This window comes from Telopea speciosissima, chromosome 6 (genome assembly GCF_018873765.1).
Source record: "Telopea speciosissima isolate NSW1024214 ecotype Mountain lineage chromosome 6, Tspe_v1, whole genome shotgun sequence".
Lineage (NCBI taxonomy): Eukaryota > Viridiplantae > Streptophyta > Magnoliopsida > Proteales > Proteaceae > Telopea > Telopea speciosissima.
This window is the reverse complement of record NC_057921.1, coordinates 57,628,509-57,771,132: the sequence shown is the minus strand read 5'-3', so window position 1 is coordinate 57,771,132 and position 142,624 is coordinate 57,628,509. Positions and strand designations below refer to the sequence as shown.

The 142,624-nt window shown below is 39.9% G+C and overlaps 8 protein-coding genes and 1 long non-coding RNA gene across 23 annotated transcripts; 5 read left to right on the top strand and 4 right to left on the bottom strand.

Annotated features, from left to right (window-relative positions):
* The first annotated feature begins 33,542 nt into the window (after positions 1 to 33,542).
* On the top strand, positions 33,543 to 47,904 carry LOC122665154 (O-fucosyltransferase 29-like). The gene is made up of 9 exons (XM_043861228.1): positions 33,543 to 34,076; positions 36,249 to 36,339; positions 36,828 to 36,904; positions 38,978 to 39,066; positions 39,186 to 39,375; positions 39,962 to 40,143; positions 40,944 to 41,046; positions 41,285 to 41,613; positions 47,160 to 47,904. Exons 1-9 carry the CDS (start codon positions 33,834 to 33,836, stop codon positions 47,554 to 47,556), a joined length of 1,701 nt encoding a protein of 566 aa, XP_043717163.1. The 5' UTR covers positions 33,543 to 33,833; the 3' UTR covers positions 47,557 to 47,904.
* Positions 47,905 to 49,791: 1,887 nt separating this feature from the next.
* On the bottom strand, positions 49,792 to 55,136 carry LOC122663721 (malate dehydrogenase-like). 4 transcript variants are annotated; one of them, XM_043859354.1, is made up of 8 exons: positions 55,126 to 55,136; positions 51,750 to 51,890; positions 51,423 to 51,581; positions 51,142 to 51,317; positions 50,633 to 50,910; positions 50,408 to 50,543; positions 50,196 to 50,307; positions 49,792 to 49,951 (listed from the first exon to the last, which is right to left on the bottom strand). In XM_043859354.1, exons 2-8 carry the CDS (start codon positions 51,886 to 51,888, stop codon positions 49,857 to 49,859), a joined length of 1,095 nt encoding a protein of 364 aa, XP_043715289.1. In that variant the 5' UTR covers positions 51,889 to 51,890; positions 55,126 to 55,136; the 3' UTR covers positions 49,792 to 49,856. The 4 variants fall into 4 exon arrangements, with proteins under 4 accessions (XP_043715289.1, XP_043715288.1, XP_043715290.1 ...); XM_043859353.1 differs by lacking the exon at positions 55,126 to 55,136 and having other exon boundaries at positions 51,750 to 51,918; XM_043859355.1 differs by lacking the exons at positions 51,750 to 51,890; positions 55,126 to 55,136 and adding an exon at positions 52,296 to 52,420 and having other exon boundaries at positions 49,793 to 49,951.
* A 914-nt stretch (positions 55,137 to 56,050) lies between these two features.
* On the bottom strand, positions 56,051 to 57,751 carry LOC122665984 (PLAT domain-containing protein 3-like). The gene is made up of 2 exons (XM_043862101.1): positions 57,656 to 57,751; positions 56,051 to 56,564 (listed from the first exon to the last, which is right to left on the bottom strand). The coding sequence occupies exons 1-2, from the start codon at positions 57,749 to 57,751 to the stop codon at positions 56,052 to 56,054; spliced, it is 609 nt and encodes a 202-aa protein (XP_043718036.1). The 3' UTR covers position 56,051.
* A 1,116-nt stretch (positions 57,752 to 58,867) lies between these two features.
* On the top strand, positions 58,868 to 81,055 carry LOC122665006. Of its 8 annotated transcripts, none has more exons than XM_043861062.1 (12): positions 58,945 to 59,080; positions 59,476 to 59,563; positions 60,416 to 60,487; positions 60,618 to 60,732; positions 62,997 to 63,113; positions 65,293 to 65,655; positions 69,430 to 69,752; positions 70,224 to 70,323; positions 70,402 to 70,461; positions 70,643 to 70,729; positions 76,912 to 77,049; positions 80,503 to 81,055. In XM_043861062.1, exons 4-12 carry the CDS (start codon positions 60,688 to 60,690, stop codon positions 80,824 to 80,826), a joined length of 1,557 nt encoding a protein of 518 aa, XP_043716997.1. In that variant the 5' UTR covers positions 58,945 to 59,080; positions 59,476 to 59,563; positions 60,416 to 60,487; positions 60,618 to 60,687; the 3' UTR covers positions 80,827 to 81,055. The 8 variants fall into 8 exon arrangements, with proteins under 8 accessions (XP_043716995.1, XP_043716997.1, XP_043716992.1 ...); XM_043861058.1 differs by lacking the exons at positions 58,945 to 59,080; positions 59,476 to 59,563 and adding an exon at positions 59,978 to 60,213 and having other exon boundaries at positions 60,251 to 60,487; positions 65,293 to 65,454; positions 65,548 to 65,655; XM_043861057.1 differs by lacking the exon at positions 58,945 to 59,080 and having other exon boundaries at positions 59,388 to 59,563; positions 60,416 to 60,491; positions 60,622 to 60,732.
* LOC122665008 lies at positions 66,757 to 68,593 on the bottom strand. Its single transcript, XR_006333413.1, has 3 exons — positions 68,273 to 68,593; positions 68,179 to 68,182; positions 66,757 to 66,769 (listed from the first exon to the last, which is right to left on the bottom strand). It is a non-coding gene; the product is annotated as an uncharacterized LOC122665008 (long non-coding RNA).
* Positions 81,056 to 84,262: 3,207 nt separating the features above from the next.
* LOC122666316 lies at positions 84,263 to 86,917 on the bottom strand. The gene is made up of 3 exons (XM_043862515.1): positions 86,707 to 86,917; positions 84,739 to 85,003; positions 84,263 to 84,620 (listed from the first exon to the last, which is right to left on the bottom strand). Exons 1-3 carry the CDS (start codon positions 86,915 to 86,917, stop codon positions 84,272 to 84,274), a joined length of 825 nt encoding a protein of 274 aa, XP_043718450.1. The 3' UTR covers positions 84,263 to 84,271.
* A 6,729-nt stretch (positions 86,918 to 93,646) lies between these two features.
* LOC122665983 lies at positions 93,647 to 94,357 on the top strand. Its single transcript, XM_043862100.1, has one exon. It carries the CDS (start codon positions 93,647 to 93,649, stop codon positions 94,355 to 94,357), a length of 711 nt encoding a protein of 236 aa, XP_043718035.1.
* A 6,765-nt stretch (positions 94,358 to 101,122) lies between these two features.
* Positions 101,123 to 133,697, top strand: LOC122665370. Of its 5 annotated transcripts, none has more exons than XM_043861502.1 (16): positions 101,123 to 101,534; positions 114,010 to 115,958; positions 116,036 to 116,509; positions 116,599 to 116,754; positions 117,843 to 118,231; positions 118,326 to 118,810; positions 119,276 to 119,334; positions 119,426 to 119,533; positions 119,618 to 121,470; positions 121,703 to 121,811; positions 121,998 to 122,178; positions 128,496 to 128,563; positions 128,836 to 128,951; positions 129,030 to 129,896; positions 132,712 to 132,817; positions 133,420 to 133,697. In XM_043861502.1, exons 2-16 carry the CDS (start codon positions 114,020 to 114,022, stop codon positions 133,431 to 133,433), a joined length of 6,924 nt encoding a protein of 2,307 aa, XP_043717437.1. In that variant the 5' UTR covers positions 101,123 to 101,534; positions 114,010 to 114,019; the 3' UTR covers positions 133,434 to 133,697. The 5 variants fall into 5 exon arrangements, with proteins under 5 accessions (XP_043717437.1, XP_043717435.1, XP_043717439.1 ...); XM_043861500.1 differs by lacking the exon at positions 133,420 to 133,697 and adding an exon at positions 133,020 to 133,238 and having other exon boundaries at positions 101,123 to 101,508; XM_043861504.1 differs by lacking the exon at positions 133,420 to 133,697 and adding an exon at positions 133,020 to 133,238 and having other exon boundaries at positions 116,599 to 116,700.
* A 5,489-nt stretch (positions 133,698 to 139,186) lies between these two features.
* On the top strand, positions 139,187 to 141,326 carry LOC122664992 (probable aquaporin TIP2-1). The gene is made up of 3 exons (XM_043861038.1): positions 139,187 to 139,322; positions 139,421 to 139,671; positions 140,891 to 141,326. The coding sequence occupies exons 1-3, from the start codon at positions 139,196 to 139,198 to the stop codon at positions 141,260 to 141,262; spliced, it is 750 nt and encodes a 249-aa protein (XP_043716973.1). The 5' UTR covers positions 139,187 to 139,195; the 3' UTR covers positions 141,263 to 141,326.
* Positions 141,327 to 142,624: the final 1,298 nt, after the last annotated feature.

Sequence of the window (142,624 nt, the reverse complement as noted above, 5' to 3'; positions counted from 1 at the left end):
GACCCGGTACCATGAACCACATAAATTGATAAACCCTAAGGCCCCCTTTGGTTGTTTGACGGTGACTTAAGTAGGACTGGAGAATTGCGATGGAAAAATGCTGCCGTGTTCCACACTAATCTTATTTGCTTAATTTTGGGTGAAGAATTTACAAAAGATCAGGGAATAACATTAAATGTCTTATCTATTGATGTGGCATTTGAAAATCTTATCTATTTTTTTCAATTCCTTACATTGTGGGATTTAGTCTCACAAAATTCTCATTCCATTTTTACCATCAAACAAACGATTCTTAATATTTTAGGTTCCGTTTGGTTGCAAAGGGAATTAAAGGGAAGGGAAGGAAAATTTTTCAAATTTAAAAAAAAAACTTTTGTAATTATTATCCCATGTGATTGTATAAAATACTTTAATTTTTTACCATATATAGTAAATATACATTTTACATGTAATATTTATTTTATATTTTAAACCAAAGGAAATTTGATGCAAAGTAAAGTGGAATTTAATAACCAAATATGGAATGATTTGGAGTTATTAATATTGTCACATGATGTCACATGGGATAATGATTATAAAAATTCTTTTTTTAAGTATGAAAATTTCTCTTCCCTTTCCTTTAATTCTCCTTGCAACCAAACAGAACCTTAAGGAAAACCTCAAGGTCTTGTGTAGTAATTTCGTAGACTTGGTTTATCCATAAAAAATTTATTAGCCCACATCAGGCAAAAACTGGAAAAAAAAAAAATTATTATTAAAAACAAAAAACTTAAGAAGATCCTTAGGAATGAGAACTCCTAAAGACCCGAATGAGGCATGAGGGTAACTCACTGCCCATTTATTAATAGAATGGGTCATAAAGATCCTTGATCGATGTACATGAATGAAGGAATAGTAGTCAAGGCAAGTCTGAAGGAGAAAGGATTTAGGAATTGGCATCGGATAATGTATCGCTATCGACTAATATCGATCTTGGTCACCTCATATCGGACAGATTTTCCCCTAGGTTCATTTAAAAACTACATGCATTTTTTTCTTTTCCAAATTTTGCATACAATAATTGCATAAGTAGTGCTTTACCAAAAAAAAAAAAGGGATAAGTAGTAAACATCTTGTGTTGCTCCACTTTTGTCAAGTTGGGGTTCTTCCCCATTTTTAAGAATCCACTCAAAGAAAGATGTACTCAGTGTTGCGTGTGAAAACCTCCGGTGCTTGGTTCGCCCGTGGATGAACCTGCAAAAACCAAGCAATGAGCGCAAGAGGGCCGGTGTGGCTCCGGCCTAGGACTCTCCGATGCTCAAGTCAGGTCTCCAACGCGACAGCGTAACTGCGTAGTAGAAAGCAAGATGCGGAATAGTGCTCCATACCTGGGTATTTATAGGGTAAGGAGGAGATGAGACGGTTTGGAAGAGTCCTAGTATGGTAGGAGTCCTTCTTTCGGAAAGTTCTCTCGCGTAGAGCGGAGTGGAGAGTTATTTTCGGGGTCGGACTCTTATTAAGGTAAGAGTCCATGTGTGGTGCGATTCCGTGTCGTGCTGGGATCGTGGCTCGGTCCTTATCCCGTGATTCTCGGGATGTGCTGACGTGGCCCGGAGATCCCCGGTGGGGGGCTATGAGAGCTTCAATGGAGGAGGGCTCGGCCTACGAGGTCGGCCCATGGGGTCGGCAATGGAGGTCGAGCTCGGGAGGTTGGTCTCGGCCATGAGCTCGGCTAGGTGTCTATGGCTGACCCGTATAATCTCGGCCTCAGCCACCGGCTAGCTCGCTCAAAATAGGCTTTGTCAGGTGACTTATTGGATATGGGGTCGGCCCAATTTCCTGCTAGGCCCAACTCGGTTCTCGGACTGAGGTCGGGTCGGCCACGTGATAGCCTCTGATAGGTGGGGTGTTTTATGCCTCATCACAGGCCCCCACTCATCGTGTCGGCTCGGCGTTGATGAGTGAAGTTTCTGGCGCTTTTACGGAAGATTCTTGCGGTTGGGCCGAGATTATTTATTGCTTTGCGATTTGGCGTTGCACGATCCGGCGGTTGGGTGTCGTGCCGCCGCCGCAGAGTCATTATGGCGGGCTCGGGAATTCAAAACGCCCTTTGATCCGGGCCGTTGGATCATGTTGATCTCGTCGGCCGTTGGATCGATAAAACCCAAGGATTATAAATAGGCGACTCCTAACTATTCATTCTTCAACGCTCTAAGTTATTGACTTCTCGGCAAGTTTGGAACCGTCAACTCGGTAGATCTCATCGTTTGCTTGCTCGTGATAGACTCGGCCGAAGCTTCGTTCGTGATCGACTCGGCCGTCGTTTCGTTCCCAGCTCAGCTCTTCTTCAACCAGCAAGTCTTCTCCGCCCGCTTGATGTCGCTTGGTAGTAGTCCTATGGGCGAACGCTCACCGGGGCGCAGAGGGCGCGAGTCCGAGCCGAGAACTCCCCGTCCGCTCTCCCACCATAGACTTGTTGGGCTCGACCTCGAGCACGAGCCCGATGTAGTGGAGCTTCGTCGGCCGAGGTGGCCGAGCCCTTACCCATGGAGTTTGACCACGCGGCCCAATCCACGCCGTAGACCAGGCCGAGAACTCCGGTCGTCCTCATCCGATGAGGAATCAAGCGAGGAGATTCGTCCGAGATGGGGTTGGCTCGAAGCTCGCTCTACCGCGCCCGAGCCCGAGGAAGGCGTGTCGGCACCGTTCCGAGCACAATCACGGAGGCCGACCTCGACTATCCGAGGACGACCTACGCCATCCCCGAGGACATTCACTCAGAGTTCCTAACCCCGGGAGATGGCCTCGCTTCATTAGGCCCCGCGAGGTGGCTCGACTGAGACACCCTTCAAGTATGCGTTCGGCTCCCCGTTCTCGGCTGGTGGACCGGATCTTGGACCACTTCCATTTGTCTCCTGGTCACCGGTGCCGAACTCTTGGCTGGCCGTGTATGGCTTCTACGCTTTATTCTGCGAGATGGGCCGAGGTGCGAGCGTGGCGCTTTTCTCTCGGCTCTTCTTCCTGAAGAAGTCTCCCGAGAAGGGGTGGTATTACTTCTGCCACCGATCAGGGAAGAGTGCGGCTCTAGGCGGCCACAAATTTACGGTCGGCACGCCGACCTTCAACAAGTATTGGAAGCCCGTTTTTCTTTGCTTCTATTCCCAACAGCCCTCTCCGAACCGAGTGGAAGGAGATGAACCTGAACTATGTAAATAGGGTACTACCCCTGACCGAGAACGAGATGACCTCGCTCGACCTGATCCCCAAAGATCCGCCCTTCGATGTCCTCCACCTTCAGGACGAGGGGTTTCTTCGAGTTGGCATATGACCCCTGGTAGGAACCCTTGCCGAGCTTGTCTCTGTTGTCCGAGCCGACCCCTTTACTTAGTTTTCTTTTCTTTTTCTGACTCGTTTTTTTTATGTTTTCGGTTTCTCTTGCTTGTGGTCGGTCACATTCCTCCAATGGACACAGCTCGGCTAAGGGCCGAGACCATCGCAGATAGGAAAAAGAAAAATGCCAAGAAGAAACCCCGGGGAGAGTCCTCCAAGGCCTCCAAGGGCAAGGCCATGATGCCGGGACCGTCGGACGCGGTGGTCGGTCTGGAGGCCGAGAAGAACACGGGTCCAGCCGGGTCTCCGAGGAAAGGGAAAGGCCGAAAAGGCGAGAGGAGCCCGCCGAGAGATATCAAGCGTCAAAAGCTCTCGGTAAACCTGACGAGTGGCGGCCTTCCGCCCGTGGCCTCTCCCACCAACATCTCCCGATACATCCTGGGGAGGGCTTCGGCCAATAATGTCCCCGTGAGGCCGACCTGGCGCCTCTTTCCGGGGAGTCGGCCTGACGCGGCCGCTCACGCCAAGGAATGGCTTGATGCGGTCGGCTTCACTGACAAGGAGAAGCTCGAGGCGCTGTCCGACCCCGAGCTCCTCTCCACCCTATTCCAAGATTTTAACATGGTAAGTTTTCTTGTCGGCTTTCGTAATTAGATATGATCTGGGTAATTTGTCTTGAATTTTGTTCTCATGTTTTTTTGTAGGGGTTCGCCAAAGCAGTGGAGACCATGCCCCGCTTCGAGCGGCTCCTGACCGAGAACTATTCTTTGGACGTCCAGTGCAAGAAGGCTTATCAGGACGCCCAGGATGCCGTTCAGAGGCATCGGGAGACCCAAGAGAAGCTCACCGCTGCTGAGGCCGAAGTGGAGAGCTCTCAGGCCGAGGTGGCTAGGCAGAGAGAGAAGGTCCGGGCTCTGCAGGCTCGGCTCGCCGAGGTGAAGGAGAAGGCCAAGGAAGATCTGGCCACGGCTCAGAGCGCGGCAGTCAGCGACTATCTCCAATCGGAGGAGTATGCCGATATCTGCCATGAGATCAAGAAGCCTCCCTTCGCCGAGGGTTTTGAGGCAGGCCGAGCTGAACTTTTGGCCGAGATCAAGGCGGCGTACCTAGATCTCAATCTCTCCCGTTTTGATGATGATGCGACTACCTTCGCAAGGGAGATGGGAGATGAGGAGGGAGCCGAGGTCACCCAAGCTCTGCCCCTTGAGGCACCTACTCCGGCCGACGTCCTCCCTCGGGGAGCTGGACCCCAAGACCCTGTTGCCGAGCCCAGTACCGTGGACGCTTCCGAGGTCGCCTCCAAGTCCCACGCCGAGGAGACGGAGATGTAAAAATATTTTTTTTTTTTTTTTTTTTGGTGGGACCGAACTGCCCAATTTTGTAACCGTGCCGATCAGTCGGCTTACAATGAATAAAACAACTTATTTTTGCCAGAATTTGTCTAAGTATTTGAACTTGGCGCCCTCAGTATTCTTTTCCTTGCGTATTCTGTTTTGTTTGTGGCCAAGCTGCCGAGTCGTTTCACTAGCCGTGCTTAGGAACTCGTCTCTTTTTTATCCATGCCTCATGTGGTCGGCGGTTTCGGTCATACAACGCCCGAGGTCAATGTGATCCTCGCTTTGGTTGGTTAACTCGTCTTTCCCTTCGGTCCGATTGGAGAGGCTATCATATAAGCGGACTCGTGTCCGAGTATCCTTCCTGGCCGAGCCTAATGCCTTAGCTTAATTTTGTACTTTGTTAGGTTCGGCCAAACAGGGATGTCAGCCCTTGAGAGGTCGGCCAGGTCAATGAGGACCGGTCTTACGACTCGGCTACCGACCTACGAGGGTCAGTCTTTGAGGTTGGCCTGGCCTATGAGGACCGGTCTTACGACTTGGCTGTTGACCTATGATGGTCGATCATTGATGTTGGCCTGGTCTATGAGGACCGGTCTTATGACTTGGCTGCCGACCTATGAGGGTCGGTCTTTGAGGTCGGCCAGGTCTATGAGGATCGATCTTACGACTTGGCTGCCGACCTATGAGGGTCGGTCTTTGAGGTCGGCCAGGTCTATGAGGACCGGTCTTACGACTTGGCTGCCGACCTACGAGGGTCGATCATTGATGTCGGTCTGGTCTATGAGGACCAGTCTTATGACTTGGTTGCCGACCTATGAGGGTCGATCATTGATGTCGGCCTGGTCTATGAGGACCGGTCTTACGACTTCAACTTGGGAGCTTGCCAATACGTTAAGTGTTGGAGAAAAAGACTTTATTGAATCAAATGTCGGAACTGAAGCCGAATACAAGCATGCTCAATTATTGAAAAAACTTCTTCAAATTTTCCGAGTTCCAAGGTCTCGGTACCTTCTTGCCCCTGAGTCCGTAAGCTATACGTGCCAGGGCGAATTTGCTTGGAGACTATGTACGGGCCTTCCCAATTTGGTGCTAATTTTCCTTGTTGCTTCGGGCGGATGCGCTGAGTTTTCGAGAACAAGGTCCCCTTGACGAAAATGCCGCTCTTTGACTCTTGAATCATAGTAGCTTGCCGTCTTCTGTTTGTACGTCGCGTTCCGGAGTAGGGCATTTTCTCGGACTTCATCGAGGAAGTCAAGATTTGCTCTCAGCCCATCTTCATAGGTCTTCTCATCGAAGTTGAGCACTCGGTACGATGAGGCCATAACTTCAACCGGTGCGAGGGCTTCGGTCCCATAAGCGAGGCGAAATGGACTCTCCCCGGTTGGAGTTCTTACAGTCGTCCGATATGCCCATAGGACGCTTGGGAGTTCTTCCACCCATCTCCCCTTTGCCTCATCCAACCTTCTCTTAATGCCGGCGAGTAATGTTCGGTTGGACACTTCTACTTGTCCATTTGCTTGCTGATGAGCTACCGAGATGGGTCAGAAGTCAATGTGGAAGTGCTCGTAGAACTCTCGGAAGGCCGGGTTATTGAATTGCGCGCCATTATCAGTGATGAGAACTTTCGGTAGCCCGAACCGGTAGATGACCTTATCTCGGAAAAATTTCTCCATGTTCTTCTCAGTGATGGTGGCAAGGGGCTCGGCCTCGACCCACTTGGTGAAGTAATCGATCGCTACTACTACGTATTTTCTGTTTCCCGATGCCGGGGTGAAATCTCCGAGAATGTCCATTCCCCACATAGCGAATGGGATTGGGCTCAGCATTGAGGTTAACTTTGTTGCTGGTCGGCTTGGGATTGGCGCGAACAGTTGGCACTTCTCACACGTCTTCACGTATCTCATGGCCTCTTCTTGCATTCTTGGCCAATAGAATCCTTGCCGAAGTATCTTGTATGCAAGAGCTCGGCCGCCCATGTGACTCCCGCATATTCCCTCATGCACCTCGGCTAGTGCATACTCGGCCCCCTTGGGTCCCAGACATCGGAGAAGAGGGGCCGAGATTGCCCTTTTGTAGAGTACTCCGTCGATCATCAAGTACTTGGAAGCTCAGATCTTGACCTTCCTTGCTTCGTCTCGGTTCCCCGGGAGCAGGTCATTCTCCAAGTAGTTGACAATGGGGTCCAACCAGGTTGGCCCGTCCTCTTCAATGTGCTTTACGCTTTCTTCTTGTAAGGATGGCTTCTCCAATATTTCTATGTATACCTGACCGCTCGGTATTGGAGGTCGGCCTCGGCCAACCTGGATAAGGAGTCCGCCGCGGCATTCTCTTTTCTCGGTATTCGAGTCATCTCAAAGTGCTCGAACTCGGAGATCAGATCTTGGGCTCGGCCCAGGTATGCTATCATCCTTTCGTCTTTCGCCTCGTAGTCTCCGTTGACCTGGCTGACCACAAGTTGGGAGTCTCCTCGCACCTTCAACCGCTTTATGCCCATAGCTTTGCTGACTCAAAGTCCAGCTAGAAGGGCTTCATACTCAGCCTCGTTGTTCGAGGCGGGAAACTTGAACCTTAGGGCATATTGGACCAGAAAGCCTTCGGGGCTTACAAGTATTAGGCCGGCCCCGCTTCCTCCGGAGTTGCTTGAGCCATGGACATTCATGGTCCAAATGGGGTCGGCCGTAGCCCCGACCTCCTCGACTGTCTTTTCTTCTCCGGCCTCATGTTCGGAACCCGTGCATTCGGCGATGAAGTCGGCAAGGGCTTGTCCTTTTATCGCCGTCCTCGGTCGATAGCTTATATCGTATTCACTTAGCTCAACCGCCCAGGAAATCAGCCGTCCCGAAACGTCAGGTTTTTGCAATATCTTCTTGAGTGGCTGGTCGGTCAGTACCGCGATCGGATGAGCTTGGAAGTATAGCCTTAGTTTCCTTGCAGCCATGACTAGAGCTAATGCTACCTTCTCGAACCCGGAATACCTTGTCTCGGCATCAACAAGAGCGTGGCTGATATAGTATATCGGCCTTTGAGTTCGACTCTCTTCTCTGATCAACACCGCACTGACCGCTACGGGAGTGGCGGCTAAGTAGATTTGAAGCTCCTCTTTTGGTTCAGGTCGGCTGAGAAGAGGCGGGTTCTCCAAATATTTCTTCAGCTCTTCAAAAGCTTCCTGGCATTCGGACGACCAGATAAAGTCTTTTGGGTTCCGGATATTCTTTAGGGCCTTAAAGAACGGTAGGCACTTGTCGCCCGATCTCGACATGAATCGCGCCAACGCCGCCACACGTCCGTTTAGGCTCTGTACTTCTCGGATCGTCCTTGGAGGACTCATCTCTTGGATGGCTCTGATTTTTGCCGGATTGGCTTCGATGCCTCTGATAGAGACCATGAAGCCGAGGAATTTTCCCGAGATTACGCCGAATGCACACTTGGCGGGATTCAGCTTCATCTGGTTCTTTCTCAATACGCCGAAGGCTTCTTCCAGGTCGGCCAAGTGGTGCTCGGCCTTCAAACTTTTCACCAACATGTCGTCCACGTAGACTTCCATGTTCTTTCCGATCTGCCCGCGGAATATATAGTTCACGAGGCGCTGGTATGTCGCTCCGGCGTTCTTCAGTCCAAACGGCATGACCTTGTAGCAGAAATTCTCTTGGTCAGTTCGGAAGGCCGTGTACAACTCGTCCTCCTCATGCATCATGATTTGGTTGTAGCCGGAGTGCGCGTCCATGAAGCTCGCAAGATCTCGTAACTGCCGTGGCGCGATCAAGAGGTCGATCCGAGGTAATGGGTATTCATCTTTTGGGCAAGCCTTGTTGAGGTCGGTGTAGTCAACACACATTCTCCACTTCCCGTTCGGTTTAGGGACCATGACGACGTTAGCCAACCAGGTCGGGAATTTCTCCTCTCGGATGAATCCTGATCGGCGAAGCTTCTCCACCTCTTCTTTGATTGCAGTTTGTCGATCAAGTGCGTAGTTCCTTCTCTTCTGCCGGATTGGTTTTCGACCCGGATCCACATGGAGTCGGTGCTCGGCTATATGTCTGGGTATGCCTGACATGTCAGCGGCTGACCAGGCGAAGACATCGGCGTTCGCTTTTAAGAAAACTCCGAGCCGCCTCCTTTGATCTTCATTTAGTAGTGATCCGAGCTGGACCACCTTTGCTGGGTCATCTTCGCTGAGATGAAGTGGGGTCAGGTCTTCCACGGGTCGTCCTCTTCTCTCGATAAGCTCATCCCGCTGATCTTCTGGGAGATGCTCGACGCACATGGCCATTCCTCGAACATTACCCTTGTTTTGCTTGACGAAAGTAGCGTAGCACTCTCGTGCCTTCTTCTGATCGCCTCGGACCTCGCCGACACCGTTCTCGGTGGGGAACTTCATTTTCAAGTGAGTCGGGGAGATGATGGCTTGGAGGGCGGTCAATGAAGGACGGCCGAGTATGGCATTGAAAGCCACTACCGACCGTACCACCATGAATTTGACTTGGATCGTCGCCTGGCATGGAGCTTGCCCAATTGTGACTAGTAGATCGATCGAGCCCTTGATGGTCGCGGCCGCTCCCGAGAACCCGTGAAGCGAGGTGCCTTTGGGCTTGAGCGCATCGTCGCCGAAGCCAAATTGCCGATACGCTTCTAGTGACATAAGGTCCACGGATGCGCCGGTATCGACCAATACACGGTGGACGGGCCTATTCGCAATTTCTACCTGCACCACTAAAGCATCGTCATGAGGTAAACTTATACCTTCGAGGTCGGCTTCGGTGAAGGAGATCGTCACCGCCGGATTGAGTTTCTTGGCGGGCATCTCGGCTACTCCGATGAAGCGAGCGTTTGCCTTAGCCTTTCGAGTACTCTCTTGCCCGGGCCCTCCGAGGATAGTGTATATGGGGGCTCCCTTGTCATTGCTCGGCCCGGATCCGTCCTCCTTCTTCTCGGCTCGGACCTTGTCATCGTCTCTTTCAACTCGCCTGTTTTCGGCCCTAGGCTCGGCTCTTCTTTGATCTCGGTCATCAGGCCGCCGACCTCCACGATCTTCTCGGCCTCCTTTGACATATCGCTTCAAGTGGCCCGCTTTTATCAGGTCTTCGATTTCTCTTTTCAGCTGATAACAATCTTCGATGTCGTCACCGGTGTCCTTGTGGAATTGGCAATATTTGTTGGGATTTCGAGATGACCCCGCTTGCATCGGTCGGGGTCGGCGGATGTACCCCCCATCTTGTATTTGCATCAGGATCTCCTTGCGAGATGCATTCAGTGGCATGTAGTCGGGGCTCCGTGCTCGATCCGACCTGTCAGCTCGGTGATCCGTCCTTGGCCTTTTGTCTTCCCTTCTATCGTCTGTTGTCGGCCTTTTCTTGTCGATACGACCTTCATTGCCCTTCCGGGCTTGGAGGACCTCGGCCATATTTGCAAACTCGTTGCACCTCTCCAAGAGCTCGGCCAGGTTTTTTGTCGGCTTCCGGGCCAAGTCCTTGATAAGGTCCATGTCGGCCAATCCGTTGCTCATAGCCGTATGGGCCGTGGCCTCATCCAAATCCTTGATGTCCAAGGATTCCTTGTTGAAGCGGGAGACGAATGCTCGGATCGACTCGTCGGGCCTTTGCTTCACGCTGAGGAGGTTGACCGTGGTCTTCTTATGTTTCATACTACTCTGAAAGCGCGTGACAAAGGCTCGACAGAGTTGAGCGAAGCTTTTTATGGAATTCGACGGCAACCAGGAGAACCATGAGGTCGCCGCGCCCTTGAGGGATGCAGGGAAGGCTCGGCAAGAGACGATCTCGGTTCCCCCGTACATGGTCATCATCGCATTAAAGTAGTTGATATGATCTGTTGGGTCGGTCGTCCCGTCGTATCGGTCGAACGGGGGAGGTTTGAAACCTTTGGGTAGCGGCGCGGTCATGATCTCAGGAGGATACGGGTGACACCCGACCAAAGAGTAGGCATCCGGAGTCGCTTGTTTCTTCAACCCCTCCACTTGCTCGGCCAAATCTCGTAGCCGATTCTCCAGCTCGGTTTCAGGTGCTCGGCCAACCGGCTCCTCGGCCCGGGGTCGATAGGGTCGGTCGTCCCGCTGTAGTCGGCCATTCTGGTCAGCTCGGTCCTCACCATCCTTCCTTGTTCTTTTTTCTTCTTGGAAGTTGGACCCTCGGGGGCTCCCCTGTTGTTCTTCTCGGGGAGGTGAGCTCTGACGCCGGGGAGTATGACGCGATCCTTCTCCGTGTCTCGGCGCGCGCCTTTCAACCGGGTCTTTCCTTTGTTCTCGGAATCTCCTCGGCGGTTCGTCCTCTCCGATCCGTCCAGAAAATACCGACCTCCTTGCTACAGAGCCGGCCGGTTCAATTTCCTGCCCTGTTCGCGGGCTTTGGCGATGTTCTTGTTCACCCCGTCGAGCGCCTCTACTGGGGCGCGGAGGTGGAGTCTTCTGACGAGACGGGTGCGAGGACGCAGCCCGACTCGGCTCGGCCCTACGCCGGCCACCATTTTGCTGCAAGTTTCTTTCAGCGCGGACCGGAGCTGGAGGGAGCGCGGCCGGCGGCTGGCCCATCAGCCCGCCTCGGGCCATCTGGTTCATGAAGGCGCGCAGCATCTCGTTGGTGTGGAGCATCTGCAGCTGCAAATCCATAACCTGTCGATTATTTACCGGGGCTTCGGGTCCAAACTCTCCGGCAAGGGTGGCGGTGCTGGTAGGCCATTCCCGTCCAAACTTGGCTCGGCTCACTCGCCTAGCCGCGGCCGTGGTTAGCGCACCTCCCCATTCCCGCTCTCGGAGGGGGAATGGTGCCCGTGATGGGCTGCGCACCACCTGCCCTAGGGGGTCTTCTGTTTATCCCCTGCCGAGAGGCTTCGGGGGGCGGTGATCGCCTCGTCTGCACAACGGGTTGCGGCTCCTCCGTACGGGAAGTAGAACCATGCTGTCCTGACCTTGTGTGCACCATTATTGTTGCTCTGGGAATTGGCAGAAACGACGATGCTTGCTGATGTCGTTCCCACAGACGGCGCCAAATCTGTTGCGTGTGAAAACCTCCGGTGCTTGGTTCGCCCGTGGATGAACCTGCAAAAACCAAGCAATGAGCGCAAGAGGGCCGGTGTGGCTCCGGCCTAGGACTCTTCGATGCTCAAGTCAGTCTCCAACGCGACACAGAATCGCGTAGTAAAAAGCAAGATGCGGAATAGTGCTCCATACCGGGTATTTATAGGGTAAGGAGGAGATGAGACGGTTTGGAAGAGTCCTAGTATGGTAGGAGTCCTTCTTTCGGAAGGTTCTCTCGCGTAGAGCGGAGTGGAGAGTTATTTTTGGGGTCGGACTCTTATTAAGGTAAGAGTCCATGTGTGGTGCGATTCCGTGTCGCGCTGGGATCGTGGCTCGGTCCTTATCCCGTGATTCTCGGGATGTGCTGACGTGGCCCGGAGATCCCCGGTGGGGGGCTATGAGAGCTTCAATGGAGGAGGGCTCGGCCTACGAGGTCGGCCCATGGGGTCGGCAATGGAGGTCGAGCTCGGGAGGTTGGTCTCGGCCATGAGCTCGGCTAGGTGTCTATGGCTGACCCGTATAATCTCGGCCTCAGCCACCGGCTAGCTCGCTCAAAACAGGCTTTGTCAGGTGACTTATTGGATATGGGGTCGGCCCAATTTCCTGCTCGGCCCAACTCGGTTCTCGGACTGAGGTCGGGTCGGCCACGTGGTAGCCTCTGATAGGTGGGGTGTTTTATGCCTCATCACTCAGGCTAAGAATAGAACTCATAGTAACACATGATGCAAACCAAGCCTATTGTCTCAATACCATGCCCACAACAATCGAAGAGATCAGACTAAACAATCTTGATATACTTGAGATTAGCTTGAACACCAATAGCCTTTATACAAGCTTTCCAGTGGAAAACTTCGATTTTGGGAGGGAATTTTGAACTCCACAAAATTTTCCATACACTTTGGAATGAGGCTAATTTTTTCAAATATCCTTAACTGAGGTGGAACTAAGGAGGAACTAGAAGGAATATGAGGGCAATTTGATTTTTCTTGGAAAATTGATATAAATGCCTTCAGACTAATTATTACTTTTTTTTTATTCGTAAGTTTACTATTACAGAGAGCCTTGGTTTGAGTTTAAAAACAGTCTCTTTATAAAAGCATGACTAAGATTGTGCATATTATGACCTTCTAAGTCGTCTTTTTCAAAACCTGATAAGGTTGGCTTGTCAAATCTGCTTAATTAGAGTGAATTATTATTATTATTTTTTAAGTTTATTTTTCAATAAAGAAGAAAAAAAAAAAAAAAAAAAAAGGCTAAAAGTGAAAAAGACATTTTTTTTGTTTTTTTTTTTTTTTTGAGTTGATATCTAAGATTATTTAGTTGTAGACTAAACTTATGATCTATAAATAATATACAGTCCAATAAAAAAATCATACTCGTAAATGCATTCCACATGATTCGGGCAAATATGTAAAACCAAGTTTTCCAAATATGGATCGGATACGATTTAATCGTTTTCCGATTTCGTATTTTTACACCCCTACAGGGTGCAGTGAAGTAAAGGTGCCGGTGGAACAACTACTTGAATGCAATTGGTACCTAATTTCATTGCTCTTTTGTATTCCGAAAATACCCTCTATTAAGTTTTAAAAATTCGTAGAAAGCTAGAGTTGATCATTTGAAGCAAAGCCGTCGTACAAGAAAGGATCACACCCACCGTGGAGAGCGGGTCCCTCGCTGACTTTATGTACGACGCATCAATATTGGGTTGGGAGATAGGGAACACACCATGAGTGCCTTTCTGACAACATAAAAGATGCTTTTATTCCTAATTATTTAGTTTTTTTACACCCAACTCTAACTTAGAGAGCCAACCGGTTCGGTTCTCTAACCCCCAACCGGTTCTTTGGTTCAGTTTGAATACAATGAGTATATATCAAAATTGAATTTGTACATGTTTTAATTGGATTTAAGTGAATTAATTTATTGAAAGAAATAACATTAGTAAGAAAATTACAATCTCACAAAGATAAAGTCCCACAATATCAAATCAACTACATTTCATCTATTTTTATATAACTCAATAAAGAAACTCATAGGAGATAATTTCACATTGTATAACAAAGACACATGATTTTAAGGTTTAGTATGATTTAGTTTTGATTTGATGCGATTTAAATAGATGTTTTTCAGTCCAAAAAACGAAAGTGAATCGAATGATATTTTGACTTTTCAAAATTATAATCAAATTGAATTTTTTCAATTTGATTAGGTTTGATTTAAATAACGGTTTTTGGTTTGGTTTTCGATTTCGAATCTAAATTGATATCTTTATGCCATACATATAAATGCCCTTTCTTTCCACTTCCACTTGGGCATTGCTTGGAGCATGAACCATAATAGTTTCTATTTGTAACCATAGGGTTGCAAAATATGAGACTGATCGAGTGAAATTGATTCGACTTAATTGGAATTAATCAATCAATATTTTTGTTGATTTGTTATTAGTTTGTTGGAGACTTAAATCAACTAGACCAATCGATAAAATCGACTGAAATCAATCATTTGAATAAAAAATCAGAAAGAAACCGATAAAATTCAATATCTTTTACATTTTTGTTTCTTTTTTATGTTTGAAAAACTGAGACCGAACAGATAATAGATCAATAAGGAACCGTTTAAAAAAACTGATAGTTATTGGTTTTGGTTTGGATTTTGTAGACTGAACATCTTATTGGTTCATTTTTCAGTTTCAACTAATATATGTAAAAAACTAAAAAAAAAAATTGACTATAATCGGACCAAATCAAACGTTTTAACACCCCTATGTAATCAAAATGGTTATAAGTTAGATAATAACTATGGTCTTGATTATGTTATGTGGCAGTTGAAATAAGGATAAAATTATGTAGACATATAAATCCTAAGGTCCTTATTCACATGTCAAATTTCAACCTACCTGAATTTTCCATGTGGCAAAATAGATTCAGGACTACAATAGGAATATACAAGGGAGAGTATAGAATCAAATGGAAAGGTAAATAATCAAATTTAACAAAATCAGGTTATGGTTAAAAAACTAATTATAACCAATGTAGTTACAATTCTATTTTCCATTAATTGAAAGGTTAATCTAACGTTCACAATTACTTTCCACATTTTCCCCCATTTAACCCCCCAAAAAAAAAAAAAAAAAAAAAAATTTAACACATGAAATAATTATGGGAAGAAAATAATCAGAAAATTATTGACTTTGATACCATGTTAAAATATCAAATTAAAAAACTTAAACTACTCCGCAAAGGAACCCGAATATATAAAGGCATCTAAAATCCCAAAATTTTCCAGTATGGGATATTTGCACCCGACCATTGGTTTGATCGGCTTGATACATCTAATTTTTAGAACTAATTCATTGCAAATTAACTTTTAAGCTGGTCAAAAGCATTCCACATTTAGATTATGGTCAATTTGGCAAAAGGACCAATACCACTCTCGGGTGGCTTGAGGGATAAATTAAAGGACAGTACGGTTGCTACTCATTATTTACCTGGGTTTCCAAAATAAGTTACAGCTATTATTTTAGGATTAAAGTTTTGGGAGAATGTTCACGTGCCGGAACATTCCGGGGGCACAGGCTGCACCCAGACACATGGGGGTGTGTACAATAACCACCTGCCCCCTGAGTGACAGGCCCATGTGTCTGGACATAGCCTGCGTTGCGACACAGAGAACTTGAGCCCTAAAGTTTTTCTCCACATGCAAGCAAGGTTTTAGTAATTGTTATCAACCGATACCAATCCGAATTGGTCCGTATAGGTCATGTTTATCCTTTTTAAAAACTAAAAAATAAATTTGTTTATATTTTTACTCATGTTTGTACCGATCCACCGATACAATATTGATCAGGTATCGGTTTCCACCGATACGAATTAGACGGATTCTGCTAACCATACACACAAGAGAATCTCCTCTTTATTGGTGATGTGATCCTGTGCCAATAATCTCCTTTCCCTGCTCATCAAAGGTTTCATATCTCCTCTGTGAGTATGGTTTAAGGGATCAGTATCGTATAAGTCAATCCAAATTGGTACCAGCTTCATCGATTTTGATTCTTGGCCGATCCTGTATCGATGTAAAAATACAAATCAACGGTAAAAAGTAAATAAATAAAAGTGATTTTTAAGGAAAAACATGGGAAAACCATCATATTAATACTGAGAAAGGCGAGAAATTAAACAATGACTCTTGAGGAGAGTCTCTCTATCGAAACTAATTTTTTTGTCATTATTATCTAATTTATTAGCTTATTTGGATTAGGGATTATATTTACAAGTCTAATCGGACCAAACCAAACTAACAATGCTTGGGTTTGTGAACCAACCATAGACCGGGTTAGTTGTTCATGGGGATACTGGGGGCAATACCCAAATCATCCCACCATTAGGTAGCCTTTAAGTATTTGTTAAAGTGGACATTGCATATTTGACATCAAGAATCCCTTGTTTTAAAAATTGGAACTAGATCAGTCGAACCGATTGATTCGAATCAGAATTGGTCGAATCACATCCCTTTTCATGACAATCCAATTTGTCAAATCTCTACTGGATTTATAGGGTTCGGACCGATTCCAATATAATTCGAATCAAAATCGACTAAGGTCTATCATGAATTAATAATGCCTTCGGAACATGAAAAATTGGTGGCAATGGGTTGGTCGAGGGATCATTATCCTCTTAGGTTCCATGTCCAGTACGGTTGTCTAGTTCCTCTCATAGGGGGTGGAAATGACGACCTAACCCCCTACCTGAACACACTGCCCGTGTAGGATTAAGTCATCATTTTTGCCTCTCATAAGAGGAATTGGACAACCGTATCGGCAGGGAACTTGAGAGTAAAAAATTCATCGATCGGGCGAACGATTGAGGACCAAACTGTTTGGTGGGTTCTTTCCTTAATATCCAGGTTGGACCGGGTTTGTTTGGGAAAAGTCTCAACTCAACCTGGAGCCGGGTTTAAAGAGAAAATGTCTGGTCTTTCTATTTTTTCTTTCCTCTTTTTGTTTTTGGGTGGACCGGGAAATGGATGTTAGATGTAGAAGATAATCAGGGTACTACACATACGGCCTTTTCAGGGTACAGTGCAGACAGCACAGCACAAAAAAGACCGGATTCGGGATGAGTTAGCGAATAGCGATCGTATATTCTACATCGTACGTTGTATTTTATTTGATTTGAGAGAGAGAGAGAGGGTTTCTTTTTGTTAGTGAAGGTGGGGAGCAGAAAGTGTGTGGGGGGTTTCTGTGGCGTTGTGGCAGTTTTGAGGAAGGAAAAGATCGAAAAAAGGCTGACACGGATGTTGACTTACTCGTACGGAATGTTTCCCACTTTATAATTAGGAGAGAGAAAAAATGCATCCATATGGACACGGACCTGACTGGAAGAAGATCCATATCACATTATCACGTTCCAGTCTTCCACCCAATATTTCTGCGGTCCTTTAATTGTGATTCTCTCCCTTTCCCGGTCTCCCACCCCCCCCCCTCCACAACAGTACTCTCTCTCTCTCTCTCTCTCTCTCTCGAACCATGGTTTTAAGAATCGGATGGGAATGGATTGGTATCGTGTCGATTTGAATTGGTATCGACCAACATCGATCCTGAGATGGAATGGTTTAGACTAGGGGTAAAATAATAAAAAAAATCCAATGTTTATGGAATATCAAGGGCAAAACCGTTTGTACTGGCCAATCGGTGCAATTTGTATTGATATTGTATATGTATTCAGGATGGCTGATACATGCATCCAAAGGGCATCCAACGATTGGGCTGTATCATACATATTTCGATAGTTGATTGGCGTGCATCGGGATGTGTGTGGCATAATCCAGTCGTTGGATGCCCCGCTAGACATTTCCTTGATGCTGGGCTTCCTAGAGAGGAGTCGAAGCCATATCTTGTTGAGCTTGAGTTTTCTGTCCTGTTGCATAGTGTATGCTAACGTTTTTCTGTCTATTTCTATCCTCCCACAATAAGGGGTAGATATGTTATTTCACCCCATCCAATATTTTTGGAGTCCTTTATCATGAGTGTAGCATAGTACGCAACAACGATATTGTCAGGGGCAGTTATGCCTTCCAAAAATGGCGCTCGAGTAGATGGGTCTCATGTAGCTGTTCCCATTGTGGATCCTCATTTGACTGTAGATGAGGATGATGGAAATCAATATAAAGACTTTAATGCTGTTGGGTAATTGTATTACAATTTCTTACAAATAATTGAAACAACATGAATTGCAATACAATAGATTAAGCAGTAGAAACTAGGTTTGACCTTTGGCTGAAATGAGAAGATCAAAGCTTAAATTTGATGTAGAACCACACCCGCAATAACTTGAACAAGCTTGAGGTTGAGTCACATTTGTGGTGCTGCATTTAAGGTAATTGATGCCTCCTACTGCCAAGGAGTGTTCTGCACCACTACCCCAAGATAAAACAACCTCCAACTAGAAGATGAAGCAGTCCTTCTAGTCCCTTGAATGAGCTAAGATCTTCAACACAGCAATCATCTAACACATTTAGAAGAAAAGAGAGAGAGAGAGAGATAATACTCTTAGTGATTGCTAAGTATGGGCATGAACATGTATCTAAAAGATGTCTCTTATAAAGCAATTTGTTGGGTTTATATAGGCCCAAGACCAATCCTTGCACTCCCTTGGAATTTCCAAGAATAACCATCCACTTGTGATCAAATTGAAGAATAAGATTTATGGACATGAATGTGGACATGAATTGGAGGTTAATTCCAAATTCATGGTCATTCCCCACTAAGGGTTATGAATGACCTTAAAATTCATTCATTCTCCACTAAAACCATAAAGACCTTAAAACCCCATAAATGGTCATTATCCACTAAGGACCATAAAGGTCTTAATACCCCATAAAGGGAGAAACATCACCTATGACCATGAATTGAGAAATCAATCTCATTCAATATCCTTGACCCACCTTCCCATTCATGATAGTGACCATGAATAGACTTTAGGGTACCCAGAGAATGTTACAACCTTTTGAATTACTTATTTGATCACATGGGTCCCACACCATAACAAAGCAATCAAAACATTTTGAAACTTAAAATAAAATAAAATATATATTAAATATATTTTAAATCTAACAAATGCAACAAGGACTCTGAGTGTTAAAAGTAATGATGAGGTGAAGATTGAGTTGGGTAAGGAGTCTTCATATTTAAATAAGGCGGGATCTTCTCACGTAGGTGGGTCGGATGGAGTAGATTCGGGCATAAATATGGGTATAGGTTCTGCTTGTGCATTTGGATCAGATGTGGGTCGGATCATGACCAATTTGATCAAGAGGAAATGCAAGGTGGGTGGACTCAGGTGTTGGGTCGAAAGAATCGTGATGGCCATAGGAAACTCCCTCGAGGTGGTCATGGGGGTTGCCATATGGCAACTCCAGTTATTGGTAGAACTCGACGTCATAAGAAGGCAAAGCCTAGTGTTAAAGCAGTGAACACGACAGTAGAAAAATCTCTGATTGAAAAGGAAACTTCATCTCCCTTTTCACCAGAGGAGGAGGCTTTTTTGGCTCGTGTGGCTTTTGATCGGCCTGGTGTATATGCTGAGATCCCCCGACGATCAAATAGGACAAGGACCCCGTCGGTGCGCCTGGTAGATCCCCCGTAGCCTTGTTTTATTATTTTTCTCGGGTAAGCGAGTGGCTTGAAGCCCTCGCTATTATGGTTTAGGACTGAGTTCTCTCTTTTTATAATTTAGCTTTCTTTACTAGTATTCTGTCATAGGCTTGTTTGCTTCATTTTATTCAATAAAAATTTTCTTTAAAAAAAAAAAAAAAACCCAATATTGTCCAGTGTAACCATATTTCAGCTCAACCGATTTGTTCTTAAGTCCCATTTTCAAACTCAAAACACGTCATATCATGTGAAGGTTGACCGCCGCTTATATAGACATTTCATAACCTAAGAACCACTGATGTTGAACTAAATTTCGTGACACAATATGTCAAATGTCTGAAATATCCTTTTTTTAATTTAATCAAAAGGGTCAAATCCCATGGATTAACAGGTCCTCTCTTCACCATGGATGAAGGAAAACTCTCCCTTAAAAAGACCTTTTAAAAATCTCTTTATCGAAAGAATGAAAAAGATGCAAATTCTTTTACACACGCGGGTGTCAACCGGTCGGTATCGGTCGGTTTCGGTCGGACCTAATCGGGCACCCCTTATTTTAAGTCTCACACCGTTTCCGACTGATTATACATACGGGCCTTCCCAAGTCAGGCACGGACACGGTAGCATTCGGTCGGTCGGTTACCGGGCCACAAACGGGCTAGCCTTTATACATGTTTGTCAATCTTCGGCAGCAATGGTGGGTCATAAATCATCACCATCTTCAAGCGAGTTACAGTAGCAGTAATTGATTAAAACCACAACCCAATCACAAACTCAAACGAAAGTAAAACAGAAATCAATTCTTTCATAGAGTAGACAGAATTAGAAGAACTTTAACTCAATCAAAACACATTAATGATGAAACAAAAAACCCATTCAGAGAGGGGAATATCATATAACAAAAACACTATGTTGAGTGAACTACAAATAAGGGACAATCCGTTCTCACTCCCCCGATGACTTGCCAATCCTTTCTCATATTAAGATCAAACAGAGAGAGAGAGAGGTCTCAGATGCCATGGACTCTGGCATTCTATGTCTCTTGGTCCATCACTAGCCTAGAATAACATTCCTAGCGATGTGATTCAAGTCGTCCTCTTGCTGTACAGTGTAAACCCAGATACTATTGGAGATTCTGGTGTCTTGCTATGGCGATGCCGTTGCTGCTGCTGCAAGTTAATTCCGTCTTGAGGGTTTCAGATTGCGCTTTGTGAAATTTGAAAGGGCAAAGAGAGAATAAAGAGGGAGAGAGGAAAGTAGATCGATGTAGTGGTTGTGGATAAAATTTTTATTTTGATATTAAAAAGTAAGGAGTGACGTGATGGGGGTTGGAATCTTGTCTACTAAATAATATGATATAGAATATATTAATGTATATATTACATAGTCACAAGGAGGAGATTTAGACTTTTTGCCAACTATTGTCCACTTTTTATCAATAGAAATACATTTTGGTCGGTGCAGTCGGTCGCATACCAAGGACTGGGAACGATCGGATAATATTTGGTCCGATCCAAGGCCCGACATGTTTATTATTCGTTCGTATCGATATTGGGTTTTGATCGATTGATACAGATCGATCCTAACGATGCGGGTTTGCAATTGACACCCCTGTGACACGCCTACTCACATTCCACTCGTAGCACCCAGACGGCCAGACCGTCTCGATCTCCCCACACAGTAACTGTCCTTATTGATCAATTCGTCACCCACGACGCCTATTGGCTGTTATTGACTTATTGCAAACAATTTATCAAAAGTAAACAAGAAAGCGTGACTCAGCCAAACAGAAGAATAAATCACTCCCTCTAATTCTGAAACAAATCGTGATATGGAATAGATGTTTTTCCATAGGAAGCAGAAATGTGTTTCTTCTTTTCCATGAGAAAATGGAATTTTCCTCAAAACTCACTAAAGCCCAAATGGAACTGAGAGAGGTCACATTATATATATAATCTGTATAAAAGCATCTTCTTTGATGGTGACAGATAACTCACTTGAAGGCTTCACAGACCATATACAGTGAACCTTAACCATATAAAACCAATTCTCACTCTCTTTAGCAATATTGATTTGATGGGATGTGGCCTTAAAGATTTCTTCATAGCAAATCCCTATTAAAACAAACTTAAAAAAACCATAAATATCTTTAAATAAGACCTTACAATCAAATTAAAATCATATGGCTCCCCAACCAAACCATGTTTTATATCATAGGTCAGGTCACAGTCAGTATCTTTGTACACATTTTCAGATCTTAAATCGGTCTTTATTAATGTATGATGTGACTATGGATTTCAAAATCAAATCGAAACTGTTTATTAAATGGTTTAAGTTTCGTTTTATTGAAATTGTTTAGTTAAATGGTTTGGTTTAGATTTTTAGCTCTGAGCATGGTGAATTGAATCGAACTTAATCATTTAACACCCTTAGACATGATTTTTAGATATTTGATCGATACACTAGAAGCTTTAGAACTAATGGAACACGTTAAATCAAATCCATTAACCTATCCCATACTAGGTTAATCTAGGAGTGTCAAAACTTAGTCCGAATCGTTAAGACCGATTGAAAAAACCTGAGATCGGACTGAACCGAACCGATCCGTATTGGATTGGTTTTGGAATAGAGTATGACGGGACCGGTTGAAACCGAACCGCATTTGATCGACCGATAACAAATCGAAAACCGAACCGAATGAAACCGATAAGAAAATAATGAGTATAAGGTTATGAATCATTGAATTAATTTCAATATTAGTGAGCAAATTTATGGTTGTAAGATAAATTGTTACAAATCAATGAGTATGAGGTTATGAACATAGGAAAATTGATTTGTAACAATATTTGTTCCACTGATCTCCTTTTTAAGTGTGGGGCTAATGAAATATTTTATGTAGTTGAAAAGAGAAAGAGAAGAAAATAGGCACAAACCGAGCCCAACTTGTTTAAAAAAATCTGGTACTGAACCGAATCCAAACCAATATCAACTCGTTATCATAAATCAAAATCGACACGAAACCAAACTGCTCTGAAACCGAAACCGAAACCAAAATCGAAACCGAAAAGTTCTTATTGGATTGGTCTCGGTTTCTTTAAAAGCCACACCGAAACCGAAAAAACCAAATCGAAACCAGACCAAATCGACCCATTGACACCCCTAGGCTGACCCAATCTAGCGTCCATACACTAGAATGGACCCCATTTGACACATAACGATGACATTGTAACTCAATATTTTGGTATTAGAAAGACAAAAGGGATAAAAAAATTTAATAATACATATCGTAACAAAGGCAGGTGTTATAAGATATGGAAGCACAAAAACTAGTAACAGAAGAACGAATTAAGATTTTCTTTGCCCTAGGTGAACAGATAATATAGGAAAGAACTATAGAAACTTTTAATTTTTTATGGTGATAAGACAGGAACGTAATTTCATAAAAATCTGTTAAAACTCAACAAATTTATGTAAGGGGAAAAGAACACTACCGGATCGCATGGCTCCTGTGCCGAGACACAGTACTGCTTTGCCCCCATGAAAAGGCGAAAATCCCTTTCAGATCGATACTTGTGCATGCCCTCCCATTGGGTAGCACACGTCTGCATGCACTAGAGGCCCAAGTAGCGTTCTCTTGCCCAATATGTAATTACCCTTAAAATGCATTCAAAAACTATAATTCTATAAAATATATGGGCGAGAAAACGCTGCCTGGGATGACACATGCTGGCCAATGGGATAGCGCGCAAAAGCATCGACCTTGGTGGGTTTCCATCTTTCCATAGGAGCAGAGAGGTACTTTCCATGGGGGTAGTGCGGTTCTGTGTTTAGGCATAGGAACCACGCTAGCCACGCGACCAAGTAGTGTTCTTTTTGCCTAAAATGTATATATATATATATTTTTTTGGTTGAACCTAAAATGTATATTTGAAAGAAAGAAAAAAAAGGGTACCGGATGTGAACGAGATTTTATGTCATTGCTGAAATGATAAGACATAAGAAAGAGGCCCATTGAATTAAGGGGTCTTATTGGTCTTTGCAGTTTTTATTTGAAAAATAATTGAAGCCCAGATTAAGGGTAATGAGTTATGTGTGTGTGTTCCTCTACCCATAGATGGTAGCAATTATCTCTTCCACTTGCCTAAAAAAAAATTAATCACCACATTGCCTGAATTACCTTTGGCGACCAAAAGTAAAAGAATAAAGGAACTAATGAAATTCAATCTAACCTGAATTAAAAGAGTTTATTTCAATGTGATTTCACTCGACTGGATCTGGCCGACGGCAACCAAACTGAATAGAAGTGAATCGTTATCCCCTCCAATTCGCTACCCGTTCCAATTTTTTCCAATTCCTCACATAGGAACATAAATGACCATTCTAGCCCCTGCCCGAACACACTGCCCAAGGTGGGGTAGGATGGTCATTTCTGCTCCTATGTGTGGCATTGGAGGAAATTGGAACGGACGATGAATTGGAGGTGATAATTATTCGAGTGGATATGAGTGATGAGAACCACAGGTTAAGTCGCAATTACCGGCAAAGGGTGTCAGTGACATTTCCAAGCTAATATTAAGGCCCAGTCTTGGCTGCCTGATTTTCATATCCATAGGCCTTTCAAATATATTGACTTTCTTATCAATCAGAATGATGACTTGACAAGTTGGTCATTGGATAGATTTGAGACCCTCGTGACAAGCCACTTGTCAAATATATTGACTTATATCACGACACAAAGCCTTCCTTGGGGCCAAGAAACATAATTGGATGGATTTTGGACCCAAAGGAGTGTCTAATCACGGGCTTAGAAGCAGTGAATTGCGCGAGAAAAGAAAAGAGAGACCAACTTTTGGCAAAAACCCAGAATTCGACATCGGATGGGCTCTGTTCAACATCTAAAACATGAACTTCGACATCGAACGTATGTTGATGAATGCACACTTGACATCAATGTGGGAGTGTTTGACATCAAACATAGACCAATATATGTCAATACAGCTCTGAGACTGTCAACTTCTAATGGGCTTTGTTCGATGTGGGGGAGTTTCATCGACATTGAGCAGGAATCGGTGAAGACATGCTCGGCGTCAATTGGAATTCATTGCACATCGATAATAGTCTATTCAGAATTGAATTGAAATTTTGTTGTGAGGGCCTTTGGTCTTTCTGGTTCTATTTTGGACCGGACTGGCCTGGTCCAGTCCAAATTCATTGAAACTTTAAAAGCTCACTGATTTGGCTCTAAATTCCTAATTTTAATGATTCAACATTCATTTTAAAGCATTTTTTCAAATGATATGAAATTTGGGGAGTATTTGGGTTGAAGAAAATTTCCTTCAAAGTATGTCCCACATGATTAAAATAGAATCTTTTTCAAATTATGGGTGTGAATAAACTCATTTCCAAATCAAATTTAAGTATAATTAAATAAAATGACGTACTCAATGCACGAGGTTCCTGCTATTGCAAGGTTTAGGAAGGGGCATATGTAAAAAGCTTTAGCCCCGTTTTGGGGAGAGGCTATTTCCTGACTCTAACCCGCAACCCCCAAGTTGTAATAGAACAACTTTACCATTGCATTGAGGCCCTCCCACACATCTATGTATAATTAAATAAAGTGTGAAAATCATTTTATTTCAAAATTCAGATGTTTAAGATTAGTTAACCACATTTTAACCTTATTAACCCTATAGGGGCATTTGGTCATTTTATCTGGTGATCTCTAACGTCTTTGAGATTATGAATTTTTTTTTTAATTTTCAAAGAGAACATTCTCATGGTCCTTAAACAAAGGCCCATTTAAGACGCTAATGTGTCTACAGTCTCTTGATATTATTGAATAATATAAGGCCCTGAGTCAAGGTCGGATTGAGTTTGGGCCTAGCTAAGGGGACTCAGTGATGAGCTGGGATTTTAAAAAGCCCAGCCCAATCTAATCCTATTACAACCCTAATGTCACCAGCTTTCGATAAGTTACCGGTAGACACCAATCACAAGATTGGACGTTGGAAGGTAAAAGAATCTTTTCCAAAGAGGGAGGTAAGAGGACAACACATGTTGAGAACCCTATCCTCGTGCCCAGCTTTTTCCCATTGGAAAAATAGTTCCCATGCCTCCCTTATAAGGGGCTAGCTAGTAGGTAAGAAAGGACTAAAGAGAATGGGAAAGGGACCTGTCTCCAACTAAACTGTTGGAGAGATTCTTTGTTGGGTCAGCATTGATACGAGGCATTGGACGGATACATATATATGGTTACCTGTCAAGTTTAAATTAATTATCCAATAATTCATGACTCATGATGTTAAATAATGCACCAATTAGGTTGAAGATTTTGACGGGTCGGACCTGTCACTTTGTAATCATGGGATTATTATCTTAACTTCTTCCCTCCAAAAAGGACATACCTGGTGCATGAAGCTCCTGCCTGTGTGAGTCTGAGGAGGATCATAATGTATGTAGTTTTACCCCCACTTTATAGAGATGTTGTTTCACGATTTGAACCCACGACCACAGTGATCGCAATAGAGCAATTTTACCATTGCACAGAAGCCCACCTTCTTAGCCTCTTCTAAGAGAGAGTGAAAGAGAGAACTTCCTTTAGCATCCACCAATTCCAAGTCTTATAATATCGATTTTTTTTTGTTAATGGAGTGCCTTATAGTATAGCTGTAATTAGTTATGTCCTCTCATCGGACACCTTGAGATGACGCCTCTACCCTTGGGTAGATAACCAAGCCTGCTCACCCATTGGCCCAGGCGCTTGTGTAGAAACCAAGCGAACAAGTAGAGATCTCTTATCCTGTAGATATTTCCAAATATCCCCCTGAAAATAGTCAAACTTATAGTTGTCCCCCTAAATTTTTACTAATTCCACATGCACCACTGTTTTCTAAACTAAGTACTACTATAGTCCCTGCCGTTAGACAGAAACGTTATAACATAACGGATCTCAGTTTTTAAATTTCGATGGACCATTCTGCCCCTGGATAAGGTAAAATGACCAAAATGACCTTACCTGAAGAAAAAAAAACCTACAACTCATCTTCCCCAAATCGTTTAGGGTTTGGGGAAGATGAGTTTTTGAATCAAGAGCAGGAATGTTTTTTATTTGCTTCACCTATATTGTGCTTTCAGGCAACAATGATCAGAAAACTACCAATGAATCAGTATGATGTGCAGTGGAACCATTGATCGCCGGCTCCATCTCTCTCCCCTCCAAATCTGGCCCAAAAACTCCCTCTCCGACCTCTGCCCTCCAATTTTATTTTTTTTTTGAAACCCACTACCTATCGTCTGCAACCTACAGCCTAGCCCTTCCATTTCTGAAACCCCAAAAGAAAACCCATTATCCTATTAACCCATTACCACAAGCCTCCATCTCTTCTCCTCCATTTTCCACTTATACCCTATGATTTTTTTTTTTTTGGATTTCATGTTGCAAATGTGATTTTTTCCTATAGTAAACATCAAATTACTTGTTTTGAATTACGGATCTGAGCGAATTCAACATCTATATGACTCAAAACGATTGAAAAGCATCCATATGAAGACAGAATTTCAAATTTACCAAGCAGCTAGGGATCTTCGATTCAGAGGAATCGAAGGTTGAGGTTTCACGTTGGGCTTCTTCAGTCCTGGCATTTTCAGTTACAGTGACATTCCACATTTCCACTCACCAGTTCATCTTTTTTATCACAACCCCTCTCCTACCCCCAAATGGGTTCTTTCTGCGTTTGAAAAAGGACAGAGATAGGGAAATTTGTCGATTTGAAAACTTCTCATTCTTTCTGCGTTTTTTTCTATGATGTATTCAAATGTAAAATCTTTGCACACAGAAAGTTGGTGTGGTGTAACCTCTGCAGCTCTAATGGTGGGAAGAAGATGAACTGAGAGATGCAATGAGAAAGGGTTTCCTTCTCTCTTCTCTCTGCGTTTTAGGGTTTGCATTCTAACTATCAAATCATCCTGCTCTTGATTCAAAAGCTCATCTTCCCCAAACCCTAAACGATTTGGGGAAGATGAGTTGCAGGTTTTTTTTTTCTTTCTGGTAAGGTCATTTTGGTCATTTTATCCTATCTAGGGGTAGAATGGTCCATCAAAGTTAAAAAATTGGGATCCATTATGTTATAACGTCTCTATCTAATGGCAGGGGCTATAGTGGTATTTAGTTTGAAAAATAAGGATGCACATGGAATTAATGAAAATTCAAGGAGGTAACTGTAAGTTTGGCCATTTTCAGGGGACATTTGGAAATAACCCTATGTATTATACTATTATGACAAAGAACTCGATTAGATACCTAGAAGAGTGTGTCGTAACTCTTAACTTTTGCGATTCATAGCTTTCAATGAGGTTACATTTATTATAATCGATTGGACTTTTCAACTTCTGGCTGAAGATATTCTTTTGTTAGCGACTATCACAGGTTTACTCCTCGATCTTCCTCTTTGATCTACCTCCTTGTCTCTTTCTCATCAACCCTCTTATCCATTGCTTTAATATATATATTAAAGCTGTGTCTGGTTTGCATTCTTGGAATGCAGTTTATATTGATTTCGGATTCTCAAAGCGATAAAAACAACTATTGTTATCATCCAAGAATGCATACCAAACATTGCCTAAAAGTATAAAAAAAGAATTGGGGTTGTTCTATTTTAAGTCCAAACAATCAGTTTCAATTGATCGGCCCATCAATTTCGATTTGTTCTGATCAATTTTGGCTGGATCATTTGAATCGATTTGCTTTTTTACACCCTGTAGATATAAAGGACCATGGTTCGTGATCTCGGTATCGGCTGGATTGGATCAGATCGGGATCGTCTAAACTTGGGCAAATATGACACTGTTGTCCCCATTTTCTTATTGTGTTTCACCATTAATTGGCACACGTAGAGAATAATTTGTTTCTCAACAAATACATAGTGTTATGATATTATTGAATAATATAAATGTTTTCTAATAGAACCACACGCAACACATGAGGTCCAGTAGTTCTACTATTTTTTTGTACTCGCAATAGAAAAATATGTATATAGAAGTAGGGATAAATAAAAATTTTAAGATGTGCAAATAATTTTATGCATGTCACTTCATTAATCATATCTAATACATTAAAATTGCATTCAAATTTTATTTTAGTTTATAGATTAATTTATAGATTATTTTAAATTATTAATAGTTCAAATTTGATGCTTTTTCAATACTTTCAAATACTCGTAAGAAAATGAATGTAGATCACAAAATTGTGGCAATCATCTCTAATGATTGCATGGTTCATTAATCCAAAACAAAGGGAATTGGGGTGGAGGGGTAAGAAATGTAATGGACAACTTCGAGCTTTTGAGTGTTACTAGATAATATAAGGTTTTTTCCATTTTGGTCTCCAAATTATTGACTTTTTGGACAACAGATAAAAAAAAAAAAAAGTGATTGTCTTAATTTGGATTATAGAATAAAAAAAAAAAAAAATCAATTCCACCCAGAATCAAGGAATTAAGAGCGAAATTGTTATCAGTCTGGGCCTTATTAGGGTGATTATCAAAGAGTAGTGGAAATTTTAGAGGGTACCGAATAATACTGATACTATATGGTCCATTTTTTTGTAACGAATTGTGAGTATTGTATATCCATAACTAGAAACTGTAACGTGCAAATGATCAGGGGGCAGTTCCAAATTCCATGGGACGCAATTGACCTTGTGGAAGACATTTGTGACTTGCGAAAAAGCTTTAGAAACTGTGTCTTTATGTATCACGTGTGTGAGACAAATGCCTGTGCTAACTTCTTGATGGGGGCATCTCAACACCTGTCAGGAAGCCCACTTATGTATAGATAGTCTCCCCATGACACTCTTCGATTTAATCCTGGAAGATGCTAAGGGGAAAAAATTTTATAGGCTGTAAATACTTTTTGGTCTCTTATTATATATAATCTCCCATTTATCTAAAAAAAAAAAACCAACATAATTCTAAGGGACCAGTTTTCATGCAAAGTCAGTTTATACAATGTGATCAACATTTTAAACTACTTGCTAAAGTTTTTGTATTATAACAAGGTAGGGACCGTATTGGACTAATGCATTGTATGGTTATAATAGAAAAACTGAAGTCATATGCAGTGGATAATGCTTATTCTATATTTGTGTTCCACAAAAAAAAATGTGGTCAACATTTCCAACAACTGAAATGTTGAAATAGAAATGTATGAAAGTTAGTTCTCACCTAATTCTTTATTAAGAAGCTCATAAATATTATTAATGTTCCCTAAGTCATCCTTTCAAGGAGACAATGCACCTTTCTTTTAATAAAGAGAGGCTTAAAACTTGGGAAGATGTTTTCAAATAATACTTTTTGATTTTTAAAAGATTATGCAAAGAGGCCCTACCAATTCTTACATTACAATTCAAAAAGTTGGAAAAGTGATTGGTGAAGTAAGGACGAGGAGCGTCGTTCATGAATCCTTCATTGATGAATAGACAATGAAACTTGATATGTGATTAAGGGAACCCTGATATCTATTTTTCAACAAAATGTGAATCTCATTTGATCTATCACATAGCACTTGTTGGTTTTTAAAGTGTGATTGTTGGAAGGGGGTTCCTACAATGGGTGTAAGGCCCCCGTTTCAACAAAATAATAGTAATGAAAAATGTAAGGATTAAAGTTTCCTCCATGGACATTGTGTATGTGACATCATTTCCACATGGAAAGTTTTTTCTTATCTTTAGGTCAGTACAATTTTTTTTTGGGGGGGAAGAGGGGGGGGGGGGGGGAAGTTTCCCACGCAGCTGATATATCTTATGCCTTCTCACATGGGTTTTATTTATTATTTTCTTTCTCCTCTCCTAATCATCTAGACCCCATGGGGATGATACCGATCTGGGTGTCACCATTGGTGTGGCATGGGAGATCCCCCCCCCCATACACACTGGTGGAGTTGGGAACTACCTCCCTCTTTTGTTGGGGTGGGGGGAAGGGGACAGTGTCCTCTGTGGGAGGAATGCAGCCTGCCAAAACCCTCATTGTTTGTCTGTCTCCTCTACCCATATGGGTCATTTCCCGTACATGGGGAGGAGAAAGCTAGAACGCACGGGGTACGTTGTTGAGGTTACATTATTCTTTTTTTAGCAATTAAGTTTAAAAATGTGTTTAAAACATTCCTCTTTTACACGTTTATATTGTATGTTCTTTGCATTCAAGGGTTGAACACTTGAAAACCCATGGTTTGCTTTAATAAAGCGAAAGGTAGGAAAAACTCTTCCGATCACGATCTTTTGAGGAGTTGGATGAGACACATTTATAAGTTTTGGGGTATTTCGAATACTTCTATTACACATTCAGGGGAGATTATTCCATTTACATGATATATTGCTCCGAATCACATGCTCCCTAGTTGGTCGTTGAAGTTCAAACTTGAACCAAATTTATTTTCTACAAACATATTTTAAAGTCAAATTGATTTGGATTGGGTTCCAAAAACCTAATACCATAAGCTATCCATGTGCAAAGGGTTTGCACACTGTTTATGTGAAAAACCCACCCCTCAAAATATAATCATATGTAAGAATGGAGAAAATGGACCAACATTTGGTTGGAATTCTAACAGTAAAGTGTAAGTGTCCAAATTTTACTCTCATGTCCTCACTAATTGCTTTAAGGCATCCCTATTACTCCCCATTCTTCCCCTCTTGTATCTTTATAGATGTAATCATAGTCGTTGTGGCACTACAATGTAGGATTTTCATGGGGATGGGGAATACCAAATCAAAATTTGGCCATCGGGGTACATCCTTGCATGCGTTAGGGTATTTGCCAAAGTAATAAGGGTTTCAATCTTCTAGATTACCTTCGTAGTGTCACAAACACAACAACTCTGAAGGCTCTCAACGTTTATTACAAGAACTAGTCGGAGAGGAGGAGAAGGATAAAAAAGAATTCAAAATTTAAAACTCTAAATTACGAATTCATATCAAAATGATTTCTCTCCTCCTCTTAGCCTCATTATAAATAAGGGGAAACCTAGTATGAGTGAGATTCACTAGACAAGTGATGGGATCTTATAGGATGATCCGACTAGGGTTGCTGTTCTCAACTTCTTATTCACCAAAATGTATAACCTTAAGTGAAAAAACAAACTATTTACTGACAATCGTATCCTAAGCGAGCAATAATTAAGAACCCATATATTGGCTAAATAAATTTCCTATTGGTCTCTCCACTTAACAATATCACCTAACTAATTATCAGGCATGAAAAATTAACACTGTAAAAAAACCCTAATATGCCCAATACTTTTAATAGAAAAATCTTGATCATGGAGGGAACGTAAATTTTTTTATAAAGTATAAATATAAATAATAATAATAATATTTAAATTCAATTTGTAAACACTTTACATAACGCCATTGAGCTCAAACTTTGTTCAATTATATAGTCAACGAATTCCAACTTGATATTCTCCTTGTTCGGGAAGTGGTTTTATATTGAGAATCTCTCTTATTCACATATGAATGTCGAGAATCCAGTGCACCTGTAATTAGCCAATAATAGCATTAATGTTTGGTACATCAAAATGCACGCCTACCAACAATGATGAGGACCTCTCAAATTAGAGACCATAGTACCAATGATAAGAGTCTTGTGCAAATATAGAACATACGGTCTACCATACAACAAGATTCCCATAAAGATCCAGTTTGAATAAGGGATGCAAGTTTAGCCCTGTCGGCCCAAACGGGGCCTGAGCTGAGATATTTGGCCTTGAGGGTGGGTCAGGGCTGGAAATTTCTGGCCCTAAGTCAAGGTCGGGTCGGGTTAGGGTTGATGCCTCGAGCTAAGGTTGGAGATGCATGGGCTAGCCAAGCTTGGAAAGGGAGATGAATGGGCTGGTCAGGTTGGGAAAGGGAGATGCATGGGTTGGATAAGCTGGGAGAGGGAGATGAATGGGCTGGTCAGGTTGGAAAAGGGAGTTGCATGGGCTGGTCAGCCTGAGAAGAAGAATAAAAAGAAGAAAGAAGAGGAAGAACAAGAAGAGCAAAAAAAAAAAAAAAAAACAAAGAAGAAAGAATAGGAAGAAGAAGACAGGGTCGGGTTGGGCAAGATTGAACTTAGCCTGATGCCTCAACCCTGACCCGACCTGACTCGACCCGCCCTTAGGGCCAAAAATTCCCAATCCTGACCCACCCTCAGGGCCAAGGTATCTCAACCCAGGCCCTGTTCGGGCTCAGGGCGAGTCAAGGTTGGCTCAGGCGGGCTCGGGCGTTAGGACCAAACTTGCACCTCTAATTGTGAGGATAGAATCTCATTAGTCCAAAATTCATTTTTCTTTTTAATGCATTCCTTCATGTATCTCTTTTAAGTTTATGTTTTTTCTTTCTCTTTCAAAAAAAAAATATGACAAAAAAAAAATTTCATCATGAACGAGAGATTGTTCTTCGTGGAAAGAGTGTGCCTCGTGGAAAGCCTAGGCTTCCCCAATGGCCCCTACGTCTCTCTGATTGTGGGAAAATATGTTATTCCACAAGGGAAGGAGATCCTACGGCGTTGGGTACGTTTTGATGCGACCCACACAGGCACACAGTCCTGTACGCTCAGTAGTCCAGTGCCGTTGGATGCCTCCCTAGGCACCCTCTCTGCAGGCACCCCCTCAGCGCTGGGCGCGCAGGAGAGGAGCCGAATTCAATAGACACCCTCAAAAAGCCCTGGTCTATAATGTCAATTCTGTCCCCATCTAGTCCCTAATGTTAATTGTCTGGTCCAACCAAACCTATTTGAATTTGGAAATACTGATTCCCACCGGTCCGACACATATGGCCATATGGGGGACCCTTACTTCTTAGGAACCTTATCTTTTTTTTGGCCCGAAACGGCGAAACGTTCCTTCTCCTTCACGGCCTCACTCGTGTGGTCGTGGTCCTGATGCGTGAAATGCGCTTCTATTCTTTGGGTGCGCACTGTACCCAATAACTACCATTTTGTCTCGTTACCATTTTTACCCTCCTCTTTACTGTATATTTCCAAAAAGCTGATTCACAGTCTGTGCAACGCTGCCGTTACGTTAGAAATCCTCGGTCCTTACGATCCGAGAAATATCTCATCCATTTTCTCTGCAACAAAAAACCTCTACATTTTTCTGATAATGGAATTAACTTTGGAAAAAGTTGGAATCATCACAGCTTTCTTTTTCTCTCTAAAAGCTTCGATATCAGTAACTTTTTAGTACTATCGCGACCTCTTCTGCAGCTTTGCTTATCTGTGGTCCTCATGAAGTGATCGTCTTTTAGGGTTTCAGAATTGGAATCTGTGTTCAGTTGCTACTTATAAGTGTCTATTTCGCAGAGATATCTATTGTACTACTTGAATGGAATCTCTGAATCAGATGTCTGAGCTTATTTTCTGGTTCAGCGGAGGAAGGATTTAAGAACTGCGTAACTGAAAGGGGGGTGTCTAATGCGGTTGAGGATTTAATGTGGTTTTTATGCCGTTATTATGTGAAGTGAGGTTTGAGCTCAATGGGGGTGGAAAAGGTTAGGAAATTTAGTCTTCCCAGATTGAGCCTTTCTGAAGGTAACCTAACCGTATTACACTCGGAGAAGCAGTTCTGCTGGAGATCATCGAAGAAGCCGATCTCTTGGTCATGTGTGTGCGGGCTGTTGCTTTTCGCCTTGGGTTTAGTTTCGCTCTTCACTGGACATGTTGCCTCCGATCTCGAGTGGTATTCTCAGCGTTTAATTAATCGACGGTACTCAAAACTGGTAAGATGTGAGCGAAAATTGCATCTTATCAAATTCTGTCCGCTTTCCTTTTTCTTATTTCGTGTGAATCATGAATTACATCTGCGTACGTGCATCTTGGTCTTCAATTTGATGAATTGGGTGATGGCATTTTTTTCTTACGAGCAGTGAGCTGTAGAAATTCTCTTCAATTTGGTTTTAAAGTAGCTTGTTTGGGAAATTAACATAGGAAAGAGCTGTTTTCCAAGTTTGGCCGTATATATGCGACTCTAGGCATTGATACTACAAAATTATTTTGGATACTTGGAAATTTTTTATTTCACAGTTTGAGCAGACAATTATTTAGAATTCATAAACATGTAGAGCACCCAAAAGATAAAGTGCGAAGGACATGGTTCTGGACATCGATAGGAAACTCTTCTCATACATCAATGGGGAAATACGGTGGGCACTTGGCTATAGGTGGTAATTGGTGACTACTGTTTCTCGACATCATTCAGGGATCTTCGCTGGAGATTTGTTATTGTTCAAACAATGGACATAGAAGGCTGGTTTCTGTGTTCATTCATTTTTCTTTTGTTTTAGAATGCGAAGCCTATTTGCATGATTGATTTCTCCAGAGTGAAATTTGTACTAGGGGATCCAAGTTGACATTCTTCTCCTTTTTGCTTTTATATTTCGTTTTCTGTTTGGTAATTTCCCTGGTATATTGGTAGGGCAACCTCAAAATTTAGTTCTTATATCCCAATGAACAGTATAACCAAACGTGCGCTTTTTAATTAAGTTTACAAGGGCAAAATTTTTGGATGGAAGCTTCACGAGTAATATGTGGCTGCAGATATCCAAAGGATAAAATAGACATCTGGATCCAGAGAAAAATGAAGATTGGAAACCCTGGAAATGAGATCCGAAAGCTTCTTCATTGTTCACTCCCATGAAGCACCACCATCATCCGATATGCCCCATTACTTAGCAAAGTTTATAGAATCTAAGTAGCATTTTTTTCTTTCTATGGGCTGCTTTTCTCTGAAAATGCTTTGCAGTGGTAAACTCATAGAGAGCAAGATAATGGTTGGCCTTTGTATTATGTGCCTGCAATCTGCTTTCAAATATTTTATTTTTCCTATTTAAGTTATCATTAGCTATTTGGTAGCACTTTTTTACCATTTTTTTTAGGTTTATAAGGTTTTATCAAATGCTGTCAAAGACCCGGAGGGGGGGGGGGGGGAGCTGTGCATATTCCAAGGAGAAGCTTTTCTGGAGGGTGGCTCCATTTGTTATTTTGAAATTATTGGGAAGGAGTGGAAATAAGTGAATATTTTATGGTAAAGAGGCATATATGGAATTCTGTTTTGGAGAACTTGGATATTATGGCATGACATGTTATGCATTGTTTATGTGCGGTTGTTCTCATCCTCGCTTTATCCATTATTGAACTTGTGAAAAATGATCTTTAAAAAAAAAAAATGGATTTGTTGACCTGTTCTAGTGGACTTACTAGAAATCTAGATATTAAAATGGATTTGTAGACAATGACTGGAATAGGTAGATTATATGAATCACTGCTCAACTCAACTCTACTGTCTTATCCCAACTAAATTGGGATGGCTACGTGAATCTTCTTTTGCCATTCAGCTGTATTAATTATTAAATGTGATATATGTTGTTAACCTTAACACCCCTCTCCAAAAAAATGTTGTTAACCTGAAGCCATCCAGGTCTTTCGTCACACTAGAAAAGAAATAGAGAAAGATTGAGTCGATAAACGTGCTTTGAAGTTTAAAACTGCAATCTATTAGCCTTATGTTTGAGATTTGGATCATTTGTCAAGTGCAACAGTTTTACCGAAGTATGCATGACTACAAAATTTTATATCTTTAACGTACCCATACCGATAACAATCTGAAGTTAACATACTGTTCTGTGTTTACATCTCTCAGAGTTATGTTGTATATATCACTTATTATCCATCTCGTATGCGCGCTGCCTTGAGGACCAAATATGTGGATGAGAATTAATGTCCATTTATTCGTTTTTTTTTTTAATCCTTTCTAGCTTTTTTGTTTTATCATTCTTTTTGGTGGATCAAATCTGCATTTTCTGCTAATATTGATAATGAAAATTTGAATTTACTCCTTCATTTGTTGAGCCAATGAACTATAATATAATATCACTGATTTGAAAGTATTTCAGGATGGGAGTGATGGTGCAGCAATCAGTATCTGGAAATCAAGATCATCAAATTTCTACTATGGATGTAGTAATAGAGGCCATCATTTCCCTCGTAAGTTTTTCTCTTGATATTTCTATTTACTTCAGAAATACTTTATATGCCTCTTAATAAGCATGAAATATAGTACACCTTCTTTTTACTTCTTTTTAATTCCCCTTTGGCTAGTTCATTTATCTTGACTTCTACTTGCATAAAGTAAAAGTGAAATGTGATATACTAGCACTGCTTGCATTTTTGACCGTCTATAAATGTGCATGAGATTTTTTTGTGCGCTAGCGCACCCTTCTGCTTCGCTGGAGTGCGCTCAAGAGAAAACTCCGGAACGAAAACCCCTGCTTTATTGTATGAGTTATTGAGGAACTTTGTATGATTGTAAGAAGTAGTTTATTTTAATTAATCATATTGCCGGCTGTTTATTGGTAGACAAAAGAAATATTTGTAGGCTTCTGTTTTCAGGAAGAAAATGACACATGTTTAGACTTTTGATATAGCTTTAATTTGTACTACTAATTTCTCTATTTGCTATACTCTAATGATAGGTGCTGTACGTGAGCGTGCGTCCAATGGCTATTTGCTAATTGCAACAAGTGGAGGGCTAAACCAACAAAGAACAGGGGTAAGTGGAAACTTTGTATCATGTGGAACTGTGGAAGGATAATGAAGTTTCATCCAACTGTGTCAGCATAATCAAATTTTTTCTCAGATTTGGTTGGATTCGTCTGATGCTAGAAAGGACAATGAATTTCTCTATAGAACCATTAAGAGGATATTAAGCCTAACATCCTCATCTTGCGAGAAATTTTTCTGCCTACGCTACTAATTCTAATTTTGAATCTGATATCTGCTATAAATGCCTGAACAACCCTTATGGGGAATGAGTGTCTAAAATAGCTTCTGTGATGCATAACATAATGAAAATCCTCTATGCATTATGAAGCTGATTTAGTGTACTAAGGTTTTGGGTGCTGCTTTGTCATGCTCAAAATAGATAATATACTTATGTGTTGTCAATTGTCATCAAGGAGGAAAGCATAATACTTATTTTTTGTGGATCCCCAGAAAAAAAGAAACAGTTTGGTTGTTCTTGGTGATTGGGTGTTGTGGGGAACACATAACTTCGATGTAGATTCATCTTCAACAGTGATCCACGCAAGGGGGAAACAATCAGCAACATACATGGAAGAAAACCTAGTTTATTTTCATGTAAGTTACCAACTAGGGTTCCGTAGAATAGATATGGCAGCATAGGTTGCTGCAAACCACAAAGGGAAAGCCCGAAGGGACTATTAAAACAGAGATTGAAGAATAGGGGTTGATTAAAAGAGCTGATACCATGAAACAATTAGAACCAGGAAAACCGTCCCCGACGAGAGAGAGAGAGAGAGAGAGACTAGGTTCACCGTAGGATTCAGAATAGGCTCACTGTAGGATTCAGAATACCTTTATCGTTACCATACACTACACTGTTAAATAAAATCTTTTGGTTTGTCCCAAAGAAAAAAGAGGGGGGTGGGGGAGGTTCTGCTTAATAAAATCTTTGGCCCTGAGTAGTTAATTCACTTACTGTATTTGAAGTTTTTCAGTATAAATCATGAAACGTATTAAAAAGGGTGTACTGAGTGCACGAGGCTCCCGCCACCATGGGATCTGGAGAGGGTCATAATATACCAGCCTTACCCCCACTTTGTGGAGAGGGTGTTTCCCGACTTGAACCCACGACCACTAGCAATGGAGCAACCTTACGGTTGCTGCGAGGTGCGCCCTCTAATCATGAGACATATTATTCATCTTATAATTTGATAGTCCTGAAAAAAAAAAAAAAAACATATCCTTTTGACTGAAATCATATTATACAAAAATTTTGCTACCTTGTTTATATTTGATGGATACTTTATTGGAAAAATCTGTTCAAGATGGCTATCTTGATAGATACGGCAAGATGGGCTGCTTGATTTTAGCTGCATGGAGGGATGTCATGGCCAATCCAGCTGTGGATACATAGGGTATACCCTGTGTGTTGGCCGCATGATAAAATTTGGTCCATATATTTGACTCCTCTCGTACTTGTTCTTGATTCTTAATTTTTTTTCTTCAAAACATCATCTTTTCAACCATTTGTTAAAGCTTTATTCTACCATGTGCTGAAGTCTTTTTAGAGTGAAATTGGATACAAGTAGCAGAGTTTGAGCCTTTTGCACGAAATATGAGCACCACTAAGCTGCAGGTTGCATATATCCATTTTGTTTGTTCTCATGTGTTCTAAATGCTTGTTTTTGCTTAGGTTTGAATGAATTGTTTAACAAAAATTTACCTCATGAACTGAAACACACACACAAATCTTTGTGTGTTAAATATTTGCTGATGCAAAATTACTTATTCAACAAAGCATCAAATTTGTATGTTTCTTATTGAAAAACTTTCCCTATGTATGATGATTTTGGTCACCTGATATTTTCCTCACTGAACAATAACAGGAAATGTATTTGCTAATGAAAACTTGAATTCTTTTGGCCGATGTATCATATATTCGTCTCAGTACCATTATTTGTGCAACATTCCAATTTTATCATCCACTGTACTGTTGCAACATTCCATTATTACCATTACATTTAGAAGCACGATAATTTAATTTCTTACATGTTATTCATTTCTTTGTTCTCTTATTTGCTTGGAACATTCCTATACTCAGATAACAGACGCAGTAGTCGTTGCACGCATTTTGAATGCTACACTAGTTGTACCAGAGCTGGATCATAATTCCTTCTGGAAAGATGACAGGTGAGTTTCCCTGACTTTATTGTAGTAAAATTTATTAGTTTTCAGTTTGTTCTTTGTCTTAATCATTATAGTCGCCATTTACTATCACGTTATGATAGATAATACCCCCTTGCATGCAGTGACTTTATCAGCATTTTCGATGTTGACTGGTTCATCTCTTCTCTAGCAAAGGATGCCACCATTATAAAACGAATCCCTGATAAAGTAATGAGATCAATGGAAAAACCTCCATATACAATGCGTGTTCCAAGGAAGTCACCTCCTGAATATTATCTGGATCAAGTGCTGCCTACACTCTTGAGGAGGCGTGTAAGAAGTCCATGAACTTGTCCTGGCAACTTATTCATTACTCATATTCTATCTATTATTTTATAAGTCTTATACGTTCAGTGAAATTATCTATTTTCAATTGTAAACATATGCCCTTTGAAGTTCCTAGACCTTAATTTGGTTTGTGGGAGTAATCATGACATTTCTGTTGGTTTCTCTTCCTTCATGAGGCTTGTGTGTGATAGTGGAGTTGGCTAGTGTTTAATGTTCTTGGAACTGCAGCCCATGATGTTTGTGTAATTATTTGCCTCTCTTCTTACAGAGTACCCTTCCCTCCAATGATACCCATCACCATTTATGATGTTTTGATCTGGAAATCATTCCCTAACAGTTCTGTAAGTCCTAAAAAAATAAATGAGATACTCTCTTTTAGCAGTCTGTGCAAACTATCTTCTTGTATTGTTAAAGGTTTGCTATGGATCTGTTAGGCTGCCATGAACATGTCTGATATTACTGGATTGTCATGCCAGGATGAGAGTACCTTTGAACTTTGATTATGCTTTGTTTTAATAGTAAATGCCATTGTGAAGTTCATTGAACCAATTTGCACTTTGAATATCTGCAGGCTGTTCAGTTGACAAAATTTGATTACAGGCTTTCAAACAGCCTTGACTATGAACTGCAAAAGCTGCGCTGCCGAGTGAATTATCATGCTTTGAGATTTACAAAGCCTATACGGGAACTTGGTCAATCACTTGTGATAAAAATGTGGAAGATGGCTAAACGTTTCATTGCAGTTCACTTGAGGTATGTGCTTATAAACTAATGGCTGTTGGAATGTTGTGAAAGAATTTATGGAGAGTGAAAATTGATTGCAATCCATGTCAATAATGGTTCCAAAGATTGGGCTTGGAGATTGAACTGCTGCCCTATAAGAGCGGTGTGACTATAATGGTCAGTTGATGAAAATATTATGCTGTAAATGTTGTTTGTTCATTGTTATGCCTTGTAAAGTATCAATTTTTTTTGTTCACTGTTATGCCATTGTTAAGGTTCAATTTGTTGACATGGTAAATTTGAGTAAATAAGTCAACCCAAAAAAATGAGAAGAGAAACTATGTGCTGCTTCTTATGAATGTCTCACCTCAAGGATGATCCCCTTTTAATTACCTTCAGGCTGACCTATTTCATTTAATTTTTTGATGCCCCCACCCCCCTTTTTTTTGTATCGTTGTAAATATTTTTAAATCTTAGTTTTTAATGATGCATTTGACAAATAGATTGGCTTCTAATTTGTAGGGGAAAAAAAATGTTATTTGAAACTCTTAAGGGTGTTCCATAAATAGAAAGAACCTCTGATTTCACAATCTTGGATGTATACTTCACCTTTCCTGTGTGTGTTTCCCCCCTTCTTTTTCTTAATGAAATCCTTTAATTTTTTAAATAAAGACTGTTCTGGAAATAATTGTTGCTACTTTGAATAATGATCTAGACGTATCAGGTCACCTAGGAAACCATGATATCTTGACCTTTCGATATTAGTATTTTTTTTTTAATCTTTCTACTCTTCTTACTGATATGCAATTTCCCCTTTGCCTTATTGGCAGGTTTGAACCTGATATGCTGGCATTTTCTGGTTGTTACTATGGTGGAGGTGACAAGGAACGAAATGAACTAAGCCAAATCAGGCAGCAGTGGCCAACACTCCCTGTAAGACCCTTTTAGGGAAGATATTTTAGGTCACCTGTTTGTTGGGCATTGAAGGAGGATAGTTTTATCATTTTGGCTAGGTTCAAAGTGATTACAGATCTTTTGATGGTGGAATTTTTTCCCTGATGCTTGTACATCATTTTATTTTATTTTAATTTGATTTTTTATTGCCGTTTATCAAAGAATTTCTTTCTACCAATTATAAAAAGTATAATTATGTTTCCCTTTAATTCCTCAGACTTTGAGCCCTGAGGAAGAGCGCAAACGAGGAAAATGTCCACTTACTCCTCACGAAGTGGGTCTCATGCTGAGGGCACTAGGTTTTGGAAATGATACCTATCTCTATGTTGCATCTGGAGAAATATATGGTGGAGAAGAGACTCTGCAGCCCCTCAGAGACCTCTTCCCAAATTTCTACACCAAGGAGATGCTTGCTGGTGAAAAGTTGAAACCCTTCCTTCCCTACTCGTCTCGCCTTGCTGCCATTGACTACATTGTATGTGACGAGAGTGATGTATTTGTCACCAATAACAACGGTAATATGGCCAAGATTCTTGCTGGTCGACGGTGAGGAACTGAAATCCATGATCATAGTTGCTTCTGTTTTTTTGTGGTGCTACTTTTTATGAGTTGGCGAAATTTTATTTTCTAAAAAGTAGAATATTTGGCTAAATTTAGTTTGAACTTTCATTAGGTATGCTGATTCGCCATGGCCTACTTTGATAGCTAAATGCATCGGAATGATGTACAAGATGTTGAGACAGCATGAAGCACAACCATGATTATGGTCTGTGAAGAATTAGTTTTCTGAGGCTAATGAAGCGATTAATTTATAACCTTAAAACACCAGAAAATGGTAATGTAGAGATGTTGGAATAGAGTTGTAAGCGTATGTGTAATAGGTTCATGTGGGCATATACGTTAGGATGTAAGGGTACTCTTGTAATTTGGCTCTCTAAGTACCAATAATATCATTGAATGGATATACTAGAGAGGTCGTATGGTGTAGCCTAGGAGGCTATCACGCCTGGACCAATTCTGATAGAAAATATTATCCAGATCTAAAATAAAATACCTGCAATGGTGATGAAAATGAATGATGGAGATGATGGTTGAAGATAAAGATAGATAGGTGGCAGCCTAGAGTCCTGCTAGTTGCCCAGCCGCAGGAGTCTCACCTAAGCCCACTCGAGTCACACAAGAAAATACTCAGATAGTATGCTGTGAAAATTCAATTGGGTGCCTTTGAGAGCAGCCAGGATTTGTATTATTTAGAGATGGAAGTCTTGAGTACAGCAAGGTAACAATAAAGAAACTCTTAGAATTCCAAAACCCCTTTGGAATTCCCCAAACATAGATAACAATTCCTAGACATGGAAATCTGTCCCCAAGACATTGAAAACTGATAATGGGAAGGTTAATGCTGCCTTGGAATATGAAAAGGCCCAAAAAGAATCTGCTGGCCACAATTTGGACTGCTCCAGGAGTCAAAGATTTGGCTGGGAATGGCTGGATCTGAACCAGGCCAGGCTAGGCAGTGGGTCTGGTCTTGGACTTGGGCTGGCCTCCCTTTCTAGAGTACTTCTTGGAGAAGTACTGATCAGGCATTTTTGAGGGGCCGGCTGCTGGATCAGATGGATGCTCATCGTTAACTCTCTAACCCATTCTTGCAATCCCTTCTCTCCTCTTGTTTCTTTCTGGTTCAACTCATAAACTGTGTAATAAGGTCATGTGGGCATGTATGTTAAAATGTAAGTGTACTCTTGTAATTTGGCTTTCTAAGTACCAATATCATTGAGCGCAGAGAGGTTGTAACTCTGTAACTCATTCTTGCAGTCTCTCCCCTCCTCTCCTCTCTTCTTCTTCTTCTTCTCCTCTTGTCTCTTTCTGGTTCAACTCATATGTGCAATTTGGTATCAGAGCATGAGCTTCACAGGTTTGAGAGTCAGTTAAGGAAGTCAACTCACCTTGGTACCCTACAGTAATAAAGGGTTCCAAAGAAGAGAACAGCATGTGAGGGTCTGAATCAAGACCCAAAGCATGACATTTGAAGAGTTGTTGGTGGATCTGATATAGTCAAAGTTCAAATCGAAGAAGATCTTGGCCAGAATAGCACTACCGCCAGCTTTGAGAACCAGTTTTCTTTTCTCTCTGATCTGGTATCGGTGGGATATGAACCAGGACCATTTGAGTCGCCTAGGGTCCCATCTCAAGAACTTCTAACCTCAGCCTTGGCAGATATTTCTTACTCAGGTCATCCTTCATCTCTGCCTAACTAATAGGTGCATTGCCTTCATATTCCATATCCCTTTCAGTAGTTCTACATCACTCATGGGCAGAACCCACTAGTTTGGTACGTGCTAGTTTCATCTTTCTAGACTTAGGTAAATCATACCAATCAAAATTATCATCTAATGCAGCTAACCAATCATAAAATACATGTGGATCATGTCTGCCATCGTATTCCTTCAGATCGAGCTTGACCTTTTGTGTATCACCATAGTGTCGATGAGGAGTATCATTATCAGCATTAAAATAGATCTCACATGGTCTTCAAAGCTAAGTCGAGCCTCTGGAGTTCTCTGATGTTCCCTTCCCTTCCCTGTCTTCCCTGTGCCTTTGATTAGGTCGATGAACTTGAGACTGTACTTGATATCTGTCCTGGTGCAGTACCTATAAGGCTGCTGCCAAGATCGAATCTGGTTCAATGGAGAGTAAAGAAAAGGACCATGAATATAGGCTGCCAAAGAGAGAGAAAATGAAAGAGAAGTTGAGAAGTGAGATGGATAATTCGTAGGCTGACTCACTTGGAAATTTTAATTGATGTTGATGGGCTGAAGAGATTAACTTTAATAAAAAGGTAAGAAGAGATGATGAGGATAGTTATATGGAAACTAGAGATCCACTAGTGCCCTGGCTCATGGAGATCCACCAATGCCACCACCAAGGAGATCCACCTTGGATGTAATTTGCTGATTCCACAGCCCATCTGATATCCACAGGATATAGTCTTTCAAAGAAAGATTTCTTTTTTTTTTTTGGTTAAAATTCTGGTGTGGCTAGGCAGCCTCAACAATTTACATTTATAGGGGTGGAAAAGGTTCAAATGAACTCTTGGTTACATGCACCCAAATATAAATGGACTGTTGGAATTCCAACACCTAGGAACTATCCCCCATACATAGAAACTATCCCAGATAAAATTTAGAAACTTGTCCCAAGACCTACAATAAACAAGAAAAATATTAAATCTACCTAGGAATACGGAAAGTCAGCTAAGTACCAAGATTAAAAATGTCCTCTTCCATTGTTATCTTACTATCCCTTACCGGAGTAACTTGACGTTGCTCAATTTGCTGCAACTTTTTATTTATAGCTCTCTGATGAGCTTGTAGCTGTTGAAACATCTCGATAACTCTTGCCATAGGGTCGGGTGCTGCTGGAAGCACTGGTTGACCAAGTTCATCCATGCTCTGATACCACTTAATGTAGTCCTAGGTTTGAATAGTCAAACTAGGAGCCAAATAACCAGGATCTGATCTGAACAGTAGTTCGGCTAGGTCAAAATAGGTGATTTTGGTCAAATTAGGGTTAAGGTTTAGTGGAGTCTAGGGTTTGATGGTAAGGTTAGGGTTACTTGATGATGGGGAGTCTTATAGTGAAGGTCTTGTTAAAGTTTAATAGGTCTAGGCCTGTTAACTAGAATCAGCAGCAAGGGAATATCTAGGGTTTGGGGTTTTTGGAAAGAGATGTGAGTGGGGTTTATAGGGTTAGAGTGGATAGTTAGGGCTGCAACTTGGATCGAATTCTCCAAGGGGGCAGTGGAGCATTCGGTCCAAAGATGGGGCTGTTTTGATGGCTGGAACATAGTTGTCAAGGCGTCCAGGTGCCTTGGTCGCCTGGGCGGGCGCCTTGAACCCCTTGGTCGCCTAATTGGTGTCGCCTTGCTTTTGATCCCTCTTCAACGCCTTGGGTCGCCTAGATGCCGTGACAACTATGGGCTGGAATGGTCTGGTGACTTTAGGGTTGTGGGAAAACAGTAAAACAAAGGGGGAAGTAGGGTTGGGATGTTTAGAGGATTAGAAGAATGGATGGGATTTGGGATTATTCAAACTCACAGTTGAAGAATTTCTTGGACAGCAGCTTGCTTGAATGAAGATCCTTGAAGAAAAATCAAAACTAGGACTAAAACTTGAATGTAGAGCTTCAAAAGAACCACCCGGGCTTCACACCGCAAGGTGTCGATTGGATCAAACACCAATCCCACCAGCCTTGATCACAGACAAGACAATCTTCAGCAGTGAAGAATAAGTTGCAGAGCAGCAGCTTGATAAGTATTTTTCAAAATTCAAAGGTGAGAAACCCCCCCTCCCCCACCGAATCTGTCTCTATTTATAATGGCCAAAGGCCTTTTCCTAACCAGCCTTGGAGAAGGAAATATTCCCCCCCAGCCGAGCTCTATTACATAGCCACTAAAAGGTCATGTGACTAACTTAAGTTGGTCACATGACTACTAAAACACTTAAATAAAAGACTAATTAAATTGAACCACTGGTTCAACCAGTTTTGGTCTGGTTCAATTTATTACATCAAAATAAAAAACCAACTACTAACACTAACACTAACACTACTTGGACAACTTTGACTTCTTCTTTCGAACATTAGTCTTCAAACCTTCATCAACCTATCAACCGGATGTATTCCAAGCTGCCAAAATTCGGCTTTGAGATCGAACTTAGAAAATATCCGAGCATTATGAAGCCAAGCAAATAGTGTAGTTCTGTCCCCTTATGGCTTAGCTTGCTTTCCTATGAATTCTTACCCTTATTTCTCACTGCTACTCGAACCAATCCCATAGAGAAAAGGACTGTGCCTGTTCCCATTTCGGTAACAGTTTGCACCACTCACAAAGTGCCCTCGCTTTCTCAATCTTCCGACCATCTTTTTTCCCCTTCTTGTCCTGTCCTGTTCTCAACGTTTGCTAGGCTGTTTTCAATAAGTGGCGCGTTAGCGCTTTACTAGTAACATAGAAAGGGCTTTTCTTTCCTGGCTGAGACCATTTAAGGCTTTCTTCAATCGGCAAACAGGGGATGGATCAGGGCAAAGGGAACTTATCTGTGGCCAAAAATTTGTGCTGAATTCTGAAGGATATCAAAGCCAATGAGGTCTTTTCGGGCAAGGTCAAGCCATAAAATTTGTGCTGGATTACCAGAGATGGGAACAAGCGGACTAGAATAGGTTTGCTGATTTGAGTGATGGCAAACCTTTCTCCGTTTGCAGCACGGAAATTTTCCAGACAGGGCTTCCAATATGAGTCGGTCAATAGATTGGGATTGATGAGGGAAGCAGCCACGCCTGTATCAAAAAGTGCAATGACTGGAATGGGCTGAGCATACTAGTCATTATGGCCACCTTGGCCAGAGGTAAGGATCCTTGTAGACAATACGTAGGTCCGAACATGAAGATGTCATCAAAACTGTCTGAGGAAGTGTTAGATGCATAAGATGAGTAATTGATTATACACGAAGAATTTCAGTGGGCTCATCTTGAAGATATGTCATTCTGGTCTCTGAGGTCTCACAAAGAAACTGAGCTATCTTCTTTTTAATGGATTGTGAAGAGGAAATGCTGTATCTTCTAATATTCTGAGTCTTGGAGCAGACATATCATACTGGCTGGGGAGAGTGATAAGGGGGTGGTAGTGGGATGTTGGAGGTCTCATTTAATGAAACTCATCTACACTACAAGTTTTTGGATCTTACAAATATGGCATCATGTCTACTAGTAAAACAATTGCAATTTTCAGTGCTTGAAAGAAAGGAAGCCTAAATGTGGACCCTGTAGTGAATAAAATTCTTGGAACTGACCATGTAGAGCTCCTTTGAATTTTTTGCATTTATAATGCATTTTATGGTTATAGCTTCTTTTTTTGTTGTTTTTTTTTTAAACATAGGTTCACTGGATTTGACATCATTTTAAGGATATTTCTATTTTGCCAATGACTGGTAGATATGTACTAATTTCCAAGTCCTCTTTTGCTCGTGTTCAATTTCTTGATTTACTTCTGTCAGTTAAATTGCGTAATCCTTTTGATTTCACATTGTGAACCGAAGGAGGTACATGGGCCACAAAAGGACGATCAGGCCAAATGCGAAGAAGCTGAGTGCATTGTTCATGGAACGGGAGCAGATGGATTGGGATACATTTTCCAGGAAAGTGCGATCATGCCAAAAAGGCTTCATGGGAGAGCCAGACGAGGTGAGGCCAGGACGAGGTGAATTCCATGAATTCCCATCATCTTGTATCTGCCGGAAACCATACGGAAAGAATATTGCTGATAACAGCAGTGCTCTGGAGCCACCAGGACTGTATGTCTTGGGTTCAGATGAGGAGGTTGAGTTAGATAACAATAGAGAGAACAGAGGCAATCAGCAGCTATTGGACAGATTTAGCAAGGAAATTGTAGGCGAAACCCGAGATATTGAAGAGGAGGAGTTCTTACCAGATTAGAAATAAACTAGAGTAGATGAGATGAGAAGGTCTACGCATATGTTGAGGGCAGGGATGGCTTCAACAACTCATGACCCAGATGCCAGCTTTCCTTTTCTGCACAACCAATTTGAGTTTAGCATGGACCTCAAGCAGACGTATCAGGTCATACAATCTGGACCAGAGGCGACCAAGTTTTTCCTTCTATAGCTCTGGCTTAAGTTGTAATGTGTACAGGGAAAAAAAAAATGAAGTGCTACTCCGCTTCTAATTGTAACATAAAATTGAGTTCTTCAGTTATATACAACTGTATCATTGTTGGCCGGTTGGGAAGATTTGGCAGCCACAGAAAAAGGTTGGCAAACAAGAGAAAATCTAAGTTAAAATCAAATCCATTTTTCTTCAATCTCAACCTATCAGGTTGAATTGTTGTACCTTTGCTTGCTGCTTCTTTTACTTCAATTTATTCCAATGAAACGATATAGGCTCGGTGTCTGGTGTTTGATGTTTGATCTTTCAATCCACCGTAGAAATTCCAGCCCTACAGGTGCTAGCAGGAGCAGTCAGCGAGGTGGGGCTGGGTGTGGACCAGGTCTAGCACGGGTATAATTGTTGAACCGTTGCTTGCTGCTTCTTTTACTTCAATTTATTCCAATGAAACGATATAGGCTCGGTGTCTGGTGTTTGATGTTTGATCTTTCAATCCACGGTAGAAATTCCAGCCCTACAGGTGCTAGCAGAGCAGTCAGCTAGGTGGGGCTGGGTGTGGACCAGGTCTAGCACGGGTATATGGGCCATATGCCAGGCACTGGCCAGGGACGGCGGCCCCAATAATTTGGGGTTTTTTTTTTTTTTTGGCCCCGATAATTTGATGATGTTCTCTTCTAGTACAACTTGGGTTTCTCCCAGGACTGTCAGTTGTTTGGGGTTCCATATGTATTCTATTTATAGATATTTTTTCTCTCTAAAAAAGTGGCATAGGGGAGCGCCATGGTTTTAGTGCATCGTATTGGATTGGATTTCGGTCACTTTAAAAAACGATACAATATTGTTGTGGAATGCTTGTATCAGACAAGTTTGCATTAGACCTTTATCTGCTCCATTTCCTGGGCAGCTTCATTTCTCAAAGTTCCTCCAATAGAGGACACGGGGGGCGGAATCACCACCCTACCTCTGCCCAAACAGATTGGCCGGTTGGGGTCTAGCCCCCTCTATTAGAGGAACTTGGGGGAATGGAGCAGATAAAAATACGTTTGCATTTGGTTTTCCTAAAAAATCGGGTTTTTTGACTAATTTACTCCTGGTCTGTATCGTTTCACCAATATGGTATTGGGACTGGTGGCTAACGATTAGGATATGGCCGCATGCAATCCGATAGACTGATACTGATACCTCAAACCATGGAGAGTGCACCTTATAAGGAATGGTTTAGTACATAGGAGGTAGCAAGTCATTCCATGTGAGAGAGAGGGTGCCAGTGTACCTTCCAATCAGCTCAAAGGAACTTGGAATAAAGTTTTCTGCACTGGGGGCGTAGGATATGCCCAAACAAATGGGGGGTGGGCGAAATGATTAGCCCCCCAATCCCTCCCCCCCCAATGACGCAAACTCACCCCTGTCCCGGCTCATGGGCTGCGCCTAGATGCGCTCTCGGACAGAAAACGTGCATCCAAGTAACTTTTATATTTGAGAGAGAAAGAGGGGGTTCTAGCGTCTCCTCCGGTCAGCTCAAAGGAACCTTTCTCGTGTTTTGGTTTGGGAGAGGGTTTCTCAGGCGGATGATGTGGTGAATTTTCTACCATACACCAATCACGGCACAAGAAAAAGTTTTGTTTTGTTCAGTAGGATTCATTGCTTATATGGTCAAGGAGGAGAGATTGTTAGTCTAGGACTAACATAATCGGGATGTGGGAAAATATCCTACATTGTTATTTGTTAGCATGGAGATCTTTTTTCCCAATTTATTTTTGAGTGAATCTACTGTTGCTGGCGAGGTCTCCTGCCAGCTGAGCTGTTCTTAGCTTGTTAGGTTATTGAATTGCATTTGCACAAAAAAGGGCAAAAAGAGCAAGAAGGAAAGAGGTCAAAATAAAATGGTTTAATTTATCGACTGTACTTTGAACAGTTGGTCAAAGTTTGACATTACAACCATCTCGTGAACCTTCGAAATAGCAAGCCGGTGCAATGCAACTTATTGGTCACACTTGTTGACTAAAACCGAAGGACTTAATATTCCATATGTCCATGGATTTATTTGATGTTCCTCTGTTCTCTTTCTTCTTTCATCTTTTCTATTTGATGGAAGTGAAGCGTACATTATATCAATTAACGCATGAATGAGCTAAAGATTTCTCTTCAATGAGCTCGTTTGCTGTGGCATCCATCTTTTCCCTTGAAAACTCATCGATTTTGAGACCTGCCATATCAATCAATTAGTCTTGATCATAGAACATGAACAACATAAAAACAATAAATGTTACAAACCTTGATAACAAACAAAACCTCACCATTTTCTTAAAACAAACCTCCTGAAAGGGAAACTGAGAACCCAGTCCAACTTAAGATGAGTTGATATTAGGTCCTCTCTGTATCTTTTCATGGTTTGCAAGACAAAAGGAGATGCAAGTATGAAATTCTTGTATGGGTTCAGAGTAACGTACCCTTCACAATTGACCATTCTCCTTTCTCACAAGTAACAGGGAAGGAGTAGATAAGGCCTGATGGGATCCCATAAGACCCATCTGAGTACACTCCCATAGATACCCATGTCCCCTAAATGACGGATAAAAGACACAATTAAAGGAATGGAAAGCTGATAATGGATTAAAAAACAAAGACAACCAAATTGCTACTGCAGTTGAAGGGAGTTAACCTTAGGAGTGCCAAGAACCCAATCGCGTATATGATCACAGGCAGCACTGGCAGCAGACAATGCACTTGACAGCTTTCGGGCTTTGATGATGGCTGCACCTCGTTGCTGAACAGTGGTGATGAACTCAGTCTTCAGCCTTACAAAAATTAGAAACACAGAAGATCTTCAGTGAAACAGATAAAGGTTTATATGGTTGGATGGAAAAGAAGATTGAAGTTGAGTTACCATTGATCATCGGCAACAAGTTCTTTGACGGATTTCTCCCCACTGCCAGTAATGACAGTCGCATGATTCACGTCAGGATATTGAGTTGAAGAGTGGTTACCCCATATGATGACATTTTTCACATAACTGACATCTACGTTTAGCCTCTCTGAGATTTGGCCAAGAGCCCTATTATGATCAAGTCGCGTAAGGCATGAGATATTTTTCTCGGGGATTGAAGGAGCAAATTCTTTCAGGATGAGTGCATTTGTGTTGGCTGGATTGGCAACAACTAGCACCTGTGAGGAAAAACAGAAAATATAAATTTGCTCCATCATTTCCTTGTACAAACTCTAAATTTTGAACATAGTTTTTTTTTGGGTAAAGAATTTTGAACATAGTAACATGGGACATCATTCTGATGAAATTGAAATTTGAATTGGCTTACCACACAAGACTCCCTGCCTACCACAACCTAAGAATGAAATGCATGATAGCAATGGAAGATATAGTCATGAAATCCATTTCACCTTGCAGTTTGGAGCTGCATGCTTCTCCAGAGCCGAAGCTTGAGCTTTGTAGATGGATACATTTTTAGACATCACATCTTTCCTTTCCATTCCCTCTTTCCTAGGAAACCCACCAACCATAATTGCTATGTCAACATCTTTACAAGCCTCAACAGCATCTGTGGTGGCAACAACACCTGTTGAACCAGACAATTCATAAAAGAGAAGAGTTGTACAAATGAAAAACAACATATTAGCTGTTAAAAATTCTTATGGGCATCCCTCAAATAATAGAGACAAACCTTTGAGGAGGGGAAACGCAGCATCGATCAACTCCATTTTTACCCCATTTAAGGCCTCCATAGCAGGTTCAATATCAAGCATATGCAGAATAACAGGCTGATCTGGCCCCAACATCACTCCCCTGGCAATCATAGGGACAAGAGCATAGCCTATTTGCCCTGTAAAACAAGAAATTCCTATTTAAAACAGGGCCATTGGTACTAAATAATCAAGGGGAAGGAGATAAATTCTATGTGAAGATTGATACAGCAAACACACACTGTTACACAAATCAACTTTCTTATCAGGAAATATCTGTATTTGGTAATTAGATTGAAAGAACATGCCTGCAGCACCAGTTACTAGAACCCTCAAAGGTTCCTTTTCTACAATCATGAAACTCGCCATATGTTTGATGATCTTCCGAAAGAGATAAAGAGAAACCAAAACCACCAGAATTTTTTGAATCAATTGGAGGTAATCCATTTCTTCCATTTCGAACAAATTGCAATTTCAACCGTGTCCAGATTAATAAGCAGAATTAATCTCCTCCTATTTCTAGATACATTTATAATATGAAATCAATCTGAACTGAGAATCAATAAAAGAAAAAAAAAAAAAAAAGGCCTACACGCCAAGACATCAAAATTCCAAGACAAAATCTGTAGGAAACGAACATATCTAAGATTTCTTCATTCTAAGGAAAAGAACCTAAAACTGAACTAATCCATAAAACCAAAAAGAAACTTAAAACTTCTAAACAACAAACAGAACTACTTCCCCTGATCATGAGAACAATATGCAATTGCATGATTCGCAACATCATCGACTACGTAACGTAAATCGAGACACTAGAAAACTTCAAAACCAGGTCATCATTTTCTCTATAATACCAATTAGTAAGAAATATGATATGAGAGTGATTAGAGAGAATGAATTACCAGCGGCCCCGGTGACGAGAATCCTGATTGGATCTTTCGCCATTGTTGCTGTAGTTGATTAGCTGACTCAAGCAAGAAACTAACTAAGAAGGCTTTTAACAAACTCGGAGCTTTCGATATGTAAATGCGAGCGAGCGAGAGAGAGATTTATAGTTTTTAGCAGTTGGAGTTTTTTTTTTTTTTTTTTGGGTCAATTTTAGCAGTTGGAGTTGGAGAAACAGTAAAGGAGAGGGAGCTTGCTCGTGAGTATTCACGAGACAGTTCAGTTAGTAGTTAGTGGAAAAAATTAAGAAAATGGAATAATTCATTTCTCCTTTGGGTTCATAAATACCCTCTTAAGTTTTAGTATTTTCTAAAATGACTTTACAAACTGTGAGCTTTGGTCCAACCTATATGAACCGGTCCAGAAACAGAAGAAACCGGGTGACACTTAATCTAGGGGTTCTGGGTTGGTGCATGTGCCGCGTTTGGCATCCACCAACTAGCAAGGGATAACAGGATAGGATTGGCTAGTCCAGAATTCTCGGGAACTGTGAAACCAAAACAATTGCGGCCTGCGGCCTATTGCTTGATGACAATGAGACCATGTAGCTGACTTGTCACTTTTAAGTGATGACAAATGGCACACATTTTAACACCACCAGTGCTTGGCTTGATGCGCAGGATCTTACCTAACTACCTGATTTAGTGCAGATCCAGCCACTCTGGAACTAGGATTAACGGTTGGGGGGAGCGATTATCCTCTCCAATTCCTAAATCTCGGCAGTACGGTAGTACGGCAATTCGGCAGTGCGGCAGTGCTAGGTAAAATGTCTGACACATGATAGTTTGGACATATAACGGTTTGAGTTCACTGACTCTGTTGAGTTCGGACCGTTGAATGTCCGAGCTATCACGTGTCGGCATCTCCATCTAGCATTGCCAAACTGCCGAGCTTTAGGAAATTGAAGGATAATTTTCTAGGGTTGTTCTCCCTATTCGTCTCTCAAAACCATACAAGAAGAGTAATTGTTGTCCACGTACCAGGAGATGATCTAGACTCCCGTACATGAACGCTTAACGTATGATCTCAGCGTGATACATATGACATATCCCTTTGCTTCCATAAATGCCCCTTGATGTTGCCATTAAGAGTGGTTAGAGAGGCATTTGTGGAAGCAAAAAAGATACGTATCATCACAAAACCATACATGAAGCGTTCACATATTGAGTAGGTGATCCAAACTCTCAAAAGAGTTGGGGGAACAGGATAAGGTGATTTTAATCTTATCCTTACTTTATACATAGGGGTGTAACATGGGCCTGGTAGCCAATCACAACATTTGGCCTGAAAAACCCTAGCCATAGATAAGGCCCGTACATAATTGTGCATTGCGCTTAGGGTCACCTGAGCCGACTAAGCCTAATGTATATGTAATAATTTAGTGGGAAATAGAAGGCTGCCATGCGCTGTAGCATTTACGCCCAGTCACAAGAAGGGCACAATGATTGTCCTATCCCCATGAAATGAAAAATTGAACCCCTGTTGGATTCCCCGTACATGCCTTCATTGGCCCTCAGTTGGTGCAAGGGCTACACAACCTAGCAGCAATTCCCTATCCCTAACTTATTATATAATTATATATATAATTCTATAATTTCCTTACCAATTTATTGAGTGTTATATTCTTTTTTTTTTTTTGGTAAAGGTGTTATATTCATCTATTAGACTATTATGGTGTATGTTAAGAGATAAATGCTATTGTAAATCTAATACTTTTGATTTTATGTTTTTTTAATAGCTCAGCCTATAACCTTAGGGTAGTGAGTTCCTTTAAGCATGCTTTCAATACTCCATCCATGATGATGCTTACTTTTAACCCTTGTTCAATTCTTTTGGGTTGCACCCACTAATGTAAAAAGGATTGATGTCATCAACTAATGGTATCTGCAATTTATTGAGATATTAGAAGTTAAAAGAGTTATATAGTTCCACATCAGATTATTGTTTTTTTTTATGAAATAGAAATTATATTAAACAAAGGAACTAGTTACAGGTGTCCATACAGGACGGCAAGTGAGGAGCCGTAAGGAAAAAACTTCTAAACCAATCACCAAAAGGAACATCAGGGTTAATTCTATAACTAATATCAACAGACCTATCGGCTATCATTAGACAATAATCCAACACCTCAAGCGGCCACGGAGAAAGGGATGGAATTGGAAGAAGTTCTGGCAAAGTTCCACATCGGCTATTAATTCTTGTCGTTGGTGTCTTCCTATACTTTAGGAACTCTCTCTCTCTCTCTCTACCTATAATGCCTTAAAGTTTTGTGTTAGACCCTTCAACATGGTATGAAAGTTTACTTCTTCAATCCTAAAGCTACATATGAAGGAAATGTTGAGATGTTGGGAATAGAGACACAAGTCGTGTTTTCGCACAATCAAAAGTGTTCGTGAAAATGAAAAACAAATTTTTTGCTCCATCAAATGTGCTCACAATGAGCATTTTTTGAACCACAATGTTAAATGCTATTTTGTGCACAATCTACTCCCGATGAACAAGAAATCAATGAAATCACTTTCAGAGAGCATTATCAAACGCAGCAAGTTTTGGGTTGGATCCTCAAATCAATGATAACAAGAAGAAAGTTGAGAATTACACTATCCAAACTTTGCCAGTTCCAGCCTTCAATCTCTTTGGCTTTTCTTCCCTATCATGAAGCCATACAACCCAACCTTACGTTTGTTAAACTAATTGTGACTTTCTTTTGGAATTTGATGCTTCTCAGTTGGGTTTTACACTCCATGGATGGAGATCATGTACACGACACAAAATTATTTAAAGAAGACTGCACTAGGGGTGAAAGTTTGGCTCCTAAGCCCTAATAGGGCTTGGACTGGATTTTTCAAACCTAAGGGCGGGTTAGGATTGAAATTTTCAGGCCCTGGGTTAGGGTCGAGCTGGGCCAGGGTTGAGGCCTGGGGCTAAGCCCAGCCCAGCCCTGTGTTAGGTTATACTTTACAATTTATTGTTTACATTTTGGAATTTTTGTTTAATATATAATTATCTATTTTGTTTACCCAAAAAAAATGGCTAATTATCTATTGAATGAAAATATTAACAATTTTAAGATTGGGCCAAGTTTTTTAATCCAAAGAACAGTCTAATAGTTAATTGAATATGAAACAAACCAATACCCAATCACATGTGTCTCATTTTTTAATGCATAGAACGACATAAATAGCAAAAAAGTAGAGCAAGGAAGGGACAACCAGACCCTAACAAAAATCAGGATCAATCAAGGTCAACCTAACCCTTGACAAAAAGCAAGTTCAATCAGGGCCAAACCTGGTCCAACCCGGACTGATCAGGGTCAATCAGGGCCGGGCTGGGCTGGGATGAGCCTGACAGGGTTGTGCCTGGGCTGAAATATCTGGGCTAGGGTTTTAAAAAACCTGACCCAACCCGGCCCTGTTTCACCCCTAGACTGCACCATTGCTGACCCGAAGACTGCAACATTGCTGACCCAACAATATTCATCTTCTGACGAAGAATTTAAATTTACAAATGCCATAGAATTTGGAAGAAGGAAAGTTCTATGGATATGAGTTTGCACGAACAGTAGCAAAAGATGGATATATATAGATTAATTATTAAAACATCTGTAACAAAACAGAAAAATTATGGTGAATAAAAAAGACAGATATACCCTAGCCAATGATATTTTATAAAGAAGCATCAGATCCACCAGGCATTTGATGATCGTTCATCTCGAAATCATTCTTGTGATCGTTCTTAACAGCAACAATCGTCTGATCAGTAGCTTTTCCAAGCTTCTGTAGCCCACAACCATCCAGGATGGCTGAGAGACTATAAGGTGGAGCGTCAGTTGCGAGCCACTGCTCCACTTCAAAGATGGTCTTGCTGCAAGTCTGGTGGGGCCCAGTCGAGGTGACTTCCACGTAATTACAGTACCAGCCGTGATGTTGTCCAGTACCGTCGGATGTGAGGTTGAGACGGCAGAGTTGGGACCCCACACAAGGACCTCTGCCGCTGAAGATGTCAAGGTTACCCCACTCGAAGTACTCGTGGTGGGGCTCCATCAACCCCCATTCTTCCAGGTCATTCACCCGAACCGAATCCCCAAACTCATCTTCGAGCTCCACGCTGATCTTCGAGTCTGTCCCTGACTTTATGATGGATCCTGTCCTCACATACAGCGTGTACACGCACTCATCCTGTACACGTGCATCCACAGAATCATAAAAAATCAGATCTATCTTCTTGTCTTCTTGTTGTAATCAAAATGGTGAATTACGAAAGGAAAAGGGTGAGAGGGTTGCTGATAGGCTGCGTGGAAGCACGCATAGGTGGGATTTTCGTTAAAAATAGGAGGTAGGGTGATCATTTAATTCCCCTATGTTTCTAGGTGTATGGGCTACGTTGCCTTTCTAGGTTCTTTTTCCCGTTAAGATATGAGAAAAAGATTCCTACGATGTAATTATGGGAAATCCTTCTCATGCCCTATCGCATGCCTATTAATGGCGTGACATCGCACCCTTTGGGAAATGGAAAACCTCTACACTTGAGAAATTGTAACTTTCTTTTGATTACCCTTTGTTTTCTTCATAAAAGTTTTTTAATTGGGACGATAAAAAAGAAAATTTTCAAAATGATAAAATGACTTGTGCCATTTTTAAAAATTGTCATTATCTTACAAACTTAGAAAGTACAAATTTGAAAGAAGAGTTTTTCTGTTCAGAATATGGCATGCGCTAGTACGAGAGCCAATGGGAACACGTGGGAAAACATCAACAGAGATGAAATATTTTCTTTTCATGGGGATGGGACGATCATTTCACCTCATCTTGTGTTTGGGCATAAGAGCCACATAATCCTTTTCCCAATTTGAAGTAGAAAGAAAAAAGGAAAGAATTTTCCTCCAATAGTGGAGTATTATTACTCTATTGGTCTATCCATACTCTATGAAGTTGATAATGAGCTTTCAACTATTTCCAATGTCCATCACACCCAAAGCAATGGTCAAGGGATTCTCCATTAACCGTGAGTGATGGAAAATTACTTACATATCAGAAGGACAAAAAAAAATAAGATTAAAACCATAGTCTTAGACCACAATCATTACCGTACAAATTGAACAGTATCTCTCCGAATTGACTGCAAATCCAAAAAACAGCATTTTTTTACTTGATACTAGTGATACGTATTACTATCGAAACCTTAAACTATGGTTGCAATTTCTTTTTAATCAACTTTGATTACAATAAGATTTTACCTCCTACATGAATTATATGGTGGCGATTCTTACCGAACTGGATACTTTAGTGACCGAGTTGGGTACCGCAGTGGCCATGGAAGACAGAAGGAATGAAAGGAAGATGAGGGAACGGAAGAGGCGACTCATTGTTTTTCTTTCTCTACCAAGTACGATGGCTTGCTTCAAATTCGACTCTTATCAGAATTTGAGATTGGGAAGGTTTTGAATAGAGGTAGAAGAAAGAGCAGACACGATCAGGAATACAATTGGTTTAATCAATAATCTTATTGTGATGATGGGTTTACTTACTTATTAATACGATATAGTACCCGTAAATGTGGAAGATCGACCCAGGATGACACGTGGTAGAATCCATGGGTGGAAGAAGTGGAACATTGGCCGAGAAAACGGGCATGACCCTTTCTATCGGGGACTGTAAGAATCCGACTCCATGGTTTGAGGAATCAGAATCGGATCGAAAGAATTGTCCGATTCCAATTTCTTTTCCATCAATCAAGGGCAGGTATTTAAAAAAAGTTCACAGTATTGGTATCTGTTTTGCTGGTGACTGATGTCGGTACGTATCGGTCCATATCAGATAATCTTGCCCTCAAAATTCAGATATCAGTTAGGTATTTGACTTCCTTCACGGCCATGGTTCTAAGTATCGATATCATATCGCTCATATTGGGAATGCGTACCGATTTTACATATAGCCGATCTTGATACTGTGTTGATATTGTATCGATGACATGGTACGAATAAAGGGTAAAATGGTCAAAAAACTTATTTTTTTAAAGGAGATTCAGAGATATTTTGTCTGATACAACCGATCTGTTCTGATACCGTATCGATTTTGCAAGTGATCGATATCCGATCCGATACCGTGCACTAGAACCATGTCCATGGCCGATACGAACGATCCAATACCGATTCCGAAATCAAAAGATAACGTAACCATAACCTTAAATTTCTGAAACTCAAACCGTCCGATCTATGCCAAATGCCCAAACACCACCCAGACATGTTTCGCATTTTGTTGTATTTTAGCCGTTGATCAAAACCATTTGGACCGTTGGATGAGGAGACCATGGGACATGTGGGGTTCAAGTGATACGGATGAGAAAGCAGCGGAACATGAACATGACCACCGTAACATTAAATGCCAGTCAAGAATGGTCCGTCCTCCTCTAAACACAGTAGCTGTCATCTACTCAAGACTGAGAAAGATTAAGAGGGAAACTATAAATAAGATTCCATTCGATACAAACGCAAGATCTGCAAATAATTAACCATTTCTACCAAATCATCGTGAATATTTCAGAGCTCTTCCTTCTTGAATCAGCTGCGTCAATGGAAAGCTTTCTCTTTGGTCTTGGATTTGTTGCTATCCATTCAACCAAGAACTCTGGAGGACTGAAGGGAGAGACAGAAAGTGGCACTCAGAAAGAGATACAAACAGTGAGAGCTACTCAGGTAGAATTTAATTCTGTCATTTAATGCTCTCAACAACATAAATGTGCCAAGTATTCAATTCTTGCCAGCAACCTTGTTCTTATTCATTATTTCACATTCTTGGCCATTACTTCTCGAATTTGACATTTAATGGCACTATCAGAAGGAAAAAAGATTTCCTTTCAAATCGAACCCTAAGGGGTTCTAGTCTGTAACTCAAACTCCTTCAAAAATTTTTTTAAATTTCTGCTACGGTGCTAACCGTTAGAGAAAATTACTATGGGCTTTGTCGGATGTTATTTTACCTTTTGATTCAATTATTGTTGATTGGTTTATTAATGAGTACATTAATAGAAGAATGTGAGAATTTTGGGTCTTGAAGATTGAAGAGATTGGAATGGATGGTTTCATTGTAGATGAGGGTGGAGAAGCAGCTAGAAAAAGGAGAAATGGTGAATCTTGTGCTTGTTCTCATGTTCGAGCCCAGCACAGACGCTCTAAGAGGTACCTTTTAGAATTTAAGGCTAAATATTTGATATGTTTTGTCTGTGCATGTGTTTCTCCTAGTTGGTGCCTGTTGAAGGAAATGCTGGGTATGAAGTTTGTGGCTTTTGCCTTCAAGCTTTTTCCATTTTTCCCCCTCTTTTTATAGGTTTTGAACTCTTGAAGGGTTTCATTCTTGACAGTCCGTCGGTTGATTTGTTTTTTGTTTCACTAAACTAGGCCATGGAAGGGAGGGGTTCTCTTTGAATCAATTTTGGGTGTGATGGTTAATCTTCACGTTTGGCAATCAATAGATTGTATTAGTGAGTTAGGTGCACCCAATAGCCATGTGTTTTCACCTTCATTCTCTCCTTGATTCTCATCACTGGGTTTTCAATAGCTCCCAATTCATTTGGCTTTCAGTTTTGTAAACTGTATTTATGTTTTTCCTGCCTCAAAATCCTATTACATGCTAGTGAAGAATCTTCTTTCGAATCTACTAGGTTTTTTTTATTTATTGATACATTGCTTTTAAAGCAAACTCTTCATATTTTGATAACTCAACTGCAACTATTGCAGCTTAAATATCATAAATGATTGCTTCTATATAGATTCTGTGATCTGCAAACCTTACATTTGCTCTATGCTTAAATGTGGTGCAAGTGACCCGCAGAGCAAAATATAACCCCTATCACCATCTATTGGTCGAGAACATGTAACTTGATGCATCTTGCAATTGAATGACATAAAAAGAGGGATTCAGATGCCACACAAAAATTCCCTTAAAGTTTTTGTCCTCAACAAATTGCATTATAAGTTTTCATGTCTGCATCTTGGTTATGTTTTAAGAAGGATGATGGTTCTCTATATCAGTGCTTCTGACAGGAATTTTGATCATGCAAGACGTGGAGTTTCACATTCCACAGGGAAGGATCCCAATGAATCAGATGTACGACTTTGAATCTTGCTTATTTATTGACCTGTATTTAACCCATATTGCACAACATCTGAAAATTCCAATAAAGAAAGAGGCAACTTACCTGTTCACTCCCCCACCCCCTGGCATTAAAATCCTACAGGATTTGCAACCTAAGATAAGGTCTCACAGAGCGGCAACTCCTCTTCATCAAGATTGCTATGATAAGATGACCAACCTTTCATTGAACCATCGTGCTTCCTTGGAGAATGATGTAAATTTGTTATATTACTTTTCATTAAAATATGTGCTTATATGAGAATCTCTCTCTCATGCATGCACACACACATGTACATGTCTATTGGTCTCTCTTTTTTTTTTTTTACCATACATTTAAGGGCTTTTCTATTAAGTAGGTAATGAGATTGAATTTAAGAAATGGGCTTTTGACGTTTATTCTTGTAAGTCTTCTATTAAGCTAACTCTTTTTTTTTTTTTTTTTTTTTTTTTTTTTTTTTTGGGTGAATAAAGAATTCATTACCAAGGAAAGAAAGAAAACAGGGGCCCCCAAAGGGGGCTACAAAAGCCCACGGCTAAACCAAACTTCAACTAGAGGCGGCTGAAGAAGAGAAAGAAACATTAGGGACACCCCAGGAGACAACAATAAGTCTGTTCCTTGGGGTGTCATTACATAAAGAATAGGGAGCTGACAATAATTTGGAGGAGATTTCAAAGTAAATGGAATCCCAAATCTGTTGATAAGAACGAGAGTTGGAGGTCCATTTCCTGATAAGTATCATTGAAATTCCTTGAAAAGCAGTTATGGTTACGCCAAGAAAGTATCATTTACAAATTCAAAGCTTATTTTAGACCACCTTGTGAAGTCACTAACAGATAAACCACAAGTAATCTATATTTTCTTGTTCTCTATTCTTTACAATCAGTGAGGCTTATAGAAATATAATGTTGCTGTGCTTCAGGATTTACAAGGATATCTTCTCATCATGTGCTAGCATCCATGATCTACATTGTCACCATGAAGGGCTCCATTTTTACAATCAGTCTCAAGTAGAGGGTGATCACTTAAATGATATATTTAGAAAGTGACATAAATTTGGCTCAAAATCGATGCAGTATCTAGAACCAACTATTTTCATAACCACCAATGGGTTGTCCATTATCCCGAGTAACAAAATAAAATGATGATATTCCTTTCCGCTTTAGTTCTATGGGTTTACAAGTATTGCTTACCTTTATTACTGATAAAATGCTTCTGGCCCTTAAAAGCAGGACTTATACCAGTTAGGGCTTCTCTCTCCCCTCCCCCCACCAAATTTTTTTTTTCTGGTATTTAAAAAGGGTTAAATATCTAGCAAGCTATTATGGTTATTGTGTCATGTCTTGGGACAATCATAGTAATAATAAGTCAATTTGTGTTGATTTTTTTTTTTCTATCTTCACAATTTTTACCTAAAAGAAACTCACTTAGTCTAACAAGAAACTGGCCATTAAGCAAATTTTGGTACTTCATGAAGACATGAAAAGGGGAGGGGGGTGGAGAGAGAGTCTGGAAATAATTCAGGACAATATATATTAAAATTAAATACCCCTATATTATTAAAACTAACTCCCTCCTTCCCTAGACTATTTATAAAATTGGTAACTGCCCTTGTTTTCGTTGGATGGAATAATTTTCCCCAAGTTATAATGCATGTAGAACAGTAGAAGATGTAAGCATGATGCATATTATTATCTTCTCCTTCGCTATCACCAAGTTCTGATCATTTTGCTTTAAACTTCGTGTTTCAATTTCCATATCAGTGATTCAGATAATAAGATTTCTTAGTGAATAAGAGCTCTTTTAGTTCTTTTTTTTTTTTTTGGGGGGGGGGGGGGTGGGGGTGGGGGTGAGAGGGAAGTTGATTGTGCCACTGATACTTTGTGGTTTAAATAAGGTTAAACCAAGAGACGGGGAATGTGAAAGCCTTAAACTGTGTAGATATTGAAACAGCTTAACCCTGTCCCTGCTAGTCTGGGCCTACAACACCCGTTCAAGATCCTGAAACGCCTTTAGTTAGTGTAAGATAGTTGATGACTTCATTGTAGCCAACTAGCTTTATAGATACCATCTTCCATTGCTGACGACATAGACTTCGTTTTTTAATAAAATATTGGGAATTTTATATCATCTTTTCAGGAAAGTTCAACTCTCGGCATTCTTCCTCTATAATGTCTGCCAGTAAGATGCTTTGTAACTTATAATAATTCTTATGCATGTCTGATCTGATTCCACCTAGAATTATATAATAGAAATAAAGAAAAGGTTCATATTGGAAGAAACTATTTTTTCCCTGGCCTGCCTACATTTTTTATCCACATCTTTTTGTGAAAACCTTTTTTTTTTGGGGTGGGGTTGTCATTAGAAATATAAAATTAATGCCTTCAGTTTAGTTTAGTTTTCAGTATAAATCTTAGTAATTGCATCTCTTTGCAATACAATATCAATATCCTTGTGTTACATGATGTATGAACTTGCAGATCGAGCAGCTACAATTGCATTTGCAGCAAGAGAAATCAATGCGAACTATGCTTGAGAAGGCAATGGGCCGAGCTTCAAGTACTTTATCTCCCGGACATCGACATTTTTCTGCCCAGGTCTGTGTAGTTTTGAATGCGAAATTTTAAAACTTTAGTTCAATGGATGGCTGTTTAGTGGATGACGAAGTAAGTAATATTCTTTTCACTCATTTACCATTTTAGTGGTGCCATGCAGAAGGTTGGGACAATTCAGTCAGTTGCCATATTCTAGAAACCTTTCCATTCAGACAATTGTACTTCCTAACTAGAGCATTTAGAGCTGAACTAAATCTGAACCCCAAGAGCATATCAAGTGTAGAAATTCACTCGGCATCATTCCAGAACTTGAACCAGCATTGACCTCCAGTAGCTAGTAAAAAGAATGCTGATTTCTTGACCCAACCTTGTTGGTTATTTACACTCTCAACGTTTTATAGAAACTCCAAATTCTATCTTCTTCTTTTTTTGGATGAATACTCCAAATTCTATCTTAGTCACCCTCTAATTGTCAATTATGACAGGATTAAAAATATTCCCATTTCTAATTTCTGTTTTACTCTAATTGGCTTCTTCTAGACATTTCTTATTCTTGTTTCACCACTAACTTCTCCTAGACCAAATAGAATTAGAATGTAAGAACCAATTTGTTGTGAAATAAATAATAATGACTTTTGAGAGAGAACCAAAACTTATCCGTAACACTAGCCAAAAAATAGTCCAACGCCTTGGTAGGAGACTTCTGACAACATACTTGAAAGTACTGCAAATGGTACCCTTGTCTACGGCAATGAGCCGAGTCACATCACTTGACTCTGTCCTAAAGACCATAGATGCCCCAATGGTGCAAACAGGACAAATCTGAATTGATGTCCAAGATAAAACAGCCACCAGCTTCTGCATGTAGTAGTGCACTCTCCTACTATGCCTTATCGAGTTCTACAAAGTTGTGCTCAAACTCAAGACAGGCTTTTGAAAGGAATCGGTAAAACAAAGCACTTAAAGAAGAAGAATAATAGTGTGTTTTTTGGATACACATGCATACAAGAGGAGAGAGTAAGAGAAGGGAGTAGAACACTTAGAATATCACCTCTAAAGTGTTAAAGGACATCCTCTATTTATAGAGGATATATACCCCTTGGAAACACTTGTCCAAATGATCCAAAAGGTGTGTGTCTTGGAGAGAGCAGACACAGAACACTAGCCGTTACCGACGTCCAACGTAATCTGGGACGACTTACAAAGTAGTCACTGAAATTGTCGATGCATTGGACGACACCCATCCGATGTTGGTAGAACCTCATTTCGCGTCAGACAGAGTTCAAAAAATGTCGGTAAGTTTCAACCAAACCCCAACTCAGAGTGCGCTAACAATCCCCAACTCAGAGTGTCCTCTGCCTGACATCCAATAAATAAATGCCGACATTGGGAAAGCGACATCCGACGTTGGTAAAACCTTTTCCAATGTCTGTAAAGGATTTTCCAGAACTATGTTAGACCACTAGCAAAAAAGGAACGGCATACATTAGCGCCTCGCTTTGCCACGACCCAGACCAGCACGCATGCGTGTGTGAAAATAACCCCAAACCCCCCCCCCCCAGACAAGAGAGCACAGTGAACCTTTCCTTCATGGAACCCTACCCTTGTGGTGACTAAAGTTTTCTTACTCGTTTGCTTTGCAAAAAGCAACATCAGGAAAGCCTTGGGGTCAACACTTGTGGGAGACAAAACAAGTAAAATACAAAAGGAGTTATTTTGAAACTTCTTGTTTTTAAATTCATTTAAATCCAACACCAATCCCAAAATCAAATATTTTCTAACCTTTTGAAGGTTTGAAAATCTGTAGTATAATTAAAACTACCTAAAGTAATTGATGTTAGTTGGATCAGCTGTGCAGGGGCATTCACTAGGCTCTGGGGTGCATCTTAAGCCCTTCTTTTATGCAGAGGCTCGTATGGTTGAATCTCATTTGTTTATTGCTTGTTATGGGCTCAAATATATGGCATGTGACATTCTCACACTGGACTACTGCATCAGAAACTTTGTGAGAACAAAGTTTTTGTAGTATCCAATTGAGATGCATTCAAAGTGTTTGTGACCAAATCATTCTATCGAGGCAACACAAAGCTTCTGACTTCTATTATATTTCCCTTTGCTACCTGCTGCTTTGTTTGCACCATATACACTCACTATGGCTATTTTGTTGTTCTCAATAGTAGTGTCACCATATAATATTGTGCCTGTTCTGTTTCATTTATAGACAAAAGAGTTGATAGCTGAGATTGATTTACTTGAAGAAGAGGTTGCCAACCGGGAGCAGCATGTTCTTTCTCTCTACAGAAATATCTTTGACCATTGTATTAGTGGGGCACCTTCTGGGAAAAGCTCAAGCTTGTCTTCTCCTGCTCATACAAAGAATGAAGTAAGAAAACACCCAAGCATAATCTCAAGTGCATTTTGCTCCTCCTCGAAAAAGTTCCCCTTGCAACATTTCCAAGTTCTGTCTTCTGCAAAGGAATCCAGTAAAAGGAAGGGGTTGCTGCAATCAAAGACCAGAAATACTCTGCTATTGTGTGGCAAAACCAATTTTCACATTGAGCACAAAAATTCAGATCCTATGAAGGTAAAAATTAGAAGTACCATCTGATAAAGATTCGAGATCTTTTTTTTTTTTTTTTTAATATACTTTCAGGTTGTATTCTACTTTTTTATCTAATCTTACAGAGAAATTTTTCTTCAAGACTAGCATAGTTTTTCTCTCTTTTTTTTTTGATTATTTATCCACCTGAATATGAATATTTCTCAGGAACAATTGCAGGTTGGTTCAATCTTGGTTTCTTCAACAATTGATCTTTATAATATTGGCTAGCTGCTAATTTAGAGTTATCTTAACCTTTGGACTGTCCTGTTCCAGTCCCACAAGTAATATTTGATTAAGGTAGTTCACACCATAATTTAATCATCTTGGTTGCTAGGTTCAGGAAATGGGAAGAAATTATTTTGTAGGGTATTGTTTGTTAGTTTCTAGATTTCTCTTCAGCCAGAAGTATCCTGTAAACAGCATGCTGTACTAAAAGTTAGCATAGCATGCCACTGGAATTTGGGGGTTCACAGAAGATAGCTCAATATTTGTACTTAATTTTTTTTCCTGATCTTTCACATGCTTCTGTAGAGTTTCTTTAACGCTCTTCTTGCAAAGAACATGCTGTTCAAATTGCAACATAGCACACGATTAGAATTTGACAGTTAACAAAAAAAATGGCTTACCAATAATACTTTTATTAACATTTTCTGAATGTTCACATGCTTTAGCAGAGTTTCTGTGACACTTTTCTTGGCTGGCATAGACATTTAGGGTTAATAAATTCAGTGTTATAATATTACAACCCTAGACTGCGGCCATATTTGATTTGGTGGGCCTTAATTTGATGTTCATCATTTGAGTCTCGAAGTGCACATGAACAGGTATGATGCACTTGATGCGCCACCTTTAAACCTGAAAAACAGAAACCCCAAGTGAGATATGAAACTGAGAGCATCCGAAGGCCTTGGAAATTTGTTTTTCTCTTCAATATTAGTTGGATTAAATCATCTAACATAAAAAAAACCGACCCTGATCTTCCCCATTTCAACAAATTTTGGGGATTTATAGTGTTCAAATTATGGATAAGAAACAGATTTGGACAAAAAAGTGGTGAAGTTACAGATCTCTTTAATTTTTTGATGCTCAAATCTCTCTCTTTTTTTAAGGGTAACTTACACATACCATCCTTGAGGTTTAACGAAAGTATAATTTTACCCCCCAGTTTTGGATAATTCTGTGTACCCCCCTAAGGTTCACAAAAGTTAACACATGCCCCCATTCCGTTAGTTTCTGACTAACAACGTTAAAAACATGAGGTGAATTGACGAAAATGCCCTTGCAAAAAAATACCTGCAAGTCATCTTCCCCAAATCGTTTCTCCAAAACCTGAAACCTTAAACCCATTTTAGGGTTTCGAATCACCTGCAATTTCAGTAGAAACCAATCAAATTAATAATAAAGTGGGTGAACCATCAATGGAAAACTTAGAACTGCCTTCTTGCCCAACGCTTGGCATTTCCTATTCTCTCATGCCCTCTTTTTCAATCCTCAATCAAACCTTTAAAATTCGGAAAACCGCTTCAACGAACCTCTTTCTTCTTGTTGTTTGTCTAGTTTTACGAATTAAGTTTGGTTGAGAAATCCTGACCTACCTCACCTCACTGGCCTGTGATGAGATTCCTGAGAGAAAGCAACACGAATTCCTAGTGAAAGTCTAGGGGTTTGTTTGTATTTTGGCTTTTCTTCTGTATTAGAGAGGTTTTGTGACGAAGAAGAAAGAAAGAGTTGCAGAGGCGAAGGAAAAGGAAGGAAATGGTATGAGGAGAGAGAATCCTATTGATTTTGGTTTTTTAAACGTTTGCCACTCAATCACTCCTCTTCAACCTCTTCGCCTGAACCGAATCATCACCATCTTCACCATCACTCTCTGCTCCACCCTCATCACCATCTCCCTCAAGATCTTCACAATCAAACCCTAACCCTAAACTCTGATTTGTTCGCCTGTAATGGGGCAATCTGTTGGACTATCTCAACAATTTCAACCCTCGCCAAGATCTTGAAATTCTCATCAAGCAGTCTCCTTTGCCCACGTTCTTCACTTACAGGTGCAACTAATCCTCTGCTTCTGTGCACAGGGTAGATTTAAGGATGCGATTGAGGTTTTCAAGAAAATGGATGAGAAAAAGATGCATGCTACAGACCTTGTCTTTTAATAATATGGTCGAACAGTTATGCGGCGCTGGGATGGTTGCAGAAAACCCACTCCAGTTTTGAATTCTTGCATTTTCTGTAGTTTTGAATGGATTTGCTTCTGATTTCTCCGTGGTTGATGGTCTATGGTTAGACTAAATTCTGGTAAATTTACTGGAAATCCCAAGTTTTAATGGCTTCCATGGTGGTTCCCTACAAGGATACCTGCAACTCATCTTCCCCAATCAGTTTGGAGAAGATGAGTTGCAGGTTTTTTTTTTTTTTTTTTTTTTGCAAGGGCATTTTCATCAGTTCACCTCATGTTTTTAAGGTTGTTAATCATAAACTAACGGAATGGGGGCATGTGTTAACTTTTCTGAACCTCAGGGAGGTACACAGAATTATCCAAAACTGGGGGGTAAAATTATACTTTCGTTAAACCTCAGGGGTGGTATGTGTAAATTACCCTTTTTTTAATGCATCACTACATTAAGTAAAAACAACTCAAATCCTTGCATCAAGCTGATATATATTTACATATTGTATAATAAGGTGTTTTATGCTTCAAAACTGCTATTTTGTATGTATCACAAGCACATCCATGCATTTCTTGACTATTTCCATGCGTATCTTTAGCGTATCTTGTATCTCTCCAATTCAATAAGATAGGATAGGTCTCTCAAAATCACCTCTCTGATACGATACCTGATACCGATACTTAAAACTTTGGGGTGGGGAGATTAAATAAACAAGAAAAGTATAAATTGCCTGCATGATGCTTAAGGTAGGCTAATGGGCTGTTCTCATTCATAGTAATACAAAACTTTGACCAATGAACGAAAAGTTCAGCTAAGGCCAAACACTTGGATGGAGGATAAATCAAAGGCAAAATATCTGGTCCTTTATCATAGGATCTCTGGAAAGTTCTACAAATTGTGATATATGTCACATGGATCCTTCCAACTGTGGTGAAGTAACAGATTGTATATATTCTGGTGCAGAACTCTGGAGTCCTTATTATTTTCCTTTAATATTTCAAAAACAAAAATCAATGACTACATGATTATGATCTCTATCTTTTCTCATTTTATATTTGTATTTTTTTTTCTTGTCTACATATGATCTAATATCTCTTCATTAATCCAGAATATGATTCTTAGTTAGTAGAATCGTATAGTTTACATTATTTAGATATGCCACCGAGTCCATGAATCCTTTAGTTCTTAGAAATATGATCCCAAATACCTGTTACCAACATTCATATTGGTACATACCAATCACATATGTCATGGTTTTAATTCTTTTTTTTTTTTGGTAAATTGGTTTTAACTCTTTATTACTCTTAAATGAAGAAACAAGTTAGCTGCCTCTTGCTGATTTGCACTTGGCGATTTGATTCTCCAAGAGGTGGCCCATCATTAAACAGTCCAGAAGAACTCACAAGTTGCCAAAGTTGTACATTATAACACAAGCTAATAATTTTTCTTCCATGAAAAATGTTGGAGCCATTGTGTCTATCTACTTTGATTTACTGCCAGCCTGACAGTGGTTGTTTCATACAGCTACCATACTGCATAAGTTGCCAATTTTCTGTTCCAACATCAATCTTGATGTTTGCTTCAGGTTCATGACAAAGTACCAACATTGGAGAAGACTCCTTTGTCCCGTACCCTAAAAGATCATCTCTACCAGTGTCCAAGCAAATTGTCTGAGGAAATGGTCAGGTGTATGGCAGCAATATATTACTGGTTGCGTAGTGCATCATCTGTGAAGCCAGAGAAAAATCGTTCACCTCTATTATCCAAGTCCTCTACCAGTGTTATTCTCCCCCGTCGTGGTACTACAGAAGATCGGGAGTGGTCTTGCAAATCAATGATAGAAATATCTTGGATATCAACTGATAAGAGCCAATTTTCTCGGGCATCATATGCCATCAACAATTACAGGTAGGAGAAAACAAGAGAATATTCATCTGTCTTTTCTTTTCTTCAGGTGACTTAAGTTGCCTGTTAGGTTGTCAGAACAATGAAGGGAAAAAATACTGGCTGCCTATCATGTTGTCAGAAGAATTAAGGGAAAGCATATTGGTACATATTGCACCCACAAGATGGGACTCATCGTTTGCTGAGTCCAAAAGACAATGCACCATCTTTCAAATGGTGAGCATGAAGTACAGTGAACTGCCAGGAAACGAACACTCCAACATAATCAAGTCCATCCAATCAGGGTGACAGCTTAGGTTAATAGATCGTATAGATGGGGACTATAAACAGTGGTTCCAATTGTAGCTATATCTGCTCCGTGAGAGGCTGTAGAGAGATCATCTTCACCATGACATTCCTTACAAAAATTTACATCAGAGTTCCTCTTTTTGTTTCATGCTCACAGAAGTGCTATGGTTCATGTTGCAATTTCAGAATCCTGGTGGAACAATTGGAAAGAGTGAATGCAAAGCAGATGGAAAGTGGTGCACAAATGGCATTTTGGATCAATGTGTACAATTCTCTTGTTATGCATGTAAATATTGCATTTTTGGAAATTAGTTAGTAATTAATGTTTTCTATTTTACAAATCTTTCTTAAATAAATTGTGCAGGCATATTTAGCATATGGGATTCCCCATAGTTCTCTGAGAAGAATGGCTTTGTTTCACAAGGTAGAACCTTCCTTCAGGATCCAGTTCTCACTTATTAATTTTTTTAACTGGTCAATTACTCAATTTCATGTCCTGAGGATTTCTTTTGAGTGGACATCACTTAATTTCATTTACAATCAGAACAATCTTATTCAGACTGCATAACTTGCATTAAAACTTAATTGATTTCGGTTTAATGCAGGCTGCTTACAACATTGGTGGGCACCTCATTAGTGCGGATGCCATGGAACAGTTCATATTCCGCTTCCGTACTCCCCGAATTGGCAGGGTATTGAGCTCTCCTCCATATATCTCCATTTCACATGCATGCATGGAGGATATTTTGTCACTAAAATTTTGCAAGCAGAAACTTTTTCTTAACTGTCCCTTTGAGTGATGCAGCCATGATGTCACTAGCCATTTTAATGCTCCCATGACAGCACATGCATTTAATGCCCACTCCACTTTCTCCCACTCTTCCAACAGCTATATTTTCCAACGGCTTTATTTCAACAGCTCTATTTCAACAGCTCTATTTCAACAGTCCTTTTCCAACAGCTCTTTCCCATCCTTTATGTTAAAGGCTACTCACAATAGGTGGAGTGTCCCTATCGTGATATATGTTTAGTTGTGCGGTGTGTGTGAGCTGTGTTTTATCTTACCTTGCTTTAGTTATATTTTTTTTAAGTTGTAATTAGGACTTAGACTCTTTGTAGGTTTCCTACTAAGAGTATATGACGGGAATATAATCATAGTTGTCACGGCGTCTCGGCGACCCAAGGCGTTGGAGAGGGGCTAAATTCAAGGCGACCAAGGCATCCAAGGCACCCGCCTAGGCGACCAAGTCGGCCAAGACACCTAGGCAACGTCTTATATAATATAAGAGGCAAGGGTGGTCCACGATAGGCACATTATTGAGTCCTATCGTGTTCCATGATTCACCATCTTCTCTCTCTCACCTCTCTTCTTATTTCCTTCTTTCTTCCTCCTTGTGAAACTGGTTATCGTTTTCTCTGTTGCTACATGGTATCTGAGCAAATTTAATCATTTTTCACCATTCAATTTCTGTTCTGATAGTCCTTCGAAGTGTTTTTTTCTTGTTGCAGCACCTACACTGCCATACATACTGTATGAGGCCTTAGTTGCTGATTATATGATGATGAACTAGGGTCTCCTTGCATATCCTATCTACATCTGTCCTTCCATAGAGTTTTTCATTTACTGGAATCAAGGTTTATCCATATAATGCTGGCGGTACTCTGTTTTCTGGGTAGAATTGAGATCTGATTTTTCTGTGCATCGAGCTAGATTTGGAGACCTATCAGCAGATGTCTTATTATTATATTTTGGTTACCTGTTGTTCTGATCAGAATCTGTCCATCTGTAGCTGCCACTGGTTATTGTTCATTTGTTCATATTTATTTCCTCTTCAGGGATTGCTCTTAGATATATCTATTGTGCTTTGCTGCTAGTTATCTTATTGGGTATCAATTGTTGATAATGATTGACTCAAAACCATCCATTGACTCTTTCAACGTCCAAATCATGTCTATTAAACTCAATGGTGCATTGAACTATTTAATCTGGGCACAGGAAGTTAGAGTGTATATTACTGCCAGGCGAAGAATGGATTATCTTACTAAGCCACCTCGTGCTACGACTGCTACTCAATATCCGGAATGGACATCAGAAAATGCCACTATACTTTGTTGTCTGTGGAACAGAATAGAGCCTTCTATGGCTTCTAATGTGATGTTTCATACCACAACTAAGGATGTTTGGGATGACCTCAAAGAAACCTATTCTCAAGATAAGACCATGTCCAGGATGTATGCCCTATATTAAAAGTTCTTCTCCTTCAAGCAGAGTGGCAAATCCATTAGTGACTACTATAGTTCCTTGAAAAGCATGTGGTAAGAACTCAATGTGTACCAGTCTCTCTCTACTGAGTTCTTAGTTGCAAAATTTTTATCTGGATTAGACTCTAACCTTCAATCCAGATAAAAATTCAACGGTAAAAGTTGCTCCATTGTGACCAAGTGGTCACGGGTTCCAAGTCTGGAAACAGCCTCTCTGTGAAAACTAGGGTAAGGCTACTTACATTATGACCCTCGCCAGAGGTCCAGACCCCGCAGTGGCGGGAGCCCCGTGCACTGGGTATGCCCTTTACTCTGACCTTCAATCAATGAAAAGCTAAATTCTTAATGGCGAGAAGATACCATCCATGAATGAGGCATTTTGTCGGATCCAACGTATCGTGTCTCCCTCCTACACCACTTTGACTCGCCCTCATCTAGCAATAATTCAGTCCTTGTTTCAAACAGTGAGGGCCATGGCACTAGTTTCTCCAGAAGAGATCGTTGTTCAAGAGGAGGTCGAGGCCATGGCGGTTGTCGAGGCAGAGGACAGTCACTAGATCAAGGTACACGTCAATGTACTCACTATGGTAAGATGAATCACATTGTTGATACATGTTGAACAAAGCATGGTAAACCTGAGTGGGCTCAACAATTGTCTGCTACTATTACATTTGATTAAAATTCAACTGTGGCATCATCCTTGGACACCAATCAAGCTTCTAACTCTGGAGGTAGTCAATTTGTGTCTCTTTTCCGCGATGAACTCAATCAATTACATAAGCGTCTTCAACAAATTGAGACATCTACCTATACATCCACTGTTACCACTTCTCATTAAGGTATTGGTGCACTTCTTGCTTCCTCTTCTTTCACCCAAAAAATTTGGGAAAAGTATACAGTACTCTCCGTGCTAATAACACCAACATGGGTCATTGACTCTGGTGTCACTTCTCATATGACTGGTAAGTCTCGTGTACTCTCTTCACTTCAGAAGTTCAATCAACCCTCTAGAGTCATTTTTGTTAATGGCTCGTCTACTCAAGTATCTGCTTCTGGTTGTGTTACTTTATCCTCTCTTCCTATGTTGAAATTTTTGCTTCATGTTCCTAACTTGCCCCTAAATCTTACCTTTGTTAGTCAATTGACTAATCCCTTAACTATTCAATAACATTTTATCCTACTTGTTGTGCTGTCAGGATCTCCAGACAAGGAAGACGATTGTTGGAGGGCGTGAGAAGGATGGTCTTTATTTTTCGATAATGGCACTCCTTCCTTTTCTTCTACTGTTTTTAGTGTGTCTTCCCCTCTCTAGTGGCATTATTGGTTGGGACATCTTTCTCTCTCCAAACTCCAACATATGGTTCCCAGTTGCAAGCATATCTTTCGACTTGAGCGTAAGGTATGTGAGCTTGGAAAGCATCATTATACTTCATAGGACTAAAAAGCAAGTCGACACCAACAAGGTGTCGCCTAGGCGACCAAGGAGACACCAAAAGTCAAGGCGAGAGAAAGGCGCTTGGACGCCAAGGCGACAGCTTGACAACTATGGTTTTACTCCCATAATCGAGTGCAAAAATGCCTCAAAACTTCATTCAATAATTCTCTATCAATCAATAGCTGCCTTTATATAGACTGAGGCTGGGCTACAGAAATGGGAAGTAAAACATAGCAAGTGTTTGGAAAATAGAAACTGAATGAAATTAAAAACTACTAAAAGCTTCATAACTCAGCCTTCTAAACATGCAAAGATAACCAAATTAGAAACTAATATAAATTAGAAACTACCTAATATAAACTGAAAATAGAAACTAAACTAGGGCAGCATTAAGATAGAATCTTCCTCCACTTGATGGGTCCACAAGATCTTCTAAAAATCAATCCCAAACAAGGCAAATTTTGGCTTTGACACTGTTCATGTGAACACTGTTTTTAGTCTTCAACTTGGGTCTTCTAGAATGATTCCCATCAAGGAAATATTGGTTGTTAATTTCTGACTCTTCTCTTCATGTTTCGATCTACATCACATCATTATAACAGTAAAAATGCAATAACGTAAGGGGATGCAATCCTATGTTAATGGAGAAAAAGCCCATCTACAAGCCATTGCTGTCCACTTGGGATAACAGCTGAATGTTCATGACACCGATCAAAAGCTTACTGCTACTGTCCACTTGGGATAGTAGCATAATGTTCACAACACCAAATTAAGACTCAGTTATAGAATAAATAAACTGTTGATAAAACACAAGCACACTATGAGAGAGGGATGTACTAAAAACCAGGATTCATAAATAACTCAAACAAAATTATCCTGAACACAGAAAAGACAACAGAAACTAACAAATGAAATTTTTTTTAAAAAAAATGATGAAACTGTGATTATGTATGGAAAGATGGTATACCTCCGCTGCTGTATACCTTTTTTCTCAATGCAGGATTGAACAAGAAACACTAACTTAAGTTTAAAAAAGATCAATCCAGGACTCACCTGAGGAAAAAATCACCCAAAGAAGAGGGTTTAGAGGTGGTGGGGCCTGGCTCAGTAGAGGGAATTGCAGCACCAGTCCACCTGCTCTCAATTTCTCTCAGTTGGGGACTTCTTGTTCTCTCCCCCTTTTTAGGTTATCTCAAAACAGGAATGGGGGCTTACTCTTATAGCTGTGGAGACAGCCTACAACCTCAAAGTATCTAGAACCGGGAGTCTCATCTCTGGAGATATGGAGTCGGTTTGGCCTCTATCGCCCAAGATGGAGATATGGGTTGAATTCTTTCCTCATTGAAATCACTTTTTTCAAAAGCGGGGGAGAATTATGTAGTCATGATGATAAGCATTTAATGCCCACTCCACTTTCTCGTTCTGTTCCAACGTCTTTCTCAAACAATGGCTATTTTTTCAAATGCACTGCTTCCAAGACGTTTCCGGCTTTATTCCAACAGCTACATTCTAATAGCTCTTTTCCAATGATTATATTCCAACAACTCTTTTTTCCATTCCTTATTTATGTGTATCTTTTGGCTTGTAGAAGGTAGAGTTGGTAAGTTGTATTCTTGGAACTTGTAGGTGTACCATAGTGAGCCCCATTGTGAGTTTAAGGTCCTTTAGTGGTGAGTGAGTCACACACTTGGGTAAGTTCCAAAGAGACCCAGAGTTAAGTGGTCCTCTCTGACCCTTGTTATCCAATACTTTTCTTTCTTTTCTAGCTTATTTTGAATCATCCCTTTTTGAGCTGCATCAATAATGATATAGTCTTGATGATGAACATTTAATGCCCACTCCACTTTCTTTTTCTCTTTCAACGTCTTTCTCAAGCAATGGCTCTTTTTTCAAATGCACTCTTTCCAAGACGTTTCCAACATCTCTTTCCAATGGCTATATTCTAACATCTCTTTTCCAACGGCTCTTTTTTCCATTCCTTATATGTGTATATCTTTTGGCTTTCATAAGGTAAGAGTTGATAATTTGTATTTTTAGAACTTGGTGGGTGTACTATAGTGAGCCCCACTATGAGTTTGAGGTCCTCTAATGGTGAGTGAGTCCCACACTTGGATGAGTGACACACTAGAGGAAGATCTTCCCTATTATCAGGAAGAAGATGTCAGCCACACAGAAGGATGGGATAGCATGGGCTGCCAGCCTCGACTGTTCTTCTGGTTTATGTCAGCCCTATTACCCTGCTGATATTATAACTTTCCCACGTTAATTGATTAATATGTTTTTCTTAATGGCATCCCTGTTTACATGTGAATACAAGCCCCTAGACTTTTTTAAGTCATTGAGTTCGAGAAGCATAACATGCCCTTTTGGACCTTTAATCCCATCACCTCAGCTTGTCAGACCTTTACTGACATGAATTTAAGCTTAGTTAGTCTAAACAGTATCAGGCATCCTGTTTAGATGTGTCAAAATTGGATTCCTTTTAAAACTTACTTTTAGCATGGAAACTGAGGTGGTGGAACCTTGGTTCCACATGTCCTTCCAGTTCAGCCCTTCTTCAATTTGGAAGTTTTAGGTATTTAGCCTGAGGGATCTCTGTTACTCAAAGATCCTTTATATATATATATAAAAGAATTTCAGTGGATGCAATTCACCCAGCAAAAGTCCAACAGAGAGCAAGTATGTGGTTTACAGTTTTACACAGATAAGGATGCTTTCCACGTGGCCAGTTCATAGCCTGGATCAGCCAAGTCCATTCATCAATATAGCACAAGAAAAATATACATTGAGACCAGAATCTTCTGTTTTTTTAAGAAATTTAATTGGTACCCAAAATGACCACACAACCTTCTAGTTGTGGTAAATTGCAACCCAAAAGCACTAAGTCACTTGGAAATAAATCCCTCATTTTTGGCATCCTTTTTTTAAACTGAAAAGACTTGAAATTTTCATGGCTGATATCATAAGGGAGATCCAATACATGATGCACCTTAGAGCTTGGGTGGACTAAGAAACTTGACAGTGGTTGACTCGATCTTTTGTCTGCTAGATGATCTAAATCTACAATATCCCAACTCCACATGGCTGAAGTTGGAACCTAACCCGGTGAAATCTAGATGATGCACCTTTACTTATCTTATTTTCGCATGTCTTTATTCATTGTTAATTTTTTTACAGTGGTTTGAGCCCATTCTTACAACTGCCTTGCGGAAGAAATCAGAAGAAAAGAAAGTCATCAATTCAAGATTCGGTCTTGAAAGTGCTCAACCCCTTGTTGCATTTGCCCTTTGTACTGGAGCATATTCTGATCCCATGGTAATTTCACAATTTCTCTCTTCTATGCTAACCTTTCTACAGTCAAAGTTAGGGCTAGCAATTTGGCAGGTTAGGTAGACCAGGTTGATCACCACATATACGGACCTTTGGCAAGCCCAAGCCCAAGTAAGGTCAGGCCACTCCATCAGTGTGGGCCAGGCCAGACCATCATGCCTGTCAGAGACTCAGGCTGCCTCAATGACTGCCAACTTAAAAAATCTGAGGTTACACATGAACATGTCTGTATCATTACGAGTAAAATGAATGTAAATGTAACTACATAATATAAACTTATATTATTATGTAATGTATTATGAACAACCATACTATATAATCCCTGGCCAGACCGGCCACCCAATTGTTGTACAACCATCAAAGCCTGGATCCAGTTAGGCTTCTTCTGGGCCAAGCAATTCAGGCTTAAAGTCACCACTTCTAGTTAAAAGGTTTGAAGGTTTCTAATTAGATCAATACTAGGTACCAATCTTGTTTCTCTGCTGAAAATCATTAAGGTGGCTGGGCTAGTTTATAAGTTGTAACTATTGGAATTAAGGAATTATGAACATGATAAATGTTAATAAAAAAAGACAAACTACATATTCAACGATGAACAACATCAAATGAATAGCAGTGAAATAATTACAACAACTAAGCCTTATCTCAACTAAATGGGGTCAGGTACATGGATCTGTGGAAAGACAAAGTATAGATAACAAAAGTAAAAGAAAGTAAACAGCACCATTGACAACAAATCAGCAATATCCCACCTCTATGGGGTCGGCTACATGGATCTTTGCCCTCCAATCAGCTCTATTAGAGGTCATACTTGAGACAAGGCCTAAACTATGCATGTCTTTCCTCACCACTTCTCCTATGGTCATTTTTGGCCTGCCTCTGGCTCTTTTAGCCCTTTCAATCTAAATCAAATCATTCTTCCGTACTGGTGCATCCCAAGGCCTCCGTTGGACATGACCATGCCACCTCAGACAACTCTCTCAAAGCTTATCATGAATCGGTGCCCCACTCCTGACTCAGTTCTAATACGATCATTCCTTACTCTATCCTTCCTAGTTTTACCACACATCCATCTCAACATCCTCATCTCTGCTACACTTAGTTTATCCACATGGCTCTTCTTAACTGCCCAAATTTCCGCACCATACATCATAGTTGATCGTATGACAATCCTATAAAATTTTCCTTTAAGCTTTAAAGGAATATGTTGATCACACAACACTCCAGACGCATCTCTCCACTTCATCCATCCTATTTTAATCCTCAGGGCAACATCATCCTCTATATCACCTTCTTTATTTACAATTGAGCCCAAATTCTAATATAGTCACTCTGTGGGATCTCCTTTTAAAAAATATTCACTACCTCATTAACCGTCTTAGTCTGGCTAAAGTTACACACCATATACTCTGTCTTTATTCAACTTATCTTAAGGCCTTTTGATTCCAAGGTAGATCTCCATAACTCCAACTTGGCGTTAATCCCTGCCTTTGTCTCATCCACCAAAACAATATCATCAGCAAAAAGCATATACCAAGGACAACAAGTCAGCAATATCCCACCTCTATGGGGTCGGCTACATGGATCTTTGCCCTCCACTCTGTTCTATTCGAGGTCATACTTGAGACAAGGCCTAAACTGTGCATGTCTTTCCTCACCACTTCTCCTATGGTCATTTTTGGCTTGCCTCTGGCTCTTTTAGTCCCTTCAATCTAAATCAAATCACTCTTCCATATTAGTGCATCCCAAGGCCTCTGTTGGACATGACCATGCCACCTCAGACAACTCTCTCAAAGCTTATCATGAATCGGTGCCCCACTCCTAACTTAGTTTTAATACAATCATTCCTTACTCTATCCTTCCTAGTTTGCCACACATCCATCTCAACATCCTCATCTCTGCTACACTTAGTTTATCCATATGGCGCTTCTTAACTGCCCAAATTTTCACACCATACATCATAGCTGGTCGTATGACAATCCTATAAAATTTTCCTTTAAGCTTTAAAGGCATATACTGATCACACAGCACTCCAAACACATCTCTCCACTTCATCCATCCTATTTTAATCCTCTCGGCAACATCATCCTCTATATCGCCTTCTTTATTTATAATTGAGCCCAAATTCTAATATAGTCACTCTGTGGGATCTCCTTTTCAGCAATATTCACTACCTCATTAACCGTCTTAGTCTAGATACTTCGTCTTTGTTCAACTTATCTTAAGGCCTTTTGATTCCAAGGTAGATCTCCATAACTCCAACTTGGAGTTAATCCCTGCCTTTGTCTCATCCACCAAAACAATATCATCAGCAAAAAGCATACACCAAGGAACTTCATCTTGTATGTCTCTGGTTAAGTCGTCCATGATAAGCGCGAACAGATAAGGGCTTAAGGCTGACCCTTGGTGTAATCCTTTGTTTTAATATCAATAAATAAAACAAATGATAGACCGTGTACTTAAAATTGTTATCATACCCTCTTTAGACATATCTTCTTGGTGCATAAATTTTATGCAACGCCAATATTCAACATCTTCTGCATTCCAAAGTATTGTAATCCATCATGAACTACCACTATATTGTACTTGACTTAGGAGAAGAAGGGAAAAGCAAGAAACATTAAGAAACTACTCTCAAAATTAATTTCAAATGGCTTGAGGCTTCCTCTACAGACATTCTAGCCCACCGAAACACACTGGTGATATCTCTTCTAGAAAGACACACCTAGGAAAAAGTAGAGAGGTATGCCTTTTCTTCAAAGACACATTATAAAGAAAGGGTTTTGCCAAAGTGAACCCAATGTGGTACGCAATTTCGATAAACCACTCACATAGATTCAGGCACTTGAAAAGAATAAAATAAAAATAAAAGGCTGCATTGGAGTGCCATCCATGAATTCCAAGAGGAGCTATATTATAGGGAATTACATGGAAATTCCACACCGCAGTGGGTTCAGTAATATCATTTTCCTAAATGAAAAAACACAACTACCTAGTTTGGCTCACAAAAAATACAAAACTCGAACCAAATTATGAAAAACACCTCCAAACTCTTTCAAAATGCAACAGTAGTAGACCCCTGCGACTCCTTTGGGTTCTTCAATTAGATCTCCACCAGAAAATTTTAGAGTCATAGCCTCAGCATCAGTATTCTAAGCATCCCTTGTACCCCTCATAATTTTCTACCTTGGAGTGAGCTGAATAGCTGATTGCAACCTTCACAAGAAGGAATGCATATAAATCTCACAGTTCAATTAGATTTAATAGAAGCCACTTTTAGTTAACCTCAGTCCCCTCCACTATCCCCATGCTGTGTAACAAGAGGGACATGCTCAAATGGAACCAGTGAGTTATATTCTTCTTTTCTAAAATTTCCTGGGTTCAATTGCATTATATTGTTCACTGACAACTGGCATCCAATCTTGATACCTCTTATAGTTAAAAGTCTACACAGCCCCAAATGTCAAAGAGGAGTTAGAAGTAGCCAAGAAGGATTTTCTTCAAGCTAATGTGGTTGTAAAGAAGTCGAGGAAAGTTTTTCTGCCTAAGTTACTGGAGAAGTTTGCAAAGGAGGCCTCTATCAACTCGGATGATCTTCTCAAATGGGTCTCCGAGAATGTAGATAAGAAGCTTCATGATTCAATACAGAAGTGCGTCGACTGCGGGAGAAAGGCATCACAGATCATAGAGTGGCTACCTTACAGTACAAGGTTCAGGTACACGTTTGGAAAGGATTTGACAGAGAAACCATGGTGGTTGTGAGCTTCTGCCTTCCTGTACTTGTAACTTGAAAAGGATCAACAAATGCATCTGTCATGAGCCTCCAGTTTTGCTGAAATGGCAAACAGATCAATTTAGAACTCGAGATGTGCATGCAACTTCTCAATGTAAAGTTTATACCATTGTACTGCATTAGCTGAACTACCTATGCTTATTATGCATTATTTCCATTATTAAAGGGATGAGTAGTAAATGTGGGTTGTTCTTTTTCTCCCCCCCCCCCCCCCAGCCCCTTTTTCCTTTTAACTGTGTTTTTAGTTCATGATAGGATCTTTATCCTCTCAATTACACTGCCCGTACTTGACGTCGAGTACATCTAACAGAGGAGGCAGAAATGACTATCCTACCCCCTGTTCGAACACACTGCCTGAGGTGGGGTCCACCTCCCTCTATTAGATGTACTTGACGTCAAGTAAGGGCAGTGTAATAGAGAGGATAAAAATTCGTTCATGATATGGCCTTGAGACTAAAAGTGATCACAGGCTGTAATGCAGTGTTTCCTCAATGTTATTGGTAATAGTCAACATCGACACAAGTATACTGTATACAGAGCAGTTTCAGTTGTTTACTTCATTTCATCGCGGTGAAGGGATACCATAAGACAATGTTCCCTTTGTTCCCACATCGATTACTCCTAAAGCCTTCCGTCAATGTGGATTTAGGGTTAATCGATGTGGGTATATTCTCCCAACACCATTATATTTATATCTTCGAAACCAATTGACCTGAGATAATGAAAAACTTAAAAATGCTTGTGGTTTTTCTTTTGGGATTGAGTTCCCTGTACAACTGCATAAGGTAAATTAACGTCTTCCTCTGTCTATCTCTCTCCTTCTACAAAAGAGGGCAGATATGTCATTTTTCATAGGAGGGAGGAGAGATAGACATAGGGAGGCCTAGCATACAGTATGTAGCCTGGCAGCGTTTAATAGCCGATTCCCAAATATAACCCAAAGTAAATGTACAATGACCATTCGCAAAACAAATGTTTGGAGGCTGTTTTTGATTCAATAGAGAAGCTTCAACTTGGATTCCAACTACCCACCACTTGTTTTTACCAACTCACTCTAGCATAGGAGGAACTCCATATACCAAGAGATATTGTCAAAGGATCCCCCTCAACGTGAGAGGACTTGTATTTATAGATTCTAAGAGTTCTACCACTCCCCGTTTTAGAGTTTTACAACTCCATCCCATCCATTCATGTGGGTTTATTGCTCATCTATGGTGTTAATGAGTGCCAACATTCACAATCAATAAGATTGGAGCAAATAACCATGTTTATCACGTCTTAAATTCAAATTGGGGGGCAAGGAATGAACCTAAAGGGTTAATGGCCTCCAAGAACAGATTAGGATGCATAAAAATGATCAATCCCGAAGAAATGTGAGGCCATGTTTATCTGAAAAAATCATAGAAATCGACATCGAGCTTCACAAGCACCATTTTGACTACAGCCTACAATATGTTAAACAAAATCTCCATTTTGTCAATGGACCTTCCCAACAAATTGACATATTCAAGGCTCTATTCGACATTTCACATGAAATCAATCAACAGATTAATTTGTTGACCGTGTAGTTGTTGAATCGAGATCTTTTTGTCAATTCTTCTTAGTATGTCATTGGTGCCGCTTTGGCTAGTTCATCTCTAAACCAACCTAGTTTCAAGTGTAACTGGGCTAGGCCAAGCGTGTCTAGTACACTTCTAATACCTTGAAATGCGTATAACTTAGACTACAAATGTCCAAGTTAGACAATTCAAAATGTATGTTTTTACATATTTCACATATTTTCCTTTGGTATAAGAATCATGGACTATACTGACCATCAAAGACTGTCTTCAGTGCAAACCCTAATCATCAAAATGGAATATTCTCCCAAACAAGGGATAATCGGACGTAATCCCATACCAAATATGAATATGACAATATAATCCATCAATTGGACATGTCGGCAACTCTTCGAATTGAGACAATATTTCTCATCAGATTTCCTCTTCAAGGGCATTTCAGTCATTTTTCATGGACGGTTTAAGAACGTGTCAAAGACTGTGGGAAACTCCCAAAATCTACCGATACACGACCACACCTCAAGGGATGCTCATCATCATCAAAGTAGCCCCCAAGGTGACAAAATGAAGTGTCTACACCGATGCCCTTGCTTCGCATGCATTTAATATTGGTATTCTATTGGGTGGGATTCCACTCTCCCCTATTTCTTATCCCATTTTTTGTACTCAAGAGTACTGTAATTCTTTTTTCTTTTTTTTCGGATGCTCCAACGTGTGCTTCAACCGGTGTATACAAGATCAATTTCAATTGAAAAATACACTTTTTGGTTGTATTGGGTAATCTTTATCAGTTCCATTTTGGTATCGGTTCCTCTTTCCTCCCACTTTCATCCTTCATTTTTCATTTTCCATTCTCACTTTTTTTATTTCATTTTTTGCATTCCTTTTACTTTCCTTTCCCTTTGTGTGGATCTCTGTTTTACTTTTCTTTTTTTAAATGGATCCATGTAGACAACCCCATTTAGTTGGGTCCATTGGGATAAGGCTGAGTTTGTTGTTGTCATTGTATTGGTATCGGACTCTAACGATATTGATACATATCGATCAATTTTGAACACTACATGTAGCAGATTTTTAGGACCATTCAGGTAAGGCTCCCTGAGGTGACCATGTAGGAAACTCTTTGCCCTTACTAAATATCCCTAAATGCTTCCTATTAATGGAATTAGTTGCTTAATTTACTGTGGCGATACATTGATCATCCAATTTAGTTGGTTGCTGAGTGTTGGAACCCTGAAGGATTGTACCTGGACCTGATAATGTATCAAGTTTGTTACACACAGCATAAATCCAGTAGCAGTTGGAACCATAGTCTGAAATGATAGCAGGATGACCTGTAAATCCAGAGGGCCACACCAGATTAGACCAGATCTGGAGGCTAATGGTTCTTGATTTACATGTCTATGATCAGACATTGGTTTTTGTTCAAACTGATGGTATTACTGGAACAGGATTCCTAAATTTGAAGCCCAGTTGGGTTTTTGAGATGAACCGAGGAACAACCCTTTAAATTAATCCAAACCAGAACCCAATTTTTAGCAAGGGAGAGTGATCTTTGAGCTGAAGGAGTGGGGAGCCAGCCAATGAAAAAGGGGGCAAATGGTTTGATAATTTAAGGGGAGGAGAGAGAGAGAGGGAAAGAAAACTTATATAGCCGGGATCCGGATCGGTCCAGTCAAGATTGGTGAGAAATCGGATGGAATCAGCTAAAACATAACCCAACCTTAGTTTTTGTACAAGTATCTGAATTGTCCACATGGCAGATATTTGAGAAGCAATCAAAGCCCTTCATGAATAACAATAGAAAGATTACATTGGTCCGTGTTGAATGGACCAGAAAATACTCCTGCCTTGTTTAACTCCTGTGGCGATGTTTAGATTTCTTCTCTTTCTTATTCTTCTTCTTTTTCCTCCTATACTTGGTCTCCTCTGCTCTGTGCTTGGAATGCCGCTTTTTTGAGCTGCTGCTCACCAGATCGACCTTCTTCACCTTTGAGCTGTCCCTATCAATCTCATCCTTGGAGGAGTTACGAGACTTCAGTGAAGGAGGCTTCTCTGGTCCAAGAACACGCTGTTCCCATTCTTCCTTCACCCTGACATCAGGTCTCACCAAAAGCTTGTCCTTTGAGTCCAGAGATGAAGGTGGAGGGTACGGGCCCGTTTCATCCATCCTTGACCCTACAGCACCTCTACCACGCTTCACCCTGCCATCAGTGAAAGTTTTAAGGAAACTTTCAAATCATTTAAAACCCCCCTCCCCCAAAAAAAATAAAATACATAAAAGACATCAACAGTATACGACTACAAGAGCTTGGTAATTACCTTGAGTGTAGAAATTCTTCAACCTCTTCATCCCGCAGGCCACCTTCACTTGAGTAGCAATCTCCAAACTCTCTTTTGCTTGATGTGCATACATCAGCAGCACTTCTTCCAGTTTCCCTGCATGTCCTATTTCCAGTGGTGTCATCGTGGTGCTCATGTCTCCTACTTGTGCCCTCATCTCTTGATCTCTCTTTCAGCCTATCATCCAGTTGCAGTTCTTTCTGTCGGACTCGCCACATTTCATTCATTTCTACAGCTCGATTTGCTGAAGAAATCCAGAGTACAAAATAAGCAACCAAGAAAGTAGGGACTAAAAGAGGGGGAAAGGAAAAAGTGCATTGGCAAACATATTACAGCTACCAACCCCATCATGGACAGTGGGTCCTCACTCCACCAATCAGTGGAATGGACTCATCAGTCCATTCTTAGGTGAACAGAAGCAAAGAGAGATTCCAGTGACTGGAAATTGCTAGCCATCCAAGTTATGAACCTCAATTGCCAGTTACTTCTGTTAACATCCTTAAAGCACTTCATGAGACAATTAACAGAATTGTTCACCGATTGATATTCCATATCAACTAGAGTCATAGTTGTCAAGGGGCCAAGGCAAGCCTAGGCGATCAAAGCATGCAAATAAAAGGGGAGGGGGTTAGATGTAAATTATAAGCCTTTGACCTTTTAGATGTAATTTTTAGGGGGGATATACGTAAAATCTTACTTCTCCAGTGGTTGCAGTGGGACAGGTAGGTAGTTCTTCTTATTCTTCTTCTGGCAGTTGCAGCAGTGGCTGCCGCTGCAACTCTTGCAGCAGTGCCAGCTTCTTCTCCTTTTTCCTCTTTTTTCTTCACCCTTCTCTTTTCCTCTCTTTTCCCCCGCTTTTCTCTCCCCTCCCCCCTTCACCCTTTTCCGATGGATTTTCGGACCTAGGCACCTAGACAACCTGGCAGCCAGTTGCCCAGGTCCTGGAAAACTGCTTTGGCACCTTAGTGTCGCCTAAGCATCTCTTAGGAAGTGCCTTGCCAACTATGACTAAAGTGGTTCACAACAATTCATGCATAGGACATAACGACTGCATCAGTACATGGCAATGATACCCTTTTTTAGGTTACCCACTGCTGCTTCTATTCTTTGTTGCTCTTTTATTCCATCTGGATCTCATTTATTGCCACATAAAACAGTAGTAAATAAAGTAAATAATGTAAATATGCTTTTACAGTTCTGTTTCCTCAGACATTCTCCAAAGAATTTTTAAAAAAAAAAAACAAAGTAAATAATTCACAATGGAAAATGGCACTTCTATCTCCAAAAGGCAAAGTGTTTTATGTCCAAACCAGCCATAAACCAATTATGCCCTCAGTGTGCAAGTATTATGCATGGACCCTACACTTCTACCTTCACTTTTATGCCTTGCAAACCAATGCATGCGAAAATTATCAGTATCATATTCTCTGTTGCAAAATATACATTTTTACCCTAACCATCCCTCTAAAAGCAAGAAGGTACACTCATAGTTCAAGAACTCGCGAGATCTCGCCGATATCTCGCCGAGTTTCTCGGTTTTTGGAAAAGCCGAGACGATACTGCCTGCGAGTCTCAAAAGTGCAATATCTCAGCGAGATCTCGGATCTCGGTTTCAACCCATTTTTTTAACCCACCTACCACTTAAAGACCTCACCGAACTCGATAGAACTCGACATATCTCAGCAAGATCTCGGCGAGATCTCAGATCTCGGGTCCAAATCTCGGGTTGAACCAAAGCTGAGGCTTCGAGTTGGAAAAAAAAAATGCACCAACTCGGTGAGATCTTGACTTGTCTCGGTTTTTCCAAGAGCCGAGTTGGTACCGAGACCCGAGTTTTAGTACCTTGGGTACACTTTCTTTTTCTCTCAAATGAACATGTCACTAGGGCGCCACACACAATTTACCAGCATTAAGAAATAGGAGTACAAATTTGGTTTAGACACTAACCTTGCTGCACCCCACGAACAGTTGCTGTAAGGAAACGTGAATTTGGCCGACCCCTAACTTGGGGTTGACGTAGATAGACATGCACACCATCTTTTTCAGATTGCGCCCGCAACTCTGCTGCCTGTTTCATGAGTATCGCAGCAATTCGGTTCTCTGTCTCAAGATCCATTGGACCTGCTAGATAACCAAAACATCTTAAGCATTCAAGCATGACATACTGCAGCCTCAATTCTAAAGAAGTGAATACAAAATGAATAAAAATGATGGAAAGTATTGTACATACAACTGTGATACTAAATCACATATTTTAGTTGATCCAAGTCTAGGACTACAGTTTCATCCCATCCATGCATATGAGTTCTGAACATAGGATTGCATGTTATGAATTTTTTATTAAGTGTGACTCCAAGTTTTATTATATTGCACTCTTCCTTTTCATTCGGTCAACTTCTGTTCTTGGTTTTTATCAATATACCATCCATGTGTATAAAATAATCTTTGGCTGTAACTTTTAACATTGTTAAATTAGTGGCAACATAAACTCAAGCGAATTCCAAGCTTGGTCAATCCCAGATGGAATCAGCTAGGTTCAGGAATTCAGGGGTTGCTAGGACTGCAGGTTTGATTTAGATCCTAAACATTCAGGTGCTGATGAAGCTCCATTCAATAAAACATAACAAAATTTGACAACCTACTGAGTATTGAATTCTCAGGTGCTCAGGTGTTAAAGGGACACTTCCCTGTGGAAGACAACCTACTGAGTATTGAATTCTCAGGTCAGACTATTCAAACCATGTTTGGTTGACCGTTGACCACAAAAGATATTGGAGAAATTAACCCCATGCAATATTTACCAAATCTAGATGTCCTTAACCTGGAGAAAAGTAACGATCTTTTTGTTTTTGGAGCGCTTGGCATGTCTGTGTGAAAAAGGTGGAGAAAGTATGAATATCACACTTGCTTAAAGTTCAGAGAACTTCTGTAACATATTTATTTAGCATGCATTGCTCGAACCACAAGTAAAGTAAATCACTTGTGGTTGCAGTCATTGACTAATAAATTTATTATGCATGTATTCTTCACTTGTGTATGAAACAAGAGTTCAACCCAGAGAGTGAAGCTACTTGTGTATGAAATAAGAGTTCAACCCAGAGAGTGAAGCTACTTTGCAATTCTGATACATCAAGGTCATATGAGGAAAAACAAAACAGAGAAGTAAAAGAATAAAATCACTGACCAAACTTTGTAACTCTAACTACTACCAAGATCCTATTGAAAGAACAAAGAGTGAAAATCACTACAGAACCCTCAGGGTTCAAGCAAAGGCCACAGGGACAATGAGACCAATGAATAGGAAAAAGTGCAGCACCAGTCATAAGAAAACCAAAGAAAAGACCCAGTAGTAAAAACAAAAATTCATAACCAACCCCAAGCCAGGTGCACAGAAGAACCACAGAAATCAAATGGACCAGCATATATTACCGATAAAAGCAATACAGGCAATGAAGCTCAAGGGACAACTCAAGATATACCTCCGTCCCGGTGAACACCAAGCAGAATGTACTCCAAGTAGTATTAAGGCCTGATTTGGTATGATTTCTATTTCAATTTTGAATTGATTTCTTGAAATAGTCAACAAATAGATTTTTGGTCAAGAAATTGAAATTGTTTTGGTTGCATCAATCTGAAATATTTTAAGAATTAGAAATCCATTTGGTAATTCAAATTCTAAGAATAGATTCTCTAGTTGGAGAGAGTTCCCAACACCTCCAGTGTGGAGGAATCACCCATGCCACACCATATAAATGGTGGCATGGGAAATGGTATCACCCACATGGGATCCGCACGGTCAAGGAAGGAGAGTGAAAATAATAAAATACCCAGGTGAAATGGCGTACAATACATGATAAAAAATTTGGTTCAATTACTTGATAGTTCTTAAACTATGGATAATTTTTAAACTTCGAGATAACATAAGACCTCCCAATCTGCAAGGGAGGGGGAAAATATAAGAAGATATGTAATACAAAACATGGATTCAAGGACCTCCTTAGGGAGGGAAAAAACAAGGAATGGGAGCAAAAGTTTAAGAAAAAATATAGATCGATTACAAGTTCAAACTTCCAGAAAACCTTCTCCAATCGCAGATATTCCATATAAAGGAAGAGAACACCCACTGCAATGTACTTATGCCAAGATGGTAACCCTAAGTTAGTATTAATGAACAGAATTAATCAGGAAAGCAAGCTTAAGAGACTTACTGCTCAACCAAGAATGAATGCAGTTGTAGCACCAATTAAATCAGTAACAAAACCAATGGTAACCCAAAGAGATAACCCCCCCCCCCCCAAACCCAAGCTGGAACAGTAAGAAAATATATCCCACTATAAACAATCAAATGCAAACCACAGAAACTCAAGTTTACTGAGTTGAAGATTACAAATTAAACAATATATACAGGAACAATCAAATATGGATATTGCATAACATAAACAGGGTAAAACTCTGAAAACTAAGAAGAGGTAAACAAAAATAAAGATGAAGAGAAAGAACAAACAATAGTTGGACATTCAAAGATATAACAAAAACAAAAGTAAATGGACCATACTGCTCAGAAAATGGCAAACGAAAGTGTTACATTTGTACAAGGTATTGACAAACGAATGCTAAGTTGGGGAACACTCTCAATCACAGTCATAATATTAGACTCGGTATGGATTATTTCATCTTCAACCTTCTTCAGGGACATTCCAAGTAGTTTGTTATTTCATCTCTTAGGCCTGGTTTGTTATTATAACATGTCAGTTGTTAGTCTTAAACCCGTTGTGGGACAAACAATGCTTTGGTTTTCCCATTGATATACAAATCACAGTAATAAATAGGGGTTCTCATGTGCTCAAAATCAACTTTATTGAATTACAACAACCACGTCTCCATAGATCTCATTTATAAAAAAAAGAACATGCACCCATAGAACCCTTTCTCTCCCCCCTTAACCTGCTGATCGATCCACCATTCATGTTGATTAGCAATGGTGCTCTTCAATTTGAGTTCAATATGGATTAGGTGCTTAAGTTATATTCGGTAATAAAGTGACTAAAAGAGCGGGTTTGGTGAGTACATTTTTTTATTACATAAAAATTTTTGAGATAAGATGGATAAGAAGAACAAAGAGACCGTTGAATACCCCTGTCAAATTGCAGGAGCTTTTTCTGTGCAATTGGCTAACCATTTTCAGTGAGGTCCACAGGAAGAGAGAATAAAAAGAGAGATTGCAAGGGAAATCCGGTGATGGGTGTTCCCCAAATTTAAAAAAAAAATACTACAAATCCTCACCGGAGAGAGAGAGAGAGAGACAGAGATGTTCATACATTCACGTTAACCAAAGAGAGCACGAGTGAGTGTGAACAAGAGCGAGAGAGTAGTTGGTGAGGTCATTGTTCATCTTCATCGTTATAACCAGAGAGAAGTAGAGAACGAAAGGAGTAAAAGCCTCACTGTATACCCAAAAAGAGCCATTGTTATAAAGTTTATTGAAATGGCTATTTTGTCCATTAAAAAACTGTTGTTTACCACGTGCCCATTAAAGAACAGCGCTAAATAGAATGGAATGTAATTTCAATTTTGAAATTGAAAGGACTCATTACCTATTTCAGAATTTCTATTCCATATGATTTCTCTTTCACTGAAATAAGGTGCAAAAATCAAACCAAACAATTTCTGAAATAGAAATCACCCCACGAAATTGAAATAGAAATCAAACCAAATCAGCCCTAAGTTCATTTCTTTCCTCTTTCCAAAATCAAATTAGAATCCCCTTAGTTCATATTTTTTCATCGTTCTTCTACCTAAATTATTTTGGTAGGCAACAAATTTTATTAAGAACAAAGGAATGCATTTATGAAAACCTAAAACAAGTAATGAAAAATCGCCAACCCAAAATACTCCATAGCGATTCTTACCCAAAATGAGAGGGGGGGGGAATCGACTTGTAATCCATTTTCGATATATCCAAAATATAATTTATACTAGTTTATACAGAAATTCCCCTCACCCCTTCAAAATCCGAAGATACACAAAAATTTAAACTCAATTGCACAATATGAAACAGAACATATCCGAGGCAACAAACATTCCATATAAAAATTGTGAAGATTCCTCCTTGTTCATATTCAACCCCCTTTCATCAGAAATTACCCATTCCAATAATTTCCTAACTTCTTTCAAGACTCTGGACGAGGTCATGTATAAGCGTCTCTTGCTGTTCCCAATCTATGATTTCCAAAGACTGAAAAACACCATGCATATGCGGATCACCTCCAGGAAACGTAATATTAAATATATTATGTACCTTCACTGTAACAAGTACAATCTTCACAACATTTAGATTAGAATCCAAACCCTGTTCCTCAATTTTGTGTTGGGCAAAATGATATTGATGCGAGAGCTTGGGCAGCAGAAGATCTTAGCCTTCATATCCAAAACTATTGATATGAGAGCAAACGTTTCTGTTTGGGGTAAATAGATTTTTTTTCCTTCTTTTTATCTTAAAACTCTTATTTCTCTTTCATTATTTCATAGTATTCATCAATCCATTTGGTTTTCTGCGTTATCAGTGAATTTGTTTCTGGTTATTGGCTTCTGCTTATATCTTTTTTTTTTTTTTTTGGGGGGGTGGGGGGGAAAGAGAGAAGAAGAAATAGAAGGAAAAAATAAAGAATTACAGAACGAAACAGGGAAGTAGAGAAGGAAAGAAAAGGGGGACAAAAGACAGATTTACAAACCAAAACAGGGAAACAGAGAAGAGAAGAAGAAAACTTACCTGTGGAATCGGTGGAGTCGCAGGAATCTCCGTCGATCAGTGGAGTCGCGGGAGTTGCCGCCGGTCGTCAATTGGAGTCGCAGGAGGGAGAAGGGTTTGAGGATCGAGCAGTTCAGCCCTTAGTTAGTAAGTTCGGGAACGGCAATTGAACTGGAACGGATACGTACGGCAATTAAACGGATTAGATGGCAATAATAATTTTCAAAAATCCGGCGTAATAAAATGCATACGGCAATAATACGATATGTGTTTAATACGTGTTTAGTACGGCCATTCTATAAGCAAAAATACGGGCATATATTCACTATGTCATAGATATTCACCACCTAATAAACAAAATAATAGCATATACACAATGAATTTATTTTTGAGGGCCCAAAAGAAATACATTTATTTTTATCATTTAGGCAAGTAAAGAAGAAATACATTTATTTCTTTTAGTTGGGTAGGGATATGCTAATTTCTGTTATGCTATTGTTCCTTTCTTTTTAAAATATTTTACATTTCGTTTCATATTTTTCCATTGAACCAGGTGGAGAAAAAAGGATTTCAGCAGAAGAAGAGGAGAAATAGTGAGGAAATAATGTTATAGAATATGGCCATCAGGAGAAAAATAAAGGGGAAAGGATGGCTGGGGTTTGGAACAGACCAAAAACAAATCAAAGAACTGCTTAGCTGTGTTAAAGAATAATTGACTCTATGGAAGCAGACAAAGTTACTCTCTGTTCTTGAATGAACAAACCCTGAAACCACCCATTTCAGAAAGAGGGGCAGAAGCTCAGATCAATTCAGAATATTCGTTCCTTCATATCAACAATCAATAAATGTAACACAAAACCCAGATTGGTTATTAGAAGTAATACAGATAAATAGAGCGCAATGCCCAGGAAAGGAAGGGAAACAGGGGAAAGAACATAAATATTTTCTCTCTTCTCCGTCTGGTAGTAATTCAAAACTGTCAATTAATCAGGACAGAACCCACCAAAATCTGACTAAACTGAGAGAAAGAGAGAGTAAAAACCAAATGATGAAACAAGATAAGAATAGAAAACCTAAATCTATGTAGATTACCAGAACATGTCTTCTGGGTTGTGAGCTTATAAATCAAAACCATGATTCCCAGTGCATGGATCTTCATGCTCAGGATTAGTTTTACCAAATCTGATAATTAAGATAACAATCATAAAATAAAGGTTGAGATTTGAGACCTGCAAACGCCGCTGCAACCGAATGGAGACGGAGAAGAAGAGGAGGAACACAGCCGTCGGCCTTGAAGATTGAGAAGAGAAGCAGAGCCGTCGCCAGAGCCGTCGCCGTTGAGGATTTGAGCCTTGTAGGAAGATTCTCCGGTGGCCGTTAAACGGAGATGGAGAAGATGATTGGGGATTGGGGGCAAGTGGGCAACGACTGCTAGGGTTCGAAGAGAATGGGAAACGAAGAGAATGCATTTTTTTCACTTTTGCATTTTTTCTTGTTTTAGACTTTAGTTTTGGTTTTTTAATTAGGTTTAAAAAGTATTAAATCCGTTTAATTCGTATTTATAGTTTTATACGCGATTAATACTCTAGTACATACTCGACGGTGTACTCTCTTATTGTGGAAGGCTCTCACTGGTCCGGGGACATTGATGATCCTTGTATTCGAGATCGTTAGCCCGAAATTTCCTATGCCCGGATCCATAGTAGGATTGCCTCAGATACAGTGGTGTGGTGTGCGACCTTAGGGGGGTTCTTTTCCTTGAAGACAGCCTGGGATGCTATTAGAATCCATAGAGATCCGGTAGCTTGGGCTAAGCTGGTCTGGTCTTGCAACACTCAGCCCCGGTTTTCGTTTATTGTTTGGCTTGCTGTCTTGGACAGACTTACTACTAAATGTAGGCTCGCCTCCTGGGGTCTAACGGTGGACATCACTTGTCCTCTCTGCAACTCAGGTAGTGACTGTCTTGACCATCTCTTCTTCTAATGCCCTTACTCCAATCGGCTTTGGTCTGAGATCCAGCATTTGAATGGTTTTGCTGCTGTTTCCCTGCCCTCCTGGGCGGAAGTGGTGTTCTGGACCACTAAACACTACACGGGTCACTCCCTCGTTAATGACATTCGGTGCTTTAGGTTTGGCTCGATGATCTATCGTATTTGGCTGGAAAGAAACAACAGGTTATTCCAACAACAGAAGACTACTCCAACTGAGGGGGTGCTCCAGCAGATTATTCAGGATACTAGATGCAGATTCGATGGCTCGGTGACCCCAGTTTCAGACACAAGCTGCGCTCGTGACTTTTTCCATCGGTGGAAGATCAAAGTGATGTATTCTATGAGGAAGACCTCCTTGCATTCGTGGCTTTGTCCCCCTTCCAGCAGCATTGCGATTAATTGCGATGGTTCTGTTAAAAATAATATGGGTGGCTATGGTACCATTGCTCGTGACCATATGGGAAGGGTTCGATTTGCTGTGGCTGGTGGCTCTAGGACTTCCAATGTCCTTCGCATGGAACTGAGGGCCATTCGTTGTGGCCTTGAGAAGGCGTGCTCTGCGGGCTATCCTCGTGTCCATATTCGTTCGGATTCTCTATGTGCCATCCAAATGGTTAAGAACATTTTTCACACTCCTTGGCATTGCATGGATCTTGTGGATGACATTCTAAACCTTAAGGAGAGATTCCATTGCTGTACTTTTACCCACGTGATGCGGGAAGCAAATTACTGTGCAGATTATTTGGCTAGTTTCATACGTGCTAACCAAGAGCTTTCCTTTAGTACTGAGTGCCTCCCCTTGGCTCTTTACCACCTTGTCAGGGAAGATGCTAGAGGGAGAAAATACCAAAGACTGTAATTATTTTAGTCTAATTCTTTTTATATAAAAGCTCTTTTCCCCCCCCAAAAAAAAAAAACGCATTTTTTAGTAAAAGCACAAATATATATGTTATAATATGTTTTTTTTATTTAAACATTCAAATACACATTTAATACGTGTATAATACGTGAACTTACTAACTAAGGTTCAGCCCTCTCTGTTCAGTTTCTCCCTTTTTACTTAACTATTTCCACTGATCCCATGCATTTCAGTGCGTGGAAACTTTATACACAAGCAAATAAAAAAGTCAAAAAAGGAATCGATTTAAGACAAGATTCTTTGGAGCGAGATCCTCTCCAGTTCGTTCTAAAAGACCAAAAAAATGAACCAACAACCCAAACACATTTTCATGTTTTTTGCTCTCAAAGAACGGAAGAACAGCAAAGAACAGCGTTCGAACCATTACCAAACGTAACCTAAGACCTACTCTAACACCATAGGTCGCCTAAGAGCAATTCCTTGAATCGAATTGAAACAAATCGACCTGAACCCATTTGAGAACCCAGATCAAACCGGACAGGATACTAAGAAGTCTACTTATTTATAGGGAAAAAGAACTTTGTCCGGGAGTGTGGCTTACGCCAACAATCCCATGAGTCTATCTCTCTTAGGCCACGTTTGGTAAATGTCTGAACAAAGAACACCCGTTCTTGACTAGAAACGTTCTTTGACGTTTCTGGTCTAGAACGGCATTTTGAGACCGACAATGACCGTTTGGTAACGGTCTCAATAACGCCATTCAGGACGAAAATGGTGTTTGGTATAATCTGTTTTTCCCTATTTGATATTATTTACAATAATGCCATTTCCTTCTAAATTATACCAAATAATACTTGTAAAATCATTTTCTCTCTTACCAACTTTAACATAAAATTAAAATATCTTATTAACATAACTAAAGTAATTATAAAAATATGTCAAATTTCAAATATGCCATTAAAAATTGGGTTCTTGTGTGGATTAGTGCCATAATTGACTATGCTATGAACATTTGAATAAACACCATCCCCTTAGAACATGCTCATGTTCCAAGTGCTCTACCAATTTGAGCTAAAGACCTATCAAGTAGAGATCCAAAACAAAAAATACAGCAAAAAAAAATCACAATAGCATAAATCTTTACATGAGGAATGCAATGAGCAAAGGTCTAAAATAGAAATACATCAAGTTATAGTTGGTGGGTGGAAGAATGGAAGGACTTAAAATACCAGTTAACCCAAATCTCTTATCAGTTCCCAAGGAATCTAAGTGGTGAAAGTAGTACCTTTGCTCTTCCTGGGAAATGAGTGCAAGCAAGAACAATAATGCCTCATTTTGTGTACATAGCTTGTGTAAATAATTTTTGTTCCATTTCTGTTGCTTTTTCTTCTACTGAAAGATGTTATGTTGCTACTTTATCTCTGTTAGCAATTATGATTTAACCATCTGGTCTAGTTCATTTTTCCAAACTAACTACAACATGTAAAAGTACCGGGAGACACTGTTCTAGTTGTGTTGTATTAATATATTTCTTAGTTAAATCTTAGCTCAATCAAGAAGGGTAGTTAAACAGTCCATTCCTTAGAACCTAGTCTATATACATTAAAGAAGCCAAAGCATCAACTGCTCTATCACCAGTTTCCCTTTGATGGTGTAAATGTGTAAGAGGGTTTGGAAGGGTTGATGGATTGGATTTGAGTTTTGGAACCCAGTCATCATCAGACCAACCCAATTCCCTTTGTAGTTTACCTCTATTTCTTGGAATTTCAACCTCTTTATTCTACTCAAGTAACTCAATTCTACACATGGGGTGGCTACTTGAATCCCGTTTTTTTATTGAACTCAATTTAAAGCCGTCCATGTCTTTCATTAAAAAAAACACAAATGTATCATACTTCTCATTCATATAGGGTTAGGTTGATCAGGCTCAGGATCAACATATGTCTCTTCAGGTATATGAAAACATAATTCCAAAGTAATCCATTGAGGGAAAAAATAAACTGAAGTAAAACTAACCAGGAAAGGGAGTAGAAAAAATAAAGAAAAACTGAAGAAGAATAGACGATAAATCTTGCAACCAACAAAATATAAAGGCTACATAACTCACAAAAATGCAATAAAAAATACGTATTAATTGCAGAATCCCAACAAAATATTAAGGCTACATAACTCACATAAATGCAATAAAAAATACGTATGAATCACAAAATCATTGAGTCATCTATCTAGAATTTCCTAAAAGTTAATAAAAAACAAGAATTTTTAGCAGCTAGAGAAGACGCCCAAGAAATAATCCACTAGAGGAGTCAAGAGTCAAGATAAAACAGAAATCATAGTTTTTCGATTGCTTCCAAAAAGAGAAAAATAAAATCCCAAATAGAAACAAGCAAATTAAGAAGCAAGAGAAACCCATTTGCATTGTAAGCAAATTAATCGAAACTGCAGATTGGAGCTGGCCGAGGAATAAATATAACAAACAAAAAAATACAGAATAACTATATATAAAGCTCAACAGAAACGTAAAAATAGGATGAGCCATTGAGCCTACGGCTATCATCGTCTGATAAGACAATCAAAGCAGGGTATTTGAACCCCCCCCCCCCCAAAAAAAACATGATATATTACCAAAGTAAGGGCGGAACTTACCTGGTTATGTTGACCAGTGGTTCTCCTCAACTACTCTAGCTCTGGCAGTAGGAGTCCTTCAAGCGTTGCAGGTTCCCGAATCACCACTGGTCTGGAAGGGTAAGCCATAAGAGTGAGAGAGAGCGGAGAGAAATTATGGAGGAGTCCTTTGACCGCTGCAGGTTTCTGGTGGCCGGGGATGCAGGTTGCTGGCTCGCGGCTTGCCGTTGAGTGTGAGGGAGACTGGGAAAGGTCAGAGATGCCGTGCGATGAGAGGTGTTAGGTTTCTGAAATTGTTTTTGTTGATCGATATCGTGTAGATGTTGAATCGATATCTTTTTGTCAATTCATCTTAATATGTCATTGGTGCCGCTTTGGCTGGTTCATCTTTGAACCAGACCAGTTTCAAGTGTAGCTGGGCTAGGCCAAGCGTGTCTAGTGCACTTCTAATACCTTGGAATGCCTATAACTTAGACTACAAATGTCCAAGTTAAACAATTCAAAATGTATGTTTTTATATATTTCACATATTTTCCTTTGGTATAAGAATCATGGACTAGACTGACCATCAAAGACTGTCTTTAGTGCAAACCCTAGTCATCAAAATGGAATATTCTCCCAAACAAGGGATAATTGGACGTAATCCCATACCAAATTTGGATATGACAAAATAATCCATCAATTGGACAGTTTAAGAACGTGTCAAACACTCTGAGAAACTCCTAAAATTTGCCGATACACGACCACCACACCTCAAGGGATACTCATCGTCATCAAATAGCCTCCAAGGTGACAAATTGAAGTGTCTACATTGATGCCCTTGCTTCTCATGCATTTAATATTGGCATTCTATTAGGTGGGATCCACTCTCCCTTGTTTTTTTATCCCATTTTTTGTACTCAAGAGTATTGTAATTGTTAATTTTTTTTTTCGAATGCTCCAACGTGTGCCTGAAAATGGAATTGAAATTGTCGAAACCCCATGCCAACATTTCATTTAGAGCGGTATCCTCTGCTGAGGAGCTCAGAGCCTTTAAAACTAGGGCCGCTGCGCACCTTAGTTTCAAAGAGCAAATAGTAGGTCGGATGGGCCAACTTTTCTTTGAGGAAAAATGGAAAAATATCATTTTAGTTCAAGAAGGAGTACTTATTTTGAGGCTGAATTTTCCATTTCACATCAGAGAATTTTGCATAATGATCCCAAGCAGTGCAAATATCTTGGAAGGGCAGAAAAGCCTTGCGTACCAAAGAATTGAAACTACTACCGGGAAAGGAGCGGGGGGGGGGGGGGGAAGCTTTTATAATGAGATAAATAGCTCATTTCTTTGGAATCCTATCAAGAATATGCCTTTACACACATACACGATTCCACATCATTGTACACGTTTCCATAGCCAAATCTTTCAATTAGAGCCCCACATGGGTGCCACCTATCGAACCAGGGAGCAGTGTTCGATCCATCACCTATCAAGTGAAGAACCATGTCATGAGCAACAACTGATGCCTGTAGGAGCTTCCTCCAAGACCAAGAAGCATCAGGCAGGATCTCCAAAGACCATAAATTTCTTGCGAAATGAAAGAAGGATCCTCCTGCTGGGAATTAGATCCTGTTCTTTGTCCCCCCCTTCACACAAAATGGAGAAATGAATTGATTGATTCATCGCATCCTAAGTTGGCAGGACTCTCTGCATAAGTTCTAAGCCCCCCTACCACTTTATAGGCCAAGTCAAGGCAAAAAGCACCCAGAGTCCGTCTACATTGGCCACAGGGCAGATGTATGGATGAATTGAATAGTACTGTAATTCTACTGTCCCTTTATTTTGTGGGCTTTTGATAGTAAAAAAAAAAAAAAAAAAAAGAGATTTGCCCTAGTTACGGGTGAAAAAAATTTGCTAAAGGCAAATACACGGCTTGAAACTTGAATTCCTAAAATCTAAGGATTCGGATCGTCTATTGCACAAGCTGCCCCAATGGCCCTGCTACGCATACACAACAAAGCGTGAAATGATCGCCTTGTCCAAGTGGGGGTAAGGCGGCCATTGTGCGCCTTGCTGTGTCTGTGCAATAGGGCCGTTGGAGCAGCCCGCGCAGTAGGATACCCAAATCCAAAATCTAAATGGAGAGAGAATTAGTCTTGCCACCAGCTTTGAGTAAGTTAACGATATACACCAATTGTAGTACTGGACACATGAGGCAAGGGGGTCATTGGGTGAAAGATAGAAGATGACACATGCTGGGTACCATGGTTTGTAATCTTGGATCGGATCTACCAATATCGTCGGATTGGATCAATATCTGCCAAGGCCGATCCTGAATATTGATCGACCCAATATCGATCGTATGATACGATCAAAGGGTAAAATAAAAAGCCATTTTTGTTAAAAAGCAAAGGTAAATTTGTCTGATCTATGCTGAACCAAATCAACATTGAATCGGCATCAATCTTGACCGATCCAAGACCATGGTTTGAGGTACCGGTATTGTATCGCTCGTATCGGGCGATACATACCGGTTTTACAAGTAACCAATCCCGATATTGTGCTGATATTGTATTAGTGACACGGTATGGACAAGGGATAAAATGATCAAAAAATCAATTTTTAAAGAAAATCCAGGGGTAAATTTGTTCGCTATGGTCGATCGATTACGATATCGTATTGGTATCATATCTGTTTTGCAGGTGTTCGATACCCGATTCAATACCGTGTACTAAAACCATGCCCAAGATGGGAAAAGATCCTCTCCAACCTCTCATCCAAAGACGGGAGGACTTGGCCACGCATCCCAAGATTTTGTTCTAGCACAAAGGATCTCGAATACACAAGGTAAAAGATAAGGATGAAAACGTTATTTTTCAATAGATTTCAACAAGCCCTAAAGAGACCTTATATATTAGGTCAAATACAATTCAAAATTCAAAGAGTGCGCCAAAATTCAAAACTTCGACGGCCTTTTTTCACATTCGAAACGCATCCGGATGGCCAAAAAATGCATACATTTGCGCCTACAGCTGATTCTTGAAGAGCTTATTGAGATATTTGATTTGATATATGATTTGACCCATTTTGTTTAGTACCGCCAACCACTCCGGATGGACTTTTGTTAATCCAATCGATTCAAATACTCATCTGATATCTCCTCTACATTATCTGCCCAAGACTGATCCTAGATTAAGAACCATGCTAGACACCCTAGCGGCATGCCCAAACTTTTTCCATCCCCAAAACTTTGAAATTCTTTTGGCCAAAATTTTAAAATGGCGCAAAGACCATCCACGCGGGGGCAGCCAATGAGAGTGCTAGCATCTTGGGGTGGAGTTTTCACCTTTCATGGGGTGGATCAGTCATTTTGCCCCCACCGTGGTCGGCGTGGCTTGCGCTCCCATAGATAACATTCCCTTTTTAAGAAAACAATGTCGACACCCTTTCACTCTCAGATATTCATTACATTTTGTTGAATAGTGACCGTCCATGTGGCAACGTTCAATCTCACATTCTTTTGAAAAAGTAAATGCTTTTCTGCTTGGAAAGAGGCACCTAAGTCAATGTGATTAGTTGGGTGGTGTACGTGTACGACTGATGACGTCAGTAAACCCCAGAGAAGACCCTAGTAATGACTCACAGCTCACTTATACGAGTTACTTTCTAACTCACCCCGAGTCGCTTATGAAAAACCGGGTTTAGCTTTAGAATCGAACGGCCATTCGAAGGCCAAAATTCCACGCAGGAAGACAAATTGTACTTTCGATTGTCCAGATGCTACGGATCTACTGGGACCCACATTAAGGAGTGTAGGACATACTGTGAGAACATAATCGGATTGGAAGGAATCTCATCTCATATTCATAGAATCTAAAGATTTGCTATAGTAGACCCAGGTTGTACGATCAGAATCGTAGAACGTGTCGATTCCAAATTCAGAAGCTTAAAAAAGATTCTAATCTAACCATCCTATACCATCATACAGAATACATAACGACACCGTAGACGTAGTGTAACTTTTCATTCTGGATTAAAAAGTGATAAAAACGTAAATATATTAAAAGAAAGGTGTATTTAAGTCTTGTGATTGACCTCTTACTTCGTCTTAACAAATACACTTTTTAAGTTTGGATTTCCAATCACACATTTCTCTCCTGAGTCCTAATTCCGTGCGAAAACAAGTGTAAGCGGAAAGACTGAAAGCGAACAGAGGGACAAGAGAGAGAGAGAGAGAGAGAGAGAGAGAGAGAGATCAGTGGTAGGTTCTTCGTTTTCTGTTCTTGTTGTCTGCTTCTTCTCCAACGCGGGTTCACCAGAGGCAAAGTTCACGATCTGCTGGGTAGTTGTGAACTCCGGCAACTGAAGTTCTACTGCAATACATCAAATTCATGTCGATTGGCCACCGAATTAGGGTTTTTGGGTCTCGGAACATTCTCTTCTGGTCATTTATAGTGGGGCTTGGCCTTAGGAAATGAACCTGCGGATGACCGTGGGGTTTAGGGTCTGGTTGATCAACGATAGCGATTTCATCAACGAATGGAGGGAGGTAACAACGTAGACCTGCTGACTCTGGTATTGCTCGTTTCCTTTTATCTTCCCCTGTTTTATATGCGAACTCATTTTTTGATAGAAGTATAATAAAACACAATTAAAAAAATTCGTTATTTTTTATTTTTGAATGGAGAGTGTAGTTGGAAATTGGAAGGGGAAAAAAAAGGTTTTATTACCCCTTTTTGGTTATAGAGGATTGGACTTAAGGTTATTTGAACACGTCGTCAGTTAGATATTACTTGTTCTTTGTGGTTAGTCAAAAAAAATGGAAGGTTCAGTTGTTTTTGAAAATCCCTTTTTCAGAGCAGTTGTTTTAAGTATGTTCATGCTGCACGGCTAAAAAGTTGGAATTTTGGTTTATTTATTTTATGGTGACTTCATAACTTCTTGGCTGCACATATTTATTACTTGGTTATTATCTTGAGGCTGTGATGTTAGTTAGGGTCTACTAAGCTCAATGACTATTATGGGTGTACTGGAAACCTTATCTCTTATGAGAAAGTGCTGCTTGTTGGTACTGACGGAATACTGTATTTGACAGTTGTGCTTCCTCTGCAGGTTCTGTGCCTTGTTTACTGATGATTGGTTCCTAAATCCTATGCATAGAAATTTTACAAAAATAATTCAAATTTAAAGTAACTACTGTTGAGCTATACTGCTAAGCTTAGAGAGAACTTACTAACAGCTAGACTGAGTGGATTGCACTGTCAGGATTTTAGGTTTACTTTTCAGAATCACAAATTAAAAATTGCACAAGTCACATGATTAAGTGGTTCTTTAATCATGGCTGGTTGTTCCCTTCCATATATAATCCATAAGACTACTATGCTGTTGCCTTCTCCTTTTTCTCCTCCCTCAGACTTTTGGAGCCTATTAATTATATATTAATAATAGGTAAGTATCCACACTAAAATGCTTGAAATCTGAATGTGCATGGGTCTTCTCTGTGTCTTGACCAGTGTGAAGGGACTATGCTTGACAAGGGCTACACTGGAAGATTGGTTAGAGAAAACTAAACAGATAGGCTCAAGGGCCAAAATCTACAAATGAGCAAAGACTAAGAAAGAGATGTCTTCTTGAATGACTTAAAAAATTGCTTTATCTTCTCTTTTGTAAGATTCTATTGTGACTAAACACTAAATTTCAAGGAGAAGATGATGGATAGATCATATCGAGAATGAGATGCATAGATTAGAATGGCAAGTCTACTCGCTTGAAATTTTGAAGTAATAATGGGGTCTTTTATCCCACCGAATATCTTCTTTATAGTCAGGACTTTGAATTTTCCAATTGGCAAACAGAAGAAGAGATTGATGGGGGAGTCTTGTATAGTTGAAAGGGTAGATCTCTGGGGTTGCATCTTGAACCATATGAATTTTGTAGATGTTGCATAAACACATTGAATAAGGGAATTGGAATGAGTCTTGTCAGTAGTAACTTATGATTAAACAAAATTTGGTTGGACTCTCTTTGTAATGAGTCAAAATGCTATTGTAGAACATTGGATTACATTGCTTAAGTGATTCATTGGAAGGCTCAATTAACTTATTTACTTGAGCTCAAATTTTGATCATTTAATCTTAAAAAGTTCTGTAAATTGTATAGTTGGAACATAATCTGTGCATTTTCTGATTAACAGAAGAATTCTGCATATGTGCGTGTTACGTTTAATTCCTCCATTGGACTGAACGAAAAGGCCATTGCTGTCCAAGCGTTGTTGGTTCTTCCATATTCGAAAATTCGAGGGCGAGTTTTTCTCAACACTGTGGGAGTCGCTGTAGGCAGCCCAACTCGATTGGGCCTGAATATATAAAATTGGTCCAATTAAAATAAAAACTTAAGAACACAAAACCCGTATCCAACATAACCCATTGGGCCATAAAATTAAGCATATTCTGGCCCAATTTAGTTGGGCTGTCTGCATCAAAGATGCTCCATTGTAGGCATATAAGCTTAGAGATTTAATGGAGACCAGTCACAAGTGATAACCAGTCCACAAGAGGATCGCAAACTTCAGGTCTAGCAACAATAAGTACTTCGATCGGTTCTCAGATATGCAGGAAATTTCAGAACAATAAAATAAAAAACAAGAAATCAAAGAAGGGAAGAAGAAGATAGGAGTCTCTCTGACTTGGGTCTCGCACTCATTGCCTCTAACCGTATTTTGGTTTCTCACCAAACTCTCTAATATAGCAAAGCACAAAGCTATGTTTTTTTTTTTCTTCTCAATCTCATTTATCATGTAGCAGATTGGAACACTAAAATACCAGAGCCGAGAGGGTGGAGAAGAGGAGCAGGGGCTGTTAGAGACAATAGTCGAACTAATTAGTCCCCTCCTTCACTGTTTTTAATTATATTACAAAGGTGGATTCCTAATCATAGTAGGATCCACAAACATAGAGACAATAGGAATTAGAAACTAGACTAATCCTAGTTATAAACCACAATAGAAATAGGAGTCAATTAGGGAGGATTCTCGACTAGGATAGTGGGATATCCTACTTGAGATTCCCTTCAATCCTAATTGCTCGATACACTTTAACACTCCCCCTCAAGCTGGAGCGTACAAATCACCTAGACCCAGCTTGGAACAATTCCTAGAAAAGTAGGACCAAACAACGGCTTGGTAAACATATCACCCAGTTGATTGGTAGTGGAAATAAATAGAGTAGAAATCAACTTCTTCATGACAGCATCCCGGACAAAGTGACAATCAACTTCAATGTGCTTAGTCCTCTCATGAAACATTGTACTACTGACAATATAAATGGCGGTTTGATTGTAACAAAACATTTGCATAGACTAAGTGATAGGAAATCCTAACTCCTAAAGCAATGATTTTACCCACATCAACTCAGCAGTATTATGTGCCATGGCCCGATACTCAGCTTCAGCACTAGATCTAGAAACAGTACTTTGTTTCTTGCTTTTCCAGGTGACTAAGTTACCTCCCACAAAGGTGCAATAACCAGTCGTAGAACGCCTATCACCATTAGCACCAGCCCAATTAGCATCAAAAAACCCAATCAGGTTAACATTTCGATTAGGTCAATAAATGAGACCGTTTTTTGGAGCACCTTTTAGGTATCATAGCACATGATAAGCAACATCCCAGTGGATCTTCTTTGGTGTTTGCATAAACTGACAATTAACTCCAACGACAAAGGATATATCTGGTCGAGTAACAGTCAGAGAAATGAGTTTTCCAAACTAGTCTCCTATAGTCCTATACCGATGTACATTTGTAAAGTCTTCACATTTACTGGATCTAGTTTTTGATGGGGATACATGGGAGTATCGTCTGGCTTGGAAGCAAGCATTCTAGTTTTAGGCATGAGATCAAGAACATATTTCCTTTGTGATAAGCTAATGCTTTTCTTGCTTCGCAAAACCTCAATACCAAGAAAATACTTGAGAACACCCTAGTCTTTCATCTGAAAGTGCTGATGAAGATAGGACTTAACTTGAGCAATACTAGAAGCATTATTGCCAGATATAATAATGTCATCAACCAACTACCATTACAATCATCTTTGAACTCTTGTGACGAACAAAGAGAGAATGGTCAGAGTAATACTGTGAGAACCCAAACTGAGTGACAATGGAGCTGAACTTATCAAACCATGCTCTTGGAGATTGTTTCAACCCATAGATTGCCTTACGAAGTTTGCATACTTTGGTACAATCCTCCCCCTGAGCAACATACCCCGGGGGTTGCTCTGATACCATTTAGCAGATTACAACACTATATTACCAGAGCCGAGAGGGTGGAGAAGAGAAGAGATGGAGAAGATGAGTAGGGGCTGTTAGAGACAATAGTCGAACTAACTTGTCTGCCCATTCACTGTCTTTATTTATATTCAGATTACAAAGATGGATTCCTAATAATATTAGGATCTAAAAACATAGAGACAATAGGAATTAGAAACTAGACTAATCCTAGTTATAAACCACAATAGAAATAGGAGTCAATTAGGGAGTAATCTCGACTAGGACAGGGGAATATCCTACTCGAGATTCCCTTTAACCCTAATTGCTTGATACACTTTAACATATCAAATTCATGTATAAGGCTGTAGCCCCTTACAAACTTATATATAAGGCTAAAAAAAGACTCAAACATTAAAAGGAAAAGCCTAATTCAATCCTTAACTAATAAGGTAACATAACCGACTAGGAAATTAAAATAATGAAAGTAATTGGCTCAAAGCAGAATTCTAACAAAACTAATGAAGTAAATCCCGTTTTTCTACTTTTTCCCATATTTTAGGCTCATTAAAGTGGCCATTGCAAAGAAAACCCATGGGATCAAAGACCCAACACCTACATAACCCAACCCAATCCAAATTTCCAATAAAATAAGCCCTTTAGGTGAATTTTCTGCATCAATTCTCCCTGATTGAAAAAAAAAAACTCATCCACGATTTTGGTAGAGAGTTGAATCAGGCTTGTACAATCATCCTTCAGTGGGAAGTAGAATTCAACAACCTTTAACTCCAACTGCCATCCCTCCATGGCTATATACCAAATAATGGAACCAGTCAGAAGTGATAACCAGTCCACAAGAGGATCGCAAACTTCAGGTCCAGTAACAGTAAATATTTCCATCGGTTCTCAGATTTTCAGGAAATCTGAGATCAATAAAATAAAAAACGAGAAATCGAAGAAGGGAAGAATAAGATAGAGCAGTCCCTCTCTGACTTGGGCCTCTCACCCATGGCCTCTCACTGTATTTTGGTCCCTCACCAATGGCATCTTACCATACTCTCTCACATAGCAAAGCACAAAACTATTTGTTTTTTTCCTTTCTCAATCTCATTAATCAAATTCATGTACAAGGCTGTAGGCTTGTAGCCCCTTACAAACTTATATATAAGACTCAAAAACAGACTCAAACACTAAAAAGGAAGAAACTGGCTCAAAACAGGACTCTAACTAAACTAATTAAGTAAATCCCGTTTTCCTACTTAAAGTGATCGATTTCAATGAAAACCCATGGGATGAAAGGCCCAACACCTACATTACCCAACCCAACCCAAGGCTTATGCCTAATAAAATAAGCCCTTTCGGTTACTTAAATGCATCAATATTGGATTTAGAGGTGTGAATGGATTGGTTCATCTTCACAATTTTATATATCAGGCTATTAGTTTTGAACTTTGATTTTGGGTAACTCAAAAGTATTGCTAGTTACCAAATTCATTTTCCTTTTTTTGAGCAGAAATTTAAATACAGAAACAGCCCAAGATTTTTTTTATTGTTCTAAAACAAAAATGGCTGAAATGTAAATGCCACCTTATTTATATCCTTACCTTCGCAACACAATTAAGTAGAATCTAATTCTGCCAGATCACTGATCCAAACTGTTTGATTGCACACGAAGGTTTTCAGTCAATTGTTCTTGTGCCCCAAAGTTAGTAGTAGGGTATATAAATAAAAGAGGGGGGGTAATGTAGTCCTAGATAGGATTAGTCCCACTTAGAACCAGGGTAATAGGATCACCAAACAAGGCTGGCCGATTAGGACAGCTTAGGCTAATTAGGGCAGAATTAGGGTTAGGGTTAGGGTTTCTAGCTAGGGTTTTATTTGGTAATGATGTGCAGGTTTTTAGGAGTCTATTGGTGTAGGTTTGGATTGATTTGAATGAAGTTGGAAATCTAGGGTTTCGGGTTAGAGGCCTTGTAAAAATGGAGTGTTTTCAGGATCTAGGGTTTAGGGGTGGATTTTGGGAAAGGGATTTATAGGGTATTAATGGGCAGGTCTAGGGGGTTATTTTGGTATAAAGAAGTTAGGGTTTGGATGAGTTACGAAATTCTGTAATTTAGGGCAAAATTGGATTTAGGGTTTTGATGGACAGATTGGGCTGCAACTGAGATTGAGTGGAGGGATAAGGCTGGACAGATTTTAGAGTGAGGCTAGGGTTATGGGAATCAATTAGGGTTAAGTGGAGGGTTAAGAAGAGGAATGAAATTGCAGAATTATATAACTACTTACTTGAATTAACACTGATCTCCAACAGTAGCAAATTGAAGAAAAGCTAAGAGAGGACCTCCCAATCTACAAGATGCAAGGAGTCGATTGGAGATCTACCAATCCCTTCACCTTGATATTACTCACAAGCCACACTCACGATGGAGCAAAGGCAGCAAGCATAAAGCTGAGTTTTTATTAATCAAAATTCGTATTCAATGCTGGCCTCCCTAACAAACTTATATAGAAGATTCAAAAATAGACTTAAACACTAAAAAGGAATGGCCTAACCCTATCCCTAACCTATTAGGTAACTTAAACTGACTAAGAAACTAGAATACTAAAGGAAATAGACTCAAAACATGGCTGGACTTATAGAGTCCTAATCCAGCATAACTTACATCACATGACCACTTAACCAAGTCACATGACCACTTAAATTGAACCAATTGGATGCAACCAATTTGAACTGGTTCAATTAAAAAACATAAAAATAAACTAAGTATTGGGCTAATCCCGTATGCAACCTATATGCCCCTAGTTTAGGCTCATTAAAGTGGCCTATTACATAGATAACCCTTGGGAACAAAGGCCCAACATGTGTATAACCCAACTTTAGGCCTATTTCTAAAGAAATAAGCCAATTTCTATGATGAACCTACATCAGGGGGGAGGAAGAATGTCAGCTGTTGGATGGGATTTTCTAGTGCACTAGTCATTGGTCTCAATGCCCTGACTGCCGGGTCTAAAATGGTGTAGCAAAGTCTGACTAGTGAGCTCTTGATTCACATTTTGGGACCCAATCTATAATTTAGATTGGATGGGTATAGCCGTATAGTTCCTGCATTTGTAATTGATATGGAATCAGTTGTTCAAGTCCATTATTGGATACCCATCAAAATATTTAAACTGCTGTAAATTAGAGATTTTAATGGTGGTCTGGTTATATTTGTTGATTCTTAACCATTTCCTTTTAGTAAAAGTTAATTCTTATTTATTTCTATCATAAATGTCAAGAATACAGTATCCTGGGTTAACAATCTGATACTGATAGTCAGTTTGATCCAGTCTATCTATGCCTTGATCAACGAGACTTGAATATGCGACACAATAAACCCAATAAACCCAGGTATGAGGAAGCAAACATCTTAGTTCTAGGTAATGATACCATTTTATGAGTCTGGGGCCCATAACCTGCCACTAGTTCAATTGTTAGAAGATTGGGATCCACTGTTAGGTGGGTTGCTTCTTAGAGATGAGGGAGGTGCAACAAAAATCAGTTTCAAAAGATGATGTCAACATATTTTTTTGTTCATTTATGTGGATGATCTGTAAACATTACATTGGGTTTAAAAAACCCTTGAGGATAACCTTCAGATCAGAGGGACGGAAATCATCTAACAATATTGATTTTTATGCGCACAATTGTTTATGATGTTTCCGGAAGTCGCAAGATAGATCAGGTTCGTCCATTTTCATGGTTTTTCCTATCTAAACCAAACGTTATAGGTTCAATTTAATAACAAAAACATCAAAATAAAACCAAATATGGAACTAAAACAGCTAATTACCCATATTTTAGGCCCATAAAAGTGTCCTATTGCATAGAAAACCCATGGGATCGAAGGCCCAACATGTATATAACCCAACCCTAGACTTATTCCTAAACCAAAAAGCCTAGTTTTGTGATAAATCTGCATCAATTCTCCCCAGCTTGAAAAAAATCCGTCCTCGAATTTTATAGTGATGAGGGGGAAACAACATTTGAGTAGCAGCTTTGACTATTCCTAAACAAAACTCTGGTGATGCAGGAACATTAGAAATAAAGTCTTCAAGGCATGGAGCTTTCTCTTCAAAGTACCATGATGGCAAACAAACTCTTATGTGTTCGACATCTGAATCAATATCAACTGTGCATGTCGTACTCATAGAGTCTTCAACGTTGGTAACCTTCTCATCTAAGACTTGAGGCACAAGCTCGACCTCTTCAAGAACGACATCTTGAATGTTAATGATTTCTTGTGGAGTTTTCTCGACCGCCACTTCACCTTCCACTGTTTCGGCTTGGTCCACTTTGATTGCTTCAACGTAGACCTCTTTAGTAGAATTTTCCGCATGTTGACCTTTCGTCTTTGAAGTTTCAAGCACTGCCTCATTATTATCACAATTCACTGTGATCACTTTAGCTTTATCTACAACTTCAAGCTCCTTTTCTTTAAATGCTTCCTTTGATGGTGGAATTTCAATTTGCAAACTGAAATCCGTTGAAGGTGGCTTCAAGTTGTCTTCGGCTTTGAAGGCCTTTTGGTGGTAATGTTGTCGAAGAGAATTTAATTGACCTTGCCGTCGAGCTTTGAATGCCCTTGGTTGATATTTGTCACTCAATTCTTGCTTTATCTTTACCCATGTAACAGGTGTTGTCCCAAGGTATTCAAGATCATTCTCATGAGTTCTCCACCATTCACGGGCAGAACCCATTAGCTTAGTACGTGCTAGTCTCATCGTTTTAGACTCAGGCAAATCATACCAATCGAATAATCATCGAAAGTAGCTAGCCAATCGTAGAATACCTGTGGATCATCTCTGCCATCATATTCCTTCAACTTGAAAGCCTCTGGAGGTCTAGGCTGTTCCTTGTAGTCCCTGTCTTCTCTGTATTATCTATTCCTTTCCTTGACTTCCTTGTGCCTTCTAGGAGGTCGATGAACTTGAGACTGTACGAGAATATCTATCCTCTTCCATGGGTAGATAGCTGTCCCTAATTGGAGTAATTTGATTGTGCTCAATTTGCCGCAACATATCACTCATGGCTTTTTGGTCATCTTGTAGCTGCTGAAGCATCTCAATAACCTTTGCCATAGGGTCCAATGCTGGTGGCAACACTGTTTGTTCCTCATCGGACGTGACTCTGATACCACTTAATGTAGTTCTAAATTGGTAGGAGACCAACTAGAAGCCAATAACCAGGATCTGCTATGAACTAGGTAATTCGGCTAGGTCAAAATAGGTGAAAATTGTGAAATTAAGGTTAGGGTTTGATGGTAAGGTTAGGTCAACTGGTCAAGTTGATGTAGGGGAGTCTATTAGTGAAGGTTACATTAAGTTTTAATGGTTAGAAGTATGCTGGAATGGATTAGCAGCAGGTTAGTTGTGGGGTTTTGAAAAGTAGAAGATGATGGAATCTAGGGTTTAGGATGGGTGGATTGGGCAAGTTTTGATGGTTGGTTTAGTCTTGACAGAAAATTAGGAATGGGAAAAAAAGTTTGGAGATGGGGGAATGTTAGGTAGGTGGTTTAGAGGATTAGGAGAAAAAAGTTTGGGGATGGGGTGATTCAAACTCACTGTTGTTGCAAAGAGTCCTTGGCAGCATCTTGTTTGAGTGCGAAAACTTGAATAAAATTCAGAACTTGAAAAGAGAGCTTCAAAGGAACCACCCGGGCTTCACACCGCAAGGTGTCGATTGGATCAAACACCAATCCCACCAGCCTTGATCAGACACAAGACAAAAATCTTCAATGGAGAAGAAGAGCAGTAAAAAGCTTTTCATAAATATCAAAATTCGTATTCAATACTTGCCCCACCTTACAACCTTATATAAAAGACTAAAAAATAGACTTCTACACTAAAAAGGAAAAGCCTAACCCAATCCTTAACCTATTAGGTAACCTAAACTGGCTAAAAAACTGAAATACTGAAGGAAATAGACTCAAAACATGGCTGGAGTTATCGAGTCCTAATCCAGCCCAACTTAAATACTTAAAAGAAAAACTATTAAAATCATATAAATTGAACCACTGGTTGAACTGGTTCAATTTGAAAACAAAAATACCAAATTTAAACTAAGTATGAAACTAAAACAACTAATCCAGCATGCAACCTAATTACCCATATTATAGGTTCATAAAAGTGGCCTATTACGTAGAAAACCCATGGGATCAAAGAACCAACATGTATATAACCCAACCCTAGACTTATTCCTAAACAAAGAAGCCCAATTTGGTGATAAATCTGCATCAGTTTTTGCTCCGAGTTGGGAGTGTACAGTAATGGCTAGACTACTGGTACACATGTATGGACATACATGGTTTGCATGCTAATACACGGGGGTATTTGATTAAATTAGACTCTGAAATTTAACACACAGCTAATCTAGATCATGTCCTCTCTATCCAACAGTCGAAATGGACACATCATCTATCCACTTGGCAGAATATGCCTTGTGAAGTTTAGTATAATCACAAACCTTTATGGCATTAATATTTTCCCTTGGTTGTAGTTTCTGATTTTAGTAGTGCCCCAGATTTGTGTACAGGTTTGTTGGCTCCAAACGTGAGAGATTCCCTATGGGGAATTAGGTGTAGATATGGCCTTAATTAGGGTGGAATGTTAAAACAAGAATTTTTTTTTTTGTTTAGTCCTCAGTTTTCCCTACTTTGTTTTGTTTGGATCCATGTAGCCTGACCCAATTAAGTTGGGATAAGGCTGAATTTGATGTTGTAATGTTGAAACAGGATTTATGCAGCTGAAGCCAATCAGGTTTATTGAGCTAAAGTCAAGTTTTTACATGGGAAATTAGGTATGTCTGGATACGTCCTGTTAGCCACCACAAAGAAATTATGATGTAGATAAGTCACTTGGGGCTTATTTGAGTGGAAATAAGCTTTGGGTTGGGTCATATATGTATTGGGACTTTGATCCCATGGGTTTGTTTTGTATTTGGCGAATTTAATGACCTAAAATATGGGTAGAAAGTAGGAAACAGGATTTACTTCATTAGTTTAGTTAGAGTCCTATTTTGAGTCTGTTTTCTTTATTATTTCACTTTCCTAGTCAATTTAGGTTAACTTATTAGTTAAGGATAGGGTTAGGGCTTTCCTTTTTAGTGTCTAAGTCTATTTTTGAATTTTCTATATAAGTTTGTACGGGAGGCCAGCATTGTACACTAATTTGATGAATGAAATATTGGCTTTAGCCTTTGTGAAAATCCTGAGATAGGTTGGGTGAGATGCCCCGGCAGAGATAGCCATTCCCTTCCATTGGGTATTGAATCCTAATATTAAATTTGTTCAAATCTAGTTCAAGAGTGCTACAAGCTGCTGGGATTTCTTCCAATTGATTGTCACATCGTTTTCTTGAAGATTATCACATCAAGATTAGTGCTGCTTCAACGGGTTACAAATTTTTGGTTTTTTTTTTTAATTTGTTACTTCAACCAAGGAAATTGTTTCCTCATTTGAGTTTCCATTGTTCTCTTGTTTCCCTTATCTGTAGTTCCCATTGTTCTCTTTCTTGTTCTTTGGAGATTTTCTATTTGATCTTGCCTAGGATTAAATGCATTTAGGTTCTAGTCTTACATTAAATTAAATGTCCAATCTCTTAACTCTTTGTTGTCTTCCTTTTGAGCACTGATCCCAAGCACATTCTATGAATTAAACTCATTTCATGGTCACAAAATAGTTCTTGATTAATTTTATTGACCATCTTAGGGCAAAATCTCTGACAGATGGTTAGAACATCATTTGGTTCGAATCCTACTGAGAGGTCCACTCGAGATCAGATATTGTTGAAGAAAGAACATGATGCAGATAAGTCACCTAAAGGGCTTATTTTATTGAAAATAAGCTTTGGGTTGGGTTATGTAGGTGTCTGGCTTTTTATCCCATATGTTTATTTTGTAATTGGCCAATTTAATGAGGCCTAAAATATGGGTAGAAAGTAGTAAAACGGGATTTACTTCCTTAGTTTAGTTAGAGTCCTATTTTGAGTATGGTTTTCTATATTGTTTCACTTTCCTAATCAATTTAGGGTACCTTATTAGTTAAGGATTGGGCTAAGCCTTTCCTTTTTAGTATCTAAATCTATTTTTGAGTCTTTTATATAAGTTTGTGAGGGAGGCCAGCATTGTACACGAATTTGATTAATGAAATATTGGATGAGCCTTTTCTTTTATTCTGTGAGACTCAGATGGCTGTGAGATGCATTGCTATATGGTGAGAGGCCATGGGTGAGAGATCCAAGGGAGAGAGTGAGAGACTCGATCCAAACAATCCTTCTATCTTCTATTTCAATTGCTTTTAGTGAGAGTTCTGCCCTGAAAGTTACTGATCTGCTAAAGACCATTCGAAAGACGGAATCTGCCGCTGGAATTGATGTTTGAATGTTTGATTGTTACATGAAGGCCTGAGAATATCAGTACATCGATCCTGCTGTAGTGTTGGTTCTTAGTTGAACTGGCATTTACATTAGAACAAGATGTTTCTTTTGTCCCTTCCAGGCGATCTGAAAATAAAGAACTAGGGAAAAAAATGCTTCTCTCTGAATAATGGATAATGGATACATTCTATTTGATGTTGAGATTGTCCTCTGAAAAGCTTTGAATGGGTATATTTTGTTAATGATATTGGGACTTTAAGATGGAGAATATGGTTTTTTATGCACATACCGTTTTTCTTGCGGGGAAGTTTTGAAAGCTTTGACTTGGAGTCATGTTCTGTGTGGTCTGTATAATTCCCTTTTGTTTTTGTAGGGATGCACCTATGGATTATGATGACAATGATTTCCAAAGCCAGAGTTTTCAGTTAGCTAGTGAAGAGAACACCAAATTTCTCCCAGGATTACGCTCATATGGTCTTCCCAAATTTGATCTAGACGATAATCTTCAGCTCCACTTAAGGTTTGATAATCTGGTTGAAACAGAGGTTTTACTTGGTATCCAAAGCCACGAAGACAACCAGTGGATTGAGGAGTTCTCACGGGATGGTAGTGCCATAGAGTTTAGTTCAGGTGCTGCTGAATCATGCTCCATTTCAAGGCATAACAATGTTTGGTCTGAGGCCACTTCCTCAGAGTCGGTGGAAATGCTATTGAAATCTGTTGGGCAAGATGAGATGATCACTGGACATGCTAATAATGTGGAGTCAGGTGCCTGTGATGGAGTGGGTACCTTAACCAGGGTAATTGAGCCCCATTTAGATGATGATAGTTCTATGCCATCTATGCTAATGGATGATCCAGAAGTTGGCCATGCATTATCACCCAAAAAGTGTCAGGAAGGCTTCTCCGGCGTGGGCGAGCAATCTGATCCAAAGCTTCTTGAGGATGAAACTACACTTCAAACAGATGAAGGTGAGAAACCTGAAACTGGTAACAATTCAACAGACTTGAGTCCAGGTATGGTTGGTGAAAATTGGATCCTACCAGTGGACGAGGGAAATCTACTACTTGACGGAAGATGTAATGAAGATGCAGTAAAGAGGGAAGATGGTTATTTGGTTGATGGAGCTGTGGAAGACAAAGTACAGGACAATTCTGCTGCTTCTGAGGGTCTGCTAATTGATCACTCGGTGACTGTCATGCAGAGCTTTACAGCAAATGTTGGAAAGCTGAATGCTCAGGAACCACAGCAGGTAATTGAAGGATGTAATAAGATTATTTCTTATGAATGTTCTGATCGTAAGCAAAATGATAATATCGAGCAAGTGGATGAACTTGGGGTTCCAAGCAAAGAGCCTCTGATTGATGGTTGTAGCGGTGAAGAAAATAATGCTGATGTTGTTGATAGCCCTTCCAAGTTGGCTCTAAGTGTGGATTCTGCCATGCCTGTTTCGGATGGATGCAGTGAGGGTGAATGTTCTGAGCAGCCAATTCAGGCCAGTGAAAGAGAAGCGGTGGTATTGCCCAAAGATACAGAGATGGGTGATAAATCCTTGGGAGATAAACATGAGGCATCAATTGTAGTGCTGAAAGGGGATATTAATTTTGAAGGACAAGTCGTTGAGATCAGCAACAGAAATGATGTGACTCAGTTGAGCACAATATTGAAGACAGATCCTCTAGTACAGGTATCACGAGGAGAGGGCAGTGTCTTATGTTTTGACAAACAAGAGGGTTTAACAGGTGATGGTCACTCATTGGAAGGTGGGGTTTCAGTTGGTAATTCAGAGACAACTTTGTTGATAAATGAAGACAGTGAACTTTTTAAAGGCCAGTGTGACAGAAGCAGCAATAATCATGTCGGAAATCCTTCTAGTTCATTGCTGCAGCTTTGTTCCTCAACCAACGTATTACGTGAAAGCCGAGCAGCTGAGAATATGAAAGATATTCATGATGATTCCGGAGTTCATGGAGATGATCATTTAGCAAATGATCCCCACTCATCTTCCATGCAGGTTGAATCCATGCAACCATGTGAAAGTAGCATAGTCATAGAACATAGTGTTCTTGGTAGTCAGCCAAATTTGTCTGCTATTGAAAGTGATAATGTGACACCGTTATGTGAATGTAGTTTAGTTTCTGAGCCCAATGATGTTAATGTCCTTGAAAAGGAGAACGTAAGGATACCTGCTAATTCTAATAACATGGAAAGTGAGACAAATGGTTCTATTGTTGATTTGAAAGGGGATGCATCCTCATCTCAAGACCAAGATGTGGTTGTTTATGTATCAGCCTCTGATCGAGGTGTTGGGGATGAATCAGGTATATTTTATAACCATTTTTTATATGTTCAGAACATGTCAGGCTCCTCCTAACCATTGTTTCTTTCATTTTGGCAGCTTCGACCGGACTGGTCTCGGAAGTTATCAACTTGGCTTGCTATAACAAACTAGATGGTGTTCATGACCTACCTCCAGGAAATGGCAGTGTCTCAAATGAAGTTATGCATTTCACTCACTTGGATAAAGAAGAAGAAACAATAACTGAAATGTCAAGAGAACCAAGCTCATTTGTTATGCATGGGTGTTCTCAGATGACAAGTGAGCCAGTTCCTACGTCTGAACTTGAACAATTGGCAGCTCATGATAGAGCTGGAGAGTTGCTTCCTGAGACACTTCGTCAATCACCATCTTCCATGGAGACTGTTAGTAAAGGATGCCAGAATGAACCCCAAGCTGTGATGGATGATAAACCCACTCAAGAATATTCCAAGGAATTAGAAGGATGTGCTTCAGTTTCTAATGGAAATGATGTTGCTGAGGTGATTGGAGTTCCTCATGAGAAGTGCGAAGGGGCATCCTTAAAATTTGATGGTACCCATTTGCGATTAATGTTTTCTCCTTTGACTAAAATGACTGTATTTGATTCAACAATATATATTTTTTATTTTTGTTTTTGTCAGGAACATTGCCTAGTGATGCTGAGATGCTCATGCAGTTGGTGCCTCTGCCCTTGGAGGAATCTTTGCATGGTATTAGCAAGGAGGATCAGGAAGGCAATAAAGGTAGCTTAGCATCTGCAGATAACAATGGACAAAGTGTCCTTCCAAGTTCCGAAGGTGAATGGCTTTTTTTAGTCTGTTCTCAGATTATATTAGTTTTGTGATATTGGAAAATCCTTGTCACTTTCTTTCTTCCTTTTGGGTGGTTGGTTGGGGTTATATAAATGGACTTGACAGCATCTTTATGTAAGTTTTTCTTTTCACGATCCAATTTAGTGTTCCAGTTCAGTTCTAATAATTTGATGGACCCATTAACACATCTAGACCTTTCAGTTTCCAGTTCCTTGACAGGCCCTGGACTTAAATGAGCAAAACAATTGCAAATTGCCATATGTGTGTCTTAACTCTTACCTTCCACCCCATCCTTCTGGAGTGTTCTGGTTTTATTATAGATGAAAGGTTTACTAGAATTCATCAGAAATTTACAGTTTGCCCATTTCATAAGTTTATAAATTCGTTACTAATTTTAGAGTCATTTTTTCTCGAGATAAGTTTCCTTCTACTATTGGATAACATGACTTATACAGAGAAGGGGAAAACAGTGAAAGATGATGAGAAGAAAGGGGCTTGAGATATTAGCATGGATAAAAAAAAAATGTTCATTAGAAATTGGTTTTTTTCCTAGGTTAACCATAAAGTCAGCGCAAGGGAGGTGGGATACTCGGTGATATGACTATCTCCTGGATTTCCTCTTATTTAAATCCATATTTCACAACTTACATTAACTGTTGATTAATTATTAGTTCTTGTTATAATTCTTAGTTCTTGTAAATTGTAATATACTTTTCGGGGTGGTATGAGTTTTGAATTTCTATGGAAGGAATTCTTTTTTAACTGCACAGCTGAAAATCTTTTCCCTTTCACTGGCTGGGTTATGATGAGTTTTGATGGCTAATATGGGAAGCATACTTCTTGTTACATGTTTATACCTCTTTCATACAATCAAATGGGCAGCCTAGCAAAATTTTATATAAACACCCTTTCAAAAGTATTAACATGTTTGTGTGCTAACTTTAGAGGGTGGAAGTGTAGCTATTGGATGTTACACTTAAATATTCAGTAGGAGAAAACAAAGTTGTTGCCAACTTTTTTAAGGTTGTGATGGCACAGATATCCAAACCTAAGGCTAGTCCTTGCTTATGCAGGTGATGCTATAAATGGCTCCGAGATCTCCTGCAAACCTGCATCTGTGTCTGAAAACTCCAGTGAATTTTGTGCTTCGGAAGCTGGAGACAGCGGTCTGAATTCTGATGTGCCTAATTGTGGTTCACCCACTATCATTAGTTGCAGTGAACCCTCTCGAACTGATAATGAAAAATTGGAGGGATACAAGGTGTCAATAGATCAGAATACCTCAGAAGGTCTAGATAAGGAGGCTGGTGGAGGTTCTGGTTCTCATGATCCTGAAGGGAATGATGCTGAAGATGATCGAAGCTTCACTTTTAAGATTAGCTGTCATCCTGATCTTTCTGACCGAGAAACCGACGAGCGATGGAAACCTTTTGGCAATGTTCAGCCTTCTGACTTTGTTCAGGTAGTTTCTCTTTCTCGAATGTTCTATTCATTTTAAAAAGTTGAGTCAGTGAATAATATTTTATGCTGCACTTATTGTATGACTTTTCTGGAAGGCCAAAGAGGTTTCTACTCCAACAACATCTGGCTTATCTCAAATAGATGCCAAGACAATACAAGAAAGTTCTCATGCAAGTCCTCAAGCATCTGATCGGGAGAATGTTAGAGGCAGTTCCAAGGGTACTGCTGAGCATAAAACAAGGAGAAGTTCTAGCAAGGTAACTGATAATGGAACTGCTAAAGGAGGAAGATCTCCAAAAGAGGTGACCCCCGTAAAACAGATGAAAGATAAAGGAGGTAGTCCTTGCAATATGCCTAGCTCAGTGGGGGTAATAAGCCAGGCTTTGCAAGTTGAAGAGATGCGCTCCTATTCTTATGTTGAAGGCAGTGCTAGGAAAGCATGTAGTGCTGCAACTGCTCAGGCATCTTCTTTGCCAGATTTGAATAGTTTGGCTTCTCCATCTGCAATGTTTCTACAGCCTTTCACAGATTTACAACAATTGCAATTGCGTGCTCAGATCCTTGTTTATGGATCTCTAATGTGAGTTCCCAGATATTTTGCATTAATTTTATTTATTTCAGTGATCACTGGTTCATATTTGTTCATCAATTCCATTTGCCCATGGCGTACAGATTGGGTGGAAATCGTGTTGGGGTGTCAGTAGCTACTATTTATTTTTCTTATAGATGTGAACTTTGGCCAGGAGAACTTGGATATCCAGTCTGCTGAAAGAGCTCATTGGTTGTTTCTATCCAAAGAATGTGTAGACTTCTTTCTTGTGGTAGACTTATTCATCATTTAATGGTGTTGAATTTTGCATAAAAGTTCTTGGTACATCCATCAAATGGCAGTTTCCTTCCATCGATGGCATGTGTATGGGAGCTAGAGCTATATTGTTTGCTGATTCCTCTAGTTCATACGACTTGAGCCTTTGAAACTTTGCTTTAAATATTTGTTTTTTGTTAGATATCATTTTTCACAAAGTGTTTATAATTGTTGTTGCAGCCAAGGAACAGCACCTGACGAGGCATTGATGATTTCGGCCTTTGGAGAATCTGGTGAGGGTTTTATGAACCAGTCGTATTTTAACTGTTACATTTTAATTGCTATTTTTCTTCATTAAATGCGTCTTTGATACTGGAGTCGGACTTGTAGATGGTGGAAGGAGCAGATGGGAAAATGCTTGGCGTACTGCTGTAGAAAGGCTTCATATTCAGAAATCTCCACCCAGTTACCCTGAGACTCCTATGCTCTCACATTCAGGTTCTTGTTCTTTGTTCTTACTTTGAAACTGTTTTGTGTCAGAGGTCTTGGTTTAAGAATTTTATTGACAACTGAGATTGGCAGGTACTAGGGTGAATGAGCAAGCAACTAGGCAAAGTACTCTGAAAATTAAACCTTTTGGAACACCTGCTGGCCGAGCTGGCAACAAGGGTACTCCTTCAGCAGTCATAAACCCTGTGATTCCCCTGTCATCTCCACTATGGAGTGTTACTACTACTTCCCATGATGCTTTGCAGTCCGGCAACATACCAGGGGTCCCACTTTTTGATGCTCATCAGACACTTTCTCCATTGCATTCTTACCAGTCTCCTCATTTAAGGCACTGTGTCGGAAATACAACTCCTTGGTTCTCTCAGGCCCCTTGTCCTGGACCTTGGGTTGTTTCTCCACAGACTTCTGGACTTGATGCTAGTGCTCATTTCCCTGCCTTGCCCATTACAGAAACGGGGCATGTAACCTCTATTCACGAATCATCTGTTCCACATCCTTCTATTGTGCAGCATTCACCTGCTAGTTCTGTGGTTCATTCTGGGGTCACTACTAGTGTTCCTGGGGGCTCTGTCCTCCTGCCTGAGGCAAAAAGGACAACATCACCAGGTAAGCAAGCTTCTTCTGATCCGAGGCCCAGAAAGAGGAAAAAGAGTCCAGCTTCTGAGGGGCCTGACTGCATTTCTTTGGTTCCTCAGTCTCAGACAGAAACAATTTCTGCTGCAGTGGTTACCAATCCTCTGCCTGCGTCCCTTGCCATCACAAACCCAGCTGTCTCTCTGTCTAAAACTGCTGCTGGTAATTCTGTTTCAACTGGTTCACCAAACCCTTCTACAAATTATCAGGTAATAGGGCCCCAGGATATGGAACAAAGAATTTTTTTGGATGAGTCTTGCAGTAGGGTTGAACAGGCTAAACAGCAGGCAGAAGATTCTTCTGCTCTTGCTGCCACTGCAGTCAGACACAGCCAAGCCATATGGAGTCAATTGGCCATTCGGAAAAACTCTGGGTTGGTTTCTGATGTTGAAGCTAAACTAGCAGCTGCTGCAGCAGCTGCAGCGGCAGCGGTTTCTGTTGCAAGGGCAGCAGCTGCTGCTGCTAAGGTTGCTTCTGATGCTGCATTGCAAGCTAAACTGATGGCAGATGAGGCTCTTTTTTTGAGTAGAAGTGGGAATCCTAGTCAGATTACTGAAGTTTCTCCTCCTGATGGTGGAAAGAATTTGGGAATGGTCAGTCCTGCTTTGATCTTGGAAGGGAAGGACAGAAACAATGGTTCCGGTTCTATTATTGTTGCTGCAAAAGAGGCATCTAGGAGGAGGGTTGAAGCAGCAGCAGCAGCTGCAAAGCGAGCTGAGAATTTGGATGCTGTGGTAAAAGCAGCTGAGCTGGCAGCTAAAGCAGTATCGCAGGCTGGAGCAATTGTTGCAATGGGTGATCCTATACCTTTAACAGTTGGTGAGTTGGTAGAGGCTGGTCAAGATGGTTTCTGGAAAATACATGTCCCTTCGGAACAGAAGCTTGTTAAGTTGAGCAATAAGAATCAAGGAGGAAATTATAATCTTGATGGTGTTGAAGGCCTTGGTAGATCTACTATCCATTTCAATGAGCAATCATCAAATAAACGAGAAACACATAGAACTGCAGACCAAAGAAAGCCTGGTTCTCCAAAAAATATGGCCAAACATTCAATGGAGAGCCACGTGGGCCCGGTAGATGGAACACACTTGGATTCAATTACAAGTAATGAAAAGAGTTTTGGAAGACAAAAAGGTTGTAAAACATCTGGTGTAGCTAAAACTATTGGTGTTCCTGAATCTGAGGCTGTAGCACAAACTGATACTGTTACCATCCCAGATGAGGAGCATGGAGTACATCAGCCAGTGGGGATTTTAGATGACAATAGCATTAAGGAGGGTTCCCTTGTTGAGGTATGTGAGCTGAAGATGATTTTGAACTTTGCATAGATTTATGTTGTGGAACACGTCTCTATAATGAATCTATGTCTTGATAATTTAGTTTATATTCTTCATAGATCTGATTTGGTTCTTGTCATTTTTAAGACTTTCCACTCATTATCTCGTGAAGGATTTGGTTCATTCGTTGGGTATATGTATAGTCCTATTTGGATCTTTATTTTCTAATGGCTACTGCAAACTATAGGTTCTTTCTGTTGAGGATGGTTTGAGAAGGGTCTGGTTTTCTGCTAAGGTTCTGAGCTTGAAGGATGGGAAAGCTTATGTATGTTATTCTGAACTTCGGTCAAATGAAGGTAATCTATCGATACCATTAAAAGATTCTACATATGATAAGGATTAAGGAATAGTTAGTTATAGTTGAACTGATAGTTCTTTCAAATATTTCATGAAGTGTAAATCTATCTTGGCGGATACTTCATGTGAGTATATTGAACTGACTTTTTTTTTTCTTTCATTATCGTTATTATGTTTTTTTGCAGGTTCAGTCCAGCTGAAAGAATGGGTGCCTCTTGAAGGTGAAGGAGATAAAGCACCAAGAATACGTATTGCCCGTCCTATGACCATAACGAAATATGAAGGCACAAGAAAACGCTGTAGGGGAGCATTGGTGGACCATAATTGGTCTGTTGGAGATAGGGTAGAAGCATGGACTCTTGATGGGTAAGCATGCATTCTATAATTTCTTTCTTTGCTTGTGCTATTGTCTGTTTTTCTTCTTTGCGGTTCAATCAAGTTGTTAATCAGTGTAAAATCTACCGTTGTGAACACCCATCATGGAGGATAATTGATGCAGGAGCCGAAACCATGATTAATTTGGCTGTTCTTTGATTTTTCGTTGGAGCCTTTTTATTTGTTTGTTCTTTTAGCCTAGGGTTAAAACAGTCTTTTTCATGGTTTATCTTCTTAGTTCCCCTCCACGATTTTAGAGGGATTAGTATTTTATTTTATTTGTTTTAGTTGTTTGCACTTATACTCCTATTTAGAGTATAAGTCTATTCTATGTTTTATAATTAGGATTCAAATTAGGAATCCCAACTCCTAATCTGATTAGGATTGCTTTAGATTGATTATTTGTAAGGCCTTTTGGCCCCCCTTTGTTATTATAAATAGTAGAATCGTGGGAGGCTCCCCCACCTATTATGTTTGAAATTTTGTTTCTTGTTGTTGCTGCCACCATGACTGCTGCTGCTTCTCTGTCTTGTGTGTCATATCAAGACCCCTTGTGAGTAATATCAAGGGCTAGGGCTGGAGTAATCCGGCGACTCCTTGCATCTTGCAGATCGGGAGGTTCGTCTTCTTCTTCCTTCAAGTTCTTCAAGGTTGCTGCTGCTGAAATTCTGCAATTCCAGTAAGAGTTACAATTTCCTGCAACTTTATCATCTCTTCTTCTTACTTCCATCTAACCTAATCGACTTCCCCAAACCCTAGCTTCATCTACATTCATCACAGCCCTATTCCCTCATCGATTACACTCAAAACCTAACCACAGTCCATCACATAACCCTCCCACTTGATCTCGGTTGCAGCCTCACCTATCCACTACAAACCCTAAATCTGCTCCTAAACCCTAGTTTCAGCTTAGATCCTAAATCTGAAAACCCAAAACCCTAACCCTAATATTTCTGAATTTCTATTTCTTATTCAAACCTCATTAAAACCTATTCTAATAGACTCCTAAAATTCTGCAGACCATTACCCAATAAAACCCTAACTCAATCTCCCATTCCTAACCTGCCCTAGTTACCCTAAACTGCCCATTCGGTCAACCCTAAAACAGAACCTGGTCCTAAGTGAGATTTATTTCACCTAGGCTACATCAAATTGGTATCAGAGACATGGCTGAACATGGCAGCCCTGCTATGGATCCCACACGACCACCCCAACCTGATTCCCTTGCTGCAATCATGGCTATGCTGCAGAAGATCTCAATAGACCAGCAAGTTCTTGGTGATCTAATGACAACAATAGAACAAAGGCAAGCTGTGCCTCTTGTAAGCAACCCTCTATATGTAGAGGAAGACAGATTCCAAGTTCATTCTCAAGTACATGGAACTCGGGAAGGGATGAATATCATAGAAGTCATCCCGACGTCACAGGGACCACAGAGATCGTCTAGACATGACCGAGACTACAGGGATCGACGTAGGTATGACAGAGATGACTACAGAGAAGACAGGGGACAGAACTACATGAAGCACCTCGAAGACCTAACTTTGAGGAATATTTGAGGTCCTACTTCACTGGAGATGAAGCTACTAATCGGCGGTTCGATGCACGAGAAGGTCAAGCTAGAATTGAAAGAGTATGATGGGCATGGTGATCCACAAAAATTCTATGGCGGCTTGCTGCCCTAGATGACTACTTTGGTGGTATGATTTGCACGAAGACCGAAAGATGAGACGCACGCACTAAACTAATTGGTTACTCTCGAGAATGGTGGCGCAAGGCAGAGCGGGACATGGAACGTGAAGGTAAAGCACCTACCAACTGGGAGGATATGAAGTATGATTTGAAAGAGAAGTACTTACCAAGACACTACACCGCTCAGATGCAAGATCAATTCAACTCCCTTCGTCAAGGGAACATGACTGTATCCGAGTACATGCAAAAGTTTGACTCTCTCTCATCTCGCACTGACACAATAGAAAGTGCTACTCAGATGTTGTCTCGATTCCAGTTGGGATTGAGATCTGACATCCTCAGAGCTATTGGCGTTGTGGATGTTCTGGACGTCAAGGATTGTTTTGAGAAGGCATTGAAGGCTGAAGAATTATTGGTTGGGAATAGAGGATTTGATTCTTCCATTGAGGGTACTGTCAAAACTTTTTCAGCATTCAAGTCTACTACCACTGGTCACAACCGAACTGGAAATTCTATTGCTGGTCCTACTCGATCAGACTACTCCGCTGGTAGTTCTTCCCGTCCTCCACGTGCTGATTATAAAGGTAAAGCTCCCATGGACAGCAATGAAACCCACAAGTGTTTCCATTGCAATGAACTTGGGCACTATGCCAAAGATTGCCCACAAAAGCATAGCCCTGTTAATGTGGCTGCCAAGGCAGAGGAAACCTCTGAAGAGCACGATGAGCATGGCATATATGCACTACCCCCTGATAGTGATGAAGACTTAGACCGTCACCTTGAAGATCTAGATGGTGGTGCTCAAGGTGTCCATACAATTGCTCCAGTTCTCATGGATGATGTGGTCGATTGTGACAAGGTAATTGGGAACATTTCACAGGGAGACAGTATCAAGCAATTTGCTGTTCTTGAAGAGGTGGGGCTGAATGAGAAGGTTATAAATATTGAAGACCCTTTGGAGGTTGAACACATTGATTTTGTGATGCCCCCTTGGTTCTTCGAAGAGAAGGCCCCACGACTTGAAGACCATATTCCCACTGTTATAACTTCAACATGCCAGGGAAGTGTTGAAGCTGCTGCCCACATGTTACTTCCTCCTCCTCATCCAAGGTTCGTGGACGAGTTTCTTCACACAAGCATGGTACGTGGACTCCCATTCATGAAGTCAACAAGCTCAGCCCCAAGTTGCCAGAGTGTTGCATGGATTTCACCCATTCATCGGAGATGAATGTTTCTAAGTCGGGGAGAGTTGATGCAGAAGCCGAAACCATGATTAATTTGGCTGTTCTTTGATTTTTCGTTGGAGCCTTTTTATTTGTTTGTTCTCTTAGCCTAGGGTTAAAACAGTCTTTTTCATGGTTTATCTTCTTAGTTCCCCTCTACGATTTTAGAGGGATTAGTATTTTATTTTATTTGTTTTAGTTGTTTACACTTATACTCCTATTTAGAGTATAAGTCTATTCTATGTTTTATAATTAGGATTCAAATTAGGAATCCCAACTCCTAATCTGATTAGGATTGCTTTAGATTGATTATTTGTAAGGCCTTTTGGCCCCCCTTTATTATTATAAATAGTAGAATCGTGGGAGGCTCCCCCGCCTATTGTGTTTGAAATTTTGTTTCTTCTTGCTGCTGCCACCATGACTGCTGCTGCTTCTCTGTCTTGTGTGTCATATCAAGACCCCTTGTGAGTAATATCAAGGGCTAGGGCTGGAGTAATCCGGCGACTCCTTGCATCTTGCAGATCGGGAGGTTCGTCTTCTTCTTCCTTCAAGTTCTTCAAGGTTGCTGCTGCTGAAATTCTGCAATTCCAGTAAGAGTTACAATTTCCTGCAACTTTATCATCTCTTCTTCTTACTTCCATCTAACCTAATCGACTTCCCCAAACCCTAGCTTCATCTACATTCATCACAGCCCTATTCCCTCATCAGATTACACTCAAAACCTAACCACAGGTCCATCACAGTAACCCTCCCACTTGATCTCAGTTGCAGCCTCACCTATCCACTACAAACCCTAAATCTGCTCCTAAACCCTAGTTTCAGCTTAGATCCTAAATCTGAAAACCCAAAACCCTAACCCTAATATTTCTGAATTTCTATTTCTTATTCAAACCTCATTAAAACCTATTCTAATAGACTCCTAAAATTCTGCAGACCATTACCCAATAAAACCCTAACTCAATCTCCCATTCCTAACCCTAATTTTGCCCTAGTTACCCTAAACTGCCCATTCGGCCAACCCTAAAACAGAACCTGGTCCTAAGTGAGATTTATTTCGCCTAGGGTACATCAATAATATTAGGGATGCAAATGGATAGTCGTAAATCTGTATTCTATTCGTGTTTGTAATTTTGTATTTGTTTAGGGGAATCTGTATTTGAAAAATCGGTTTCTGGAAACTAATCCTTCCGAAAGCTCATTGGATGCGGATACAGATATTTCAATTTCGGAGGATATTATCTGGTCTGTTTAGGTCTGATTATAAAAATATGATTAAATTATAGTTTTTCAAATAAATAATACTAAAATACCCTTATCAAATTCACAGTATAGTACAAGTAATGAAACAAGAAATAAAATGACAAAAAATGGATTCATGAGGACATATATGTATTTTCAGATTTGACACTTCAGCATCATGAATTTTCATCTTCTCAAGTACTCCGCCACTCAACACAGAATGAGACTGCAGCGCCGCTTTCTCCAGGCTCATGACTCCACTCTTCAGTCTCCACTAGGGATGTAAATGAATAGTCGAAATTCATAACCGATTTATGTTCATATCCATTTGAGGGAATCCGTATTCGAAAAATCGGTCTCCGAAAATTCTCCGCTGTTTGAAAGCTAATCAGATGCGGATACCAATAGTGTTATACTCTATTCGAATTCGATCTGTTTACATCCCTAGATAATATTGTCGGTTGAATTAGTTCCATCTGGGTACTTCTTGTTACAAATTTGGTTTTTCATAGAGTAATTTGAGAATACTCATCCTCTTGAGTTATGAGGCATTAGTGTAGGAAACTACTTGTAAAAAGCGATCACCAACAACATGTTTGGAGGAGTAATCTGTCCGAATTTGTCATTTTTCTTTGTTTTTGATGAATCAATTCACCCTTCAATGCGTTGTACCTTTGCAGGGGAGGCAGGCGTCAACTTCCTTTGCTGCTGTAGAGTATTTTGGGCTTTTCATTTGGGGGGGGGGGGGATATGACCAATGCCTCTCACGTATGGCCTTGGTCTGTCTCTCACAGGCCTCGATCTACTTCATTGACTCTGGGGATATGACCAATGCCTCTCACCTATGGTCTTGGTCTGTCTCTCACAGGCCTCAATCTACATCACTGACTCTGACGCTGTGGGAAACCTCTGCCCATATTTTAATGTTTTCTAATACAGATAGAAATCATGAGAGCTGTGAGATACAGTGAAAGAGAGAGTCTTTGAGGTCTGTGAGAGAAAGACCAAGGCCATAGGTGAGAGGCCTTGGTCATATCTCCCCCATTTCTACTCTCCCTTCTATCTGACTGTTGTTATTATTTTCCTGCAACTGCAACCAGCAATTACAGAGAGTATCGTGGCCATCAGTCTCTTCTTTTATCACTGCTGTTTATCTGTGAAAGAATGATTCCACTGTCCCATCAGCAGGGCTTGATGTTGGGGGAGATATACTGTCTGCGGCCCCTTTGTTCTGAACTTTCTGGACAGCAGACTTCCATGGTTATTTACATCACGTCTGACCAGTAGAATGAGTCCAGGTTTTGGTATGATCTTACCCTAGTCCTAGACTTCATTCGGTTGTAGTTTCTTGTTCATCCAAATTCCAAAGGCTGGATCTTCCTGAGGTATACAGTTTCTAAATATGAACCTTTATTTTCTATTTTTGAACCTCTAGTTTATCTCATGATCTAGCCATTAACCTTGGCAGGAATTTTGAAGTGTTAATCCCTCCTAGGTACCCCTGCCTTTGGCTAGAAGGATCTTCTCATCTGAGTCATCTAGTTGCTATTTTGGGATATTAATTCCTGGGTTTTGAGTCATGTATTCTGCCAACATTATTAATTTATCTTGCCATGCGCTCACTGTCGTTGGGTATTTCATGACTGTACCTTGTATCAGACCTGAGACTATATAAGTGTCATAAATCCTAATTTATTAATATGTTGTTGGGACTGGTGTCTATTGTTCTGCTGCTGGGATATGTGTTTTTATGACTTGCTGTTTTGTCAGTGCCTGGGATCTTATTGTGGGACTGGTTTCTAGTTGACTTACTGGGAACTGGTTCTACATTAGTCAGTGTAGGTTTCATGGCTCATTATGTTAGAGGATGAGGGAAATAATCCCTCCGTGTCATGGGAAGCTTTTTCCCTTAAAATTTATTAAGTATTTTGCACCATAGAAGTCATTAGAAGGTTGTTTGAATCAAGGTTGGATAATTTTACTCCAATTCTGATGCATTTTGTTGGATGTTGTACTGTTTTTTGTTTTTCTTTTTTCTCTTTCCACTCCCCCCCCCCCCAACACACCCAAAAAAAAAACCTTTTGCTTTCCCCCCCCCCCTATTCTGTAAGCTAGTATCAGCTGAATATGTTATTATCTCGTTTAAATTTTCAGGTGGTGGGAAGGAATTATCATGGAAAAGAGGAAGGAAGATGAAACAACATTCACTGTTCATTTTCCAGGTATATCCTATTCTAATGTATTATAAAAAACTTTGACCCACTAAAGCTGTTTTGGAAGTTTCTCTTGTAGACAGAATTTATTGTTCCATTGTGACCAAGTGGTCATGGGTTCGAGTCTAGAAACAACCTCTCTGCGAAAGCAGGGGTAAGGCTGCGTACATTATGACCCTCGCCAGACCTCGCAGTGGCCGGAGCCTTGTGCACTGGATACGCCCCTTTATACAGGATTTATTGTTCTGGAAGATAAATTTTTTCTGCAATTCTGTCTGCAGCTCAAGGAGATACATCAATTGTTAGGGCATGGCATCTGAGGCCTTATCTCGTCTGGAAGGATGGGCAATGGGTGAAATGGTCTCATTCAACAGAAAATAGTTCCCATCCTCAAGAGGTCTTATGTTCAATATGTCAAATTTAAAGGTATATGCTTTTCTGTTGTATTGATATTTATATCTGTTGTGATGCTTAGGGTGATACACCAAAGGAAAAGCGACCTAAACTGGGCAGACACAATTCTGATATTGATCCTGTAGTCGAAGCCACGGGTGAAGTTACATTGGCAAAATGTACAGGCACTGGAGAAACAGTAAAAGGTGGGGAAAAGGTGTTTACTGTTGGGAAAAACACCAAAGAGGGAAACACAAACAATTCTGTTGCATTCAGGACAAAGAGGACTGGTCTGCAGATGGAAGGACCAAGAGTGATTTTTGGTGTACCTAAGCCTGGGAAGAAAAGAAAATTTATGGAAGTGAGCAAACACTATGTTGCAGGTACAGGTGGTCAATCAAGTGAAGGAAATGATTCAATTAAAATTGCGAATTACTTGATACCTCAAGGATCAGGTCGTGGATGGAAAAATACTTCCAAAGTTGATCCCAAGGGGAAACGTGTTGCTGAAGCTAAGCCCAAGATGCTTAAGTCAGGGAAGATGAATAAAAATTTATCTGGAAAGGATAGTTTTTCGACACCTGTGGTTCCTACATCAAATGATGGCACTGTGCCAATGAATGCTAAAGCAACTAATGGCCAGGATGGAAACATTTCAAAAAAGCAGAGCCTGCTAGAGTTCAGTTCTTTCAATGGCACTCACAAGACAACTGAAGGCCCAACTTTATTTTCCTCACTAGCTCATGCATCAGATGCTCTTGTCTCCAAAAAAAAGCCCTCACCTTTGGAATCTACTCAAGGGGGTGGGGAAGGAAAAAATGCAACTTCTGGTGAAAAGGTGGCTAAAAATGAAGAAAAGGATGCTACCTACAATAGTAATTTTGGGAAATCAATACCTGATGCTGTTGAGCCCCGGAGATCCAATCGCCGAATTCAGCCAACATCAAGGGTAATCTTCAGAATCGTCACCTTTCTCCCTTTTCATGTTTTTTCCTTATTTTTCATATATTTCAACAGTTTAATAATGATTCCTTGTATTGTGATTAATTAAAATATCAGTAGGCATGAAGGAAGTTTTGCAATATATGCATGGATCTGGTAGTTATTTTCTACTATGTTTGTGATGAGATACTAGTATACACCAAGTGGTGCTGCCTGATAAAAACATTTATAATATGCATCGTTTTATGATTTGCATTCTGTTCTTGGTTGCTGCATCATTTATTACAGTTACAATTTTTGTTTTTTATATAATGTACGGAATTAACAGAAACACCCTTATAGAATTACATAATTTCACATAATAAACCATGCAGTCTTCCATTAAAAAAAAAAAATTTTTTTGTTTGTCAACAAGATGCCAAAGGAAAGAGCCTTCTAGTCAGTTAAACTTGAAGGGAAAGCTTTGAAGAGTTGTATTGCTGTAGGAAGAATAAGCTTAGAAATAGGAAAGAATTTGAGTCTTATACACTTTCCTCTTATTATGAGGGAAATATTATGATGCTTTTTTCTAATGTGAAGTTTTTCTTTTTCTTTTTTTAAACACATACTTATTGTGTTCCACGTTTTTAAGAAGTGAGAAGTTTGGATAGTTGAGTTTGTATGAACTGAAAATGTGCTTTTACATTTGCAGATAACGGGGACCTTAGTGAGGTTATGTATTTAATTGGTGTTATCTTGTAATTTTCATTATTTATTCCTTCTGTTGCTTTATAATACTCTTTTAACTTAGTAGGCATTAACTGTCCTTACCATTCAATCAGACTTGCCATTGATATTCCTCTACTCTTATCATTTTATCTATTCAATAGCTTTGCAGTTTATGTCTTGAACCTGCTCCTTTTGATTCTTTCTGATCTTGGTCTGATTCTGTGCTTTGCTTTCTGGAAAACATTAAACACATCCCTTAGTTAATGTATGGGATGATCTGTGTTCTGTTTTATGGATTGTGAACCTAGTGTATTGAAAACATTATGCACGTGTTTTGTGCGGGGGGGGGGGCTTAGGTAGCAAGAACCTTAGGTTCAGGCTAAACACCTCCCGGACAGGATCCCAAGCAAAACCCAAACCCAAAAAGTCAACAAAAGTCAACCTTCTCAGATGAAGTACAAACTTGACAGTCAATCACAGATAAATAGTATAGATGTCCTTCGAAAGATGGTAATGATCCAACAGTTGGATTAGAAGTAATTGATTAAAAATCTGATATTGCAATTCAGAAAATGGGAGATTTCTAATTAATCAAAATCAGTGTGTCAGATCAACGTTAAGATTCAGGTCGAGATCTCCAAATAGTGAATGGGATCCTTGCTGAAAGTTTCAGTAGGATCCAATGGTTGGATCAGAATAGGGAATCCTAGCGAGACTAGAAGAGGGGTAAAACTGTCAATTTCACACATCAGATTAATAAACAGATAACAGAATTATAATTTCAAAACATAATTGATATTATGATATTAACTCCAGAAATAATGGACACATTAAAGATGATCAGTCCTACTAGAAATAGGACTTCATTACTGACAACATAATCTGAAATTGAGAACAGGGTTGGATAGAGATAATTCTTAATTTCAGTAGTCTGTAATTCCAGAAATAATGAACCAACAGAACAAGGAAATCGATTCAGCCATTAAAGGTGGTGAGCAGTCGTACTTGAAATTGGACTCCATTAATGACGACAGAATCTGAAATTGAGAACAGGGATGGATAGAGATAATTCTTAATTTCAGTATTCTGTTATCAAATTCAAAATCAGCCTTATGGAACCTCACAAATCAAACAGTCCTAGTATGAGTAGGATTGTGTTAGATTTAATTGGTAGAACTATAAATTGGAAACTGATTTTGATTTTTGAAAGCAGGTAACTTTAGTGGATGATTGCTGAAAACAGAACTTAAATCAGATTATAAATTCACCTTCAAATCAAAGTCCTAGTGATGATAGGAATGGGAACCGCAGGGAGCCTTAGTGGCCAGATTTGTGGAGAATATAACTGAATAACAGTACCTTAATTGCAGTAAGATAAAAAGAGTATAAGAAAGAGAAGAAAGGATAACCATGGCTTCCCTCCAATTGATTCAGATTCCCACTGTCCAAGGCTTCTCACCGAGAAGGTACAAAATCTCACCGCCCTCCAAGGATTTTCAGCCTCTACTAAATCGCACAGCACTCCATTATAGAGAAACAAACTTTTATTCATCAAATTGTCTTTGAGCTTTGTCCCTTACAATCTATATACAGAAAATGAAATAAGAATCCTATTCTAACTAGGAAAATCAAATCCTATTGCTAATTTCAAAACATAGTTGAAAAAGGAATCATAATACTAATAGGAAAACTTAAATAGCTAACTAACCAAGCCTAATCCCGTATGCCTACCTTCTACCCATATTTTAGGCCCATTAAAGTGGCTCATTACAAAGAAAACCCATGGGATCAAAGGTCCAACCCATCAAAGCCCAACCCAAGGCTTATTTCCAATAAAATAAGCCTTTTAGGTGGCTTATCTGCATTAACACGTGCATGCATTTCGGGAACAGCTTCATAATGGATGATATTTGGACCCCAATCAATTGAGGGTTTGAGCCCTCGGCCGGAATTGGTCCCCCTTCTATCTATTTATTGATGATTTTGACTATGCACTTGTATAAATTGATGATATAAACATAGTTATGCTTATATCTGTGTGCACTGACATATTCGAATCCACCATATACATGTTTTTGAGTTTGTAAGTAATATGTGCATGTTGATGCCTGCAGTTATTAGAAGGGCTACAGAGCTCCCTGATTGTCTCAAAGATTCCTGCTGTTTCACATGACAAAAGTACCAAATCCCATCACAGAAGTGCGGTGGCATCATCGAAGGGTAAATTCCTGTTCCACTACTTCATTGGAATGTGATACTTAACTACTTGTTATTGTGTTTCAGTTGGTTTCATGTAGAATTAAAGCTCTAATCCCTTAATTTTTTTTGGGGGGGGGGTGTGTGTAAGCTGTAAATATGGCAGTGCAATTCTAAAATATGTCTGATATTTTCAAGTTTGAAGCTGACAATAATGTTGAAACAGGGAATAACCATTGATGAGAGGAGTTCTTTGTGCTGCCATTCAAGTTTCAAGAAACAGTAGTTTTTGGGTGACAGAGTTACACCTGTGCAGAGTCTGTAAATATTAATTAAAGGACTTTTAGGAGAGAACGTGGAAAAAGAAATTCAATTTTCTTCTTTGGTAGGCATTGGATGTAATATTTCATAGAGGTTTATATTAATCTTACTTTGTTCAGTAGTATGAGTACTCGTTTTTTATTCCCCACATACTATGTATGGAAACTCCTGGTATTGGGGCTTCAATCTGCGGAAAAGAGAATTATCCAAGGTGGTGGCTTGCAACCTACATGCAGCCTGGTTAGCCTGTCATGACATCCAACAGGTATATTATCTTATTCGGTCTTTTGTATTTATTGTGACAGGTATATGGCGTTGACATAAAATGAGAGTGGGGGTGAATCCGGCAGGCCTTCTCCCTATGTTATGGTGTTAATGATCTAATGGTAAATTCTCTTAGCTCGACAAGTACTGCCAGGGTTGGTGCAAAAGATGGTGCCAACTCAAACTCTGTTGGATGGTCATATCTACCTTGTGTATTGGACATCTTATTTGTTTTGAACCTGAAGATGATTATCTTATATCGTATAGGTTGAAATCAACTGGTAGATAACTGTACTTAGTTTTCTAAGTTCTGTTCTGATGGGTGTCTTCTGATAATCAGCCCTGCAGTGGTCAGCGCATGAAGGCATGGTTCATGTTGTCTTCTTGGATGCGGTCTTGCAAGCAATGAAATATTTGAAAATAGCGGTTGGCAGGTTTTTCAACAGGGTCTGTTCCTTGATGTCTTTTTGAGGTAAGGAAGTTCCTTGTTTAAGGAAGGAAAATCGGGTGGGTTGATGGCTTGATGCGGCTTATATGACAGTAACTTAAAACATTTTCATTTTTGTGAAGAATGTTATACTTTTCAAATGTTGGCTAAATGCAATATTAACCTGTTAAACAACACAACCTATCCCAGTTTGTGAGAGAGGTAAAAACCAAATGACATAAATTATGCATCTTAACTGTTGTTTTTCCCGCTCGATTCAGGCGGGCTGGACTGCAGAGCAGTTAATTATTTGCTGGCACAGAAACTATAGCTTCTGCCTTATAGGTATATGATTATGAATATAATTGGAAAGCGGAAGAGGATTAATTGCCTAATGGTTGGGACTCCAAGACCTTTCGTCTTCCGCTGGCCAGATCCGGAAGTGAAGGTTAATGCTTGGGCCCTAGACGAGTACTTTTATTTTAGTAAGACCATAGACGCTAAAGGGCGGCAACCATGAAACCATGAAAATTGTAACTAAAGTGTGATATCGCCGTTCTTTTGCCCCAAATGTTTCATTGAACGGGTTATATTTGTAGGATTTGTTGTAAAACAGGTTAGTTGAAAGGCGTCATTGATTTCAATCGTTGTAAACTGGTTAGTTGAAAGACTTCATTGAATCGAGCTTTCTAAACCATACACGAAAAAAAAAAAAAAAAAAAAGAAGAGTCCAGTAAACCAATTGAACACGGTACATGAAACAGATCTGACATAGTAGATTCAGCTTTTGCAAATGTGATCTTAGTTTATTCTATCTCTTTCCCTCCAATCATTATCACTTAAGAGTCCTATGGGAGAGATCATTTGGATTTCGTTTTCCTTTGGGGGGTGGGGGGCGTGGGGTTGTGGGTTTGGTTTGGGTGGTTGGGGCGTGAGAGAGAGAGAGAGAGAGAGGGGCCTTTAGTCCTCCAGAGGGATTGGTTGGAATCGGTATCAGTAAATCCTTGAATTGGCCTTCTGATCTGAAAATCCAACGATCAGTGATTCAGTGTCCTAGAAAAAGATCAAAGATCAAAGATCAAGTGCAAGGAAAATGATTAAAACGTTATAATCAAACAGATCCAAAAGTCCAGAATCAAGAAAATGGGCCCACATTGCTCCAATTTCTATTTTTGTTCAGTTGTCCTAGTGACTGCAGAGGATCCCTAGGTGAGGACTTTGGAATATCGGATTAGAAATATGGAAGAAAGCTGTTTGGAGCGCGGCCTATGTTTTACATGTGGGCTATGACAATTAGACCCTAATGAACTAAGAAAATTTTTTTTCCCTTGTAGAGACACCAACCATTAATTGAGATCTGTTTCTTAGACTTGTACAAATTAAAAAAAGGCAATTTGTATAATGATGACTTAAAATTGCAGATTAGGGAGGAGGGGGGGGGGGGGGCGCTTCTCACATGGATATTCCCATCTTCTGTAACAACCCACCCTGTAAGTTGATTCTAAGTTTCCAACTCACAAATCCCATTTTTGGTTTATGAGCTAAAATTAAATTAATTGGATTGCATAGCTGTAGAATCTTTTAAGAGTAGATAATTTTGTTGTCAGATTGGTTCTAAGTTTGATGCCTTTTCTGCTTGTTCTTGTTCTTCATTTAATTTTTTTATGAAGTCTGCTATGATTTGAGGGAGGATTGAATTTCCTCTGTACATGAATGATCTTGGAAATGGCCTTAGAGCTATGATTCATATTTCATGGGAGGATGAAAAATTCACCCTTTGGGTTTTTGCTGGGGTCAACACTGTTCCTATGGGAGGATTAAATATCCTCCTGTGGCAGATAACAGTTATTAGCCTCTCCCGAAAGTGCTAGGGCTAGGCACATTAAAATAAAAATAAAGTAAAATAAAAATTCCCCTTGCTCTATTAGACTAGAAACAAATAATTGGTTTACCGCAGCATGTGGTATCGTGGTATCGTTTTAACTGTTGGATAGAGAAGACATGATCTGAATTAGTCACATGACAAATTTCATAATTTAACTCAAACAAAGTATCTTGTATATTGAAATGCATCAACGTGTATTCAACCACTATTGAAACTTTTTTTAAATTTTATTGTTTTGTTTTACCACTTGACAAAATTCTATTTTGGATTGAAAAATAACATGTGAGCAAGAAATAGTGGGTTCAATCTATCCACAAAATTTTATTCCCAACAAATTTATATGGGTCAAACATAACTATGTTGACCAGGAATTTATTTCTAGTACCCTAAAACATTACACCCAGTAATAGAAAGAGAAGAAAATAAGAAAGACAAGATTGCATCGATTATTACGATTTGTGGTCCATTAATTCGAATGAGGTTATCAGGAATATGGTAGATAAGTGGTAGACAATTATACCTAATTCTTGCAAACCTCTTTTGAATTGGTTATAAATGCATTTGGATCTTAAATTTTATTTCTTTTAGCCAATAAAATAGTAAAGAATAAGAAACATATCTCTTGTAGCAAGATATACATGTCTTGTGAATTAAAAAAATGGTTCATTTATTATAGAATTTGTTCACGTACTTTTTTTGCCCTTATAGAATGAAGTGTCAATTATTTGGACTTTGGAGGGGATAAATAAGTTCGGGGATGACATTCTCAGTGGGGGAGTGTGGCCCCTACACGAGAGCGTTCGAGTTGACACATTTGGAGGCGAGATATCCGCCTTTTATGGGAGGTGGGGCAGTCATTTTGCCCTCTTTATGTCTGAACGTGAGCAGTACACTCCTCCACATAGAACTTTTATCTGTAAGTAGATTCGCAAGTTCTAGAGTTGGATGGAACCTTTTGCACTGAATCCCTCAGGATAAGAGTCGGGTGTTGAAATATACAGGGTAGCTTCTACTCAGTTCTAGGAATGGAAGAGTTATCAAATCAATGTTAGCTCCTTAACTGTAGTTTAGAAATGATAGATCTATCAGGACACTAAAATGAAATTGTTCATCCTCTGCTTTGTTTTAAAAGTTTTAAGCTCCCAATCTCTATCGAATTACAAAACGACAATGGGTGACTCCGATTTCTTGAGTCACCCAATTTGAATCTTAATATACAAAGAAGAGCGTGGCATGTGGCATGTGGCATGTGCTATGGAGGTGGGGGCAACAAGGAGGGGGAAGGAGACGAGAGGGCCAGAGGGCGAGAGCAGACGGGCAGTGAGGGCGGCATGGGGGTGGGAGGGTGGGGTCAAGGAGAAGGGCGGGAGCTGGAGAGTGAGAGGACGAAAACCAACGTTGGTTCGGCTTGGTATTCGGTTTGGGAAAGTGAGATCAAAACCAAACTGTTAAGGAACTCCAGCTTTCGGTCAGTTTCGGTTTTGATCCGGTATGGTTTCGGTTTATTTCATTTTGAAGTATTGGTTTTGATCGATTTATTTTCAGGTTTAAATCATAATGAAATTTTACATTCATAACCTATAGTGAGGAAAAATTCGATAAAAACACTTTACATAATCTTCCCAAGTCAAACAAGTAAACAACCAAGAATAGGGAAATTGATTTGATGTATTCATGTTGTTATCGGAACAAGATGAATGACTTGTAAGGAAAGTTAACTAATATTGAAATCAATGGATAAATACAGTTTGTAGCGAAATCATTGTTACAAATCAAATCTTATCATTATAAGGGGAAGAAAATTAATATTGAAATCAATGGATGAGAAAATAACTAATATTAAAATCACAAAATGAACGCTTTTGTTAAATCATTCATTTAAATGTCCAACTAATTTTGTATAGTGAACAAAGAGATCAATGAAAGCATTGTTACATTTCAATTTTCCTATTCATAACTTCATACTCAATATTGATTTATAAGTACTTGACTTGCAATCAGAAATCTTCTCACTAAAATTGAAATCAATGGATAATCAATTCACCTATTCATAAACTCATATTTAATGTTTTTTTATCGGTTTCATTTGGTTCCGTTTTTTGTTTGGATATCAATTAGTTCGGTACAGTTCGATTTTTAGCCGGTCTCGTTCTACCACAGTAAAAAAAATCCGCTAAGGATCGGTTCGATCCGATCCGAGTTTTTTTTTATCAATTTTATCGATTCGGGTTAGGTTTTGACACTCTTACCCCCAAGTAGTTAGAGCGTGGCCAAGCATGATATAGAAATATGGATTTAGTTTTCCTGGTGGTGAAGATAAAATCACCACACCATTGATGATGTGACCTCGTGATTGAACTTTTGCATCATCTTTACTCCCACCCTTCCAAAGGGTCAAGATCTCCATGGTGAAGAGATAGTAGATAGTGGAAAGAGAGAAGAAGCATAGAGAGTTCAAACTTGACAATTGACACCGAGTACGTCGGATCTGGCTCTCCTCCAGCCGGGGTGGGAGTTGGAGGGTCCAACGCTTGAAAACCATCCCAAAAATATGGGGGGTTGGTCATTTCATAGGTGGGGCCTAGGTGGGACCCACCTGTGAAATAACCAGCTCACCCTTATTTTGTTATCGTGTTGCGGGGTTGGACCCTCCAGCTCCCGCCACGGCTGGAAGAAATCCACCAATCAAAAGAAAAGCGTGTTTCGAGTAACAATCAAGTTTCCCTCCACCCACGGATCCCATTCACCAAGGGATGCGAGAGGACAGACATGGATATTTGGAGGGTATTTTGAAACATACAAGGGGATAGCTTACAAGGGGTTTGGGAACCCTAGGATGGTGGGTGAACCGTCTTCGATGGAAAAAAACTTTGTCCTTTAGTTACATCCAACCACGGAAGCACAAGATTAGATGGAGCCACGAAGCCAGACATGGAATGGAGCATTCTCTTTATAATATTCCTGATTACGATCGACGACGTGCTTATCTCGATTAGGGTTTCTAGATCTGTCTCTCCTGTCTTACTTGACCTACCTAAAGTCCATCTATTTTTTTTTTTCAAAAAAAATATTTTAGGTTACTACACTTGACACATTAATTACTAGTTAGGTAGTTGTCCTGACGCTCATAATGAAGTAATTAAGAATTAAAAGAAAATAAAGGTCGGTGGGTCGGCATCTAATATTCCAATCATGCGGTCCCTAGTCCACTTGATCATATATAATTAACGTCACTAAACAATACATACATCTTCTAATCAATCACTTTTTTCTTTGTGATTCTCATGTGGGTCCCATGGCCGGTGCCGGCCAATGTGACACTTACACGTATGAATTATTCTATCGCTTTAAATTTAAAACATTAAACTAAACCATTATATATATAAACACCCCTACCCTGTGACATTACCTTCAGGAATTAGAGAGAGATTTGTAGTTTTGTAAATTAATTAGTCATCAAGCCCAGCTAATCTAATCTCCCACCGATCTCTCTGCAACTGCAAAAATGGTGAAGTTGGCATTTGGAAGCTTTGGGGATTCCTTTACTGGTTCTTCCCTCAAGTCTTACTTAGCTGAGTTCATAGCCACTCTTCTTTTTGTCTTCGCTGGTGTTGGCTCCGCCATTGCTTACAGTAAGTAATTAATACTAATTCTGGGCTTAATTTGTTAAGTTAATTTATAGGGAACTTAATTAGTTAGGTGGAATGAGATTAACTGCTGGGATTTGCAGGTGATCTTACATCAGATGCAGCGTTGGCGCCAGCTGGGCTGGTAGCAATAGCCTTAGCACATGCATTTGCATTGTTTGTTGGTGTTTCCATTGCAGCAAACATCTCAGGTGGTCACTTGAACCCAGCTGTCACCTTCGGATTGGCCGTCGGCGGTAACATCACCATCCTCACTGGTATCTTCTACTGGGTTGCCCAATTGCTCGGCTCCGTTGTCGCCTGCTTCCTCCTCAACTTCGTCACCAATGGCAAGGTATATATATATATTATATAGGGCTAAAGATCGTTGTTGGATCGAGCACACACATGGGTATCAACACGAATGAGATTTTATTTTTGGGAGAGCGCTCTTTGTAGGGGATGTAGGGGTCACTTCTGTGCGGCAGCCAATGGGAGCGTGCATTGGCATCTCGAGGGGTGGAATTTTTGCCGTTCATGGGGGACGGGGTGGTCATTTCACCCCCTATTTTGTCTGGGTGTGGCTTTGCCCCCACTCCCAGAGAGAACATTTTTATTTTTTTATTTATTTAAAAATTTTAGGAGGGATTGGGTGGTAATTTCGAGTGTTCCTGTTTCTAGGCGTAGGAGCCACACGACCAAGCAAGGTTCTTTTTCCCATATATTAATTCTTTCATAGAATCAGAATTATACTATCATAGTTGAAAAATCAGGTTTTGAGTTGGGTGTTTAATTTAATAAAGTAAAAAACAAATGATACCTAATCAGTAATCAACTGAAGGCTCGCCCAAGTTTAAGAAATGATAGGACCAGGTTCAAGTGAGTCCGGGTTTTTATTGACTTGATGTTTTGCCCGAGTCATGTGAAACTCGGTGAGTCTGATGTATTTTTGAACAAAACTTTGTAAACCTATAATTTTTGTTCGTTATTTTTAAGAGAAGATTTTCATGTAAAACTGCATAAAGAGGGATAACGATGCTTCAAATAGGGGGATTTGGTCATTTTGACCCAATATTGTTAGAGGGGCACATGACCATGCAAGTTGCATGGCCGTGCACAAAACTTTTGGCATTTTCAAAATTTGCCCTTTTTTTCTTCTCACCTGTGAAACAACCACAACCTTAGTCCCTCTTTACTCGGAGAAGAAGGAACATATTGAAAAAATAAGAAAAAAATGACTTGTCCTAACTAGATATCTCACCAGGTTTTGAAAAGGATGAGTCTATGAGTAAAAAATCCTAGTTTTCCAACTATCCTATAGATTGAAAACAAGCTAAAAAAAAACAATGGCAAGAGTTCTCTGTGGAGACCAATGGGAAAGCACATAGTGGCATCAACAGGGTGGTCGTAACCACCATTCATAGGGGGATGGGGTGGTGATTTCATCCCCTCTGTGTCTGGGCGTAGGGGGCACACTCTCCCATGGAGAATTTTTCTTCAAAAAAACAAATATTATGAAAGAAAAATATTAACCCAGTTTCACTGACCCGGTTCTTTTGTCTTGGTTTGGGCAGGCCGTCCCAACTCACGGTGTTGCTTCTGGCATGTCTTCTATCGGCGGTGTCGTGATGGAGATCGTCATAACCTTCGCATTGGTATACACAGTCTATGCCACCGCGGTTGACCCGAAGAAGGGATCACTTGGGACAATTGCTCCGATCGCAATCGGCTTCATTGTGGGAGCAAACATCTTGGCTGCTGGTCCCTTCAGTGGTGGCTCAATGAACCCGGCTCGATCATTTGGACCGGCTATTGTAAGTGGAAACTTTGCAGGTAATTGGATCTACTGGGTTGGTCCACTCATTGGAGGTGGTTTGGCTGGAGTGATTTATGGTGACATCTTCATCGGATCTTATTCCCCTGTCTCCTCTCAAGACTATGCTTAATTAGGTCAGCCTTCTCAAGCTTTGTAATTGTGATAGAGGATTTGAGGTTTTAATTTCATTGTGGAATAAACCAATAGTTTCCTTTTCCGTCAAATTTATTGTGTAGTATTCATGTCATTTTGAATTGAAGCCTTTGTGTGACAATATTCGGGGTGTTTTTTACAAAAAAAAAAAAAAAAATTCTTTCGTATCTCGTCGCTGAGATGTACATCTTACCAGCGAGATGCTAATAATTTGGATTACATCACATAATTTGGAATTTAGTTTAACTTTTAATGTCCTACTGATTTGTGACATTAAATGTAAAATATAAAATGTACGAGACATATATTCCATGCCGAAAAAATACCAAGTCACAAACCTCTGTACTAATTGTATAAAAACCTAAATGTTGGCCCTAATTTTCCTGGGTGGCATTGGATGTTTGGGGGCTCTAGGGGTTGACCAGAATGCAATAAGCTGATGCTTTTGATTTGATGAAGAGGTTTTCATGTCTATCTGAATTGAAGCCTTTGTGTGACAGTATTCAGAGGTGTTTCCTTTAAAAAAAAATATCTTTCGAATCTCGCCGGTGAAATGTACATCTTACCGGCGAGATGCTAATAATTTGAACTATATCACTTAATTTGGAATTTATTTTGATTTTTAATGCCCTACCGACTTATGATATCAAATATCCCATATAAAATATACGAGACATACCATGATCGAAAAAATACCAAGTCTCAAACCTCTGTACTAAAAATATAAAAACCTAAATGCAGGTCCCAATTTTTTTGGGTGGCATTGAATGTTTGGGGGCTCCAGGGGTTGACCAGCATTTATAATAAGTTGATGCTTTTTATTTGATGAAGAGGTAGTCATATCTACCTGAATTGAAGACTTTGTGTGACAGTGTTCGGAGTTGTTTCCTTAAAAAGAAAATGTCTTTCGTATCGCGCCGGTGAGATGTACATCTTACCGGCGAGATGCAAATAATTTAAACTACATCAATTAATTTAGAATTTACTTAGACTTTTAATGCCCTACCGACTTATGACATTAAATGTCGCATATAAAATGAATGAAGCATACCATGGCCGAAAAAATACAAAGTCTTAAACCTCCATACTAATCATATAAAAACCTAAGTACTGGCCCCAATTTTCCTAGGTGGCATTAGATGTTTGGAGGCTCCAGGGGCTGACTGGTGTGCAATAAGTTGATGCTTTTGAGGTGGGTCTACCTAAATTGAAGCTTTTGTGTGACAGTGTTCGGAGGTGTTTCCTTCTAAATAAAAAATCTTTCGTATCTCGTCGGTGAGATATACATCTTACCGGCGAGATACTAAAAATTTGAATCACAACACTTAATTTGAAAATT

What these genes read in the sequence shown, in the direction of transcription:
- LOC122663721 (XM_043859353.1), bottom strand. Translation starts at nt 51,897, where the DNA reads ATGGAAGAAATGGATTACCTCCAATTGATTCAAAAAATTCTGGTGGTT. An exon ending in TCTAGTAACTGGTGCTGCAG is followed by an intron (nt 51,582 to 51,749) that starts GCATGTTCTTTC and finishes CTTGTTTTACAG; the next exon opens with GGCAAATAGGCTATGCTCTT. An exon ending in GGGTTCTTGGCACTCCTAAG is followed by an intron (nt 50,308 to 50,407) that starts GTTAACTCCCTT and finishes TCCGTCATTTAG; the next exon opens with GGGACATGGGTATCTATGGG.
- LOC122664992 (XM_043861038.1), top strand. Translation starts at nt 139,196, where the DNA reads ATGGTGAAGTTGGCATTTGGAAGCTTTGGGGATTCCTTTACTGGTTCT. An exon ending in TGGCTCCGCCATTGCTTACA is followed by an intron (nt 139,323 to 139,420) that starts GTAAGTAATTAA and finishes TGGGATTTGCAG; the next exon opens with GTGATCTTACATCAGATGCA. An exon ending in ACTTCGTCACCAATGGCAAG is followed by an intron (nt 139,672 to 140,890) that starts GTATATATATAT and finishes TGGTTTGGGCAG; the next exon opens with GCCGTCCCAACTCACGGTGT.
- LOC122665983 (XM_043862100.1), top strand. Translation starts at nt 93,647, where the DNA reads ATGATCTATCGTATTTGGCTGGAAAGAAACAACAGGTTATTCCAACAA.
- LOC122665984 (XM_043862101.1), bottom strand. Translation starts at nt 57,751, where the DNA reads ATGAGTCGCCTCTTCCGTTCCCTCATCTTCCTTTCATTCCTTCTGTCT. An exon ending in TCACTAAAGTATCCAGTTCG is followed by an intron (nt 56,565 to 57,655) that starts GTAAGAATCGCC and finishes GCACGTGTACAG; the next exon opens with GATGAGTGCGTGTACACGCT.
- LOC122665370 (XM_043861502.1), top strand. Translation starts at nt 114,020, where the DNA reads ATGGATTATGATGACAATGATTTCCAAAGCCAGAGTTTTCAGTTAGCT. An exon ending in TGAACTTCGGTCAAATGAAG is followed by an intron (nt 121,812 to 121,997) that starts GTAATCTATCGA and finishes GTTTTTTTGCAG; the next exon opens with GTTCAGTCCAGCTGAAAGAA. An exon ending in ATAGTTCCCATCCTCAAGAG is followed by an intron (nt 128,952 to 129,029) that starts GTCTTATGTTCA and finishes TGTGATGCTTAG; the next exon opens with GGTGATACACCAAAGGAAAA.
- LOC122665006 (XM_043861055.1), top strand. Translation starts at nt 60,306, where the DNA reads ATGCCACACAAAAATTCCCTTAAAGTTTTTGTCCTCAACAAATTGCAT. An exon ending in GGGAAGGATCCCAATGAATC is followed by an intron (nt 60,488 to 60,617) that starts AGATGTACGACT and finishes CATTAAAATCCT; the next exon opens with ACAGGATTTGCAACCTAAGA. An exon ending in ACAATTCTCTTGTTATGCAT is followed by an intron (nt 70,324 to 70,401) that starts GTAAATATTGCA and finishes TAAATTGTGCAG; the next exon opens with GCATATTTAGCATATGGGAT.
- LOC122666316 (XM_043862515.1), bottom strand. Translation starts at nt 86,917, where the DNA reads ATGCTTGAATGCTTAAGATGTTTTGGTTATCTAGCAGGTCCAATGGAT. An exon ending in TGTTCGTGGGGTGCAGCAAG is followed by an intron (nt 85,004 to 86,706) that starts GTTAGTGTCTAA and finishes GGATTTCTTCAG; the next exon opens with CAAATCGAGCTGTAGAAATG. An exon ending in GAAGAATTTCTACACTCAAG is followed by an intron (nt 84,621 to 84,738) that starts GTAATTACCAAG and finishes CACTGATGGCAG; the next exon opens with GGTGAAGCGTGGTAGAGGTG.
- LOC122665154 (XM_043861228.1), top strand. Translation starts at nt 33,834, where the DNA reads ATGGGGGTGGAAAAGGTTAGGAAATTTAGTCTTCCCAGATTGAGCCTT. An exon ending in TAAACCAACAAAGAACAGGG is followed by an intron (nt 36,905 to 38,977) that starts GTAAGTGGAAAC and finishes TCCTATACTCAG; the next exon opens with ATAACAGACGCAGTAGTCGT. An exon ending in CTACACTCTTGAGGAGGCGT is followed by an intron (nt 39,376 to 39,961) that starts GTAAGAAGTCCA and finishes GAATATCTGCAG; the next exon opens with GCTGTTCAGTTGACAAAATT.